This window comes from Camellia sinensis, chromosome 14, assembly GCF_055761805.1.
Source record: "Camellia sinensis isolate YWXY chromosome 14, ASM5576180v1, whole genome shotgun sequence".
NCBI classification, from domain to species: Eukaryota; Viridiplantae; Streptophyta; class Magnoliopsida; order Ericales; family Theaceae; genus Camellia; species Camellia sinensis.
This window is the reverse complement of record NC_138974.1, coordinates 133728696-133872874: the sequence shown is the minus strand read 5'-3', so window position 1 is coordinate 133872874 and position 144179 is coordinate 133728696. Positions and strand designations below refer to the sequence as shown.

Below are 144179 nucleotides of genomic sequence, written 5' to 3'. Positions count from 1 at the left end.
AGGGAAGAAAGAAGTGGGGATTGGAAGACATACACACCACTCACACACGCTTATTACAGATTTGCCCTCACTCGGAGGGACCGAATAAATAATACAAATTAATTAACTACACAGGCTAATTAAATATTACAAATTGTCTAATCAGCTAAGCAAATTAATCTTAAGCTAAGAAAGACAGCAAATCGCCTCGGGAAATGCGCCGACATGCATAGGCTGCCTCTGTTTTCTTTCCTTTACTCCTCTGGAGGCTGCCAAAACCTCAGTACTGCTTCCTTGGACATCGAGGAGTGCCACCGGCTGAATGGAATTGCCACCGGCAGTGGGATGTGGCCACCGGCCATGGATGAAGCTATCGGCAGAGAAGAGGTTGCCGGTCGGCACTTAAAACTGCCGGTCGGCAGAGTGTTCCTGCAGAATCTGCAATTGACAGCAACAGAGGGCAAGGCAAAGCATGGCAGCACAACTCAAGGCATATATGCCCCAATCATGTCTCTTATCATGGTAATGACTCAAAGGGACATATTTCTCGGTTCTTGGACCACCAATCACGCATTTCCATGCATGATGGCCCAAGTGACCAAGTGTGCAACTTTCATGTCAAATGAAATGCAAACCAAACAAACACATCAAGGCCCAATTCCTATCATCAAGTCAAGGAACAAGGCATGCATGCAAGATGCAATGCAACCTAGGCATGCAAACTAAGGATGCAACATGGCATGGCAAGGCACTTATGCAAGCATACAAGCAAACATGAGGCAATGCAAATGGATGAAAAGATGGACTTAAACATGATTTGGGCAGCTCTAAATAGGCCCAAAATAGTGGCCAAAGTGCTATAAAATGAGGGCTAAATGGCATGCAAACATGCATGCACACAAGGACCAACACTTAAGCATAAAAAGGCAACTCTCAAGCACACTTGAAAGAAGGATATCACGGACAATTAGCATGCAACATAAGCATTGAAAATCATGTTAGGATGGTGCCAAACCAAACAACAAATCAAGCCAAACATGCAACAAATAGCCCAAGTGCTCAAAGCAAACCAATGGAGTATTGAACTATACTTAGCAAGACCAAACATGGCATGAACTTATTGACCAAAAACAGAGTTTTAGCACATTAAGACAAGGCCTAAGGATCACTTAGATGGCATCTAAGTGGCTCAAAAACAAAGGCATGCATAATCACCAAAACATGGAGCATACTACACAAGCTTCCAAAGCATTAAAGATGCATCCAAGGTAAACATATAGGCATGCAAATAGGACTGAAATGACATGGTGGATGGTTCCAAAACACCAAATCAATGCAAAAATGTCATGCTATACATTCACATACTTAAGGCCATCAAGCCGGAATGCAAAGGGGCTACACCAAGCATGCCAAATCCAACCCAAACAACCTAGGACAAACCTAGAACATGGCAAAATATGCACAAAATCTTCACAAGACTAAACCTAAAACATGCTCCAACAAGGGCTAACAACCTAAGGCACATTGAGGCAATAACATGGCATTACATGGTAGGTATGCTAAGCATGCATGGTGTACCAAAACCAACAAAAAACAGAGGCATAATATGACATATTAAGCACAAAAAACAACTAAGGCATGGTCAACATGAAGCTTAGCTAGGTGCTCCCCCAAGAGGCCAAAAATGGTCCTTTTCAAGGACAACAAGGAGAGGGGGTGGCCCTCTCCTTTTAGAGACTTCAAGGCACCATCTCCACCACTGAAATCCCTCAAGATTTCAGTGGTGAAGAGGCCCAAACACCAAAGTCTCGAAACTTGTGCAAAATAGCACAAAATGGGGCCTTTCAAGGCCTAAGAGGGGTCAAACACCCTCAAACCACAAAACACCCTTAATAAACAATCAAGAGGGTCTAAAAACAGAACTTTTTTGTATTATACACCAAGCTCAAAAACGAATTTAAGATAGGTAAAAATACAATGCAAGATTGGGGTAAAAAGGGGTAAGATTCTCACCCTTGAAGACCTCTTCAACAATGATGCTCCAATGGCCCTTCTTGGCTTGAATCCAACACCAAACACCAAAATCAGCCCCTTAGAACCTCAGGAGCCAAAGGAAGGTGAAACACTATGTGTTTGTGTGCAATAGTAAGACACAAACACACTTTAACACACACAAGGGGGAAAAAGAGAGAGATAATGTGTATCAAACCCTAACCCTAGAACTCAAACCCTAAAAATGGCTGTCTAAGCTCTCTAAAATATCTCAAGTGTCTAACCCCTGCAACAAGAGAGAGCCCCTCTCTTTATAGAACTTCTTGTCTTGTAAAGCTTACAAGACAAGCTTCATAAGAGGGAGATCCCTCCATACACGTGTATGGAGGGGAGCAAAAAGCAAGACAGTTGTCTTAAAATATCTGTAAAAGCAGATGCACAGTAGTCGGCTGGCCAAAAATGCCATTTTGACAAAAAAGAGTGCCGACCGGCACTAAATAGTGCTGACCGGCAACAAATAGTGCCGGCCGGCAATGTACATTGCCGGTGTCAGCAAAAACCAGCCGGTGGCCTCTAGCCACTGCCGGTGGTGTATGGGGATGCCTCACAAGGCATTCCCTACCCTTCCAAGGCAAAACACAAGTGTTTAGTGTGAAACCAGACACTAAACGGTTGAGTTCGGAGATCCTGAGGCAAGGCGCGCGAGCCGAGACCTCCGGGAACTCCAAACGAACACAAACATGGATAATCACCGAGTGTTCAAACGGTGACGTCCAAGTCTTGAGGACGGTCAAAAATGGGGTGTCTACACTAGTTCTTCTTCAATACTTGCATTAATAAATAGATTTGTGGTATTTTGATTATATAAATGCAAAATCTACATTTTTGAGCATATAGTGTTAAATCATGGAAATTGAAGGTTTAGGGTTTGAAGTATTAGGATTCAATTGTTGGGATAAGATTATGGATTATGAACCTTGGATGTATAATTAGTGGGAAAATTGGAAAAAAAAAGAAGTGGTGTGAGAAGTTTTAATTTTTCTTGGAAGTCTTGATTTTTATTAAAAACCCTAAGTTGATTCATAATGATAGTTAATGATTTTGCCCAAATTGAAAGTAGAATCATGAAATTGATAGGTTGAATTATATATATACAAGTTTAATTGGATTTTGGAAGTGTTTGAAAATTATGTTAAAAATTAGCGATTGAACCTTTATTATGGATATTGTAAATTTACATGCATCATAGATTTCTTAAGATTGAGAAGGATTTGAGATTAAATTCATGGAATTAGGAAGAAATTGGGTTTTGAACATAAAATGAGTTACATGCATGTTCATGATTATGGAAGCTAATTATTTTGGATTTACTTTTGAATATCTTACATGAGTTTGAGTCTCGTTCCTACATACATGAACAAATTCTACAAATTTTGATATTCTAATTGTACATTTGATTTTGAAAAAGAAATTTAGAAAACCATGAGTTCATGGGTTTTGATTTTGAAATTAAATAAGGTTTTGATTTAAATAAATTAATTATTATGTTTCAAGATTTTGAGCAAATAATTTATGAATAAATAAGTGTTTATATTTTCTAAGGCATTTTCATGGTTTTGATCAAGATATGCATGGAATGAAAAAGAATTGAAAATGCGTTTGGAAGCCATTTTTGAGAAGTTCAAAATTCTGAAATTTATATAGACTGCTCGAGCGGACTAATTGCCGCTCGAGCGCAAATTGAAGGCTTCCAGTACTTTTTAGTCTTTTACAGACCGCTCGAGCGACTAAAGGCTCGCTCGAGCAAACAACTATTCTCAGCATATTTTGGAAAGTTGCATTTAGTTCATATTTTTATTCTCATCTCTTCCCAAAGCATTTTAAACATGATTTATGACTCAATAAAGATTAATAAGCTACCAATCAACATAAATTAGTTAATTAAAGAATAAGTCATTAACTTAGTGATACTTGATTAAGAAGCCAAGTGAGGAATTGGTTTATTCAGAAAAGAATGATTTAGTAATAAAAGGGATTTGTGAAATGAGAACCCGATTCATTTGACTAAAGAAAAAAAAGAAGAAGCGTAATGGGCTTTAGAATTATTTAGACAGAAAACAAGAAAGTCAAGTTTGATCAAGAGAGTAATATTGTGCTTTAATGTGTATATGTTATGTGTTTGTGTAGGTCATGCGCTATTGTTTGCTTGATCTATTTGATCTACTTCTGCTACTATCTGTGAGTAATAACTTTGTAAAGCTATGTTCAATTATAAGTATTTCCTGAATGATATAAGACAATCTGTTTCCGAAATATTATTTTCTGTATGAATGAATGGTTGTCCAATGTTTCTGAAATGTATCTGTGGCATTCTTAGCTTCAAATGACATCTGTTATCTGTTCTATTACGTCCCAATTATGGGTCAACTGTACGTTTCATGAGCCAACTGTTATGGATCCTTATGTATACGTCCCTTAATGGGCCAACTGTACGTCTTATGAGCCAACTGTACCGTCTCCGTGCACGTGAGTCAGCTGTATGTCTTTGTGGCCGTCCCTTTATGAGTCAATTGTTTCTGCTAGTGCTAATGAATGTACCACGTATGATTAACAGCAAATTCTGATTATGAATATGATTATGAATCTGTAACTGTTATGAACTATGATTTCTGAACATGATTATGAATCCATTTCTGATAACTATTGAATTCTGTTTTCTGTAACTGTTATGGACAACATTCAATAAACCCTTTACTCTGTTATTATTCACTGGGCTCTAGCTCACTGTATTAATTATGTATGTAGATGATTAGGGGCGTGACCAGGCTTAGAGGCGTCTACCTGGAATCTGTTTTTTTCAGCCAACCTATGTGTCTCCCGTGGAGGTTTCGGACATGTCTAGTAGTTATGGCTAAGTGCATAAGTTGAAGTTTTGTTTTCCTGTTCAGTTAGACAAGTCTTTTTCTATTTTGCAAATAGGGCTAGGTCCCTTTTTGTCTAGCTTATATGTATGTTTATATATGATGATGTGTATATGTATATATGATGACGTAAGGATGATATGTAGATATGTATATAAAAAGTTTAAAATTTTTCCGTCTCATATAAGTCTGCACAGCTCAATGGACGTTGTATATTTGTTATTTGCTTCCGCTAGCGCCTAATATTATGTTAATTTGTCTCAGAGGCCTTCGGTATTTCCAGGATTACTGGCCGATTGCGATGCTAAACCTGTAGGGATGGGTTTGGGTCGTGACAAACATCCTTCTCTTTTAACTTTTCAGCCTCTTTATTGGAGGACTCCGGTTGATCTAAGACCACGGGTTTGAAGCACTGACCACTTCGGGTCATGTGGTTAATATAGTCAATATACCAGGTGTCATCAGCGATATCAGTCTTCCACCCTTCGTCGGTATACGCATGAGTTAAGTCGCTATCTTTCCACCACTCTCCTGCGGCCATGGTCGGGCCATTATCTGGTTCTATCTGAAGCATGTTAACATCATGCCCCCCATTATCATACCCCTCTTTTTCTACCACAGTCTTGGTTTCTGAATCCCAATACTTCTTGAGCTTTCTTGGCATTCTCTTCCTATCACTAGGTTCCCAGTTGGTTTTTCCTGTGCTCTAAATATCATCTGTTGTTGGTTCGACCTTTGCTTTTCCCTGCTCTAAAGCTATTTCCTTTGGATCTATTCTATCTGTTCCCATTGGAACTGCTCCAATACTTGCTCTGTCTTAGTCAAAGGTGCAGCCTCAGCCTTGCTGCTAGCACCAACTCTCTCTTTTTTTCCAGTCTCTTTTATCAATTCTTCAACATCTGACTCTTCCTCACTCAATCATTCGTTGCTTGTTTCCGGCTGGCTTAGATCCCACCACCCAGTTGTACACTACTTGTATCCTCTTCTTCAAAGAAGTAGAGGTTGTCTAGATCCTCTTCCAGCTCGGCCAAGTCTTCTTCCAGTTTGGCCAAGTCATTTAGGCCCTATTTACGCCAATCATTCTGATATTGTCCTAACTGGTCCTCTTCACTAGCGTTAATGCTGATAAAGCCCGACAGTATGACTACTATATTGTCTCTCCATGCTATGCCTAGTTAGCCTTGCAAAGTAACATGTTTTTGTGACTTGTCTTAGCTTAGTTTGAGCATGTTTCTGGCTATACTTTGACATGTTTAAACTCTATTTTTGGCTGGTTTGGCCACTCATTGCTTGCATCTTGCGCTTGTAGTGTGAACTTGCTCACTAGCCTAGTGTACTTGATGGTTTAGCGTATTAATCTAGCATGTGTATGCTCCACTCCAGCATGTTTTTTGGCTCTAATTTAGCATGCTTTAGGACTTTTTTGAGTGGTCTTGGCCTTTTGAGGCTTGCTTTGTATAGCTATAGTGCAAGTGCCTTAACTAGCTTTGAGTTTTAGGGCCTCTAGCATGCTTTGCTTGTGATGTTTGCATGATATGGCATCATTTAGCATGTGATTTTAGAGCATATATCATTGTCACACTCTCACATATTTCACTCTTTCATTGCTTTTGAGAGGTGTGCTTTGTGCCTTGTTTGTGAGCCAATACATGAGCATATCTTTCTTGCCATCTATGCTGCAAGTCTAGTATGTTTTGGCTACTGTTTTGACCTGCCTTAGGTCTGTTTTGAATGGTCAAGGTCATTTGAGCATTGCTTAGTATGGTTGTAGTGTAAAGGATCTTGACTAGCTTTGCGTTTTGAGACCTTTAACATGTTATGCATGTGATATTTGCATGGTATGGCACCATTTAGCATGCAATTTCAGTGCATATAGTGTAGTCACACTCTCATATACTTCACTTCTTCATAGCTTTTGAGGGTTGTGCATTATGTCTTGCTTATAGGCCAACATGTGTGAATGTTCTTCTAGCATTTTGAGCTCCCATTTCAGCATGTTTAGACCATTATTTTGGCATAATTGAGCTCTGTCCAGAGTTGGTTTGGTCATTTGTGTTATGCATTGCATGCCTCTTGTGTATTGCTCTTCACTAGCTTTGGTGCTTTTGGCCTTTTAGCATGCCTTGCTTGCATGATTTAGTGTCTTTTGCATGCCATTTCAGTACTGAAATTTCTGCAATCTTCCTTCATGCTTCACTCTTTCATTTGCTTTAAAAGTGGTCTTAAGCCCCTTTTTGGCTTGAACATGGAATTGAGGCTCTCATGCCTAATGGTTTTAGCCTTCTCTTGAGGGTTTCTACTAACCAAAAGAATGAGGCTTCTTTCATGCTCAAGGTGCTTGTGGCTGAGGCCATTTTTCCCATTAGAGGACTTTCACATCGGACAAACCAATTAAGGAATGGTTTGGTAACTTAAAATGTGTAAACAAGAATTGAGCTAAGTAAAACATGCCAAGATAAACATGTGTTGCACTTGCATTGCATTGTGTTCAATCGGACGTCATATTGAACACAAGGTGAATCGGTCCATTTCATACTCAAAGTGATGAAAATAGGCCAATTCCCTTTGTCTCCATTGCCATTGATCACCCTTGATAAGGTAGTGGTCTTAGTGTCTTGTTTGTTGTGCATTCATTGAATTTGTGCAAGTTGGATCCTTAGCCATTATGCACTGCATGCTTGGTTGATGGTTTTGGATCCAATGGTGCCTCTTATTTGATGTTTTGAGATGATAAAGAGTGGCACATTACACACATGTCCTTGGGAGACCCTCAATTTTCTCTGTTTGGTGCTTTGTTGCAGTTTGGTGTCACAGCACACCAGTGGCCGGTAGTGCTTCACAGATGGCTGGCACTGCTTCATCCTTGGCCGGCAGGTGGCCGGTAGCAACTCCTTATGGCCGGCAGGCCACTGGTGGATTCCTCAGAGTTGGTTTGGTAAGGTGGAGTAGAAAGTTCCTAAAGACACCCTGCAAATAGAGCGTCTCAAGAGCAAATCGGAAGGCGTTTTGAGGCAGCAACCGAGGGCATGCATCCTTCATTGTTCAAGGCAGATGCTGAGGCAGCCTAGTTTACATAGCTTACATGCTTAGTAAGATGCCATGATTAGTTAATTTGTTAATTAATTAAAGTATTGTAATAATTAGTAATTGGTTTGCTAGTTATTCGATTTGGTTGTGTAATAATTAGTCTAATTAGATTAGTTGATTAGCTTAGTTTAGATTAGTTTAGCTTATTCGGACCCTCTGTTGAGAGGGCAAAATGTTGTAATAAGGGTGCGTGTGTGTGTGCATGTCTTCCAACCCCATTTCTTTCTCCCTTTTACTTATCAGCTTTCGATGGTTAGTTTTATGGCATGTTTTGATTAGCATCCTTATGCTTGCATACGTGCATCATTCATTTGTCTTGCATGCACCGGGCTCAACGCATCATACAAACTGCATTGTATTTCAATACACTTACTTGAATACGTGTTTCAAAGCATGTTATCAAGTATTGCATTCATGTGGTATCTTAGATAGCCGAGCCTACTTAGTTGCATTTTTTGCATGTGTTGCATTAGGCATTTTAGCATAGCTAGGATCATGCATAATTTCTAATTAGCTTTTGTTTTGGCTTGGAGTACACTGTAAGTGTTAACGCTTTAGCATATTACATGAGTGTGAGTGATTGCCATGTTTAGCATGCTTGCCATGAGGCTATATGCTTAAATGATTAACTACATGAATGCCTGTGGATGAAGGTTTTATTGCTTGAATTGGAACAATTCATCAAAATGTGCGTTTTAAGCCTACTTTGCGGAGTGGCCAAATCACGTTGTTTTAAAGCCCACTTGAGGGTAGCAAATCCGCGCTTTAGCTTACTTGCGAGTAGCACTTTTAAACCATTTTCACAAACAAACACGAGATATTTTGTTCCAAATCGAGTGATTTAGTCTATACTTCTATGCTGTGTGCATCACATAGTAAATTAGCTAATAAATCAAAATAAGAACACATGTGTTTTCAAAAACAACATATCATGTTAGTAGAGGCCGATCTTTGATCGGGCGAGCGGGGCTGCTCATTTCAGGACCTTCCCCTCTCGTACCCAAGTTCCCGAGCCGAGGCAACTTTGGTGATGACGGACACGTGGCCTTAGGCACGAGTTAGGGTTTCTTAAATTTTCCAAAATAAAATATTTATGTGGCGATTCTGAAATCTGGCAAAACAGTCCATGTTTGGCGCTTTTTGATTAAAATCGATTTTTTAAAACGATTTGCCAGATTTGGACTCTTTAGTGATATGTCAAGTCTTACATTGCACTTTGTGAGATTATATTCAGAACCTTGACAGGAGTCCGAACTGTACTAGCATGAACCCAAATTCGCGCCTTCTCCGAAAGGGGGGCGCGCGGAGAGAGTTCGGGCGTTCCACAACAGATAGAAAATTTGGTTGTTCTGCCTTGCTTCCCCTAGCCTCCGGAATGTGTGCCTAACCTTATTTAGCCTTTTTTGGGAGTGAAATGATGAATAGAAACTCATTAAAGAAGATTGTGAATAATGAAAGAAAATGAGAACAATCAAAGTAAATTACTCATCGATTATGTGTGTGACATGTTTGGTATAGGTCGTGTACCAGACAAAACGCCACAAGATCGATTCCACTATGAGTAATAATACCATATTGATATGTTCGTTAATGCGTACCTCGGACCATGAACGGTGCTTGGCGCCGACATTGAGATTTGTTTGAAATGAGAAACCTCACTAATGTTATATGACATGTGCTATATTGGGCCCGAGGCCGTTTTGTTATATATTGGACCTAAGGCCGTTTTGCTATATATGATTGGGCCCAAGGCCGTTTTGCTAAAAATGATTGGGCTCGAGGTCGTTTTGCTATATATAATTGGGCCCAAGGCCGTTTTGAAGCATGATTGGGCCTAAGGCCATTTGTTTACACGATTTTGAGTTTTGTGAGAATCTGATGATTATTTAATTACACTACATTACTGTATTACTACTCATTGAGCTTCGCTCACCCAGTTTTATGAATGCACATGTAGGTAAGCCGCAGCATGGAGCACAACCCTAGAGTCAACTTCAATAGACATCTTTTTTGAGACCCAACCAAGTCATGTCTCCGTGATGGAGTTTTGTCTTGACTCACCTCACACTTTGACTTTACTATGTTTTGTTAATGTGGTTTGAGTTGTAAGCGTTGTGCACAATTTCTTTTGATACTTATATTCTTTTTGCATGGGCATGTAAATGACGTAGTTGTGTTACATTTTGCTCATATTAGTATAGCTCAATGGACTCATTCTTTTGTGGTATGCTTCCGCCTTTGGCCCCATTACTATAAGTACTCTGTATGTTTGTTTGAGGCCAAAGGTAATCAAGTGATTACCGGCCGGTTATAACCCAAACTTTTAGGGGTAGGGGTGGGTTTGGGTCATGATAGTACAGTTGACATAGATGCCCCAGACGTGCATCGTAGATCAGCGATGATTTCATCATGTGCAACCATTCTTTGGTTCATGGTATCCATGGTTCTCTGGAAAGTTGCCATCGTGGTAGCAAATTCTTATGCATTCTGTGCCATTACTGAGCTAGGTGAGTTAGATACTGGTGAACTGCTTGAGCGAGAATGGATAGGTGTTTGCTGAATGCTTTGTACTAGTGCTGCTGATTGTCTGTTCCGTCTTCGTCGAACAACTGGCAGAAGTGAGACTAACACTGGTTGATCACCGACAAGGTCTTGAGCTTTGCAAAGCCTGCCAAAACCAGTCCACACAACTTGGGGAATATTGAGTCTTTCTGAAGCTATGATAATACACTACCTAGCAAAAGACAAAAAAGAAAAATCATCGATCAAAAATCGGATGGCACTTCGGCCCAATTCACAGTAGATAAAACACAACTGAAGAACCACAATCCCTACTAAACTCTGCTCTCAAACTAATACTGATATGAATCATCCTGTACAGTCTCACTATAAAAGCACATACCAAGCAAAAGAACCAAAACACCCCTATGAAGGGGGGAGGGTTACCCTGTCCTAGATTTTTGACATGATCTAGGCTGCGCTATTTCAAACAAAGAGTCTTACAACATCTTGCAAGCGGGTGGCATTCTATTCTATTTTGGAATAGTCAGTATAGCTCACTAAATGAAGCTAGGCCAAATGGTTGAAAGGGTACCTTGGCAAGATAACCTAATATACCTTCTACACCTAACACCGAGAAGTGAAAGGAGGATCAAGCGGTACAGCTGTAATCCAGATCCAAGGGTTGTGTTTCCAACATGGCAGAGCCCATGACTGGTCAGCCTTTTGCCAAGTTTTGGGACAAGCCTTTGGCAAACCGTCCAAGAATAGCAGATGGAAAACACAGTGACTTAAAGTAACCATGCAAATGCAATGCAAAAAACATATATATGTAAATAAAATATCATATCTTGAGTTTCAAGTCAAGCTCTCTAAATCCCCAGTAGAGTTGCCAAAAACTGTAGCTTGCTTTTCGTGCTCCTTTCAGATACGACTAGCCCTACAATTCGGACTCCCCTAGTTCTGAATCTGATTTCACAAGTGCAATATGAAACAGTGAAAACACAAAAAGAGTCCAAATCTGACAATTCTTTTAGAAAATCAATGTTTGAATTAAATACCAAAAAATGGATTGCTTTTAGGGGTGGGCGTGGGTCGGTTACGGCCACGAAACCTCCTGGCGGATTGGAGAAAATCAATCCGTATTCGTCCGCCAATCCGGTGGATGTGGATTAAGCGGATTGGCGAATAGATGCGAATCGGTTTGGCGGTTCAAAATTTTATAAATTTTCAACATAATTCAATTTGTGCACTTCCTCAAAAAAAAAAAAAGTATTTCAATCAAAGACTTAAAAGAAAATTACAATCACTGTATGCCTTATCCAAAGAAAGAAAGTTTTAAATTTTAGAATATTACAATCACTGCATGCCTCATCCATTTATTACAATCACAGCATACCTCATCCACATAATGTATTATAATTTGTGGTGCTTAAAATATAAAAACAATTCAAACCACCAAAATCATGAACAGAGCAATAGTAGAGATTGTATGCCTCTATATTGTTATATCTATATCTGTTTTTGAAAACAAAAACCAACCAGCATATATCATCTTTTTTATTTATTATTTTTAGATTTAGATTTAAAACCCAAAAAATATAGATAAATAATACATTTATTTTTTCAATTCAAAAAATATATGGAAGTTGAAAACTCTTTTTCAACATAATATATTCAACAAAATATTTAAACTCTTTTTCAATTGAAAACAAAAACTCTTACAAATTACTAGGGGTGCTCGCAGTTCGGCCCAAAAAACCTCAAATCTGTCATCCGTCCAAAACTAGGCTAATTGGAAAAAATCAATCCGCAACCGTCCACTCGTCATCACGCATCCGTCCAAAATGCTGAGGATCGGTTTAGTTCGGTCGATTTGAGCGGATCTGTATATCCGCTACTCACCCATAATTTCTTTGCCAGATTACAGAGTCACCACCTAAATATTTTTGAAAAATTTAGGAAACCCGAGACTCGTGCCAAAGGCCACTTATTTGTCATTACCAAAGTGTCTCAGCTCGTGAACTTAGGTACGAGAGAAGAAAGCCATGAAATAAGCACCCCACTCACCCGATCAAAGACCAACCTCTACTAATCATGATGTGATTTTTATTCACATTATATGCTCTTGTTCTGATTTATTAAGTTAACATTACTATGTATTGCACACAAGTACAGACTAATTTGCAAAAAATTAGAAATTTTGATTTTGCTTTTGTTTGAAAATTGTTTTGAATATGTACCACTTGAAAAAGTGATCTCATATGTACACTCATCAAATACCCCAATTTAAGCAATTAGCCTTCATCCACTGGCATTTAAAATAGGTATATCACTTAAGCACTTAGCCTCATGAAAAATATGCTTGATATGGCAACAATCACACACACAATGCAAGATGTTAAAGCAATAAACGTTCACCTAGTACTCCAAGGCAAGCCAAACAAAGCGAAATAATTAGAAATATGCATGTTCCTAAATGATACAATGTGACTAATGCAACGCACACATTTATGCAATTTTTATAGGCTCGGCTATGAGCATGGTATATGATCCAAATCAAGACATGTGATAAATCACGTTTTCAAGCAATGACATTGAATTTGACATTGGTTAGTATGATGAGCCGAACCCAAATGTACATGAGACAAGTGTATGCAGACATGGGAATGCGAAGTTAGTATGATGCTCTATGCTACCATCATAAGCAGGTAAATAAAAGGGAGAAAGAAATGGGGGTTGGAAGACATACACCATTATTACATATTTGCCTTCACTCAAGAGGATCTGAATCGATGTCTGAATGTTCGAAACAAACTAACTACTACAAATCCGAATAATAAATAAGAAATAAACTAGCTATCTAATTTATTACAATAAGAATAAGAACAGGCAAGAAACTAGCTATCTAATTTAACTAGCTATAACAAACACAAATCAACAAGTATAACAATTACGACAATGCTAATTATATTTAATTACAACTATAATGAGAGCATTAATTTACAACATTGATCCAAACAAGGATGCACAAAGATGGCATGCACGTGACGGTTTCAGAAACAGCTCTGCTTGCCTTCCTTGGAATCTGCCCCGTTTCACCTTTACCCACTGCCCTCTATTTTTGCAAAAACACACTATGTACCAAACATTGAAGGCCGGTTGGCTCCCAATGAGGCCCGACTAGCCCCCAATGAGGCCTGGCCGGGCCCAAATAAGGCCGGTCGTGCCCTAATTTTGTGCAAAACCCTATTTTTGTGCTCTGAGGAGAAAACAGTGCAGACAGAGTTTTTTATGAACTCTGTTTGTCCCTCTTACACTTTTCTGTCATGGAAAGCCTCAAGAAAAGGACGAAGTCGTTTCCAGAACCACCAATGAGCAAGTTGCTTGTTTGCTGATTTCGGCCACGATTTGGACAAAAATTAATGAATGTAATGGATAACACTCACCCTTCTCTCTTATCATGGAGTGAACTCAAAAAGGGAAGTAGAGACGCTTCAAGGGACGTCAAAGCACCATGAATTGATGTTTGACGACTCTTGACACAATACACTTGGCATAACATCCAGCCGAACCCAAACGACCTTATTTATTTTTCTTATGTTGGTTGGTCCAATTTTTCATCAATTTTAATAGTCTTTGTCATTTCTTAATCAATTTGTCCAAATGATGTTTAAGTCCACTAAACGAGAAGAACGTCAAGCGAAAGGTCCTCCTAAACATGAAAGAGGGACCATACCGTTGATGGTGAACCTCCGTAAAGATTAAGCCATTGAGCATAGGTTTCTAGCTCATGCTTTGAATAACCATCAACCGGTTGAAATGGTTCTTAAACAAAAGAAGAAAACAAGAAAAGAGAGAGGTTGCAGAAATGAATGCTAAATTGATTATTAAAATGAGACCTTTGGAATGAAGAAAGCTATCAACTCGAACAACTCGGGATCTAAGGCCTAAACAACCGAAGCTATGCGGACTTACAATACAACAAGAAAATATTCAAAGCATAAACTAATTAAATAAATTACAACAACTCCAAAACAGCCCCCAAACATTAAAAAAAAAAAAAAGAAAACAGTGGCTAAAAGTGTGCTAAAAGTACACAAAAAGATAGACAAAAGTAAGGAGACACAAACTAGTAAACAAAGATAAGGAGAGGTGGCCAACCCCTCCACTTTTTGAGACCTTAAACCATGTTGTCCAGCCCTTTTAAATCTCTGAAAATTAGCTTGAGAACTAAAGAAAATAGTGTAAAAACAAGGGCTTAAGCAATGAAATAAGGTGCAAGAGAAAGTGTTAACCCTCTCTACCCTTTGGTAGCTATCCAAACCCAAGTTTAAACACTTGAAAAGGACTTAAGACAACACAAAACACAAGAAGTAGCTAACAAGAGATAGCAAAAGAAGTAAGAGAGAAGGTGTTAAGCGTATACCTCCCAAAGAAGCAAGCTCTTGTTTGTAACACAAACTTGGTTCAAGTACACTCTCAAGCTTGAATTATGATGCACAAGCCTCAACCAAGGCTCTAAGGTTATGATCTAAGGTGGTATATGGTGTATGGATATTAGTCAAGAGAGATAGGTTTGCTCAAAGGTGACTTGTATAGGAAGAAGGAGCTCTCTCTTGTGTGTATATGTTCTTTTGAAATTGTTCAACCCTCAAAACAGATGTATAACCTCATTTTTATAGAATATGAGCAAAAAAAGTTGAAAATATCTTCAAAAAAAGACAGCTGGCGGGCTCTCACTAAGAACAGAGTTTATCGCTTGCAAGGCACGGCCGGGCCCAAATGGCCACGACCGGTTCTCAATGGGGCACGACTAGGCCCTACTGTGCTGCCCTATTCCCATGTTTCAAACTCAATGTAAGGTGGCACAATGTTCAAAAATGAACCTTTGAGGTAATAAAAAGGCAAGTATGAAGGTTTTAGGATTATTTCGGGGCTCGACCTTGGATTCCTTTGTCGAGAACTCGAATCACACAATGCAGTTTCATCATCGAGTGCGTTGAACTAATCACCTAAGTCTTACAGGTGGTCAAAAATGGGGTGTCTACATAATTCTTGGAAGAATTGGTGCAAAGCGAACATCTACGATCTTATGTTGACTCGTCCACAGATCGAAAGGATAATACTAAGGACAAAGTTGGGGAAACACAACCTACTGCAACTATCAATATGATCTATTCGGTTCCAACAAAAAGGTGCATAAGTCGGGAAACAACACCAACACTTTGAAGAGAAACTATGTCCTTATCAGAGGTGGCTGTAAAAAGGGTTCGTTCATCAACAAAGATTTCTTTCTCTAATGAGGATATGACATGGGTCCATCATCCCCATAATGACGCATTGGTAGTAATACTACAAATTGGGGAATTCGATGTCAAAATGATATTGATCGACCTAGGTAGTTCGATCGAAATCTTGTACTACGAACTTTTCAAAAAACTAGGGTTGTCTCATGAAGCCCTGCTCAATGTGGAATACCCACTCTATGGCTTCAACTCGAGCCCAGTATTCTCTTTAGGATGCATATTCCTGTCAGTCAAGGCCGGAGAAACAGTCCACCAAGTCAAGTTTCAGGTGGTCAACGTGCCATCTCCTTATAATGCCATAATGGGTAGAACTTGGCTCCACCAAATGGAAGCTGTTCCATCTACCTTCCACCAGGTTCTACGCTTTCCAAAAGCTAACATTGTCAAGACCATTCGAGGGGACCAAATAATGGCAAAATGATGTATGGCAGTATTTTCAACTCGGCCACTGGAAGTTCGGACAAATGATTCAAGAGAGGAAGCTGATCTCCAAATTGGAGCTAAAAGTGCCGAAGAACTCAAAAAAATACCAATCGATCCGGAAGATGAAGACAGGTTCTTCCTCATAGGTAAAAATCTCGCCCCAGAAGAGAAAAGCCAACTGGTGGATTTTCTACTCCGATACAGGGATATATTCGCCTAGACACCTTATAAAATGGAGGGCATCGACCCAAGGGTGACAAGCCACAAATTACACGTTAGTCCGAACTCACGACCGATGATACAGAAGAATCAGAGGTCCACACCTCAACACGTCGATACTGTCAAGGAGAAGGTAGCTAAGTTACTTAAGGCAAATGTTATTCGGGAAGTTCAATATCCGGAGTGGTTGTCCAACAATATGGTCGTCAAGAAAAAGAATGGCAAATGGAGGGTGTGCATAGATTTCACCGATCTAAACAAAGCATGCCTCAAGGATAGCTTTTCTCTACCAAAAATTGACCAACTCATGGATGCAACCTCCGGACACGAAAGAATGAGTTTTCTGGATGCGTATCAAGGATATCATCAGATTGCGATACATTCGGATGATTAGGAAAAGACCTCATTCATCACACCTATTGGGTTATTCTGTTACAAAGTGATGCCCTTCGGTCTTAAAAATATTGGAGCAACACACCAACGGTTGGTTAGGAAAATGTTCCGCAGTAAAATCGGATGGAACCTTGAAGTATACATCGACGACATGGTGATTGTAGACCGCCCGAACTTCCTCCGCGCGCCCCCATTTTTGGAGAGGGCGCGGATTTGGGTTCTAGCTACTACAGTTCGGACTCCTATCACAGTTCTGAATCTAATCTCACAAAGTGCAATGTAAGACTTGATAAATCGGCAAATCGTTTTAGAAAATCAATTTTAATCAAAAAGCGCCAAACATGGATTGGTTTGCCATATTTTAGAGTCGCCACCTAAATATTTTATTTTGAAAAATTTAGGAAACCCTGACTCGTGCCTAAGGCCACGTGTCCGTCATCACCAAAGTTGCCTCGACTCGGGAACTTGGGTACGAGAGGGGAAGGTCCTGAAATGAGCACCCAAGCTCGCCCGATCAAAGGATCGGCCTCTACTACTCATGATATGTTGTTTTGAAAACACATGTGTTCTTATTCCAGTTATTTAGCTAACTTACTACGTGATACGCGCAGCATACAAGTATAGACTAAATCACTCAATTTGGAACAACTCAACCTATGTTTGTTTTTCGAAAATGGTTTGAAAGTGCTACTCACAAGTAGGCTAAAGTGCGGATTTGCCACCCTCAAGTGGGCTTGAAAACATGATGATTTGTCCACTCTGCAAAGTGGGCTTAGAACGCACATTTGCTTGAATTGTCCCAATTCAAGCAATAAAGGCTTCATCCACAGGCATTCATGCAGTTAATCATTTAAGCAAGTAGCCTCATGGCAAGCATGCTGTCATGGCAACACTCATACTCATGCAAGTATGCTAAAGCGTAAATACTTACAGTGTACTTCGAGCCAAAATAGAAAAACTAGTTAGAAATCAATGCATGATCCTAACTATGTAAGATGCCTAATGCAACGCATATAAAATGCAATGAGATAGGCTCGGCTACCTAAGATGGCATATGAATGCAACACTTTGATACATGTATTCAAATAGGTATTGAAATACAATGCAGTTTGAATGATGCGCCGAGCCCGGTGCATGCAATACAAATGAATGATGCAAACATGCATAGCATAAGGTATGTTAATCGAAATATGCCCTAAACTAACCATCAAAAGCTGATAAGTAAAAGGGAGAAAGAAGTGGGGGTTGGAAGACATGCACACACACGCGCACCCTTATTACAACATTTGCCCTCTCGACGGAGGGTCTGAATAAATAAGCTAAGCTAGCTAAGCTAAGCTAAGCTAAGCTAAGCTACTCATTACAAATTAACCAATTAACTAATCTAGCTAATTAATTAAAAACCGAATTGAAACTAGTTATACTAAGCTAATTAGAATATTACAAAGATGAATTAAATTAGCCAAGCACATTAACTAATTAATTACAAAATCGGTAAATTAACTAGCTAAGCAAAGCAGTTAAAATGGCCTCAAGGGGAGGGAGACATGCATGCTCAGTTGGCTTCGCCTGGAAATCCATCGCTTTGTCGCCAATTGCCTCTGTTTGCAAGTGCCTTGGTTTCTGAACATTGAACCAAACCTCCAATCCGTTTCTGCTCCAAAATAGGATCATTTCTGCACAAAATTGGACGGGTGGCCGGTCGGCCACAAAAAGTGGCTGCCGGCCACCTTAACTGGCCGGTCGGCCACCTGCTGTTCCAGGCTTCTAGTTTTGCTGTAACAGAGGACAACAGAGGCATAACAATGTATTTTGTAGGGAAATGTGTGTACCGCCACACTCCTTATCATGTCTCAAGCTCAAAAGAGGGTGGCACTCGGCTCTCAAGTCACCAATCAAGAATTTTCAATGCATGATGGCCAAAGAACCAAGCTTGTACAAGCTTAGTGAATGCGCACATAAGACTTAAAGTGCCTCCACCCTATCATGCATGATCAAAGGTGTTGGCGACCAAGAAATGCGACACGTTTCATCACTTCAAGTATAAAACTTCCCACATTTCTTGTGTTTTGATTAACGTCCGATCCGAACACAATGCAATGCAATGCAAACAACATGCTTATCTTTCACATGTTTACTTGGTCCTTTTCTTGTTTACTCATTTTAACTTACCGATTAGTCCATTAACCAGTTAAGTCCAATGTGATTGTCCTCTAATTGGAAAGATGGCCTTAGCCACAAGCACCTTGGGCATGAAAGAAGGTCCATGCTTTTGGTTAGTAAAAACCCTCAAGAGAAGGTTAAAACCATTGGGCATAAGGACCTCCAATTCACACTCAAGCCAACAAGGGGCCTAAGACCACTTTCAAAGCACATGAAAGAGTGAATTAATGGAGTGCAATAGCATATATTTCAGCACTGAAATGGCATGTAAAAGACATTAAATTATGCAAGACATGCATGCAAGACATGTTATAGGCCAAAGGTATTGAAACAAGCGAAGGACACAACACTAGAGGCATGCCATACAAGGCTTAAACAACCAAACCAGCTCTAGACAGAGCTAAAACATGCCAAAACAGTGGCTAAATCATGCTGGAACTTAGTCACAAAAGGCAAGAAAAGCATGCTCATTCATTAGCTCGTAAGTAAGGCATAACGCTCAACTCTCAAAAGCACTTAATGAGTGATATGTGTGAGAGTGTGATAGAGGTATATGCTTTGAAATTACATGCTAAAGGATGCTATATCATGCAAACATCACAAGCAAAGCATGTGTAGACGCCCCCGAACGTCCCGGGAGGGAATCCCATTTTATTCATTTGGGGCTCACTACAGTTCGGACTCAATGTCACGGTTCTTAATCTGATCTCGCAAAGTGCAATGCAAGATTGATAAATCACCAAAGAGTCCAAGTTCGAAAAATCGTTTTGGAAAACAGATTTTTAGAAAGAAGTGCCAAACATGGACTGCTTTGCCAGATACAGAGTCGCCATCTAAATGTTTTATTTTTGGGAAATTTAGGACACCCTGACTCGTTGCCTAAGGCCACATGTCCGTCATCACCAAAGTTGCCTCGGCTCAGGAACTTGGGTACGATTGGGAAAGGTCAGCTATGAGCACTCCCACTCGCCCGATCAAAGATCGGCCACTACTAAACATGATATCTCGTTTTTGAAAACACATGCGTTCTTATTCCGATTAATTAGCTAGAATTACTATGTGATGCGCAGAACACACAAGTATAGACTAGATCGCCTAATTTGGAACAAAGTATCGCATATCCGTTTTGTTTAGAAATAGTTTGAAATTTGCTACTCGCAAGTAGGCTAAAACACGGATTTCAATAAATTATTCCAATTTAAGTAATCCAACCTTCACCCACGGGCATTCAGGCAGTTATATCACATAAGCAAATGGCCTCATGGTAAGCATGCTGTCATGTTAACACTTACACAAATGCAAGATGCTAAAGCATAAACACTTACAATATACTCCGAGCCAAAACAAGAAACTAGTTAGTAATCATGCATGATCCTAGTTCATGTTAAGATGGCTAATGCAACGCATGCAAAATACAACTAAGATAGGCTCGGCTATCCTAAGAATGGCATATGAGGTGCGACAATCCAATACATGTATTCAACTTGGAATTGAAATACAATGCAGTTAGCATGATGTGCCGAGCCCGGTGCATGCAATACAGATGAATGATGCAAACATACTATCATAAGTATGCTAATTGAAACGTGCCCTAGCACTAACCATCATAAGCGGTTAAGCAAAAGGGAGAAAGAAATGGTGGTTGGAAGACATGCATCACACGCACGCACGCTTATTACAAAATTGCCCTCTCTCGAAGGGTCCGAATGAATAATACAAATTAATTAACTAACAAGCTAATTAAATATTACAGACACTTAATTAATTAAACAAATTAATTAAATTACTGAAAGCAGTAAAACAGCCTCGGGAAGAGGGACGAATGCATGCACGCTCGGCTCTGCTCGGAAACCCGTTGCCATGTCACATGTTGCCTCTATTTGCACTGTTCTGCACCTCTAAGAATTGTGAAAATCCTTGATATGCCTCTTAATTACTCCTTGAGAATTGTGGATGTCACCGGCCAAAAGATAGGACCACCGGCCATTAGGAAGTGGTCATCGACCAAAAGTGGGGCCATTGGCTGGACTTTAGTAGCCGGCCGGCACTGAAGATGGCCGACCGGCCATCTCTTCCTGCAAAATCCTGTTTTGTTGCAGCAGAGGGCAAATAGAGCATGGCAATGCATTTTCAAAGCAATGTATGCACAACCACCCTCCCTATCATGTTTAAGACTCAAGGGAGTGTAGTCCTCGACCCTCGGACCATCAATCATGCATTTCAATGCATGATGGCCAAAGAAGCCAAGTGTGCAACTCGATATGGAATGAAATGCACAAACCACATAAAGGGCCTCAACCTCTATCATGATTGATCAAGAGGCAAGGGATGCACACACAATACAATGCAACCTAGGCATGCAAGCAAACTAATGCAACACGAGCATGCAAGCAACAATGCTACACAAGGCAACTAGCATATAACAATATGCAAAGACAAGCATGCAAACAAGCATGTAACTTAACACGTATGCAAGTTGGATGAACATGCAACAACATGTCAATAGGCTAACATTTAATAACATGCAAAGGCAAGTATACTTAGACCAATGTAATACATGCATGATGAACTTAACAAAGCAACACAAGCATGCAATAGGCAATATGCAATAGGCATACAACCTAAACATGTGAACATGTATAGCATGCAACAACATGCAAAATGAAACAAGCATACAACAACATGGTGAGATGGACTTACACTAGCATGGGTAGCTCTCAAGCATGCCAAAATCAGTGGCCAAGATGATGCAAACAAGGCACCGAAACTCATGCAAACATGCACAATGCAATGGCCCCGAGCCTAAAGCACAAGATGCAACTCCCCAAGAGCATGGCAAAGATGAAACATGGCATGCCATTTCAGCTCTGAAATGGCATACTAAATGACTCCAAAAATGACTCCGAAGCATGCAAACACTCATGTAATGCATGTTAAAGACTTAAGCACCGAAGCTAGTGAAATGCAATACACTATAGACATGCAAAGCGATGCTCAAATGATGAAACCAACCCCAAATAGTCTCTATGCAGACCAAAATCAGTGGCAAAATGTGTTGGGATGGTGGCTCGGAATGCATTTACATGAAGCTCATGCAATGGCTCATATATGGGGCATACAAGCACAACTCTCAAACGCATTTAAAGAGTGATAAATGCATGTGCATGACCATGAAACATGGACTGAAATTACACTACAAATGATGCCAAATCATTGAAATAAGCCAAGAAATGCATACTAAATGACTCAATACACAAAGCTTACAAGCAAGATTGAACCAAAGCTATGCAAAACAAGTCATGGGTGACCAAGACAACCAAAATCAGACCTCAAGTATACCAAAACATGGATAAAATCTTCTTGAAGTCAAGCCAAAAGCATGCTAAAAAGACATGCTACAACATGACGCATGTTAGGCTATTTCATGTGATTGCATGGCAAGTGTATGGAGCATGCAAGGGCTAACCAAACCAAACCTAAACAAAGGTATGACATGATAAAATAAGCCTAAGAACATGCTGAAATGGACACAACATAGGCTAAAATGAGATGCTACTTCAAGGAGCATACAAAGCTAATGTGTGTGATTTACACTACAAGTGTATAAACCATGCATGGAATGACCAAGATAAGCAGAAACAGTGGCATATGACAGAAAAATAACCAAAAATACCAGCTAAGACATGGCCAACATGAACTTAACAAAGGTGCTCACATATGAGGCAAATATGACAAGTATTGAAGACAACAAGGAGAGGGGATGGCCCTCTCCTTCTTAGGACCTCAAAAAACCACCCCCACCACTGAAATCCCTTTGGATTTTAGTGGTGAGAAGGCCAATACAAGGTGGTCCCGAAGCTCACAAAAAAGGCACAAAAATGAGGCCAAACAAGGCCTAAGAGGGGGTAAACAACCCCAAACACAAAAGTAATCTAAACAAACTTCAAAAGAACAAAAAAATAGAACTTTTATCAATTATAAGTTAAGCTCAAAACAGCATGCAAGATAGGCTAAAAGTGTGTGCAAAAATAAGGAATAAAGTGGGTAAAGAGATTACCCTTGAAGCTCTACAAGACCAGCAGCTTCTTAGACCAAAAACCAGCTCTTTGAGACCTTTCAAGACCCTCCAAGAATCTTAGGTCAATGGTAGAGGTGTATGGCTATGAGGTTTGGTGCTAAAGGCTAAGAACAAACACTTTCTAAGCCTAAATTATAGAGACAAAGAGAGATATATGCTTCTTGCCTTAAACAAATTTTTTGGAACCTCTCTAAAGGAGAGGGAGGCCCTCTCTTATAGAGAAACAAAAGGGTTCAAGCTTCTTGGAGAAGCTAAAGAGGTTCAAGCTTCTTGGAGAAGCTAAAGAGGTTCAAGCTTCTTGGAGAAACTAAAAAGGTTCAAACGGTTCAAGCTTCCTCAAGAAACTAAAACAAAGGTTCAAAAGGGTCAAACTTCCTCAAGAAGCTTAAAACAAGGGTTCAAAAGGTTCAAGCTTCCTCAAGGAGCTAAAACAAAGGGTGCAAATCCTCCATACACGTGTATAGAGGGCAAGGTCTGTGCCACCTGGCACTAAATATCTACATAAAGCAGATAAACAGGGTTCGGCCAGCAGAAAAGGCCGATCGACCAACATAAAGGGCCGGCCGACTAAATACATTGCCGACCGGCCATAACTTTTGGCCGGTAGAAATAAAACAAGGCCGGTGACCTCAGGCCATGGCCGGTGATGTGTGGGGATAGCCAACAAGCCATTTCTCGCCCTCAGGTGCAAAGACCACAAGTCCTTAGTCCAACCAAGCACAAAACAAATATGTCGAGAGATCTTGAGGCAAAGCGCGCGACTGAGACCTCCGAGAACTCAAGACGAACATGAACATGGATAATCATCGAGTATTCAAACGATGGCGTCCAAGTCTCGAGGACGGTCAAAAATGGGGTGTCTACAGCATGTTAGGGGCCTTCAAACACAAGGCTAGTAAAAGCCATTACACTATGGCCATACAGGGCAAGCCTCAAAGGGCCAAGATCATTCCAAATAGAGTTTAAGCATGCTAAATCAAGGCCAAAATCGTACTGAGCATAGCCAAGACAAGTTAGAATGAAAGGCCAAAACATCAAGTATATAAAGCTAGTGAGCATGATTGCACTATAAGTACAAAAACCAAGCAAGAGATGACCTAACCAACCAAAATTAGAGCTAAAGCATGTCAAAATAATACCAAAAACATGCTCGAACTAAGCCAACACTAGCCACAAAAACATGCTACTTTGCAAGGCTAACTAGGCATAGCATGGAGAGACAAGGAGGGGAGGCCACCCCCTCCTATTTGGGACCTCAAAACAAGTTTTCTACCACTGAATTTCAGTGGTTAAAGGGCCAAAAAAAGGTTGTTTGAAATGCTTTGAGAGATGGCTCAAAAGGCTTTACAAGCCAAGAAGCAATGAGAGGGAAACACCCCCTAGCCAAACAAGGCTTAAACAAAGCTTTGCCATAGTTCAACACCACCCCAAAAAACAGCCCCAAACTAGTTGAAAACTATGTCAAAGCTAGTATGCAAAACAAGCTAAGAGGGATAAGTGATTACCTTTGAAACACAGCAACAAAACAACCACTTTCTTGGCTCAAATGACCTTCTAACAGCCCAAAAATAAGTTCCAAGGGACCTCAGCCCAAATATATACAACTTTGGTTAAGGAAGTGTATGCAAATATGTAGGGAATTCTCACTTTTAAGCCTAAAACAAGAGGAGGGGGAGAGAATTCTAGAGAGAGGGGAGAATTTGCTCACAAATCTTCTAGAGAGAGAGGATTTTAGTGTGAGAAGCTCCCAAACTTGTTAACCCCTTCAAATGATAGATATTGCTTCCATATATATCAAAAAGAAGAGCCTTGGTCGAAAATATCAATTCTGAAATATTTGAAGCAATGTGCAACAGCTGGAGAAGAAATATCTGCTAATTCTGGGTTTCCTGGAAATTTCTGGCCGACCGGCCACTTCAACTGGCTGACCGACCACTGTAACTAGCCGGCAAGGTCATTTTTGGCTGGCATATGGCCGGCATGCTCCATTTGTGGCCGGCACACTCCCATAGAGGCCGACAGCAAAAATCAGTCCTGGTCTCCGACTTGAAGTAAGCATAACTCCTTCATCTGGACTCCTTTTCAGGTCATTCTTGCGCCTAAACTAGAGCTCCAGAAGTAATATTTCCAATGATGGCAGCCTCACACCAAAATTCCAATTGTTCTAAGAGATATCCCTCTTTTAGTGAAGACTGCTCAGTTTCGGTCCAACCAGATTGATGCCCAACTTCAACCAACCATATCTCTCTCATCTGACCTCGGCTTTAGGAGATTCTTCAGTGAAAAATGAAGCCCCGGAAGTCTTCTTTCCAACAATGGTGGCCTCATAGATAAAATCCAAGCATACAAATGGATAGGCCTGATTTAGCGAGGACTGCTCGACTTTCTCTCAATAATTCATGCCCAACTTCTTCCCCAACTTGGTTTCTTCTCTCCTCTCCTCTTTTTTTCAACTCCAAACCCCTAACCAAGATGTTTTGAAAAAAATTTCAAAGATTTCATCTCTCTTTCATTCATTTCCACTTTGTCCTTACTCAGTTTACTGAAAAGCGTAACATTTAACAAAATGTGAGCGTCGAAACTTCGTAGAATCATTTTTCAAAAACTATTTTGAAAGAGAGGGTTTCAAGGTCTAAAATATTTTGATCAAGATTGTTTTAGTCCAAAAGAGGTATGAAGTTGGGATTTGACTCTCCTCTTGCTGAAGAAATGGAACCTTTGCATAGCATCGCCTGCACCATCGAATGATCCAATCAGTAGTGCCCAAGTCTTAAGGACGGTCAAAAATGGGGTGTCTACAGTGATAAAGTCAAAGGAAGCTAGACATCATCCTGATGACCTTCATGAAACCTTTGAGGTACTCCGTAGGTACAAGATGAAGCTCAATACGACAAAATATGCATTTAGGGTTAGATCTTGAAAGTTCCTAGGGTATATTGTCACTAATCGAGGAATAGAAGCCAATCCCAATCAAATCCAGGCATTGATCAACCTAACCCCGCCCTCAACTGTTAAAGGAATCCAAATGCTCACTGGGATGGCAGCAGCACTCAATAGGTTCATTAGCCGATCCTCCGATCGATGCCGATCGTTCTTCCAACTGACCAAGAAAAAGAACCAATTCAAATGGACCCCAGAATACGACCATGCTCTACAAGAACTAAAGGGTTACCTAGCCAAACCACCTCCACTCACCAGCCCCATCAATGGGGAAAGGTTGTACTTGTACCTAGCAGTTTCCGATCATGCTATAAGTTCAGCACTCATAAAAAAATCTTCAAATGGGCAAATACCAGTCTTGTATGTGAGCAAAACATTCCTTAATGCAGAAACTAGGTACCTACCCCTAGAAAAATTACTCCTGGCATTGATCGTTTTATCCCCCAAATTGCGCCATTATTTCTTGGCCCATCCTATCATTGTTTATTTAGTTTTTTTCACATAAACGGGTCTTCCGCCAATCTGACTCTTCAGGTCGTATTTCTAAGTGGGTTGTCGAGCTCAGACAGTATGATATTCAATTCCGACCAAGGACTTCAATCAAAGCACAGGTTTGGGCGGATTTCCTAGCCGAATTTTCACTAAAGACGAACACCGTGGAGGGCAAAACAGGAATCACATCCTCCACCGACACCATATGGGCAATGCGTTGTGATGGGGCTAGCAATGCTAAGGGTACAAGGATTGGATTTGTGCTGATCACACCTCACCAAGAGACAATTGAAATATCCACTTGCCTGGGCTTTTCAGCTACTAATAATGAATGCGAATATGAAGCTTTCATCAATGGCCCCACGACTACAAAAATGTTAGGCACTAAATCCATAAGAGTTCAGTTCGATTCACAACTGGTTGTCAAACAGATGAATAACGAGAACATGGCTAGGGATGAACGAATGATAAAATATTTAGCAATAGAAAAAGCTGCGACCGAGCAATTTCTTTCCTTCAAAATTCACCAGGTCGAGCGAGACCAAAATAGCCATGCCGATACACTGGCCACTTTGGCTGTAGCAATTGCGTAGATAGAATGGCGTACGATCGAGATAGGGGCCATTTCCACATCTAGCATCACCAAAGAAGTTGCGTGCCCCATCCATTCTGACGAAAATTGGATGACCCCTTTCATCTAATATTTGTTTGATTATACCGCGCCCGCTGATAGCAAGGAGGCCCATCGGATCAAACTGCGAGCTACGCATTTTTGGCTGAGAGATTCAAAGCAGTTGTTCAAGAAATCCTATTTGGGACCCTATCTCAAATGCCTATATCCAGACAAAGTTGCAAGTGTATTGGATGAGGTACACGCCGGATCATGCAGGGGGTAGATCATTGGCTCATCGAGCGTTCACACATGGGTTTTGGTGGCCCCAAATGCAACGTGACGCATAGCAGCTCGTACGAAACTGTTCGACATGCCAAAAGTTTTCACCAATCATCAGACAACCCTTTGAAGAGCTTAATCCCGTTTGAAGTCCTTGGCCATTCGCACAGTGGGGATTGGACCTTGTCGGACCATTGCCTTGCGCTCTAGGAAATTTATAGTGGTTAATCGTAGCAACAGATTATTTTACAAAGTGGATTGAGGTCGACCCATTGGCCACTATCTGTGATGTTGATATCCAATGTTTTTTATAGCGAAACCTCATCACTAGGTTTGGGATACCAAGAGCACTTATATCCGATAATGGCACATAGTTTGATTGCCGAATGTACAAAGAACTATGCGCCCGATACGGAATTAAGGCTTTTTTATTCCACTCCAACTTATCCCCAGAGCAACGACAAAGCCGAAGTTTTGAACAAAACCATTCTTAATGGTATCAAAAAGCGATTGGAGGCATCCAAAGGAAGATGGGCCGAAGAGCGCCCAACAATACTCTGGTCATAGCAAACAATGCCCCAACGTGCTATAGACGAGACACATTTCTTCTTGGCCTTCGGGGTGGAAGCCGTCATTCCATTAGAAATCGACTTCTTGACAGGAAAATCTTATTTAGTGGAAAATGGAGCGAATGACGAACTACTCCGAAGTGAACTTGATCTCACCGAAGAAAGACGCGAGAAGGCAATGCTGTGACTGGCAGCATACCAGCAAGATATAGCCTGGGCCTACAATAAGCGAGTAAAGCATCGGCGGTATATAGTGGATGAATTACTTCTAAAAAAAGTCCTCCCAAATGAGCGAAAAGATACTGATGGCAAACTTGGGCCAAATTGGGAAGGACCATACCAGATCACTAATCTGGCTGGGGAAAGGGCATACGAAGTGACCGATCAATGTGGGAATATTCTCCTAAGGCCTTGGAATGAGATGCACCTAAGGAAGTATTATCATTAAAACCTTGTAACTACAATATAATAATGCTCAATTATGAAGCATAATGAATAAACGCAAGGTTGCATCATAAAAAATTGGCCCCATAAAAGCTGAGCTCATTATATTACGTTCTTAATTTCATAAAAATATGGAACAAACAAAATTACGAGATCATGGAACTTATTCCAACAATACTCGATGAATACATATTCTTTTTCCAACCTATCCTCTGTCCTATCCAACTAAGGCTTTTCCAACTATTGGGCTCTTATTTGAAGAATGAGTTATTCAGCTTTCATTTCAAACTTTTTTGTTTCAGAGCCATCTCCACTTCATCCATCGGAACGCCGTCCTAACAAGCCGAGTCCTTATCCTTGAATTCTGCATAATCCTCAAGAAGATTTTCTGCTTCATATTGAGTATGGATATGAGTAGTAAAAATCTAAGCCAAGGCTTGGCAAGTTATCATATTTTTCTTGTGCCAATAAAGTAAAAGTGAGAGCTGGTCTAGGAAGGTATAAAGTTCCACGTGAGCAATTGGACCAAGAATATGGCTTCGCGAAACAATATCACAAGCCTAGTGAAAGATTCTTCAAAGGAGTATCACCATGAAGAACTTCAAAGCATAAATGGGAAAAAGCCGCAAGAATGGACTGGGCCTTATACCTTTGATAATCCGAAGAGGGAATAGGTGCTTGTTAGGTGGAAAAGTGTTGTATTTCAAAAGGCATGAGCTTCAATTCCTCAATCCAGTTCGGATTTGGAGGGAGAATAGGTGCAGTAGGGTCCAAACCAAATGAATGAGGGAAGTGTGGTTCGTTTACAAATTTACAAAAATCCGATGAGGAGAGCTTTGCCTTTTTTTCCAAACGTGATGGACTAAGTCCCACATCCTTAATTGGGTTAGGGACTATCCGCACTATTTTGGTCAGAAGAGTCGAGGTATACCACGCCGAAAGCAAATTGTCTTCCAAACAATGAATCCGGTCAAATGGTACGTAAGGATACACCACTAAGCTGCGACGAGATGGATGAACCAAGATCAGATCATCAAACTCCACAAATCTATGATGAATTCGCTCCTCTAATTGGGGATGGAATGGTTCTGGCCAAGCATCCTAGCAGTGGCAACAGAAGCAAGGACTACTTTATCCCACGTCGACGTCCCTGAAGAAGAAGCACGTCCAAGATCCATACAAGCGAGTTGTTGTTCAAGGTCCATACAAGTAGATTGTGGCTATGCAAAGTTTAAACTTTGGAATGACTTCCATAACTTGTTCCACAAATTGTATAAATGGAGGAAAGCAAAGACGACTAATTAATGTGGGGGAATCTCAAGACTGACTATCCATTCCCCATGTCCCTTCATATGCGTAAAGGAAACGGAGGGTCAAAAAGGCAAGACATTCAACCCTTCGTGTACTTAGGTAGAATAACCAATAGTTTAACAAACGCAAAAGTGAGAACGATATCATACATGCCACTCATGTGTCAACAGTGCTTTACAAGATATACGAATATATAGGTTACAAAAAAAAAAAAGGGAATTAAAAGAACAACAAAAGGGGGAAAACAGGATATAAACAAAATGGCCTCGAGCAACATGTTTACAAATTATCCAACTCGGGAGGGATGGGAATCTCAGGATATGACAAGGGAACTTGGGAAAATAGCTCGGATGACTCCGCAATACCCATGCATTTTATTGTAGATCTCCAACCTTCTCGACAAAAGAAGTTCTCCAGTTTGCTCATCTGGTTAGCATACACAGCATTTGCTTCGTTCCAGGTGGCATCAAGACTCACCTTCAGCTCGATCTCATATTGGCTCTGTATTGTCTCCATTGCGACCTGTAGACACCCTATTTTTGACGGCCCTTACGACTTGGACATCATTGCTTGCACACTCGATGATGAATGTATATGCTTGTCAAGTGCTTGAAGTCCTCAGCGGAATGCCACAACTTTAAGTCTTTCAAACCTTCCACTCCTGTTGCCTTATTTTGGATCAAACCTTGAATTTTCAAGCCTGCAACCCCTGGTGGCCTCCCAACCACTGCTTTGGGCTGCAGGCTATCACTTATGGTTGCTCGCCACTGATGTGGCCTGCTGGCCACCAGTGATAGCTGGTCGGCCAGCAATGTGTTTTGCAGATATTTTGTGACAGTTGTGCCAGCTGTTTGCACAGATGCTTGCATCTGCTCCCACATGTATGGCTGGATGTTTATGAGGGAGATTCATGTTTTCTATATATAGATTACCTCCCTCTTATATTTGGAGGTTAGAAAAATTTTAGAGCAAAATTTTTCCTCTCTCTCTCTCTCTATAATTCTCTTTCTATCTCTTGCGAATTTCTTAACCTTTGCTTACATATCCTTCACCTTTGCATATACACTCTTAAACCATCCTTTGGTTGGCCCCTCTCTCATTAAAGGACAATCACATTGGACTTAATTGGTTAAAGGATTAATCAGTAATGTAAAATGTGTAAACAAAATGAGCAAAGTAAAACATAAACAAGATAAGCATTTGTGTTGCATTGCATGTGTTTGGATCTGACGTTAATCCAAACACGAGAAATGTGAGACGTTTCATACTCAAAGTGATGAAACGTGTCACATTTCTTGGTCGCCATCACCCTTGATCATGCATGATAGGGTGGTGGTACTTAGAGTCTTATTTGTGCATTCATTGACTTGTACAAGCTTGACTCTTTGGCCATCATGCATGAAAATGCTTGATTGATGGCTTGAGAGCCAAGAATTACACTCCTTTGAGCTTGAGAAATTATAAAGAGGGTAATAGTACATATATTCTTTGAGAATACACTACTTTGCCTCTGTTTGCTCTCCATTGCAGCAAAAAGAAGAATTCCAGGGAAAGGGTGGCCGACCGCCGCAAACAGTGGCCGACAGCCACCTGTGGTAGCCGGCCGGCCATCAGTGGAAAAGTTGTTCAAAATGTTCCTATGTTGGGGCAGAAGCAGTCTGTTAATTGGTGCAATGTTCAGAGATCAAAGCAAAGTGCAAACAGAGGCATCCAAAGGCAAGGCGGTGGGATTTCGGAAGGAAGCCAACCGAGCATCCATGCGTCCCTCACCCTTGAGGCCATTTAAATTGTTTCAATCATTCGATTCAAGTTTTGTAATATTCTAATTAGCTTAGCATAGCTAGTTATTCAAATTTAATTGGTTTGTAATTAATTAGCTAGAATAGTTAATTAGTTGTTTTGTAATAATTAGCTTAGCTTAGCTTAAATTAGCTTAACTTAATTATTCGGACCCTCCTCCGCGAGGGCGTAATGTTGTAATAAACGTGCGTGTGTGTGTGCATGTCTTCCAACCCCACTTCTTTTTCCCTTTTATTTAACCGCTTTCGATGGTTAGATTAGGGACACGTTTTGATTAGCATACCTTATACTTTGCATGCGTGCATCATTCATTTGTATTGCATGCACCGGGCTCGGCGCATCATTCAAACTACATTGTATTTCAATACTTATTTGAATACATGTATCAAATCGTCGCATTCATATGCCATCTTAGATAGTCGAGCTTATTAGTTGCATTATTTCATGTGTTGTATTAGGCATTCTTGTATAGTTAGGAATCATGCATATTTCTGACTAGTTTTTGTTTTGGATCGGAGTACACTGTAAGTGTTTCGCTTTAGCATACTTGCATGAGTGTGAGTGTTGCCATGATAGCATGCTTGCCATGAGGCTATTTGCTTGAGTGATTAACTGCATGAATGCCTGTAAGTGAAGGCTTTATTGCTTGAATTGGAACAATTCATTAAATGTGAGTTTTAAACCCACTTTGCGAAATGGCAAATCATGTTTTAAGCCCACTTTGAGGGTGGCAAATCCGCACTTTAGCCCACTTGCGGGTGGCACTTTCAAACTATTTTCAAAAACAAACATGAGTTGTTTTGTTCCAGTTCTCACGACTTAGTCTATACTTGTATATGTGCGTCACATAGTAAAGTTAGCTAATAACCAGATAAGAACACATGAGGTTTATAAAACAACAAATTATGCTTAGTAGAGGCCGATCCTTTGATCGGGCAAGCGGGAGTGCTCATGTCAAGACCTTCCCCTCTCGTACCCAAGTTCCTGAGCCAAGGTGACTTTGGTGATGACGGACACATGGCCTTTGGCACGAGTCAGGGTTTCCTGAATTCCCCAAAACAAAATATTTAGGGGGCGACTCTGTAATCTGGTAAAGCAATCCAATTTTGACATTATTTGATTCCAAATCGATTTTCCAAAATGATTTGTCAGATTGGACTCTTTGGTGTTTATCAGTCTCACATTGCACTTTGTGAGATTAGATTCAGAACCGCGACAGGAGTCCGAATTGTAGGAGACCAATTCGCGCCTCTCTGAAAGGGGGCGCGCGAAGAAAGTTGAGTCTACATATGGCCTCATAAGTGGAAAAACACACCCTACAATTCAAATAAAGCAGAATCAATCAACCACCCAAATATTGGCGTATAAATCAAGCAATAAAAAGGCAGTACAACCACTTACTATCAAAGAAGAATGCAGCGCTTGAGAAAAAACAGCACTGTCTGACTGTTCGGCTAGGCGTGCGGCGTCAATCGATAAAATCAAGCTACGAACAATTACGGAAGCAACTTAAGCGTTGCCTATGGCCGAATCTGCATTTGTTAACTGTCGATCCTTTAAGAAAGGCACTAAAGTGATCAGAGAAACAATAGCCACTAGTTCTGAAGTAGAGGCTGAAGATGATGCCGTGGCAACTGTAGAAGGATCAGTATGGCTTTTCTTCCGAACCTCGGTTGATTGGTCGGACAGTCGTTTGCTCGACTTTTGTGCAGAAGGAATAGGCCCATCAGAAACCACAACAGGATTTGAGGGAGAATCACCTATTATTATAACTGACGAGCGTTGGGGCCAATCAGCAGTTGCAGGGTTGGAAGAGGTCTGCGAAGGCAATGTTGCCACCGCAATTCTTTCACGCTTTCGAGCCACTGCGATCTCTAAGAAATTTTCGGCAACATGGTATCGGATATGGTGGCCTTCGAACTAGATGACTCTTCTTGGGATTCTTCTTCTAAAACAAATTCTTCAACAACCTCTCGTAGATGAGAAAGGATGTAAAAGTCAAAACCACCGTCAGCACCAAGATCTATGCCATCAGTGGCTATTACGGTTCCGTAATAAGGAACGTATGCGAGCAAGACATGAGCCGCCCGACCTTGCCCTTGTTGCTCTAGTGGTCCTCTATACAACCAAGCTCGGCGTAAGAGAAAGAGGCTTACTTGATCTTCCCACTCGTTAGGATGAGTAAAAACTTTGGGAGCTGTGGCAAATAAACGCAATTGTTAGTAAAATTAGATGACAAGACATATACAAAGACAAAGCAAACAAATGTGACTTATAACCTAGACGGCCAATGACCTTAAGAATAGGTCGGATTCGATCAACTCCATGAGGAAATTCCCAGTTCCTCTCTATTATAACAAACACATCATTCACACCCTTACCAGAATCAGGAATAAGCATTTAAACAAGTTAGCTCTTCACCGACCTGGGTTTGAAGTAAAACTTTGTTCTTTCTTTGGAAGTAGAAACAAAATTATAGTAGTACCTAATCTTAGATAGACCTAAATTGATTCCAAGGATATCATTCAGGGCCACTACATCCATCACTATCCCAAAGAAATTAAGGGACAGTTGGGAAAGGGGTACCCCTTAAAAGTGAAGCACCTCTCGAAGGAGGGGATTCATAGGAAATCTAACTCCTCCCTCTACTATATCTATCAAGGGAAGAGGAATTTATTCTTCAGAACCCTCTGACAAACAATTATCAGAGGTAGGAAGCGAACAACGACATCCTAGGGATATTATACGAAGTCCTGAACTAAGCAATGCTCTCTTCGGATTCGAAGAATGACCTCAATCGATTCATTTTAAGCAAACAAAAGCTAACAAAATTGAGAAATCACAAGAGAAAAAAGGGATAAACTTACAAAGAACTTCCGTTGAAGGGTGAGGACACGAATATAAGAGCTAAGGACGTGATGCGATGGGCAATGAAAAAATAGGGGCCAAACCTTCGATTAAAAATGTCAGAGGCGAAACGGCGCGTTGAAGAAGGAAATGACGGGCATCATTATTTAAATAAGGATACTCAACGGACGCATGTCACAGATGGCGCTATTTTCCTAGGGACCTGCGACAGTCGGGTAGGGCACCTTCGGTAATTCTTTAAAACGAAACGCCGAAGAGGGGCCAATCATGAGGATAAAAATTCAAGCCCAAGACCCAAGCAAGTTAAGATGTGGCCCAAAGCACTTTTACCCAGCCAAGGCAAAGTCAAGGCCCAAGTCCTTAGAAAGTACAGTTGTAAATAAAACAAGGTCACGTGATAGGAGATTTAAACACGATTGCTTCCCGAAAAGGGACAATAAACATGAAGGAAAACCCTTGGATCAGATAGAAATCAACGATAGAGATCAAAACCAACAGAAGAAAGGATACAAAATCAAACCAACTCTGGCAACCTGAGCATCCGATAAGATAAATCCAATGATCAAGTATGAGTGCCCAAACCAGAACTAAATCTAGGCCATCTATAATACAGTAACTCCAACAATAGAAGATCAAGATCACTTGTCCACTTGCCCGACCAGTGCTTGCACGCATGAAACACTATTAGATCGGTATAGCCATCCAACGGTCACGATACCAGGTATCCACACTATAAAAGAAAGAAAGAAAATCATTTAAAGGGGGCACAAAAAGAAAAGATATTTTCCTTCGAAAAAACGATATGTTCACACAAGATTCTAATTTGATCATCGGAGGATCCTCCCGACCAACCATGGTCGGGAGAGATCATTGACGTTTTGGTATTTGTCTTTTCTACAGAGTGAAGGAAGGAGCAGCTCATCTCGCTTTCCTTGTGGAGAATAAAATTCACCCTTCCACATATATAGACTAGTGTTGTTAACTAAGCATCATCGCCACAGTAATTGCCATATGTTATCATCAATCGACCTCTCCCATTACTAAAAGTTAAAGAGGGATGTTAGACTAATTTATCCAAAATTAAATATAAACATGTTGTAGTTAGATTATCATATAATGATTTTATATGATATATATATATATATATATTAAATTATAAGATTGTAAAATAAACACTTTTAATTAAATTAAAATATCAACTATATAAAAGAAATTTAACAACGACTAATTAAGAAATAATCACATAACTACATTTAAACTTAAAAAAAAAATAATGAAAACATCCAAAAGGTAGATACATCCCAGTATGTGAAGTGATTAATCATTTATAATATGATGTCAAAATATAAAGAATTTATTGTTCAACAATTGAAAAATTCACTCAAGTAGTAAATCCAAATTTTAGAGGTTCTTCGAGAGTATCATTATTGTGCATGTTTTTCCTCTTGTGAGTAGTGATTATAAAAAATAATGTAGAAAATGAAGTATAATTTCATATATAGAATCACTATAAAATTTAAATAACAAATCCATACTATAGAATAATATAGAATTGATATTGGGTATAGAATAATACACGGAAAAATAAAAAGAAAAAAATGGGGATTTGATGATAGACCCCTCAGTGTCTAACTTATCCTTAAAAAAGATAAGAATTATATGGGTCCTTTCAAAACCCCCATAATATTTTAAAACTTATTTCTTTTACAATAACACTCTCATATATATATATATATATATATATTTATATATATATATATTTATATATATGTATGTGTGTGTGTGTGTGTATTAGATTGCAATCATTCTCTCTCTCATCTCAATCTCTCTTCTCTCTGCCTCGCTCTTATCACTATTGCTCTCCATCGATGCCACTGCCACTCACCATGGAACGTTTTTTCTACCGTCTTCATCACTACTATCACTTGTCGCATCTATAACCTCAGATCTGAGATCATTCACAGTCATCGTCACTGGAAAATGACGTTTTACAATGGTTTGCAAAATCTCAAATCTGAGATCCTTCACTCACTCACTCACTCTCTCTCTCTCTCTCTCTCTCTCTCTCTCTCTCTCTCTGTGGTTTTGATGGTTCATATTGTGTCTCTATGTGTTTGTATGTGTTACTCACCATTTATGCTCGCTCGCTCTCTCTCTCTCTCTCTCTCTCTCTCTCTCTCTCTTTCTCTATGGTTTTGATGGTTCATACTCTGTCTCTATGTGTTTGTATGTGTTACTCACCATTTATGCTCACTCTCACTCTCTTCTTCTTCTTCTTCTTCTCATGATACTCTCTCTCCATCTCTCTATCTTCTTCTCATGATACTCTCTCTCCATCTCTCTATCTTCTTCTCATAATGCTCAGCTCTTCGAACAGTAAAATTTTACTTTGGTTCATGACACTACATTCTCCTATAAAGCCATCACCGTAGCTTATTTCATAGTAAAATTTTACTTTGTAATAAATAAATAAATAAATAAGAGTAAAATTTTACTCTGAATCAGAGAAAAATTTATTACTATTCAAAGTAAAATTTTACTGTCGTTAAGCAAATCAACATGTTGTTAACTAAAATAAAATTTGACTGTTACAAAAAAAAGAGTACATATTAGATCAATAATCAAAGTCAAATTTTACTTTTAGATTTATGAACAAACAAAAAACTATTGATTTTCCATTGCAATATATTGATTTCTTTTCTTCTTTTTTTTTGTCAAATCTAAGTTCTTTTATCTTAGATCTGAAGTTATTGATCTCAAATATAACTTCGTAAGTCTCAAATCCGAGATGGTGATGGTTTGACGGTAAAAATTGTGGTTGTCAGCCGACGATGAGGATGAGCGACGTCAGGAGACGATGAAGATGGTAAAAGCGATAAACAACCATTAAGTTGGTGAAGATAGAGAGAGTGTCATAAAAGAAAGAGAAGAAAGAGATGGTCTAATGGTCAAATAAAATATTGAAAGTACTAATTTTTTTTTTTTTATCCTTTTAACAAGAAAAGGAAGTTAGGAGTGGTTTATGGTCAAATTTTCAAAAAAAAAAAAAGAAAAAAAGAAGGCAATTTAGCATTAAAGAAAATAAATTCTAATACCATTGAAAGAATTAAAAAGAAAAACGTTAGTATTGGGTTTGTGGATTATCTCATTTATCATGACAAATATATTAAAAAAAATATTTATCAAATAGAGTCTATATAAAATAGATAAAGTTAGTATAATTTAAATTAAGTTTAGGTTTGTGTAGAACACTATATGTAATTAAGAAAATACATACTGATATGGCTCTCTTAGAAAAAAAGAAGGCCTTCATAATGTGCTATCAAAGTATTAGAAAAATATTAATTTTAATAATATATATATTATATGATTTCATTTAAGAGTGCCACTGGCCCATTGTTTGTCCACACCTCAAGCCCATTTTTATCATTTAAATTAATTATTTTATATTTATGTTAAAAAATGAAATTATTCAAATATTAATTATCATATGAGTACGTCATAAAATCACTCAAGAAAGTAAATTATTTATTTTTAATATTATACTTATTATTTAATTTTTTACATAATTTTATGATCTGATCACATAGTAACAAATATTAAATCAATTTTATTTTTTTTCCTCGTAACAATGACAATCTCGATAGGTCCAACGTAACAAGACTCTCTTATCCATAAATTAATTAATTTTATATATTTTTTTACTTGCACTAAAATTTTAGTACATATTGAATTTGTGAATAAAAAAAATTTGTAAAATATATTTATTTGTAAACATTGTCTTTCAAAGGGGCTGACACTGGCCAAGATGATTGGGGCCGTTGAATTTGTAATGGTATAGTTTCATGTGATCACAATTACTGAAAGTGCATCCTTGATCATCTAATGAAATCTAAGACAAATTATGACTTTGATTGGGATGTGGATTGATTTTTTAAATTTTTTTACTATTTTAGTCTGTGGTGAAAAAGTTTTAATTGCGATATATTTTTTAGTTTTTTTAATTTTTGTGAAATAAATAAATAAAATGATAATGATTTGGATATGACATTTTGTCTTTTAATTTTTTAGTTTATTTTATCTTTTTGTTACTATTTTAGCCAAAAAGTCCTAAACTCCTTTGTGCCAAACGAGGGCTATATATAAGTCTTAATAATTAGATTTAATTCATATAAAATCCTATTGAAAATAAGTACTTATAAAATCATTGGTAAAAATAATTTTTAATGACGATTTTTTACGCATGTCGTTAAAAATTGATAATTAGTAACTTTTTTTGTTACGATTTTTATAAATTGTCGTTAAAATATAAAAATAGTGATTTTTTTGTGACGAATTTTTTAAACTGTCACTGAAAGTTAAAATTAGTGATTTTTTTGTGATTATTTTTTTTAAACTGTCGCTAAACTTATAATTAGTGACTTTTTTGTGACAATTTTGAAACTATCGCTGAAAATTAACAATTAATGACATTTATTAATTGTATTTGATGAAAAACGTCATTAATTATCATAGGAAGTTCACTTATTAAAACTTACAATGAGTTCACTTAAATTTTAAAAATAAATTATATTTTTATTCAAATTTTCATTTGAATTCTAATTTAGTCTTTTATCTTTTAATTATTTCACTTAATTTTTTTTATCTCGGTTTGGTCATCTTGCTATGGTTGCTCATGATTTGCTAGGCAGGTTTATGCCCCGTTTGGGATAAAAGTTGGAGCTAAAATAGTTATATAGGATAAAATATATTATTTTAATCAAATATGATAAAATGTCACATTAAATTCATAATCATTTTATTTTTTCTCTCACAAAAATTAAAAAAATCAAAAAAATTTATCCAAAACAAAATTTTTTAATCTCAAACTAAAATAATTAAAAAATTAAGAAACTAACACACGTCCCAAACAAAACTAATGTCATACTCGGTAAGTCATGTATTCCAGGAGGGTAATTATGTAACTTCCATTTGAGTAGATTAACTTTTGATTGCGTTGGTCCACAAATTCAGATGGAGGATGTTTGCACCGTCGCTTCGCTTGTACCGTTGATCGTGGCTGGTGCTGGGTCTTCTAGGGTTATTTTGAAAAATGAGTTGAAATTCACTTTTTTTTTTCTCATAAAAAAATAAAAATAAATTAAAATAAATTTATCACCCTTCTAAAAAAAGTAACTTTAAGTTGGGAGTCAAGTGAGCAGAAATATATATATATATATATATATTTACTTTGTTTGATTTCAATTTTTTAGAAATTAAGTTTTTTGTTTTTTTATATTTTTTTAGTGAATATTTTAAAATTTTCAAGTTTTTTTACTTTTCTAAATACATTTTACTTAGATATATCTAAAAAGTAAAATATTTATAAAAAAATATTTAAAAAAATCAATAAATATACAAGAATACAAAAATACACTGAATTTTTAAATTTTTTTTTACAAATATTATACCTTTTAAGTATATTTATATTAGGTGTATCTAAAAATTAAAAAAATATCTTAAAATATAAAAAAATTCAGTGAAAACAAAAAAAATACAGAAAATAAAAAATTTCAATTTTTTGAAAAGTGAATCTAGAAAATTAAAACCAAACAAGGTGATTTAATTTCCAAATTACACTTTTTAACATATGTAACATTCATTTGCAAGTAAAATATATATTTAAAGGAAAATGTTTGGTAGCTCAAAATTTTGTGACTCAAATCTGTCAATACGACGTCGTTTTACACTCAAAATCTCTCAAAACGACGTCGTTTTGACAGATTTAAGCCACTTGAGTCACAAAATTTTGAATTGTCTAGCATTGTTGATATTTAAAATGTCTACCTTAAATATCATTACAACATTTTTTTCAATAATTAATAGTAATTGGATAGTAGTGGGATGCTAGGATATGCAATTTCTCATGGTTGTGAAGAAGGTGAAGCATTCTCGTTTATTGGTTCAAACCCCCCAATCCATCAGATTTTTATATATGCTATCGTGCCACCAATTTGTAGTACGTAGCTTTTGTATTTTAATTTAGCTAACAGATGTGAGAATATGCTATCTAAACACGGATAAGAATTAATAAATAATTCAAGAAAATATTGGTATAATCACCTTAAAAAAGGCAATTTAAGCTAAACAAACACTTCGTCACCATCCATTCAAACCCTTTACCTTCCATCCCAAGCCCATCCCATGCATATTACACAACAAGTTTATCAATGGCTTTCACCCACTTCCCGCTCTCTATCTCTATGTTACTCTTCTCAGTATTGGTGGTTGTGGCTTCTGCTAGTGGTTATGGTTATGCCTCAAAATCGGAGATTGAAAAACCTCAGCTCACTAGTTATAATCCAAACCCTAACTTAGGTTATGCCCCAAAGTCAGAGTTTGAGAAACCTAAGGTCACTGATTATAGTCTGAACTCTAAACTTGAGAAACGTAACTTAGGTTATGCTCCAAAGCTAGAGTTTGAGGAACCTAAAACCACTGGTTATAGACCAAACCTTAAGTCTGAGAAACCTAACTTAGGATACTCTCCAAAATCAGAGTTTGAGAAACTTAAGACCACTAGTTATAGTCAAAACCCAAACCTTGAGAAACCTGACTTAGGGCACACCCAAAAAACCACCTAAGACCACTGCTTATATCTCAAAGCCATATCTGAAAAACCTGAGACAATGTATGATCCAAAACCTAAGACAATTCCTTATGTCCCAAAGCCGAAGGTTGAGAAACCTATGATGGGGTATGCGTATGCCTCCCCGAAGCCAATGCTTGAGAAACCTAAGACTATTCCTTATGTCCCAATACGAGAGCTTGAAGAACCTAAAATAGGGTATGCCCCAAAATCAAAGCTCGAGAAACCTAAGATTATTCCTCTTGTCCCAAAGCCAGAGCTTAAGAAACCCACTACATATACAAGGTATGCTCCATAACCAGAGCTCAAGAAACCTAATGCCCCAAAACCAATGCTTGAGAAACCAAAGACGGGTGGTTATGAGTTTGTCCCAAAGCCACAACTTGATAAACCCAAGACAAATGGTTATGGGTATGCTTCAAAGCGAGAGCTTGAGAAACCTATGACACAAGGAAAGCTGCTACCCTGCATCACTGGCATTCAAGGACTCATTTATTGTAAGTCTGGCCCTAAACTCATTCCACTTGAAGGTAATTTCCACACATGATAACCATTTTTTTCCCTGTCATAAAAGAATTTCAAGGTAGTTATACTATATCAAGATGTAACATCATTGCCTGTTACTAGACACTAATGGTGCATGGCACACCTAGTTTTGCTGCAACCATCACTTATCACATGCAGGTGTCATATGTAGTAGATTTTTGATTAGTTGTTCAAATAGATTAACTAACAGCAATGTTGCTCTGTATAAAATGTTATTACATGGGCATAAATGTATATTTATTTTTATTTTATTTTTTCGGTGGTAGATATGGTGTCAAAGTTGTATTGCCATTTGGATTGCTGGATAAAGATTGTCTTCGTTTTTCCACTATGTTGTAGGAGCTCTGGCATGAATTACATGCCAAGCTGTTAATAAGAACGGGTATGAATCGGCTCCTTTTTCTGTCCTGAGTCACCCAACCAACTCAGAGGGATATTTCTCTACTACAGTGTCTCCTTATGAGCTTGAAGATGCATGGAAACTTACAGAGTGCAAGGTATTACTTGAAAAATCTCCATTGGAGACCTGTAAAGTTCCAGCTGATGTCAACAAAGGAATTAGCGGCGCTCCTCTTTCTTCTTTTCGTCTTCTCAAGGATGAAAACATCAAATTGTACTCTGTTGGGCCTTTCTTTTACACTTCAGAACCTAAACCTGTCTTCTAATGGTTATTAGATTATCGACACTACATTTGATCAAACATCAAACTAAATTGTTTTTGCTGTTTTAAGTTGGGGATGTTGGGTATACCTCCTTAATGGAGTGTGGGATCCAAATTGATTTATTAAAAGAGTTTGATTTAGTTTGGTATTAGTTATAATATATTTTTATATATTATATCTAATTTATAGAGACCCAATCCAATTTGAAAACAACTAAGGTTTTGATAAAAACCTAGATTCACAATATATATATATATATATATGTATATATTATGTTCATCGGATGCATTAAGAGGGCGAATACAGATCTTCGGTAGCACTTTCCTGTCGCCCTCCCTGTCGCCCTTTTCGAAACGGCGTCGTTTTGGTGAAAACGACGTCGTTTTCACCATTTTTTTTTTTAATTTTTCCCCAAAATTTGAAATTCCCGTTTGTTTTCTACTCAGCTCTGTGTTTTGTTTTGTTTAGCCCTAAGACAGAGATGGTAGACGAAGAGAGAGAGAGAGAGCTGAGCTGAGAGATGAGACAGATGGTAGAGGGACGCGACGGGTTGGGCGAGGGCGAACGAAGGATGGTGGAGGGAGGAGACAACCATTGCGAAGGACAAAGGATGACGGAGGTAGGAGACTGCCATGGCAATGGAGGGAGCATGGCGGAGGGAGGAGACTGCCATGGCGAAGGACGAAACATGGCGGAGGCGCGCGACGCGACGGCGAGGCAAGATTGTGGCCCTGAGGAGGTAAAATAAGTGAATATCTGTAGCTGAAGTTTTTAAGATTATTGTAGCTGATATATACATATATATATATATATATATATATATATTTGAATATCTGCCTGAAATTTTTTATAAATGTTTCTAGAAGTCAAAAAAGATTATAGAAAAATATCAATTTTGGGTTTTTCAATTTTTTTTTTTCATTTTTGGGATGGAATTGTTCTAACTGAGTAGTGATGGAATTTTTCATTTTTTTGATTTTTTTCATTTTTGGGATGGAATTATAGTGATGGAATTGTTCTAACTGGGTAGTGATGGAATTTTTCATTTTTTTGATTATTTCATTTTTGGGATGGAATTATAGTGATGGAATTGTTCTAACTGGGTAGTGATGGAATTTTTCATTTTTTTCATTTTTTCATTTTTGGGATGGAATTATAGTGATGGAATTATAGATAAATATCAATTCTGGGTTTTTTCATTTCTAGAAGTCATTTTCATTAAAGATTATAGTGATGGAATTGTTCAAAAAGGTATATTCCACTACCAAAACACACCTTAGGTGCTTGAAATGGCACTTTTTTTTGTTTTTTATTTCGTTTCTGTTTCAAGCATTTGTTTCATTTATTTCATCCACCAAAAACTATCTTGTGCCAGAATTTGCCAGACTTCCTGAGTGTTTAGCCTACTCCTTAAATCTAAGAGTGCTTTAGAAAATAAACATCATGATGGAGTACTAATAAAAATCAGATTCTAAATCACATTTTTATATCATGACGATACTGTTTGTTCAAATTTTTTTTTTTTTCCGATGGATTTAGAAATATGAAAAACATGTAAGGTATTCATTCATTTTGTTGCTGGACATCTTATTCATTTAATTATGTTCCTAAAGTGATATTGACAACTCAATATTGCAGGTGTCAGTTAAAAATCATCATAATGTGTGGTTTAACATTCTAACTTCTTTGGTGATAGGGTTTGAGTTTGACAGTTTGTGTTTGTATTTGTTGTAAATCTAAGGTCGGTGCGCTAGCATTAAATAATATTATGCTTGAAATTATTCATATCATTCATCTTTCCCACTGGTATATTATATGTATAGGAAAATGTTATATAAATTACTCAGTAGTATTTGTAGGCACACTTCTAAAAAATCCTATCCATCAAATTTTGGGAAGTAGCTTATTTTATTATTGTATGGTACTGAATTGTAGGTAATGGAAGAAAATAATGTTGTTGATGACTTGGGTAGTTGTGGTTGGAAGCCAAAATTGGGCATGCCATTTGACTCTGAACAAGCTGCGTATGACTTTTACAATAACTATGGCGGAAAGGTGGGGTTTAGTATTAGAAAGTCGTATGCACACAAGAACAAACAAACCAAGGAAATAACTTCACGGATTTTTGTATGTTATAAAGAGGGAACTCAGGGTATTGACAAGCGAGATCCACTAGTAAAATTTCCGACACAAGAGGTGCGATGTGGTTGTGGTGCCCGATTGAGTATAAAGTTAGATAGAAATTTAGGGAAATATGTTGCAATTGATTTTGTTGAACATCATAATCATGACCTTGTGCGTCAAGAGTGTGTTCATATGTTGCCATCCCAAAGAAAAATATCTACCACCCAAGCAATTGAAGTAGAATTGGCTTCAGAATCTGGAATTCCTCTTAGGTCTGCTTATGAGCTATTGGGTAGGGAATGTGGTGGAAGAGCATCACTTGGCTTCACCAAATTGGACCAAAAAAATTATTTAAGATCGAAAAGACAAAAAGATTTGGAATATGGAGAAGCGGGTAGTGTGTTGCAATACTTTCGTGAGAAAACGGTGGAAAATCCATCCTTTTATTATGCAGTCCAATTAGATTGTGAAGAGCAGATAACTAATATATTTTGGGCCGATGCTCAAATGATAATGGACTGTGCTCAATTTGGTGATGTAGTGACCTTTGACACTACTTACAAAATAAATAACGAGCATAGACCTTTTGGAACCTTTGTTGGATTTAATCATCATCGAGAAACGGTTATATTCGGTGCAGCGTTGATGTATGATGAGACTGCCGAATCATTCACATGGTTGTTTCAGATTTTTTTGGAGGCAATGTCAAACAAAGCTCCAAAAACTATTTTCACAGATCAAGATGTTGCGATGGCTAAGGCCATTCCAATTGTCATGCCTAATACAAACCACCGACTTTGCACATGGCATTTGATGCAAAACGCTGTGAAGCATGTAAGTTGTCTTTTTGGAGATGTGGGGGTGAAGGGTGTGTTTGCAAAATTTATACATGAAATTGATGATGAAGAAGAATTTAGAATACGATGGGACCAAATGCTTGATAGGTATGATGCACACAACAATCATTGGTTAAAACAAACTTTTGGTGTGAAGGACAAATGGGGATGGCCATATGTTATGAATTCTTGGGCAGCTAGAATGAGTACTACTCAACTAAGTGAATCATTCAATGCCTATTTAAAGGATTATCTCAATTGTGATCATAACTTGATGGAATTTTTCATGCACTTTGAGAGGGTGCTCTATGACAAGAGGTATAAAGAATTGGAAGCCGAATATAATTTGTCCCAAAAATTGCCAAGGGTTTCCATTCCAACTTTGATGTTAAAGCAAATGGCAGATATTTACACCAAAACAATTTTTGAGGAATTCCAAAATGAGTACGTACAGTCCATTGAAGCATCCATTGTAGGCACTCTTAATGGTGGTGAGAGTACCATATTCACAATTCGAACAATGGTAGATGGAAACAAAGATAAGAATGTGATAATGCATAGAGATGGTTTTTTGAGTTGTAGTTGCAAGAAGTTTGAAGTGAAGGGCATAGTGTATCGACATTGTTTGAAGGTGCTTAGAGAAATATTGAATGCAAAAGACCTTCCTGCACAATACATCTTGAAACGATGGACTAAGAAAGCAAGGGCTGAAAGTGTGAAAGATAGCCGTGGGTATGATGTCAAGGCTGATGTCAAACTACATCAAAGCGATCGATATAGGTCATTGATGAATATGTTTAGAGCAATAGCAAGTAGAGCCGCGGAAAGTGAAGAAACTTATCATTTGTCACTTGCAAAAGGTGAAGCATTGAGCGTAATGGTTGAAGAGAAATTAAGTGTGCACAATTGTGGTGAAGTGGAGGTCACTGAATTGAGAAATTCCGCAACTAACACATGCCCACCGAGTGAGGAAGTAGATTGTCCAATCCAAGCTAAGGGACTGAAGAAAAGACAAGCAACTAGTAAGGGAAGAAGGAAGATCAAGGGCGGGATGGAAAAATCTATTGCGAAGAAGAAAAGAATGCAATCTAAGCAGATAATTAATTTTGTTATGTGTGATTGTTATGTGTTATCAATTTTGTGATATGTGTGTTTGGAAAATCATGAATTAAATAAATTGGTTGTTTGCAGGGTGATGGTTTTTGTACTCTTGAAGGTCAATCTGAGCCTCCTGTCGCCATGGGTAATATTTGTAGTCATGTAATATTTACTATTCTGTGCAACCTTGTATTAATCTTGCAATATTTATTATTGTGTGCAACTAGTAGCGTGATATTTATTATTTTATGATGGATGTAGGGTGCTTCTTTTCCTGCTTCTCAAGGTCAATCTGAACCGTCTTCCGCCTTGGGTAGCCATTCAATACAGGTAATTGAACATGCATACACCTTAGGGCAATTGAACCTCATACGGCACCAACATATCTTCAATTGCTTCTTCTTGCAATATTGTCATGTGAATTTCTTTTTTGTTTCGTGCATTGGTTCTATAGGGTGTTACAGTTTACACTCCGCAAGGTCAATCTCGACCTCCTTTCGCCACGGGTAATAATTTTGTTCAGGTAATATTTCATATTGTCTGTTTTTTCAAAATGAAAATGCATTATTACTTTTTTTCATTTTCACTTATTCTTTTGTTTATGTTGGTTTACTTTAGGGTGTTTATACTCCACAAGGTCAATCTCGACCTCTTTTTGGCATGAGTAGTAATTATGTTGAGGTATTCTTTTCATATTGTATGTTTTTTAAAATGAAAATGCGTTATTACTTTTTTTGTTTTTCACTTATTCTTTTGTTTATGTTGGTTTACTTTAGGGTGTTTCTACTCCACAAGGTCAATTTCGACCTCTTTTTGGCATGAGTAGTAATTATGTTGAGGTATTCTTTTCATATTGTATGTTTTTTAAAATGAAAATGCGTTATTACTTTTTTTGTTTTTCACTTATTCTTTTGTTTATGTTGGTTTACTTTAGGGTGTTTCTACTCCACAAGGTCAATCTCGACCTCTTTTTGGCATGAGTAGTAATTATGTTGAGGTATTCTTTTCATATTGTATGTTTTTTAAAATAAAAATGCGTTATTACTTTTTTTGTTTTTCACTTATTCTTTTGTTTATGTTGGTTTACTTTAGGGTGTTTCTACTCCACAAGGTCAATCTCGACCTCTTTTTGGCATGAGTAGTAATTATGTTGAGGTATTCTTTTCATATTGTATGTTTTTTAAAATGAAAATGCATTATTACTTTTTTTTAATTTCACTTATTCTTTATGTTGGTTTGCTTTAGGGTCATGGTCGTGCATTTTATAATTCTCAATCCCAATCTAGACCCGAATCCCAATCTCAACCTCCTTTTGCCATGGGTCGTACATATGATGTGAGTTGTAATTGCTTACATACTTTACATTCAAATGGTAGTATAGATTCTATAAATATTTTAATAAATGTATCACTATTGCAGGGAAATAACGCGCCCCAGTCAATGCCGCCTCATTCAATGCCTTTAGTATATCCCACTCAACCATCGTTTCAGGAGTTGCTTCGAGGTACAGGTGCAGTCCAACTGTCGCAAGCCTCATATAGTCCTGCTGACAGTTATGTGAATGGACATCCTTGGAAGGCTTGCACTAAACAATGATGTTATTATATTGGTGTATTTTTTTTATGTTTGGTGGGATTTGGATATTTTTGATGGACATATTTTTTTTTTTTTTTATGTTTGCTGGGATTTGGATATTTTGGATGGACATATTTTTTATGTATTTTTAATGTTTCGTGGGATTTGGATGTTTTTGATGGACATATTTTTTTTATGTAAATTTAATGTTTCGCGAGATTTGGACATTTTTCATGGACATCTTCTTCTGTATATTTAGTGTTTCCGAACAATGTTCTTTTTGTGTATGCATATATAAAGTTGTTATTATGGTTGTCATCTACAATTCTTTGTGGCACAGGTTCAATTCAAGTGGCACAGGTTCAATTCTTTGTTGTTTCTACAACCACGCTTTGCCTTCATTTCCTATATGTTTGCTTGTCTCAGCATGGAGAAATGTTTAGGAGTTGATTTTGTTGACTCAGGGTGAGGTGATACAGGATGTTCGAGTGATCATATAACTTGTTATTTGGAAAGCTTGCTTTGAGATGCCTCTTTCAGGATTACTTTGAAGAAGCTAGGCATTTTACTTTCTTTATCATGCTAAAACCCATGGAAGAATTGCATTACAGTGCCCTGTGTAAAGGACTAATCAACCATCAATGAACATTATATTAATTTTGTGTTCACATAACATCAGATTCACTTTCTTTTCATAACATGAATCTTCATACATCATATACATAACACCCAATTTCATTAATTAACACAATTGACATAGCATAGTAACTTTAACTTCATTAATTAAACAAGTTCTACAAGTACTGGTTTACATTAAGTAGAAATACTGGTTTACATTAAGTAGAAATACAAGTTCACTTGAGCAGCACCACTAGCATGGTAAAACCAACCATCACTATGGTTGTGAGCATCATGAATTTGATCGCTTCAAGTCGTTCTCGTTGGTTTGCATCAAGTCGTTCCAGGATATTCACAAGTTCATTGTTTCTCGAAAAATCATAATCGTATCCGCTCTTTTGGATATTTGATCCACTCCCAGTAGAAGCCACTCCCCACGCAAAGTAGTCACAATCCTTATTTGCGCACTTGAAATACATCTTCCCTGGATTTTTTTCTGATTCTGATATGTACACTCCTGCTTTTTTCCCACATTTGCATCTTTTATTTTCAAAGAATCCAGCATCATTGTTTGAACTGGTTGACATGTCAATCCTAATTACAAGTAAACACAAAAGTCAATTTCAAATACAACACAGATCTAACCAAACTTTCCATGGACATGCATGCATGACATTTTCTTTCTGACTTCAAGTGTAGATAACTAACTTGTGTATTCACAAACAAAAGATTTCCTTGGTTTGGTTATATGCATTCTAACAAAAACCAAAATTGCTTAGCAAGTAAATACTGTTTAATCATGCATGACGATAGTAGTTGAACACAACTAAATACAATTTTAATAAACAACAAAAAAGACCGAATTATAATTTTCGTAATTGATTAACAAAACAAAATAAGAAATAATTATACATGTTTCAACTATCTATTTGTACTATGGAGAATGAACACCCATTTTTTAAGGGTTTCTTTTTCTTATTTTATTTTGTTTGACCATCTTTTAACTATTATATTAACATTGGGTAAAGTTCATAAATTCAGGTTCATGCCTAATGGGCTACTTAAGCAAGTCTAAGCAGTGGTTGGAACTTGAAGCTATGTATAAGGGTTGTTGACATTGGTCTCCTGAGGTCTATTCTTCATTTGAATAGTAGTAGTCTCTTCCCTTTTGCCTCATTATCTGTTTTGTTTATTTTAGTGAAATGACAAATTCATTTTTATAATATCTTTATAAACATATAATATAATAATAATAGTAATATGCTCTCTTCTTGAATGAATTAGTGAGTCTGTCGCCTATCCAAACAAACAAATTTATAATAATAATAATAATAATAATAATAATAATAATAATAATAATAATAATAATAGCAATATTGATCTGTTCTGTTAATGGGCAACAGTGGTGAAGGCATTCCTGATTTGTTGTTATTGCTAACTTTTCATACATAAACTCTATACATACTGTGTCAATCACATTTTAAAAAAAAACAGATATTTCCTAACCAGTGTCCCTTTCCTTCCTTCTTGACCCCACAGTCACATACACAACCCTGCTTTATAAAGCAGTTTCATTCCAAATTTATTTACTAATCCAAACCCTTTAGCATACATCTAGTGGCTCTTCAATGGCTAAGCTTGGTGGGTGCTATATGGCTTCAATCCATTAATGGAACAAACTCTAAATTTCCTGCTTAGGTATAACTATTAGCTACCACACTACACCATTTGCAACAACAAGCAACATATATATATATATATATATATATTGTTTTCTTGTTTTGTGAAACAAAATTGTTATTACTGCTACTGACACTCAATACAATTCCCTGGATGAACCAAAACTCAGCAAAAAAAATGAAGAAGGGAAGATAGTGTTAAGAATAGAATGAAAAAAATGAAGAAGGGAAGATAGTGTTAAGAATAGAATGAAAAAAATGAAGAAGGGAAGAGAGTGTTAAGAAGGGAAAAAAATGAAAAAAATGCCTTGTTAAGAATAGACTTTCATGGGCAAAGGCCAGATGTATATGCCTAAACATACAAAGGTTTGCACTATAATTACCAAAACAAACAGTAATTACACATTTCTATTTTTTAATTTTAAATAAAGTTGCATAAAAAGATAATATTGTAAGAGAAATTTATTGTTAGAAAAATGTTCTACAACAGATTCTCTTCACAAAAATTTACTAACAATTCAAAAAATCTGGAAAAATCTGGAATGAAGCATAAAAAAATCTGGAATAGACTTTGAGAAATTCAAACAACATTTCTCATCACAATGTTATACTAGCACAACAACAAAAAACAATTGAAAGCCTTCAAAAGAATCTATCCAAAACAAGAAAAATCTGGAATGTTTTCCAGTGGACACTGTTGTGCAAACAAACAAAAGAATCTATCCATATATAAAGTTAAATTCAACAAAACAAGTATAACAACTTTATTTCAAACTTCTACCTTCAAAACAATCAAGATGAGAGACAGTGAGGGAATTCCAAACACAAAAACCACAAAATTCCTTTAATAGATTGACTAATGTCTCAGATTACTAATGTCTCTAGGCTCTTCATATATCTTATAAAACGAGTTCAGATCTTCGGTAGCCTAAAGTCAACATACACGAAATGCCCAAATCAAGCAAATCTTGATTTGTTCTTATTCTTTGCATGAATCACAGAAGGGAAGAGAGTCAAACCAAATCCGTGTTCGCCCCAAGCCTCTCTGTCTTCGCTCCTCGCCTCTCTGTCTTCGTCGCCTCGCCTCTCCCGATCGATTCGCCCTCTTCGCCTGTTCAGCTCTGCTTCGTCTCAGAGGGGCTAGGGCACAACCAAACCAAAGGGGCATGTGTTATAAGAGGGAATTTCAAATTTTGGGGAAAAATTAAAAAAAAAATGGTGAAAACGACGTCGTTTTCACCAAAACGACGCCGTTTCGAAAGGGCGACAGGAAGGGTGACAGGAAAGTGCTACCGAAGATCTGTATTCTGCAACAGAATACACTTTAGTTGGTGTGATAATGCTTGAGTTGACCAAGCAATTCGGTGGCCTTTGCTTTGTGTAGCAACAATTGGTTTGATATTAATTCAAGTCAGTGGGTTGTTTCAAGCACTGCTTTGACAACTTTGGCGTGCAGAAGGTGTTAATTTGGGTTATTATTTTGGATCTTCTTCAATTTTGGTTTTGAAAATTTTGGTTCATCTATTTGGTGAGGTCTTTCCTCTTTGTTTATTTGTGATTATTTAGAATTCACCTAAGGGTGATTTGTGAGACCATTAGTGTTTCGTTTGTAATCGTTTGGAACTTATTTGGTTGATAGTGAATCAGATTTCGATCCCGTGGACGTACCTCACATTGAGGGAACCACGTAAAAATTCTTGTATTGCCTTTGATTTAATTTTTCCGCATTAGTTTTTATTCCCATTGATTGATTTACTTGTGGGGAATCACATATTTTTCCTAACAACTGGTATCAGAGCATATGGTTTATTTGAGTTTAATTATTTGTGTAAATCTATGGAGGGGAATGTGGGTCGTATGTCTAGCTTCAATGGAAGCAATTGGGTAACTTGGAAAAATAAAATGGAGGACCTATTATTTTGTAAAGATTTGTATGGACCCATTGAAGGTGATTCTAGCAAACCCAAGGGTATGAAAGATGATGAATGGAATAGGCTTAATCGAAAAGCCGTTGGTGTTATCCGTCAATGGATTGATGACAATATGTTTCATTATGTTGCTACTGAAACTTCAGCACATGATTTATGGAAAAAAATTAGAGAGTCTTTATGAAAGAAAATCAGTCACAAATAAAGCTTTTCTGTTTCGTAAGTTGGTTAATTTAAAATATAAAGAGGGCAGCCCTATTCCGGAACATCTGAATGAAATAAAGAGTATTGTTAACCAACTTGCTTCTATGAAAATTGTTTTTGATGATGAGTTGCAGGCTTTGATGCTACTTAGTTCTTTGCCCGAATGTTGGGAGACTTTGGTTGTGACCGTCAGTAATTCGGCGCCCGATGGAGTTGTCACAATAGGCCAAGTCACTAGTAGCTTGTTGAATGAAGAAACTAGAAACAAATCAGCGGGTTCCTCTCATTCGGAAGCATTCGTTGTGAGAGGCCGAAGCAAAACAAGGGGGAGGAGTAAGACTCCTCATGGTCGTGATCAAAGCCATGACAAATCAAAAAATGGTTCTTTTTCAAAGAAAGACATTGAGTGCTATTATTGCCATGAGAAATGGCACATGAAGCGAGAATGCCGAAAGCTCAAGAACAAGGAGAAAAGGCGTGACAAAAGTGTGGATAAGAAGCAAGAAGACACAACGGCAGTTACTACCAATGGTGATCTCATGGTCGTTTGTGAAGATGATTGTATCAATTTTGTGGGCCAAGAAAGCAATTGAGTGATTGATTCCGGTGCTTCTTTTCATGTGACTTCTCGAGTTGATTTCTTCACTACTTACACCAAAGGAGATTATGGTTCTGTTCGAATGGGTAATGAAGGTTTGTCCAAGATTATTGGCATGGGTGATGTTTGCTTGGAAACAAATTTGGGCTGCAAGTTATTTCTTAAAGATGTGAGGCATGTTCCCGACATTCGCCTCAATTTGATCTCTACTAGGAAGCTAGATGATGAAGGCTTCAACAACAAATTTGGTGATGGAATATGGAAGCTCACAAAGGGTTCTTTGGTGGTGGCTAAGTGCAAGAAGACTCATACACTTTATTCGATGCAAGGAAAAATTTGTAAAGATGTTGTCAATGCACTTGAAGATGATACTTCTACCGAATTGTGGCACAAGCGACTTGGCCATATGAGTGAAAAGGGGCTGCAAGTTTTGTTCAAGAAAGAGCTTCTACCCGGTTTGAAAGGTACACATCTTAAAACTTGTGTTCATTGTTTGGCGGGTAAACAACATAGAGTTTTTTTTCATAAAAATGTTGCTTCTAGAAAAGAAAATGTTTTGGAGTTGATTCATTCGGATATTTGTGGTCCTTTAAAAGTTAGAACACATAGTGGTGCACTTTATTTTGTTACTTTCATTGATGATTATTCAAGGAAAGTTTGGGTTTTTCTACTAAAAACTAAAGATCAAGTTCTAGAAGTATTTAAGCATTTTCAGGCCATGGTTGAAAGAGAAACAAGGCAGAAATTGAAGTACATCCGATCAGACAATGGTGGTGAATACATTGGGCCATTTGATGAGTATTGTCGCAGCCAAGGTATTCGGCATCAAAAGATAGTTAAGAAGACTCCTCAACAAAATGGAGTTGTCGAGAGGATGAACCGCACCATTGTGGAAAGAACAACGTGTTTGCTTTCACAAGCTAAATTGCCAAGATCCTTTTGGGGTGAGGCATTGAAGACAGCGGTTGACGTGATCAATTTGTCACCTTCCTATCCTTTGAATGGTGATGTTCCAGAAAGAGTTTGGACCAGTAAAGATGTGTCTTATGAGCACTTGAGAGTGTTTGGTTGCCGAGCTTTTGTTCATATTCCAAAAGATGAGAGGTCCAAGCTTGATAGCAAGTCAAGACAATGTATTTTTCTTGGCTATGGGCGTGATGAATTTGGGTATAGATTGTGGGATTCGGTCGACAAGAAAGCCATTCGAAGCCGTGATGTTGTGTTTCTTGAAGACCAAACAATTGAAGACTTTGGCAAAGGTGATCAACCGGAGCCAAAAACTAGTGATCTCATTGACATGGATCCATCTCCTTCATCTTCAGTTGATGATGAAAATGGGGGAGATGTGCAGCCACCTATTGAAGAAGTGGAGGATGATGTTAATCCTAATGAAGTCGAGCCCGAAATTGAGGAAGAGCATCCAACTCAAGAGCCACCACCACAACTTGAGTTGAGGAAATCTACAAGGGACCGACAACCTTCAAGAAAGTATCCTCCCAATGAATTTGTGTTGATTTCTGATCAAGGAGAGCCGGAGAGCTATCGAGAAGCAATTGAGCATGCAAAGAAAGGTGATTGGAAAAAGGCCATGGAAGAGGAAATGAACTCCTTACTTGAAAATCACACCTATGATTTAGTAAAGTTGCCTAAAGGGAGAAAAATTCTGAAAAATAAGTGGATCTTCAAATTGAAAAATGATGGCAAGAATCTGAGGTACAAAGCACGTCTTGTTGTGAAAGGCTTTGAGCAAAAGAAAGGTATTGACTTTGACGAGATTTTCTCGCCGGTTGTGAAGATGTCTTCTATTCGGGTTGTACTTGGCATGGCTGCAAGTATGAACCTTGAAGTTGAGCAACTTGATGTGAAGACCGCATTTCTTCATGGTGATCTTGAAGAAGAAATTTACATGAAGCAACCGGAAGGTTTTGTGGAAAAAGGGAAAGAGAAATTTGTTTGCAAATTGAAAAAAAGTTTGTATGGCCTCAAGCAAGCCCCACGGCAATGGTACAAAAAATTTGACTCTTTCATGATGAATAATAGTTTTTCTAAAACTACTTCGGACCATTATGTGTTTGTGAAAAATTTCTCGGATGGCAAATTTATTATTCTTTTGCTTTATGTTGATGACATATTAATTGTGGGTCAAGATTTTACCATGATTAACAGGTTGAAATTGGAGTTGAGCAAGTCTTTTGCTATGAAAGATTTGGGACCGGCAAAGCAAATTCTTGGTATGAAAATTGTTCGTGATCGTAAAAAGGGGCTGATTTGGTTGTCTCAAGAAAGCTATATTGAGAAATTTCTTGAGAGGTTCAATATGGATAAAGCAAAGTCGGTTGGTTGTCCACTTGCGGGTCACTTCAAGCTTAGTTCGAATCAATGTCCTACAAGTGAGAAAGACAAAGAAGAGATGTTGAAAGTTCCTTATGCTTCAGCAGTTGATTCTTTGATGTACGCCATGGTTTGTACAATGCCGGATATTGCTCACGCTGTTGGTGTGGTGAGTCATTTTCTCTCTAATTTGGGTAAAGAACATTGAGCAGCGGTAAAATGGATTCTAAGGTATCTTCGAGGGACTTCGAAGGTGTGTTTGTGTTTTGGGGATGGTAAACCGATGCTTGATGGGTTCACAGATTCTGACATGGCTGGTGATGTTGATTCTAGGAAATCTACTTCAGGGTATTTGATGAATTTTACAGGGGGAGCTGTGGCATGGCAATCTAAATTACAAAAATGTGTTGCTCTCTTAACTACCGAAACTGAATTTATTGCCATTGCGGAAGCTTGTAAAGAAGAGTTATGGTTGAAGAAATTTTTACAAGAGTTGGGTTTGAAGCAAGAAAAGTATGTGCTTTATCGTGATAGTCAAAGTGCTATTCACTTGAGTAAAAATTCTACTTTTCATTCGAGATCAAAACACATTGATGTGAGATACCATTGAATTCGTGATGTGTTAGATTCGAAATTGTTGCAACTCGAAAAGGTTCACACGGATGATAATATTTCGGATATGTTGACAAAGACTTTGTCGAGGGACAAACATTTAAAATGTCGAACTTTGGCGGGTATGATTGATTTCTCCACCTAAGTCGATAGGGGAGAGAATTGTTGGGTATACCTCCTTAATGGAGTGTGGGACCCAAATTGGTATATTAAAAGAGTTTGATTTAGTTTGGTATTAGTTTGGTATTAGTTATAATATATTTTTATATATTATATTTAATTTGTGGAGACCCAATCCAATTTAAAAACAACTAAGGTTTTGATAAAAACCTAGATTCACAATATATATATGTATATATTATGTTCATCGGATGCATTAAGAGGGCTGCACCAGAATACACTTTAGTTGGTGTGATAGTGCTTGAGTTGACCAAGCAATTCGGTGGACTTTGCTTTGTGTAGCAACAATTGGTTTGATATTAATTCAAGTCAGTGGGTTGTTTCAAGCACTGCTTTGACAACTTCGGCATGCAGAAGGTGTTAATTTGGGTTGTTATTTTGGATCTTCTTCAACTTTGGTTTTGAAGATTTTGGTTCATTTATTTGGTGAGGTCTTTTCTCTTTGTTTATTTGTGATTATTTAGAATTCACCTAAGGATGGTTTGTGAAACTATTTGTGTCTCGTTTGTAATCGTTTGGAACTTATTTGGTTGATAGTTAATCGGATTTCAATCCCGTGGACGTACCTCACATTGAGGGAACCACGTAAAAATTATTGTGTTGCCCTTAATTTAATTTTTCGGCATTAATTTTTATTCTCATTGATTGATTTACTTGTGGGGAATCACATATTTTCCCTAACAGGGGAGGCAGGAAGGGAAGGGGTTCCATTTGGGGATTTCTAGTGAGTGATGTTCTACCAATAAGTTTTGAGGTCATGCAGTGTTGCTTTCTTGTAATGGTAAATTATTTGATTATTTATTTATAAAAAAAATTGGAGTTGTTGTGATGACATTATAGAGCATTTGATTTATAGATATTGTTTTGATTTTTGAGATCCTAAGGATTTTGTATTGTTGGGCCCATGACTTGTATGTTGAAGTAATTGTATGATAGAGAGAGTTTTATCTTTCGGGTTTTGTAATCAGACTTCGTCTTCTTCTTTTATCTGAATATTATTATTTTTTAATTTTTTTTTTATAAATCAATCAAAAGAGAAGAAAAAGAAACATGAATCACGAGAAAAAGAAAAACAAGAAACAAAGTAGGAGCATCTAAACAGAAGTAGTATCCTGAAGATTCCAAACTCAGAGCAAGCACACACTTGGCCGGCATTGGATTTTTTATCCCAAAATTCTTCTCCCATCCTTTCAAGGCAATTCATGGCGCACCATTATAGGAATGGCAATGATAGCAATGAGGTGGATATTAATTTTTCATCTTCATTTTTTTATAATAAATTTTTTTCATTCCCCATTCTTCATTCCTCATGGGTATCACCCTCTCATTTTTTAATGGGTATGGACTTTCTCCAATCCACTTTAATTTCTATTTTTATTTTTTATATTTAATGTTAACAACCATTTTTTTTTTTTAAGGTTCACAACAAAAACTAAATATACCTTCAATCTTTTTTCTTTTTTTTTAATATATTTAATGTTAACAAATTTTTTTTAAGGTTCACAACAAAAGTTAAATATACCTTCAATCTTTTTTCTTTCTTTTTTAATATATTTAATGTTAACAACCTTCTTTTTTTTTTTTTATAAAGGTTTTAACTAAATATACCTTCAATCTTTTTTCTTTCTTTTTTAATACATTTAATGTTAACAACTTATTTTTTTATTTATTTTTTATTTTTTTAAGGTTCACAACAAAAGCTAAATATACATTCAATCTTATTTTATTTTATTTGGTTCAACAACAAAATCAAATACACATTAATTAATTAATTAATTAAAAAGTTTGTTTTATAATAATCAAATATATAATTTTGAAACAATCAAATAAGTTTTAGTAATTGAAAAAAAAATGTGGAAGAACGTGGAAGATTAAAAAAAAATTACAATCACCTCTCTCTCTCACTCTCACTCTCTCCCCTACATATTATAAGAACCTGATTACAATGTTATAAGAGTCTGTTTGAAGAAATAAAATGTGAAAGAACCTGTTTGAAGAAAGTGTTATAAGACTCATATTAAATTGCATCAAGGGCATAAATAAGGAATTGTTTGTTGATCTCTTAGCCACGGACATTTTAGACATTAAACCATCTTTCTCTTAGCAAATTTGAACTACTCATTTTAATTTATCCAAAATCTAATTATACCTTTAACAAATCTGAACCACTCATTTTAAGATATCTATGCATTACCACACCCAATCAATCATCCATCTTCTTCCTTTAGTCCCCAACGAATTTTGTTGTTTGTTACTTTTAAAAAATGAAAAATGTTTTTTCAATTAAATTTTTACTAATTTCACAACACCATCACCACTATTCTCACTTTCACTGTCACGCTACCATCACCATAGCCACTATCATCATCACTGCCGTCATCACCCCACAACTATATAGCAATCTCTACTTTCACCTTCGTTCCATCACCACCACCACCACCACCAAATATAAAAAAATATATTTTTAATTTTTTTTATAAAAAATATTTTTCATTAAAAAATATTTTCTATCTAAATAAATGAAGCATAACATTGGGAAACAAGCTGATTTCAGTTAAATCTGTTTATAACTAAGAAAAATTCTTTTAATTTAAAAAAAAAATTATTTAGTAAGACTTTGTATCCCCTTTTTATTTTTCTAGCAAATAAGTCTTTGTACCCATCATTTCTAACCAATCACGACTCATGCTTGTTTTGATTCTCTACAATTTCCTTATTTTCAAATACATTATATATATATATATATATATATATATATGTTGTATAAATTGTGTGATAACATAAAACAAATAGATTTATACTCGTTAATTGAAATTTCAGAACAAGCAAACCATTCTGAAAATTACAATACATAACAAAATAAAATAATATAGAAAAGCAAACCGAAACCTACACTAGACAGTGTCCTTAATTGTTTTAAATAAATTTAAAAAATTCTAGATATGCATAAAATTTGACAAGAATAATGTGACAATGTTAATTAATGTGTATTTGATTTTATTGTTGAGCCAAATAAAATAAAATAAGATTGAATGTATATTTAGCTTTGGTTGTGAATCTTAAAAAAATAAAAAAATTAGTTGTGAACCTTAAAAAAATAAAAATAAAACAAAAAAGATTGAATGTATATTTAGCTTTGGTTGTGAATCTTAAAAATTAAAAAAAAAATGGTTGTGAACCTTAAAAATAAAAATAAAAAAAGATTGGAGGTATATTTAGCTTTGGTTGTGGATCTTAAAAATAAAAATAAAAATAAAAAAATTTGGTTGTGAACCTGAAAAAATAAATAAATAAAAAAAGAAAAAAGATTGAATGTATATTTAGTTTTGGTTGTGAATCTTAAAAAAAAAAAAAAAAAAAAAAAAAAAAAAAAAAAAAAAAAAAAAAACATATGGAGAAATTAGTGGGTACCCATCCCCAACCCATCCCCTGTGGATATTTAAAGAATATCACTTACCCTACCCAATGAATAAGAAAAAGAGGAAAAAATCCATGTATTTTGGTTGAGTCTCTATAAATACCCACATGATAGGTTATTCATTGCCATCCCTACACCATTATGTTTCGAGATTTGCAAGTTGCAGTTTTAGTAAAAGAAAATACTAAAAAAAATTAAAAAGTTATATTTTATTATTTCATACATTAAAGTTGAAAATATTCGAATTTGACTGGTTATCGACTCAATTAAATCTTAATCAAGATCAATTCAAGAGTTAAACTAGTCAAATTTAAACATGTTTTGTTACTAATTGGTAAGTTTACAATTTTTTTTAATGTAGTCTGAACATCCACCAAGGTGTATCTATTTTAATTTTTTTTCAAATATTAAGCCTCCGTTTGGGAAGTGGGTTGGCTTTTTGACTTTTTGACTTTTTTAGCTATTTTAGCCTGGGCTTAAAAGCTTGGTTTGGGAAGGACTTTTTGACTTTTTTGAGTTTTTTTTGTAAGAAAAGAATGTAATGATTATGGATTAGATGTGATATTTTGTTTGTTATGACTAAAATAATTTATTTTATTTTTTGTAACTAAAATAATCAAAAAAAACCTATAAATCCACTTGCCAAACACAGGCTAAGAGTCCAAAATGGGGCTGTTACCATATAAAAGGGTTCCACAGGGGGGACAACTAAAGAGAATCTTTGATTGTGTACATACGCGTGTGTATCACAGCCACACAGCTACACACACCTCTGGCACGAAACGCGAGTTTGTTGGTTGAAGTAAACAAAAACAAACAAAATCAAAAGACTAATAACACGAGATGTCCGCTTCAACCTCCGAGACCGATCCACACTCACTCTGTTTACAAGTCAAACCCCCTCTCTCTCTCTCTCTCTCTCTCTCTCTCTCTCACTCCATTAGCGGAACATAAACAAAAACAAAAAATGCATTGAGAAACGCACCAAATCCAAAACCCTCAAGAGACCCAGAGAAATTGGAGATCAATAATACAGTAGAGAATATGGAGAAACCCAAGAAGCAAGAAAAGCATAAGCCGGCGATCCGAGTAGGCGGTGGTGGTGGTGGTGGTGTTGTTGGAGGAGTTGTTTTGTGGGGTGGAGTAGTGGCGGCTGCAACATTCTTATCGGTTTCAGCAATCAGATTGAGGAAAAGACCCACAAACAAAAGCCACAATCCACCACCACCACCAAAACTAACAAGTTCATCACAGTCTGAAGCTGAACCCATTGCTGATCTACCAGACAAGTTGGAATTGAAGAAGAAGAAGGAGAACAATGATGATGATCAAGGAAAAGGCCTTCATGTTCTTCTTCAAGATTATTCTCCACCTATAGATTACCATCCAAGGTTTGAGCCTAAACATTTAGTCTTTTCATTTGGGAATGTATTGGGAATAAATCAAATTGAAATTGTGTTGTATTGTTCATTTTTTCAATGGCAGTACTGACGGAACAACAGAAACGCCTGTTACCCAGATTGATTCCACATCGTCAGACTTCACAAAAACTTCCATCTTGGTAATTAGTTTCTTAAATTTCTAGACCATTGATACTTTTATTTTTTTTAATCCTAATTCTCTAAATGATCAAGAAGCCTTGAATGTGGTGAAACAAATTTACTAGACCCTAAGGCATCAATCTCCTTCAATGAATTTGAGTACTGATATTGTGGTATTTTGATTCAGGATGACAACTCAGTGCGTGATATCAGTGGCCCAACCAAGAGCCCCACCTATTTGGAAATTCTTTTATCTGATAATTCAAAGCCAAAAAACAGTCTCTTGATCACTGATTATGGTGTCAATGTCAATGTGAAAGAGTACTCATTGCCAGTGTTGGACGGACCTTCACTTCTCAAATCCAGAAACATGAACAAAAATGAGCATATAGGGGACACAGTGGACGTAGAAGAAGACAACCTGCCAATGGAATTGATTGAGAAAGGGGGAGGAGGAGAAGTGGAAGAACATGACGATGTAGAAAATACTATAGAGATTGGTGAAGTAGTAGTTATGGAAGGTGACTCGATAGTCTCTGAAGTTATATGGGAGGACAAGGCAGTTGAGGCACCTCATGTGGGTCAGATTGAGGAAGTGGACAATAGACATACCCAATTGATTGAAACTGTTATTGAGAAAGGTGAAGAAACAATTGAAACAGCTGAGAAGGATCAGTTTGAAGTCGAAGTTGATCAAGAAGCAATCAAAGTTACGAAAGAGGAGGCGGCAAATGAGGCAACTGATGCAGTTCATATTGAAGAAGAGTGCAACCCAAAGATGCAATTGATTGAAGAAGAACAAGAAAATGATGATGGAGGAATTGCTGTAGAAAAAGATGAAGCAATTGAGACAGTGGTTCCGACAAATCAGGTTGCAGTTGATCAAGATGAGCTACAAGTGACAGTACTGAGCGAAGATGAGGATGAGGATGAGGATGAGGATGAGGATGAAGATGATGATGAAATGGATGTTGATGAGGATGAGGACGAGGAAGAAATTGTAGAGAAAGGTGAAGAGAGCTCAGACGGAACAGGAGACTCATCCATGGAATCCAATGCTGAGGCAATATGGCCGGCAGAGTCAATACAGGAATTATCACTTGAATTCAAAGAATTGAAGATCATTAGCAAGACATTAGCTGACAAGATTGACGAAGCAGAAGACCATGGTTGCTACAGCAACAGTATCGCAGATGAGGGTAATATTTATGTCAATGGCCACCATAAGAATGAAGAAACAGGAAAATCAATCGTGACAGCAAGCAAGGGGAGTATAAAGGAACTTCTGGCGCGTATTAAACTATCGACAGGCGCATCAAACACAAGAATTTGGATATCTGTGCTGTTGGTGCTGCTGCTGTTGGTAATGCCACTGCTACTTTCACCTGCCAATATTCTGAAGCTTTGTCTCATAATCTTCTTAGTTGTGATTCTGTCCCAAGTTTGAAAAACTACCATAACTTTAGTTGAAGTGTTCAGAATAAAGAGATGGTAATAATTTCAAATGTTTCTACTTTCCATGCTGGTATCATAAATTGCTTAGTATCGGCTCATATTTCGGTGCTTGCTTAAATTTTGTGGCATGAATATATTCATGTTTATTTATGCATCGCTCTCTCTCCACATATGAGTAAAATCGTATCCTTCCCAGACCACGCAATGTAAGCAGTAGCTAACAATGTGGGTAGGGCATAAAAATTATAAATAAATAAAAAAAAAAAAAGGGTAAAGATAAATCAAGGATTTAATCCTATTGATTTGATACTCGATGCCGACTAAACAATAGGATTATACATCAGGATGGAGGTTGGCACCCTACCACATTAGTAGAGCATAACTCAAATGAAGTAGTTTCATTGACATAAATTGATGGCTTTATAAAGCTGCAATTTACGTTTCAAATCTTCCATTGTATTCAAACAGATTCATTTGCAAAACCAAACACCAAGCTTCCTCCCTTGGTCCTTTATCAGAGGCAGAGACTGCACTTTACAAACTTAATAGTTATTTTAATAGCTACCTAAAACTTGTCATTATTTTATTTTATTTTATTTTTTTGTGGTTTTGCCGTATCATGGGAAGGAAAAGTCTTGCCTACTTGACAAATTTAAGCACAACTACCACCGAACTTTCTCTAGCCCTTTTACTGCCAATGAAGATATTTGTTGCCCTAATATTGGGCATGGTGCACAAGCATGTCATGTGGTTACACCATTGCTTCCTAATTGCTCTATTCAACCCATTACAAAGAAACACCACTTTCACCTTCTCATTTAGAATAAAGAAAAAAGGGTAACTTACAATGGCCACACATGAGGTTTATGCATTGTTTGTCAATAGGTTAAAATAGCTAAAAAGTCACTACAAATTATCATATCACTTTTTTAACTTTTTTGCACATCTTTTCGTAAAAAATAAAAAATCCAACTAATGAAACCAATTCTCAAACAAGCCCTTAAAAGCCAAGAAGTTTGACATAATTACACCTACTTCCCTTTTAGTAATACTAAATTGCGTAGAAGTAATGCAAATAGTACGTAGACATGAATAACTAAGAGTAAAATATACATTCTAGTGTAAAATGAGATAGCATCATTAATCCATCCATGGATGAAAAAAGTGCTGAAGTTATATGAATTAAAAACTTTATGGGTCTAATGTAATTATGACAAACTTGTGGAGCCCAATGTCATTTCTTCAAACTATAAGTGAGGTTAGTGTAATTTATCCAAAGAAAAAGGACAGAAAGAGCGTACATGCAGATAAGTTATGTAAACCTTTCGGATAAAAATGTTTACTCTTATCTTCTTGCAAGTATCTTTACATGTATACTTCACTCTTTACGCATCTCTCTGTATACAATCCCCTCCCTCACTCCAGAGACGTGCTCAAATTGGGCTGTGCTTATTTATTTCATTACTTTCCCAACAAATAGTTGAGAAACTTAATGGAACTAGTAGCTAAAAATCTAATTCAAACCCAGACGTATGTATTTTTCAGACAACAAAACTTCAACCCAAGCCTCCACTAGCAGGGTTATTGACTGACTCAGTTGCCAGAAGCACTAAATGATTAGCATTCTAGAAACTGTTGGTTTTCAATCAAGCTAGGCCAGCTGCATCCCGTGGACCATCCCAAAACACCAAAGATTAGATCCAACCGTGAACAGGCACTAACCTGAAGGATAAAGCAACAACTTTCCAATAAAAAACAAAGCAGATATAAGAAAGGTTTCAGACATACATGATTGTCACACGTACCAAACTGTCTAGACTTCCTTCAACATGAAATAACATGACTGCTATACCTCTTCCTCTATCCATCTCTGCCTGCCAAGAAAATAGGGTTTGTCATGGACACTGCACGAAGAAGCTCCCCAGTAATAAACAAGTACAGCCACATCGTTTTTAATTATTTATTTATCTGTTTCAACTACTTACCGCACAAGCACATATCGTAACACCTACGTCTGCCAATACTGTTGTGATATCAGCCATCATACCTGAAATTCATTTATGCACTTGAATCTGGATTACAATTACTAGATAAAGCTGCTGTGTATCCACACAGCTATCTAGATGTAAAATAGAATAATGTAATACTCTATTAAACGATAGTGCTTAAATAGGCAGTGGATCATAATGGCCATGTAGGGAGAAGTAGTGATAGATATGATAAATCTATATAATAAATGACAATTATGGAAGGATTTGAATGGATTAATGACCATGTAGGGAGATTACATGGTTTGTAAACTTTAAGCTAGAATTGTGGAGTGATACTTTAGAATTTAAAGGGTTTAGGTTAAGTAGAAAGATAGAATATGGAGCATTACAAAACTAGAAATAAAAATGAAGATAGAATTAAAGAAAACTGAATGAAATGGATTACTGCATAAGGAGTGTTGTGTGATAATTTTATAGAAGTGCTATAAAACCTGAAATGATGTTTAGTATCAAATGTTGGACGACTAAGAAAAAATTTGTTATTGAAAGGGACAAAGGAAATACCTCTTTGATCCATACATACTACACAGAACCACTGGATAGAGTGCCCTTCAAGGTTGTGCCAAGATGCAACCTTGCCAGCATGCCAGCTCTGCAGACCAGGCAAAACTTCATTGAATGTGGGAATATTAGTAAGTATCATCTTAGCAACACCATTTCCCTGCGATAACATCTCTCCTTTGGTCTTCAAACCCATATCCTGCATATTCTTGTTATGTTTCCCATTGACCTTGGGGACCTGGATGCTACCATGTTGGAGTTGGAAAATATCGTTGCCATTTATCTTTGAAGATGACATTTCCATAACATTCTTGAGGATCTTCTCCCAGGTGTGTTTGTTTCCTTTAGAATAATCTGAGCACTCTTCTATTTCACTATCGTCTTCATTTACTGTCTCAGTTGTTAATTCAGTCCCCAATAATGCAGCTTGCTCTCTCAAACACTGAACACAACATGAAACTTAGATTAATAGAGCAGAGACAAAGGATATCTAAAGCACCATCCAAAATTCTACACCACAGAAAAACCCACTTTCATAATTTTGTGTTTGGCACTGCGTGTTTTTGCATGTTGCAACCACTGCTTATGTCTCTGGAATGCTGATTTGTTTGAGAGTCCCTGGAAATCAACCAGGTAAAACAGTGGATAAACCAGTAAACAATCGTATAACTGCAAGTTACTCAAGAGAACACAATATATGGATGGTGGACTAATAGCTCAACAGCAACAAACAACCGTGACAGGGCAAATATATCACACTACAAATGTGTCAAGACAAACAAGTCTATTGTTAGAATTTATCTCCACCTACAACCTCCACTATCACACACTCCACCTACCACCTCCACTTCACTCCTACACCTACTACCACATTTTCTTCTATATATAGGAATTGTAAATATAGCAACACATCAATCAGATATCAATCAATAATACATCAGTTTATTTTACATGGTATCAGAGCAAGGTTAAGAACCTGATCATTCTGCTTCACCGGCGGGCGGCAGCCTCGCCTTGGCCGCCCGCCGGACCTCAACCTAGTCTGCTTGTTTGTCTACACATACCTTCACTTCTTCACCACCTCGCCACACCCGATTCCTGGTTCTACCAATGCCGTCGCCGCCGTAACACCGCCGTTAAGCACCTCCACCATGTCAAACCGCCGCAATGTCTCAGTCACCCGACCACTCCGCCTCTAGCTTGTACTGCCCCGAGAACGCCTGCGACCTTGATGCCGGGATATCCGATCCCCAACCTTCCGGCCACTCTCCACCGCCCGATGAAAGTACCAGTCGTGGTGTAGGCCGGACCCGTCTGAAGTCAGTTTCATTGAGCAGAACGGTCCATTCAGACATGGGCCTTTCCCGCTGAAGATGTCCAAGTTCCCTCTCTCTCTGTTCTCCCCTGCCGCAGCGGCCTCAGATCTGAGATCTGTATGCATGTGTATTTTGTTTTAGCTCACGGCTTCGAAGCTGATGATGATGATGATGATAAATGGGGTAGGTTGACGTGCGTGAACAAGGTTTCTGAACAAGGTTTCTGAAGCTATATTAGTTGTTTTGTTTTTACTCTCTCTCTCTCTCTCTTCTTTTTTTTCAACATAATCATCTCACCCTCCTTTCTTTTTATTATTTTATTTCATCTTTCAATTCACGCTTTACACAACACCTCCTGAGCATCTCTCTCTAATTTTTCACACCCATTTTCTTTTTCTTCTTTTATTTCTTTCTTCTTTCTCTTCATCCAACTATCCACCACCTTTTGTCCCCCTCTTTTCCTTTCTTTTATTTTATTTAAACACAATGCCTCTCACATGTTTTCCTCCACCGCCCACATCCCTCACTTTCTTTAATATATTTTATTTTTTTTATTATAATATATTTTTCCTATCCCTACTTTTATTTTATTTTTTCTATCTTTTGTATAATAATGAAACATTGATAAAAAAAAAAAAAAAAAAAAAAAAAAAAAAAAAAACAACATTCGCAACCATCTCGGTTTTCATTCCACAAACTTATCATTTTTGTTATGACGGGATCAACCCCGATCACAATTTTACACAAAAAAAAAAAAAAAAAAAACAAACCAACAAACAAACAAACCACACCCACACCCCCAGTGGGATTTTTTCTTCTCTACTCCGTCGCCGGTCTTTTCTTCTTGCCCCCGTCCTGGCCGGCTCTTGACGGTGCTGCCTCTGTGTTTTCCACGCCGCCGAGCACGTTCACTCCCCCATACTCCTCCACTGCAGCATATGGCGGCCCTCCAAATCGGAACATCACGGTGGCCTTCCGCTTCAGCTCCTTGTTTTCTGCCTTTAGCACACTCATCTCTGCTCGCGTATCCTTATACATGCGTTGGAGCAGAGCCAGCTGGGAGTTTAATTGTTGCACCTCATTTGTCCTACTCTGCAGCCGGTGCGACAAGTTTGTGACCGCCGTCATGGACTCCACACATGCCTTCAAAGTATACTGATTAGCCTCCACATCCGACTGCACTGCCATTCTTTGCTCCACAGACCGCATCGGAAAGTTCAGCGGAGTAAACTCCGGGGCACTCGGTTGAGGTTCCAGTGCCACCGCTCCAGTTCTCTCTCTTGTTGACTCGTTGAGGTCGGGAAAGAGGGTGAGCAGTCCACGGGAAGACGAGGCCATTTTCTGGGCAACAAAGTGTTACAGCCTATCTCTCTCAGCACAAGGAACTCTCTTTCTCAGCAACACGAAGGATTTTTCAGAGGTTTCTCTCAGTTTTTCTCTGCCTCAGCCTCTGCCTTCGTCTTGGTTATATAGCCAAGGCAGCCACGCGCATCGCGCGCCTCTTGACGCCCGACAAACTGGCACGCCTTTTCATGGCACATCTTTTGATAAAGGGGACACGCCTTTTGATGGCACACCTTTTGATGAATTGGGCACGCCTTTTGATGGCACGCCTTTTGACAAAATTGGGCACACCTTTTGAGGGTGCAACTTTTACTACGGTCCGACATGACCCTATAAACTGTCCCGACATTGATTGGGCACACCTTTTGAGGGTGCAACGTTATGACACCACCATACAGTGTCCTCTACCACGTTATGACACCACCTTACAGTGTCCTCTACAACGTTATGACACCACCATACAGTGTCCTCTACCACATTATGACACCACCATACCGTGTCCTCTACACCGTTATGACACCACCATCCAGTGTCCTCTACACCGTTATGGCACACCCATCCAGTGTCCTCTACCACGTTATGGCACCACCTTTCAGTGTCTTCACCAACGGTCTGACACGACCATACAGTGTCTCCTATCTTTTTTTTTATTTTTATGTATTTTCTTGTTTTGTTCCTCTCTCCAAACTCAAGTTGGTTAGTTTCTATCCTCCTTGAGTTTGCGGGGGGCTGTTAGAATTTATCTCCACCTACAACCTCCACTATCACACACTCCACCTACCACCTCCACTTCACTCCTACACCTACTACCACATTTTCTTCTATATATAGGAATTGTAAATATAGCAACACATCAATCAGATATCAATCAATAATACATCAGTTTATTTTACATCTATGTACTTACTAATGCTCATGATAATCAGGATCTCAAATTGCTGTAATCTTAGAAATGTTTAGAATTCCAGTTTAGACCTACCACTCATAAGGGGTGCATGATGTTTGAAAGTTATGAAAGGTTTTCCAGAGTGATCTAAACTTTGTTATTTTGCACAATATACCGAGTAAATCAAGAATTATAGCATTGCATGTGGATTTGAAAACCCCATATTTCATAAAGATTTGGAGAAAAGAACAAGAAAAACAGATTGTGAAGAACCACATCATCATAAAGAAACCAAGTGAATTTTTTTGAATAGGAAGAAGAGAGGAGCCAAAATATCAATTCAACAGAAAGGCAAAAAAGGAAAGACTGATGTAAACTCACCTTATAGGTTATTACCTCCACAACTTCAGCATTTGCAAGTATGTGCGAGGGAGAAACAAGATTGCCATTAACCTGCAAACAGATAAAAATCCTAAAGTGAGATGTGAACTCATCAAAAGCGGCACAACACAGTTAAAAGGTAAGAGGAATACCTTTGCAGCCACCATTTTGTTACCAATTTCAGTGTGTATCATATAAGCATAATCAATGACAGTTGCCCCCTTGGGTAGATTTTTAATCTGTGTGCAATATGAAAGAGATATAACATCAGGCAGCAGCTGCAGCAGCATAATTTTCTTGTATGTGAAGCAATCCATCCTCTTACCTCTCCCTTTGGTGTAAATATGAAGACACGGCTACCTAAAAGATCTCTGGTGATAGTGTCTACAAATTCTCTAGAACTCATGTTTCCAACAAATTCCTCTTGCCATTCGTTAATTGCATTAAGCCAACCAATCTGGAGGGAAGAACGGGCTTCTACCATGAAGTCAGGGTATTTGCAGGAGTTTTATCACAAAATTCATTGAAGGAAGACTATTCACTTTGTGCATGGATAAGGTAAATTACCCTGAGGGCAATGTTAGCATTATTGAGAGAGACTGGTTTCCCTCTTGAACTTCTATCATTAAGCATTGCATGTCCTACTAAACCAGTAACAAAACCTTTGCCACAATAATGTGTGGCAATGCCTCTGTCAGCTATCAGATCCATCTCTTCAGTTCTAATCTGTCAAGTGTCAACCATAAACAAACCCAAAACATAAAATGGAAGTAACCCAAATTAAATATTTCAAAGTACCAAAAATGTAATCACTGAATGCATACAGTGACAAATAATAAAGACTTCACCTAAGGCAGCAGTCAAATGAGAGGAATTGGAAAAGAACAAAGATTCGAAGCCTGACCTGTACTTCCAGCCGAAACATGCTCTCATAAAGAAATGGAATTACGGTTGTATGAAGACTCTGATAACCGTTAGGTTTTGGAGTTGCAATATAATCTTTCATCTATTACAAAAACATGCCTAGAGAATCAATAATCAACTACTAACAAAAACAAAGCTAAGCAGGAATTAAAAAAAATAAAAAATTGGAAGCATTTATCCAAAAAGAAAAAATAGGAAGAGCAAGACACGCACAAATCGAGGAATAGGGGTCCAAATTCCATGCACTAGCCCAAGAACATGGTAACAGACCTGCAAAAGGCACATTTATGAGAGAAAGCTATGTTGTATACCATAATACATGTGTCCTAGGAAGAAAACAACAGCCAATTAGTTGGCTATGTTTAAGGATCTACCTGTTGTGCATTGCACAAAGGCCTAACTCCAATGCAAGGCTTTGGTTTTATAATGATCCGAAGCTGTTAATCCAAATAAATGAAAGTATGTCATGAAGAAAATGAGAAATGCAAAATTTACAACAAATCGTTTCCAAGGATTATGTCATAGAACACCTGCGCAATTTGGTTGACTTCATTTATTAAACCTTCAGATTTAAGTACAGCTTTGTATATACTGCAAATAAACAATTGCACATCATGCGACACATTGTCTACAACAAAGCACCAAAGAATACATTAACAGAATTAATAACATTTGCTACATAAATCTGTAACCAACAATTTAAACATAAAACATCTGGTTATCACATTAATTTTAGTTCTGAGCTATTGATCCAAATGATTAAAAAATAGAAAAAATAATTAAGAGATAGACATGCCATGTGGCAGCGTGTCCATGGCATGTTGGAAACGGTTACAAGGAAACTAATTTCAGGAACACATGGAGACCACACCATTAACAGTAAATAAGTATAACTTTAAAACCGGAAACCAGAACTTGCAAACATGAACCTCTCATGATAAACAGACACATTGCACTTAGTCTAACTGTAACAACCCTGACCTTCGTACTATTTTTCCATAATAATATTTTATTGGGCATAAATCGCATAATTATGTGTTTATTTGATACTTATCTGTTTGTTTGAGAGATATTTGTTTAATTGTCGACTTAGAATTCGAAATTGAGGACCCAAACGACTTTAGAAACCAAAATTGGTTAATTCAATGATTGACCCGTTGAGGTCCCATTAGATTGACCCGTTGAGGCCCTATTGGCTTCAGCACATTGTTTATTGAACTCTATTGGATGTACCACGTAAATTGATTGATTGTTAATTGCTATTGCAAGAAAGCTATGAAGCATGGACGCGTCAGATTTCATGCCGTGGCGGTGTCTGACACGAGGACACGCCGGGTAGCTTGTCCCTTTAATTTAATTATTTTTTTGCAAGGGACACGGCAAGGACACACGTGTCCGCCAAATCTGGACACGTGTGTCCAAATTTGGACACAGAGCAAAAGAGGAGTAAAGGAAAAGAGTAAAGGTCAAGAGACAAACCTGGACTTCGATCCAGTCGACTCGCTTGTCGACCTCCATGACTTTGACCATCGTAAGCCAGTTGACTTCGACCACCGTAAGCCGTCAACCTTGACCTCCATCCAGTCGACTTTGACCGCCGAAAGCCTCTCTCTCTCTCTCTCGCCTTCCCTCTCACTCTCTTCTCTCGCTCACTCTCTCTTGCTCTCGCTGATTAATATGTATAATATATATATATATATATGTATTTATTTAATATAAATAAAAAAAACATATCTTATATCTTATATAATATATAATATATACTTATACATATTAATCAAAAAAAAAAAGTAGATGAAATAAAATAAAAAAATTTAATAGAAACACATTTATTTAAAAATATAATAATTCAATAAAATAACTAACTTGTATTAAAATAAAAATATTTATAAAAAAACATTTTTGCCGTGTCCCCAGCCGTGTCCGTGTCTCCATTTTTTTAAAATTGTCGTGTCTCGTGTCTGTGTCCATGACCGTGCTTCATAGCAAGAAAGGGATTGAAATGATTGAATTCTATTGAATCATTTATTGATATTGTTATATCGTTTTGAAAATGGGATATATGATTGTAATTGTTGGACTTCATTCGTATAAACCTTTATACTGATATTACTCACTGGGCTCCAACTCACCCATCTCCCTTGTATATATATATATGTATGTGAGCAAGCAGAACGTCAAGTGTAAGGCCGCCTCGGTGTCTACCCCTTGAAGCCTTTTTGGAAAGTGCCTCTGTGAAGAGGCAAGCTTGAACTCGAGAAGAGTCAAGCGTTGTCAACCCAACTATTGTTTTATTTTTGTCCTTTTGTTAATTTTGCAACTTGGATGTATGTTGTTGGGTGTGAAGTTTGACTTTGATATATTGTGTATGAAGTTAAAGGTCTTTAATACTTACGATTTCAGCATGTATACACTGCTCAATGATATGTTATTCTTTTATGCTTTTACATTCGCTAAGCCCTATTGTTATATTATGATTGATTTGACTTTGACGCTGAAGGTAATCTAGGATTACTGGCCGGTCACAGCCTGAACCCCTAGGGGCAGGCTAGGGTCGTGACACTAACATTCAGTTTAGACTTTGTTCCAACTCACAATCAACTTCTTCTTCACCATCCATTCATAATATTACTAGATTGATAGAAGATTTAAACACACCTGAAGTATGAGGGAAAACAAAATTCAGCCCTCATCTTCCTGGTGTATGTAATCTTTTTGCCACAAATACTTCATGGTACCTACCACTTTCTCATAACTACTTTATTTTATACAATGGTTGTCTAACCAAGATTTTTGCACCAAGGGGAGAGGGTACAAAGATTCACATGCCTCCTTACGCATAGGTCCTACTATCTATTCAATACTTGTTACTTTTTATTTGTCTCCCCCAACTGCTACGCAAAATGACAAGGGAATTTGAAAACAAGTTTGCAGTCTAAGCAAGTTATCATAAACTATAATAGTTGTAAGCTCTACAGCTTCAGCCCCAAAAAATTAATTAGGAAAAAGAATAATCATGGCATTACCTGTAAGGATCCTTACATCCAGATTGAACTTCAGTTTTTACAGTCATAAGGTCTAAGAACTGATCATCCTCAATCTTCTTCATCAAAATTTTGTGTGCCTAATACAATGAGAAGAGCTTGATAAGTAGACCAGCCTCTAAAAACAATATGGGAGTTGCATAAACCTGAAGACTTTATATTACTGCAACTATTAACTTTAAGACTGCTCATCATATTTTTGACATGTAATGAAATAAAGGACAAAGGTATGATTGTTCATTTCTGGAGCTCTGTCCAAAATTTTCACCCAAACAAAAACCTGTATGAGTTCCTTCTCATGTTCCTTATAGAGATCTGCAACCCTTCTCTTGACTTCAGCATAATCTTGAGCATTTGTGTACATGAAGGATAAGTTTTCAAGTTCAGACTGCAAGAAGGTACAGTATAGTTTAGCAAAATATGCCTACAGGATAGAGACCAGCTAATCATAAGACAGCAGGAGCAGTTTAATATGGCAGTTTCCAATTTTGGAAGGCTTTATATGGCTGATCACTGGCCAACTGGAACATCAGAAGATTCATTTTAATATAATCTGAATTCACAACCATTAATGCATCCTCAAATATAGGTCAATACGTGAGGTTATACATCACAACCCCAACGGAGCAATGTCAGATTTCAATAATATAAATAGAAAAACTCATGAAGCACATACAGAACATAGCAAGTTGGCATTGTTATTTTCAAAAGTAGACAGTAATCAGGGTTTCAACTTCAGCTTAACGCTAGCTTGGTCACAGAGGAAACATAACTAAAGGATGAAATCTTTGACCCAAGAACCAAAGAAAACAAAAAAATACATTATGCATATTTAAATTCCAATGTAAGCCTAAACTTTAGTAATGCGGGAAAAAGGACTTTTTTTATTTAATATTTTCATAAGTCAATGAAATATCAATAAGGAGTGACAAGAGGAACTAATAGAGAAGATTTATACCAAAAAATCTGGATTCAGCATCAATGTATTGTTTTTAGGCAGCAACAAAACACATAATGGTTGCTGGAATTCACATATATATGGGGGTAAAATATCAACTGAAACAGATGGGAATACCTTAATTTGGTACATCCCTAGAAGTTTTGCTAGAGGAGCAAAGACTTGCAGTGTTTCCATTGCAATGCTGGACTGGACACAATAAATAATGTTAAGAATAATAGAAACTAAATGTTAATAACCCCAGTCAATAAGAAATCAAAATTTACCACCTGCTTATGTGGAGGCATGTGTGAAAGAGTGCGCATATTATGCAATCTGTCAGCTAATTTGACAATGATAACACGGACCTGGAAAAAAAAAACAGCTTTAGTTGCCAAGTGGCTTTCAACATTTAACATGATTGTTGCTGAAAAATATAAATGAGAGTGTCACCTCCTCAGTCATGGCTAGAAACATCTGCCGTAGATCATCTGCTTTCACATCTTCTACTGAATGATTTTCATTCTTACACTTGAGTTTTCCCAGTTTGGACACCTAAATTACAGGAGAATTAAACCAACAAATGTCATCTGCAAAGTGAAACCAATCCAACTTGAAATTGGACAACAAAAGAACACATGTTCCAGTAGGAATTATCTAAAAAATAGAGAACAAAAAAAGGGAACCTTAGTCTCTCCTTCTACAATGTGGCGCACCGCAGGACCAAATTCCTTCTCTATTCTTTCAAAAGTAACATCTGTATCCTCAACTGTATCATGTAATAAACCAGCAGCGATTGACTCCCAATCCAACTCCTAGAAAAACAGTTAGTAGTCAATCAAAGTTGCTGTTTAAAAAAAGAAGAAGAAAAAATGTCAAATAGTTGACCAAACTAAATACTTCCTCAAAGAGAGAACTGCTTTAGAAATTTGCACCACTCACCAGCTCTCCTAGAATTTGAGCAACTTCAACGGGATGAATGATAAAGGGCTCTCCACTCCGTCTTTTTTGACCATCATGTGCCTCAAAAGCTAGCTGTAAAATCCACCACCAAAAAAAATAAAAACATGTTAAATCTAAGAAAAAGATGAACAGATGAAAAAGAAGCATAGAATGCATATGGAGAACAGTACAGGGGACTTACGTTTAGAGCATTACAAACCAGTTCCAACTCTTTAGGAGGAAGATATGAAATAGTATGTTTAAGATCCTGAGGCAATCAAAAAGTAAAAGAAATTGACGTAAGTATAACACCTCCACTACTCATATTCAATCTATCTGTATTCCTTCCTGATCTCCAAACTATACAACTATCAAATTCCGATGATTTCCCTGCCTTCAACACAAATCAGAGTTAGTAAAATCTGGGAAGCTCAATAAATGGTTCAGGACAGCTCCTACCAATCTTAATCGTATGATTAAGTTGGTTTCAGAAAAGGCTGGCTTGTCTTCACCCTTATCTTCTGTGTAGACTTGAAGCAATCAGGTAAAATCTAAGCAGCATTGGTTCTTGGGTTTCCCAAACAGTCCCTTATTATCTTTCATTAATTTTTAATTTTATTCATGCTATCATTTCTACCAACAAACGCCCCAATGAAACAGCGTAACTTGTGCTCGATTTATCTTGGAACTTAATTTCGGCATGGGCAAGCCCACTAATAATCATTGAGCAGCATGAAATATCATAATTAGTTTGTGGCTTCTGATCCTACCATCCTAAAAATGCAGATTTTTATATGGATTCCAAACTCTCTCTTGACGCATACTATCATCTTCATTCACAAAAAATACATAGAACCCTGATACAAATTTATATGGATATGTCTCTCAAATGACAGTCTCACCACATATTATAGTATGACAGAATCACATAAGAAAGAATGAAGTTGTAACCCATACAAGAGGACATATGCCTGTTCTGCAAATAGACAAGTCATCACAACAATAGAAATACTACTACAGCAACAGTTATCATACCTCCCACAACCTTTCAGGAGAAACCTCATCATAGGATGCTGAAGAACAACACAATCGCCATTTTCTACAAGTAACATGATTTGATCTTAAGAGTCTTCCTGGAATTACAAACTCAGAAAATTCTGAGTAGTGCCAGCCTCCCATATCAGATGCTTCACATCTCTGGCACCAGTAAAGATTGAATGGTAACACAATCAGTAACAAGGCATAGAAAATTGTTTCTAAACATAAACCAATTAATTAATATTAAAGGAAAATAAAACCCAAATCTATATGGATGGGAATCAGAACAAGAAATAATGTTTTATGAAAAATCTTTCTCTGAAGTTTTTATGCATAATTAATCATTCCTTCATACGGATGACTCACATTACAAATCTTTCTCCGAAGTTTTTCTACTAGCTTTATATTTACCACAAAATTTTCTATTCACATAAATTTCTCTGACACTTCCCACACACTAAGACATTTCTAACTTCACCACAAACTTTCATCAATTTAACCATATTCTTTTTCTTTTTCTTTTTCTTTTTCTTTTTCTTTCTTTCTTCTTTTTTTATTTTTTTATTTCTTCAATTCTTTTGGGAGAAGTATATGTGATAATGATAAGAAGAAAAACGGAAACAAAACTACGATAATGTAATTATTATTGACCAGATGAAAATCAACATATAATAATATAAATCTCACTCCTCTAAATTTATTCAGAGGTTTACTACAGTTGAATTACATCAACACTCAGTCCAATTTCCCCAAACATGGAAGCCAAAAATAAGTAATAGCTTCCGTGGGACACAATTATTCCTACTAAGATCATACATATTTTTATTTAGTTTAAAGATTTCCTCCTAATTTGTCTTTGAAGCATCAACAGACGAAAACTTCAAAATTCAACAACAAAGACAGCTTTAAAGACACTTTGAACAAAATTAACAAGTGAAAGATTTGGAAACTTATTCTTGAACACAACATTAAATGAATTAAAGTGAACTTACACATTTGATACGATTCCTTCTCCGAGTTCGTCTATACGGCGAGGAGGCTGAACAGTGAGGATGAGCAGTACTCGCAAGAAACCCAGTCAAAGCCCTAGGAGCCTTCCACGCACAAGAGAGAACACTACAGTCGTATCTACTTCTACTACCACTAGTGTCCCCTTTCCAAAAATTGCATATGTTTACACATTCCACAGAAACTGCGAAATTTACACAAGCAGCAACATCAAAGACTCAAAAAAATCTTGAACACACAAAAACAATCCAAATACGAAAGCTAGGTCGTACCTGACATTGAAGGAGCAGAAGCCAAAGAACTAAGCATTGAATAAAGAATCAAAGAGACAGAATTGAAAGCTCATTGATTCGAACCAAAAAACACAAATGTAAATACTTGTATATAGGGACAAACTAGGGTTAGGAAACGATAGATTGAAGGAAGAACTGAAGAAAGAATCCAGAGAAAGAAAGAAAAAGTTTGAGAGAGTATAGAGGAGTTGAGGGAAGGCCACAAGAACAGGGTATGATAACAGAAGCCAGTTGTTTGTTGTGTGGTGTGATATTTATAGATGAAAATTTATCTTCGTTTTGTTTACTTTTTAATAGTCCACTCTGTTTTAAATCATGATTTTTAATTTATTTTTCAAAATTCAATTTTATTTTAAATTATAATTTAGATAAAATATATTAATCAAATATATCTTGAAAAATTTACCCATAAATCTTATTTTCTGAAAAGTTGAACCATTTAGTCCTAAAAATTTTCTTATAGTCTCATTTTATTTTGGTAATGTTGTTTATTTAATAATCATCATCAGCACCAACATTAGTCATCACCACGAAGCTTCAAACAAACAGAACAAACCAATTCGAGCCCCCTGTTTTTCATGGCGATGGCAGCATTTCCAGATCCTCCGATCGAACACAAATCGGCCAACTTATCAACAAGCCTTCGACGAAATGGTGAAAGAGAACATCGATGGTCTCGACATGGACACCTCTGAAGCCCTCCAAGACGACATCGAAACCCTAACTCTCCAAGGCGTCAATCTCTCTGGTTCCAAATCTCTCGCTCTCTCTCCAACAATGCCATGATCAACATCAACGCCATGATCAACATCGCAACATCAACAAATGTTGATCAATCGTCTACAACATCAACGCCATGATCAACATCGCAGCAATGATGTTGATCATGGCCCTGATGTTTGATGATGTCTACCACTGATGTTGAAGCCATCAGTGTGTGGGTGTGTGTTGAAGCCATCAGTGTGTGTGTGTGTGTGTTATGCGCTGGGTGTGTCATAGAGAGAGAAGATAGAGCTGGGTTTGGTGTGTGCTCTGTGTGTGTGTGTTGTGTGTATGAGTGTTGCTGCTGGGTGTGTGTGTGCTGTATGTATGAGTGTGGCTGCTGGGTGTGTGTGTGTGCATGGTGTCTTGTGTCTGCGAGAGAGAGAAGATATATGTGTGGCTGGGTCTCCATGTGAGAGAGAGAGAATGCTGAGAGAAGTGTGTGTGTGTGTGTGTGTTGAAGCCATCAGTGTGCGTGTGCGCGTGTATCAGTGTGTGTGTGTGTGTTATGCGCTGGGTGTGTCTTAGAGAGAGAAGACAAAGCTAAGTTTGGTGTGTGCTCTGTGTGTGTGTGTATTTGTGTGTGTGTGTGTGTGTTGTGTGTATGGTGTGTATGGGTGTAGCTGCTGGGTGTGTCTGTTAATGGTGTTTTGTGTGCATGGTGTCTTGTGTCTGCTAGAGAGAGAAGATATGTGTGTGGCTGGGTCTCCATGTGAGAGAGAGAATGCTGAGAGAGATGAGTGGTGTCTAAATGAGGGTAATTACGTCCCTCAGAATTTTTTAGGACTAAACGGTTTACTAGAATAAAAATGGGACCAATTGGTTCATAAGTTTATATTTTGGGATTTATTAGTAAATCTCCCAAAATTTTTATAATATGATTTAAAATTACTTTTAAAACCCTTCTCTTCTCTTTTTTTTTTATATTATTATTATTTAATTAATTATTTTTTTTCCTCTCTTTTTTTTATTATTTTATATATCAATCAATCAAAAAAATAAAAAAACGATAAATCATTTTAAAATTTTTTTCAAAATTTATGGTAATTAAATAAATTTTCTTTTTTAAGATTATAATTTAAAATTTTAATACTCAAAACATAACTTTATATTTAAATTATAATTTTAAAATTAAACCAAACTGACCTAATTTTGAGATGTTTTGAAAAGATAATTAAAAATTGAATTTTAAATTTTTAAATTTTTTTTTACTATTTTATATAAAAAATAATATGACTCAAAATAAATTAAAAATTAATTTTTAATTTTTAATCCCAAAATGGGTCCATAGGCTTATTTTGAGAAGATGGTAAAAAGTGGTTTTTTGGCTTTTAACCAAGTTTTTGACTTTTTTAGACAAATGATTTGAGAAGTTGGTAAAAACTGACTTTTGACTTTTTTGATTAATATTTGTTTATGATTTCAAATCATAATAAAATGACTAAACTATCCCATTTAATTAAAATATTTACAATTTCACCTATGTAACACATTTTGACCCATAAGGGGTAAAATTGTAATTTTACCGTTGGCTAAAAACCAACTTTCTAAATGAAAAAAAGCTAAAAAAATTAACTTTTAACTTTTACTACTAATTTGACTAAAAATTATGTTGTCAAAATAAGCATATGTGTGAGGTGGTTTTGTTTGGTTTCTTCGGGCAGGTCACGTGATTTAAGGTGCAGTAATCGGAGTGAGTGAAGGGAATGGTACGCCATTGTTAACAACAGATGTCGACACGTTGCCACGTTGGCACCAATTTGGACGAATGACAGCATGCTACCGCCACAGTTGGGTTTTTGATTGGGGCAATGCATATTACAATTTTTTATTAAATAAATGAATAAATATTTTATATAAATATAAGCTTTGCAATTTTGTGAATCTCACAATTATATAAGACATTTTATAATTTATTTAATAAAAAATTTAAGACTTATAATATTTTCCTTTGACTGATACTAATACCTTCTAAACCCCTCTAGAAACTATTATACACAAGAATCAAAAGAGGTTAGGACAATATATATATATATATATATATATTTTCTTGGAATAAATTATATTGACATCTCTTAAAATGTTTGTATAATATAAATCTTTTTTTATATTTAAAATATTATATTTATTCTTTGTTAGATTAAAATGACATATTTACTCCTTAACCTTTATACATATAAAATAATATAGATGTTTTATTCATGTCATTTTAAAAGAAATAACAACTATCTTTTTTTATTTAACTCACATAAAAAATTGAGATTTTTTATTTTTTTTTTATTTTTACTGAATTTTTTTAAATATTTTAAACAATTTTTTAGATAAACCTAATCTAAATATAATTAAGATGTATAATATTTTTTGATTTTTTTTTTAAATTCACCAAATATGAAATATATATATATATATATATAAATTCAATATATTATCTTATTTTGTTATATTCAATGATTTTTTTTTTTAAAAAAAAAATTATACAAATTTTGTACTTTTTAAATATATTTAGATTAAATTGATCTAATTTATATATAATAGTGGAAATAAAAATGAAAAATTATATTCATATATAAAAATTTATATAAAAAAATATCATAAAAATGTTGTGATAGTATTATTGTTGTAAATATAAATTATGTTTATGAGTATTTTGTTTTAAAGTGAAAGGTCACCATTAAAATATATCATTGTGTTTGAAATTCTATATAAAATTTATATTTATATATCATCACTTAGTAAGAATATATTCAAGTAGAATTTAATGATGAAAAATAAATATATCGTTCTAATTATCAAAATGAAATCTTTACTTGGGACCCAAACAACAATGGGGAGCCAAACCCTTGTTTTTCTTGCTTCAATTAGAGCACTAATTACGAGAAGTTATTGGTTACTCCTATAGTACGACAAGATATTATAAATAATGGAGAATGTAAGACTTATGATTTTGTATTAAGTGATTAGATAATACGAAAGGACATAATAAATTATAAGAATATGAATAATATATATATTGACGAACCACGGTCAATGTTATAATGAAGAGCACCACCAAAAACAATATTAAGCAGTGGTTTTGAGCATGTGAGCTCATATTATATGCCCTTGTGTTCTAACAAAACATAATGTTGGTACTCAAGTACAAATAGAAACCTCAATACACTGGGCTATTGTGGATTATAAAATGACCCAAGTGCAAATACTTTAGTAAAATTAAAAGCAGGGGACCTATATATTTTGTTGCCATTCCTACATTGCACTGGTCTAGATGGTGTGTTTACTATTAACAAAAAGAAAATGCAATAAAGGACGAAAAGTGGGTGTGAAATGACACTTGCAGTTGACTAATAAAGGTTTAAGTAAGATTCCACCTAAAAAAGGAACATAAACCCATTTGTCATCTTCTTCCAATAAATCTCAACTAGTCAACAGCAGCTACAACAGCAAGAATATACCCCTCCCTCTCTAAAGGAAGCACTAAAGCATATGTGTGATGCACATGGTGTGGAGAGGATGGAATGGCAATTGCAAATTATCTTATGTAGAAAGAGTTGGTCCCCAATGGAGTCGTCACGGAACCAAAGTCTTACTATTCCTCCACCAAAACAAGTGCAAACTCTAATTTATTGAATTGTATTGTTGAGATTTAATGTTGAAAATTTTAAAATGATTTGTTATATCTGAATATTAAATCTTAGTCATACAACATATTATTCTAAAAAAATTATAGGAAAAATCAACCTTGATAGGAAAAAACAAAAATTGACTAGATATGATATGATTCATATGAAGCACTAGCTTTCATTGGATTTTAAGCGAGCAACGCAACCTCAAGTCAATTCATGCCCTGTGCATGCTACAATGTTTACTACCAGGAGGTTTCCATTATAAATTAAGTGGGTGGATCCAATCCAACTCACTAGTTTCTACCCAATACGGAAGTGGTTCCTAAGGCCATCTTCGTTTAGTTGGACTCCCATGATTAATAGTCATAATCTCACCAATTTCTTAGGATATCTCACATTTGAAATACGCCACAATGGTGTTCGAGGGTATTTCAGTCTTATGAAATTGCTTATAACTCTTTTTTTTTTTTTTTGGGAAGAAATCTCTATTAGAATGTTTGGTATAGCTTATGTGATATAAATAATTTTAATAAACTAAAAAAAATTGATTACAAGAAAATAGAAGGAGATATGTTTTTAACTTCTGCTAAAGGAAACTTGTCAATCCAAAAGTCCAATTTTGTAACCAAACACGGGATCTGAGACCAAAAGATATATGGTCCAATCCCATGGCCTTGTCCCCAAACAAACACAACCTAAAGGTACTATGTTCCGGATGGTTCTAATTTGAAGGAGTGCTTTACATTTGCCAAGCCTTTGTATCCATCTCATTTTTAAGCAGAATTTGTAACTTCAAATTGAACAATGACCGTAATGGAGGCAAGCATCTAGTGAATGCACAAATAATTTTTTTTCGTACACATGAGACACACAAAAGCTAATTTGAAATTGTAATACTAATAGAAGTCAATCTAGACTTTATCTTTAGATGTGCAGCACTGTTTGTGTTCAAGCCATGACAATGAGTGATAGCAAAAAAGCAGCAAGATGACATGATGAAGAGGGCATAGTTTTTAGAGAATATTAAGCAAAGCTATTAAATGGTTACACTTTTGTTTAAAAATGTTTGTTCTGGCTAGCCAGTCAAAGAATTACAGAACCCAAATAGCTTCTATTCTTCTATACATTTTTCATAAATTTTACAAACCACTTGCCAACTCCGGTTGACATTAATTTTTGCACATCTTATTTTGGTACCTAGGCCAAGCTGAAAATGGCATCCCTGAGAGCATAAATTGCACAGAAATCGACTAACTGAGGCACCTGCTCAAGTCCATATTTGGGCTAAAATCAGACAATGGGGATAATTCCACAGCACATGAAGTTTCTCCCTGAAGAAGTGAAATTACCTGGAAAATAAGATTTTAATTTAGTAAAATCATGACCTTTATGTCTCCAAAGTTGAAAAGGCCGGACATGGTAATTAATTCAGCAGTATCACCTCGCTTATACTAGGTCTTGAAACCGGATTAGTCTTTATGCACTGAGCAGCAACACACATCACCATATATATTCCATACATGTCCAGGTACTCCATGCCTTCGTCCAGCAACTCATGGTATGCTCCTTTTACCAACAATGGTCGGACCTACAAAAACAAAATATAGTGTTTTTAGGTGTAGAAGTAATAGTAATATGTGTATGTGTGCTTGTAAAAGGGAACTTGAAGAAGAAAAAAAAAACTGCCCACTAACCCAATCAAAAAATTTTTTGTCATCCTTCGGGGCAGATCTTCTACAAAACAACCTTAAGAGCAGAATTCCAAAGTGAAAGATGTCGGATTTTACCAGAGCCAAGGATTCAGGATCTGAAGGATCCTTGTGCCATAACCTTTTTAACATACAAAAAAATGTCCTCTTTGAGTTAAATAAAATTTCAAACACTGCCGATTAAATGGCCGCTGAAAACTTGATAAAATTGACATTTGAGTGACTTGGTAAATCATGTAAATGCAAACCTGTTACTAGAAATTGGTAAGGCTTGTTTTAGCTGCAGCCATGTAGATTTCCCAAATCCAAAGATCTATACAACCAGGGAAGGAAAAAAAAAAGAAAAAAAAGGAAAGGTGGTTGAGAAGAAAGAAAAGAAATCAGAGGCTATGAATTTAGAACCAAAACATTTATCTCACAAGATTTCTCTGATTTTGGGATATTTACCAGTGGCTCTAAGTCAAAATTCAGGAAAATATTGCATGGCCGCAAGTCACCATGAACAATAGGGCCCCGAGGACATCCTTCGTGCATGTATCGAATACCTTGACCAATTCCTATTGCTATCTTTATTTTTTCTTGAAATGTCAATTTGACCTGCTTTCCCTTTGATCCTGCTCCAGCAAAGACACAAATCAATACACATTGCACCTTTCTCTCATGTTGGAAGGCTTTATTTATTAGGATACGATATGATCTAGGTGAAAAAGATGAAAACAACTTACCATGGATAAATCTGTCCAGTATCCATCTTCTGGTAAAAGGATAGACAACTACTGTAGCACTTTCGCTCTTGTGGTAACCAATCAACCCCTGTATATTTTTGTGATGCAGAGTCAAGGCTGCTTTCTTTTCAGCTTCGACATTGTAGTCAAATTGTCTGGTGAATCTTTTAACCAGAACTCTGCAGTGATGATCACTTAAATACCCACAATATGACTTGCAACTGTCATTCTCATCCACGCAAGTCATTCTTGTGAACCCACCTGTTATTTCTTCAACCTCAGCCCAGCTTAGTTGCAATGGCATTCTCACCACGAGATTGACTTTAGAAAATCCACTGGAGGAGATATTAGCATCATCCGAAACAGAGCCTTTCCCGGGCAACTCCACCTTTCTTGGACTAATGCTTTTGTTTGATGACGATTCAACTTCTGTGATCATACTAGCAAGAGAAGGAAAATAGTGTCTATATTCGATTTGAGAAACAGGCAAGGGATAATTTGTGTTTGACTTCTCTTGTAAGACTAATCCCTTGTCTGGCTTTGAAGCTTTTGGATTGGGGTTTAGCTCTTGAACTACTGAAGTTTCAGCTCCATGGAGAGGCAAATTCTTGTGTGTAATAATGTCGTCATCACCACTCACCAAAGCCACATTGCAATGGGTTCCATTCAATGGGAAAGTTTGGTCCCTAGAAAAGAACCTGTAAATAAAGGAAACTATCTTCATATGAATTCAGTCATCTAATGCTATATACTGGATTTAAGTCATCCAATTCCCAAATCGCTGTCCCTCTATCAATACACTCTCATCTATTGGATTAAGTGGGAAACTCAAGCACATGAATCTAAAGCCATAATTCAATGGTTAGAAGTGCATTGGGGTAGGGGACAAAAAAATTGAAAATAAAGAATTACGGGCCAAATTTTTTTTCTATGGTAAGAATGGAGAAAGAGGGGCTAACAATCCTGTGTCTACAAAATTCTTATTCCTCTATTCTCAATGCATTCTAAGTCACAGGATGTGTTGAGACTCTCAAAATACAAAAATTTTATTGGGTAGTCTTGCAGCTGAGAAAGCATTGGAACAGAGAAATAAGACTTTGGGAAACAAATGATCCCGTGCCAAGAGAGAGGACCTGTCCATGACAATCCAAGTGGCATCGATGTTGTTTGCCTCTTCCACTACCAAGGCCTGTGGTTCGAAGCCGGTGGCTATCTTCACCTGAAACTTAACCTGTCAAAAAAAGCAACTGTCTGTGATCTAATCTATTTACATATTTTTATGAGTATATTCTATTTATGACCCCATAACAGAGTTTGGATTAAGTTAGGGCTGCAGATCAATTGAGTTGTTCGTCAGCTCGGTTCAACTCAATTCTTTAAGTAAATTAACAAGTTTGAACTAGATTTTTAGGATCATTCATAAAACTTGACTCGTTGGCTGATTTTTCAAGCACGATAAACAAGCTAGTTGAGCTGAACCCCTACAAAGTTGGGCTAATTGTGGGTAAGTTATATTAATGGGAAAAGGACTTACTCCAATGCTTTTGCATCTATCATAATAAGGTCTAAAGATCTGCCTGTAAAATTCCTTTCTCTGATTGATCTCTTCATGTACAAAATTGATATACGAATCGCTTTCCTCACATATAGATTGATCAGACCATTCATCTCCCATACAACAACAACCACCTGCGGCATTCAACGGCGTCGATGCATCCCCCTCCGAATCCATCATAATCAGAACCAAAACTTCATCGTTCGTCCGTACAACGTCACGCAGAGCGCACCTGAGCGCCGCCACTCCACTCTTCTCCGTGGAAACCCTAGTTCCAACCAACACAACAATCACGCTCTCTCTACCCTCTCTCTCTGTAACATTCATTGACATTGTTGTGAGCTCTAGCTTTCGATGATTGATTTGATTTTTTCTCTGATTTGTGCTTGATTTTAAAGGATATTCGTTGTGTTTGTTGTTTCAACTCCATAGTATATAACGTTGCTTTGGAAAGATCGTCGTAACTCTGTTTTTTACTACTACTAAGAATCTCAAATTTATCGGTTTCGTCTTCGTCAGTGACGATCAGTTCATAGAAGAATCGTAGAGAGCAGTCGAGGACAAGAAGAGCATTTAACAATTGACATTCTTTGTCGCAAAGGTAAAAACAAAAACAAATCGTAACCTAGAACGATGAATATGATGGAGCATGCTTCAGAGGACTCGCCGCTACATCCAAAACTGTCTGGTCAATTAGGAAACATTTTAGATTGATATAACATTGACCCATATTGACTTTAAATTTAAATTTGATGAAATTGGACCCAATTTATTCATTAAATCTATATAAAGTAAAAAAAAAAAAAAAACAATTAAAAAATTAAGTAAATTACACTATTAAGAGAGTGTTTGAAATAATCTATATAAGTGTACTATTTAGATTATATTATCTTTTTATTTTTTTACATATCTTTTCATAAAAAATAAAATACGTAAACTTATTTAAATCATTTTAAATACCTCCATAATACCTATAGGTTGTAGTTTAGGTGAACTATCATTTAATCTGTGTAGTTTTCATTTCTATAATTTAATTTGTATATTTTTAATTTTGTGAGAATATGATTTCACTCTTACATAGCATTAGAGTTTGAAAAGGAAAAAAAAAATACTTTCAAAATTAAAGAATCAAAGTGGAGGTGAATTTTATATATAGTTTTTACACATCCACATTTCTCTTCAACAAGACAAAAATTGATGCATAATATTGATTATTAGATAAATAATTCCATAATTCAATTTTTTATAAACAAATTAAAATGCCACATACTAATTACAATTCTTCCCATTCTAGAAATTGTCTGGATGATGAAAAATCTTGAAAAAATTGTGTTATAAGAAATAGTTATTGTCGATTGGTACATTGTAGCTCCTTTCAAAGACATAAATAAAAGAATAGTACATATTCCATTAAAGGAAAATATCAAACTTACAGAACATTTACCAAAACAAAAAACAAAAAACTATGATAACAATAATTGTCATAATTACGTGCCAATGACATTATCAATAAACGAAAAGGCTTATTCACAAGCCGGAGGGTTTTGTTTACCCTTGAAGACTGGCTTAGCAAAGCTGCATGAAGATGAAAGAGGCAACAACTTCTTTAAACAGTTGGAGCTAAGGGTGATATCAATGTCGGCTAATTCGATGCCTTCACAAGGGACTGAACTACTGCAACTAAGAGTGATTGCAACATTTGAAATTGAGCTACCCCTTATATTCTTGTAGTGAACATCACTAATCTTCACAAGGGATACCTAAATCACATAAGTTAATTAATAACATAGTTAGTAACATTGTCTAATGAAAATTGGCTAAAACACATACATATATTACTATATGTATTTTCTTATTTTTCTTTGTCATGACGTATAGAGCTAAGATATATTTATTACCCCGCCAGTTGAGTGCTTCTTAGACCGGTAATGTTGATCAATAATTATGGGATTTTGAACTTCATTCATAGTTATATCTTCAAAAGTGATGTTGGAAGCTTCGATTTTAGGTGAATTGTGGAAGGTTTTGATCCTCACACCGTTCGTTGTATTTGTTAAGGAAGAGTTAGACACAAAAATTCCGCTAACACTATTTTCCTCTGGCCTTTTTCCAAGGCTACCAATGCTGGAAAAAGACGATAATTCAAGCACTTATTTAGAAAAATATAATTGGTATTTACTAGAAAAGGACTATGAATTCATGAAAGATTATTTTGTTTAGGATTTTACCTGATGCCATGTCCTGGACCACAAGTAATACCAGAGATATTTACATTGGTTGAGCCTTCACCGATAGAAATGCAGTCATCACCGGTTCCAATGACAGAGTTGGATACACGAACTTGATTAGAACGACTAATATGGATGCCATCAGTATTTGGGCTGTTTCCAGGTGCAGTAATATTGAGACGTTCAACTACAAAATTGTTGCAGCTAGTGATTGTCATGTGGAAACCTTTACTATTCACCAAATTGATATCTTGTACAACGCCATTCGTTACCTTTTGAAATTTAATAGACTGCACCAAAATATATGAGGTGAGATGATAATAAAATCATTTTTAGTATCTCAAGTTTTCGCATTCCCCAATAGAAATGAGGATCTTTTTAGTGCATTTTTTTATAGGACTATAGAATTAACCTAAAAGGTCTTTGAACTTACAATTGGTAAAGGGCTATTGCAATTATCAGATGAACGACAATTGCTATACTGCCATGCAGACTGACCTTGCCCATCAAAAATTCCTCCACCTAAGATTGTCAAACCATCAACGTCTTGAAATAAGAGACATTCTTTACCAGTAAATTCAGACATATCAGAGTTTGCTAATATGGTTCCCTGAATTTCAACAGTCACAGGTTTTGATGAGCAAGGCCCTTGGAAAATTGTCTCCCCTACCATAAATCGCCCTGGTGGGATAATAAGCTTTGATGGCCCTGTTGATGATTTGCATGCCGCATTCCATGCCTGTATAAATGCCTGTCATGCAATGAACATTATAATGTGAGTTATAATTTAGACGAATAAATAGAAGGCTAATAACTGCAGCAAAAATAACATATTTTGATTGTGTTCAAACTTACCATAGCACTATTAGACTCGCCATCTGGCTTAGCACCAAATTTTGTAACATCTACAGTCGCATCGGTGTCAGTAGGACGGGCACCTTCAGCGCCGCATGAAACCAAAGCCAAAGCCACAACCAAAGCCAAAGCCACAGCCGTAGCCGAGAAAGAATGGGCCATTGTGGAGATGGAAACCTGAAATGTAATTTTTTAATAAAAAATTGAAACTTAAAAGACTTGTGAATTGAGCTGTTTTATTCATCCCTTTTATAGGTTGGTAAAATCAAACTTGTCATCTATTTATGGTTATGTCAGCTGTAAAATAAAAATTCAAACTTGATTGCTTTTATTTTCTTTGATATGCTTATGTCAGTCTCTATCTATAATAGATCCAGAAAAAAGAAAATTAAAAAAGAGAATGAAATAGTATGCATATCTGACCGTGTTTGTCTATATTTGATAAATATTTTCTAGATTGAAAAGTTAAAAATAGCCTTTCTTGAATTTCATTTGAGATATTTTTGACTCAAAGTATAAATAGAAACTTCTTCAAATACATTGACAAAGAATTATAAAATAAATATAAACAACTCCATAAATGTTGAAGTCATCTTAACTTGTATTGTATCGCTCACTTAATAGATAAAACATTTTTTTTTCTTTTTCATATTGGCTTTAGGAAAAAGCTAGAATTTACAAAATTGAGAGAACTAGTCCAAAAAATTAGGGCAAATTACACAAATAGTCCCCATAGTTTGGGGTTTGTGTCACTTTGGTCCCTAACTTTTCAATTGTGACACATTTGACCCTGAATTTTGAATCTTGTTTCAAATAAGGATAATTGAAGATATCATTAGATTTTTCAAGGGTAAAATCGTCAATTTGATAAAATATAAATTAATTTGACAAAAATAAATATCAAACAAATATTTTTGAATTTTTAAAAATTATTTCTACCCACTAAAAATAAAATTATGTAAAATTGATAAATCTTTTAGACATTTATTTATTTTTTTTACCAAATTAATTTTTATTATGTGTTTGGATGATGATCATGTAAAATTAGTTTTAAAAAATTAATCATGTAATTTTTATTAGTTTTATCATTGGTGGATAAAAATAATTTTTAAAAAATTAAAAATATTTTTTTGACATTTATTTTTGTCAAATTAGTTTATATTTTATCAAATTGACGATTTTATTCTTGAAAAATCTAATGATATTTTCAATTGTCCTTATTTGAAATGAAGATTCAAAATTCAGGGTCAAATGTGTCACAATTGAAAAGTCAGTGACCAAAGTGATACCAGTCCCAAACTATAGGGACTATTAGTGTAATTAATCCAAAAAATTAATAAAAAATAAATATATGATGTAGATATACCAATTTAGTGTAATATGGATTACACTCAAAATAAATCTAGAAAGAGCTCTTCTTATGATTATTTTTTCGGACTATGTAACAATACAGTTCTCTTTGATATGATCAAAACATGTTTTTTCTAAGATATGTAACCGAGAGATAGAAAGAGAAAGAGACAGGAAAACCTGTCCATAAAAATCTCTTATCACTTTGTTTGCTTCTTCCACTCATAAGGCCTGTGGATGGAAGCCTACGACTCTCTTCACCTGTAATTTCACCTATCGAAAAAAGCAACTATCCGTGATCAAAGCTATTTATAAAATTTTACACTGTTTATTATGGCCTTGTAACAGGTCTCTTATATATAAAGTTGATAATAGATTTTATATTTATGTTACCAAAAAACGTTAATATCTTAGCGAATTATATATTGGTATGTCCGTTCTGAAACATGATATACTTTCGTTTCAAAATGATAAATTTAATGATCCAAAATGATCCTTAAAAGTTTTTCTAATATATTTCCTTAAATGTTACTTTAAGAGGAAAAAAATCAAATATAATAAATTAAAATCTAAGATAACCTAAGTTTTGCTAAAACAAAAACGAAAAAACGAAAAATATATATGTCTCCGTTTGGGAAGTTGAGGTTTGGGATTTTTTTGGCTAAAATAGTCACAAAAAAACAAAATAGGTTTTTTAGTCGAATAAGACAAAATATAACATCCAACCTCTAATTATTACATTCTTTCCCTTATAAAAAGTAAAAAAAAACTAAAAAGTCATTCCCAAATAGGTTTTTTAGCCCCAGCCAAGCTAAAATAACCAAAAAACCAACACACTTCCCAAACAAACACACACACACACACACATATATATATATATATATATATATATATATATTATTGGATGTCCAATAATTAAAAGAATATTACTTTAAAAGTATCTTAAATTTTTAAGTGTAATATATATATATAAATCTATCATCATCGTATTACATTTTAGAACATATGACATACCACGTTTCCATTTCTATTCCACGTACCGAAACGATTCACGCCTCAGATAAGATAGTTTTATATTAATGGAACTATACTCACTACTTTTGCATCTATCATAATAAGGTCCTAAAGATCATCTGTCAGTAAATTAATTCCCTTCCCTGATTAATTGATGAAGAAAGTTGAAATACAAATCTCCTTCACCAAGTTAATATATTGATCATACACATTAACAAACAGCTGCTGCACTAGAGCATCTCTAATAGGTATGTATTATCTATTGTTAACTTATACAGGTATTAGAATCCTTGCCTAGGAAGCACGCATGCAGGTGCGCGTTAAAGTATGTTATGTTGATATGGCAAAACTTAAAGAAATAGGATATGATATGGTACATTCATAAAAAATATATATTTTATAATTTGTACTAGTATTTGACATATAATAATGTAAAAAATAATTAAAATATTTTTGTAACTATAAAAACAAATTCCTAAGTATTTTATTTATTTTTTATAATTATAAAAATCTATATAATAAAGTAGAAGAGTTTTTGAATTTTCAGCATATTTTTATCCTACTAAGACATTTGAACGGCTCAGACCTGTTAAAACTATAAAACAATGGTTGGGATGTTTTTTTCAAAAAATATCTTACATGTACAATTTTTTACTTTCCCGCTTCTCTCTCTTACTTTTTCATTTTCTCACCAATCCTTCCATGATCCTACCTTTCTCTCTCTTTTCTTTTTATTTTTTTAAGTTAATTACCTAAAAGTTCTATTTACAAATGTTATAGTAGCTTAGATCCTATTTAAGATTTTTTGAATCAATAAATCTTATTTAGTAAAATTGAGAATATTATCAGTTTTTATCAATTTTTAAAACAAGGAAAATTATTAATTTTACATAGTAATATTTCAGATAATTGTTTCATTGACTGATAAAAAAAACCAGAGCATGAGATTAAACGTTTTTTCCCTTTTACTTAATATTTTAAGCAATTTTTTTACTTTTTAGACACACCTAACATAAATACACCTAAAAAGTAAAAAAAATCTTTTAAAAATTCACTAAACATCAAAAGTATAAAAAAATACAAGAATTCAGTACATTTTTTGTATTTTTATGTATTTATCAATTTTTTAAAATATTTTTTCATAAATTTTTTACTTTTTAGATACATCTAACTAAAATGCATCTAAAAAAATAAAAAAAATGTTAAAATTTAAAAAATATTCACTAAAAACAAAAAAAAATGCGAAAACTAAAAAAATCAATTTTAAAAAAATTTAATACAGAAAATTGAAACAAAACACACTGAATATAATTATATCAAATTTATAAAGTTATCATTTAAAAAAAAAATTGAAGTGGTAAGTGTAATTTAACGCCTCTCCCCTCTCCCCTTTATATTTTTTATTTTTACAACCAACCTAAATGGTCATGGTCTATATACTAATCTAAATGGGTCCAAAATCTTCTAAAATGAATTTTTTTTTTTTTTGGAGTATTCGAATCTCTAAAGTGATGTTTTTCAAAGTGATTTTTTTTTTTAAATTTATTCTAGAGTGATTTTAAAATAATTTTTTTATATGACTGTAGTTCTCTTTTTAATTATTGTGATTATAGTTTTTATAAAATTAAAGTTTTAACTATCCAAAAAAATCATTACTGATCTAAATGATGGGACAAGAAAATTAATGCATATACGTGTAGTACGGACCATGCATTATGCATAATAACAGCGACATCACCACCACCATTCACCACAACTCTTTCAAGCAGATGAAGCCAAGGCACACCTAACAGCCATCTTGCCGACAGCTTCCTTTGTACGTTGCTTCCATTCCCTCTTTCCTTTGAATCAATCCAATGTTGTGTATCGTAAAAACAACAAATTCAATCCAATCCATTACTACATTCTGATCAACCCTTCTTTTCCTGTGTTAGATAAATTGATAGAGAAAGAGAGAGAATGAATTATGTATTGATGATTGATTGATATATTTGTTGTATATTACAATTCCTATATATAGAGAAGAAGATGGTAGTAGGTGTAGGTGGTAGTGGAGGTGGTAGGTGGAGTGAGTGGTAGTGAAGGTGGTAGGTGGGTGGTAGTTTACATTTTACAATTTACATTTTACATTAACAGCCCCCCTCAAACTCAAGGAGGATAGGTACTAGCCAACTTGAGTTTGGAGAGAGTAACAAAACAGAAAAATAGACTGACAATTAAAAATGGGATAGGAGACACTGTATGGTCGTGTCGGACCGTTGTAACAGACAGTTTACGGGGTCATGTCGGACCGTTGTAGCAGACAGTTTACGGGGTCATGTCGGACCGTTGTAACAGACACTGTGTGGTCGTGTCAGACCGATGTAGAAGACAGTTTATGGGGTCATGTCGGACCGTTGTAGCAGACAGTTTACGGGGTCATGTCGGACCGTTGTAGAAGACAGTTTACGGGGTCATGTCGGACCGATGTAGCAGCTGACCGGAATCAATGTCGGGACAGTTTATGGAGTCATGTCGGACCGTTGTAGAAGACAGTTTACGGGGTCATGTCGGACCGTTGTAACAGACACTGTGTGGTCGTGTCAGACCGATGTAGAAGACAGTTTATGGGGTCATGTCGGACCGTTGTAGAAGACAGTTTATGAGGTCATGTCGGACCGGTGTAGCAGGACAGTTTACGGGGTCATGTCGGACCGGTGTAGAAGACAGTTTACGGGGTCATGTCGGACCGTTGTAGAAGACAGTTTACGGGGTCATGTCGGACCGTTGTAGAAGACAGTTTATGGGGTCATGTCGGACCGTTGTGGCAGACAGTTTACGGGGTCATGTCGGACCGTTGTAGCAGACACTGTGTGGTCGTGTCAGACCGATGTAGAAGACAGTTTATGGGGTCATGTCGGACCGATGTAGCAGGACAGTTTACGGGGTCATGTCGGACCGGTGTAGAAGACAGTTTACGGGGTCATGTCGGACCGTTGTAGCAGACAGTTTACGGGGTCATGTCGGACCGGTGTAGAAGACAGTTTACGGGGTCATGTCGGACCGTTGTAGCAGACACTGTGTGGTCGTGTCAGACCGATGTAGAAGACAGTTTATGGGGTCATGTCGGACCGATGTAGCAGGACAGTTTACGGGGTCATGTCGGACCGGTGTAGAAGACAGTTTACGGGGTCATGTCGGACCGTTGTAGCAGACAGTTTACGGGGTCATGTCGGACCGGTGTAGAAGACAGTTTACGGGGTCATGTCGGACCGTTGTAGCAGACAGTTTACGGGGTCATGTCGGACCGTTGTAGCAGACACTGTGTGGTCGTGTCAGACCGTTGTAGAAGACAGTTTATGAGGTCATGTCGGACCGTTGTAGCAGCTTGTGGTGGTGCACCAAGGGGGCGACTTAGGGAGTGCGCCATGGGGTGACTTGAACATGATACTGTGTATAACCCCCCCTCAAACTCAAATAGGTGTGAAGATAGAAACCTATTTGAGGTTGAAACAAAGGGATTGATAAAGCTGACCGGTGTAGAAGACACTGTATGAGTGTGTATATAGGCTGCCCAAAAAATATACATGGATGTAGATATCGAGCCCTCAAAAGTCGTGCCCTCAAAAGGTGTGCCCGCACCCTCAAAAGGCGTGCCATCAAAAGGCGTGCCCGAATGCATCAAAAGGCGTGCCATGAAAAGGCGTGCCAGTTTGTCGGCGAGAAGAGGCGCGCGATGCGCGTGGCTGCCTCGGCTATTTAACCAAGACAGAGCTGAGGCAGAGGCGAAGACAAACAATTGGCGAAAATCCTCTGAAAAACTCTTCGTGTTGCTGAGAAGGTTTTGCTGAGAAGTTACTCTGTAACACTCTCTATAACACTCTGTTGCCCAGAAAAAATGGCTTCGTCTTCCCGCGGGCTGCTCACTCTCTTTCCCGATCTCAACGAGTCCACAGGAGAGAGAACTGGTGCGGTGTCCCGTGAACCTCAACCAAACACCGCTGGGTTTGCTCCGCTGAACTTTCCGATGCAGTCGGTGGAGCAAAAAATGGCAGTGCAAACGGATGTGGAGGCGAATCAGTATACTTTGAAGGCATGTGTGGAAAGCATGACGGCGGTCACAAATCTGTCGCACCGGCTACAGAGTAGGACAAATGAGGTGCAGCAGTTAAACTCCCAACTGGCTCTGCTCCAACGCATGTATAAGGATGCGCGAGCAGAGATGAGCGTGCTAAGGGCAGAAAACAAGGAGCTGAAGCGGAAGGCCACCGTGATGTTCCGATTTGGAGGGCCGCCATATGCTGCAGTGGAGGAGCAAGGAATAGTGGTCATGCCCAGTGGAGTGGGAAACACGGAGGCAACACCGGCAAGGGCCGTGCAGGACGGAGGCAAGAAGAAAAGACCGGCGGCAGAGTAGAGAAGAAAAAAGCCCACTGTGGGAATGGTTGTTCGGTTGTGGTTTTTGTGTGTTTGGGTTTTTTTTTTTTTTTTTTTTTTTTGGTGTAGAATGGTGAGCGGGGTGAATCCCTGATATGAATAAAACAAGTGTGGTGTGCAGCAAACTTGAATGGGACTGGAATGAATGTAGTTTTGTTTTGTTATGTTTTTTTTTTTTTTTTTTTTTTGTTTTTTTTTTTTTTGGTGAAAAGAATAATAATAATAATAAAAAAATAAATAAATAAAAAAAATATTTCTTTTGCAGGGCACTAACCCATCTTTTTGAAAAGAAAACGAATCACAGAATTTGCACACCCATCATCTTCCTGTTCCATTAGTGGTAGGACCGTTCAACCAAATTGAAATCTCACATTTTTTTTTTTTTTTTTAATATATATATATATATATATATATATATATATATATATTTATTAAAATAATGAATCATCAATCAATAATACCGAGTAAAAGTGAAAGAAAAGTGGAAAATAGGAGGGGAGAGGGGACAAACCCATGTGAGGGAGGGGCCACGTCTTAAGGAAAGTGAGGGATGGGGCGGTGGAGATAAAAAAAAATTTTAATTGGATAGTGGGGAGCCGAGTGGAGTGTGGTCAGTATTGGAAAGAGGGTGTTTTCCGTGAATAGCTGAACTTTCTTTTCTCTGTGATTGATGTCCCTATTTGAAGCAAGTTGCAACCTACCTTGCCATCAATCCAAGTAGAGGGCATAACAGCGCAAGAACACTGCTTTCTTGTTGGTCTGGTCCCGAAGCACATGAGCAGCCCTCCGGTACTCGCGGCAGTCCAAATAGGACTTGGCCAGAAGGTAAAAGTCACGGTCTACGGCATCGTTATCGTCCTCCAGCACCGGAGTGAACACATACGATACTCCGGCGATCGGCGTCGAAGTGGGTGACGGAGAGGTGGTAGTGTCCAGAGACGAAGGTGCCAACTTTGAATCTAACCCGTCCTTGAATTTTGATGGTAAGAATGACTGTTCCATCGGCCTGGTCCTGGCTGAGTCCAACGCCGTGGTATGGAGCCACGGGGACGTTGACGCCTGACACTATGGGTGACCAAACGTTGATTTCGTTGTGGCCCTGATACGTGGATGGTATGGCGGTGTAGTAGGTGATCTGCTGGTTCTGGTAGATGGCGAAGATGTCGAGCTTATCGTAGTAGACACCGATCTTGTCGTTTGGGTTACGGGATGCGATGGTGACTAGAATGGTGGAGGTGAGGAAGTTTGGTGCCGTGACGTTGAAGGCGTAGACGGTGGCGTCTTCGAGGACGAAGCGGGGTTTCTTGGGCTGGAGGATGGCCCATATTAGGAGGACGATTATTAGGATGATGAAGATCAAGATGAGGAGTCCACCGAAAAACCGCCGGAGCCTCTTCCTCCGCTTGTCCTTGTGGTGGCTGCACTCCTTCTCCGACATATGTTCCCTCCTCTCTTGGTCCTCGTGCTTTTCTTTGGTATTGGTTGGGAGAGAGTGGATGTTCTGTGTGTGGAGCTGAAACCGGCGGAGCGGACACCACAGGAGGTGTGGCCGGAGATTGACCTCCAACGCCGGCGACGACAATGCAGATAAAGCTACAACATAGACGGACCTGCGATCCATATCTATGGCATCACTGGTGTGAAGGTGTTGATTATTCCCTCAGAGAGACAAGAGTTCAGTTCAGTTATGGAATTTGTGGCAGCGGAGTGAAGGTAAGTGTAGAGGTCCGGCGGGCGGCCAAGGCGAGGCTGCCGCCCGCCGGTGAAGCGGAATTACTAAGTTGTTAACCTAGCTCTGATACCATGTTAGATAAATTGATAGAGAAAGAGAGAGAATGAATTATGTATTGATGATTGATTGATATATTTGTTGTATATTACAATTCCTATATATAGAGAAGAAGATGGTAGTAGGTGTAGGTGGTAGTGGAGGTGGTAGGTGGAGTGAGTGGTAGTGAAGGTGGTAGGTGGGTGGTAGTTTACATTTTACAATTTACATTTTACATTAACATCCTGCATTTCTCATCCGTGCTGTCATGACAGTTCATTATATATATAGCAATAACATCTATCATTTTCGCAAATTGAAATAAGTATTTTATAAGTGTGATATTGCAGTGATCACTGGTAATTATAACCGAATACTGTGTGATATTATTTGTTCTTAATGGCATTAGGAAAAAAAAAAAAAATTATAGATAAAATAATATTGACCCTTATTGTTAGCTCGTTAGAAGATGAGAAATAATTCATTTAATATGTGTTATGATTTTTCTTTGAATGAAACATCCCATAATAAGTAATAGCCATTTGATTTTATACAAAAATATCCAATGATCAAATTATCTCGGATTGTGTTTGGATCATAATTTTTTTTTTCTTTTGTTTTTTTAAAAAAATTGTGGAAGAAAAGAAAAATGATAGAAAAAAGTGAAAAATCACCTTTTCCCTTCTAGGTTTTTATTTTTAGAGTTTTTATTTTCTGTGATCAAATCTTTTAAAGTAATGAATGTAGTCACTACCGAAATTGAAAAATCTCTAATCAAACCGATAAGACCAAATCATTTAAAAATAATGAATATAATTACCACCGAAATTGAACCAGTATTATAATGTGTACATTCATATATCATATTTTATTTATTTATCATTCCATTAATTAAATAGATTTCATGGCTTACCTCTTCTATCAATACAATTATTCAACAATAACATATCACATAATACAACAATATAATCATAACATTATTGAAACTCAACCAATTATATTCAACACCAACCAACAATAGATTAGAATGCTTAAATCACCATTGTCAAATTATTACAAAAACAAAAACAAAAAACAGCAATGATTCATCCCATTAAAAATATCACCACTAATAGCACTAATGCATTAAAAAAGTTAAAAAAAAAAAAAATACAATTCCAAGACCAAAACATCACATCATTAATGACGAGACCCACTGCCACCTAATTAGTGGAAGCCCTAATTAGTATTGCTGCAACAAAAAAAAACATAGTAAAGAGAATCCAAATTCACCTATCATCAACAGTTAACACACACTATCTATTTCAAGAGTGTAATTTGGGCGGGTTCAATCTGAGCAACTTGAACTCAGTTCGAATTTTTTTAAGACTTAGATAAAATATTTTCAAATTCGGTACGGGTTTGAGTAAAAATTCAAAAGCCCGAATTAAATTTAGACGGGCTTGGACAAAGGCATCAAACAACCCGAGCAACTCGAAACTCAAATTATACATATATAGATATATTAAAATATTAAATATATATATATATATAAATATAAATCATTAGCCATTACATCATATTAAAGTAATTTAGATTATTAAATCCAATTAAATATATATTATATATACAAATAATATAAAATCTTATTTTTTTATTTTATTTTCACTCATAAATTGTGAAGACTACTATAACGCCATCTCTCTTACATTATATAAATTATTTGTTTTGATGGTATTAATAATTTTCTACATATAAAAAAAATATAAATATAGTCAAATTTTAATAATTGAATAATGTGACTGCAAAAATATATATATAAATACAATTTGAGCAAGTCGGACAATTTAAATTTAACTCAGGTCGAACTTAAACAAACAATATCAAATTATAATTCGAACTTGAATCTCAACACAACTTAAATTGAGCTTGGACAGCCTCCACCCGAACTCGCCCAAGTTCCAGCCTAATCTATCTATATATATTCCCTATCCACTCGCTCTAACTCGTCAAATTTAAACACAGACTCTCTTCTTCCTCTCTCTCTCTCTCTCTCTCTCTATCTATATCTGTCTCAACCCCTTTCAACCATGTATCATCATCATCTCAAAAAAAGAACTAAAATCTTTCTTGCTTTATTACCCATTTCTGCACTAGCCTTACTCACACTCACCACACTGATTACTGTCACAAAAAACCCAAAAAACAGAGAAGAATCCCATCACATTCACATCCACAAAAACATTCAAATCGCTCACTCAGCATGCGATGGAACACTCTACCGAGACCTCTGCGTCTCCACCCTCTCCACATTCCCAGATCTCGCCTCAAAATCACTCCCTCAAATCATCGCCGCGGCAGTGAATCACACAATGTCGGAGGTCCGAGTTTCCGAATCCAACTGCACTCGTCTCCGCTATAAGCTCCCGAAGCTAACCCAACTCGACAAACGAGCCCTCGATGATTGTCTCGAGCTCTTAGACGATTCAATTTCAGAACTCAAATCCACAATCTCCGATCTCTCCTCATCCAATAAATCAGTAAAACACTTCCACGATTTACAAACCTTGCTGAGCGGTGCAATGACGAATCAATTCACTTGTCTAGACGGGTTCGCGTACAGTAAATCAAACACTCGTCCATTCATCGAGGCCCGATTGGAGAACATCTCTCATCACGTTAGTAACGCTCTCGCGATGGTCGGGAAGATTAAAACGGCGTCGTCGAGAGCGGAGGTATTCCCGGAGTATGGGACCGTGAAGGGTGGGTTTCCGACGTGGTTGTCGAAGAAAGATAGGAGGTTGTTGCAGACGGCGGTGAATGAGACAAAGTACGATGTGGTGGTGGCGAAGGATGGGAGTGGGAATTTTACGACGATTGGAGAGGCGGTGGCGGTGGCGCCGAACTCGAGTGCGACGAGGTTTGTGATATACATAAAGGCTGGAGCGTATTTTGAGTATGTGGAGGTGCCGAAGAAGACGACGATGCTCATGTTTTTAGGAGATGGGATTGGGAAGACATGGGTGAAGGGCAATCGGAGTGTCGGTGATGGCTGGACCACTTTCCGCTCTTCCACCGTCGGTAAGTATATCCGTTCAGTTTTTCTCAAATTCCCATATCAAATTTAGAAAATTGGAGAGCCATCAGTCCTGTTCCGATAATCAGAATCACTTGTTTTATATAAGTCTTTTATATATATATATATATATATATTTTAATAATCAAATGTTAGAATGTTAGACTAACTTATGGCTTCGTTTAGAAAGTCAAAAGTTAGGTTTTATTTTTTTTTTATTTTAATTATAAAAAATAAAATAATTTTTTTGATTCAATAAGATAAAATATCACATCTAATTCATAATCATCATTTTTTTTTTATAAAAAGTCAAAGAGACAAAAAAATCAAAAATTGTTTCCAAATTAAATTTTTTAACCCCAAACTAAAAAAAATAAAAAGTTAAAAAATCAAAAATAAAACCCACTTCGTGTATCCCTTGACAATTTCGAGAGCCTGAAGTAGAGTAATGATTCATCCCTTTTTCCCCACCCCCTTTGACCCCCTCTCTCTCTCATTGGTTATCTTTTCTTTTTCTTTTTCTTTTTTTTCCTACTCCTCCAATCACCCCTGCCACGTGGCAAAGGGGTGAGGGGTGACCCCCAAAAGGGGGTCCCAAGCATTATTCATATATATATATATATATATATCAACAATGATTCATCCCCTTTTCCTCCCACCCCTTTGACCCCTCTCTCTCTCATTGGTTACATTTTGTTTTTCTTTTTCTTTTTTTTTCTGCTCCTCCAATCACCACCCGCCACGTGGCAAAGGGGTGAGGGGTGACTCTCAAAAGGGGGGTCCCAAGCATTATTCTATATATATTTTATAAAAACAAATTAGATGGATATGATAATCTTAACTTTTTTTTTTTTGTATTTTATAATATGTATCTTAAAAAATATATATATTTATCATTTATTTTTTTAAAGACAAACACAATAAAATAAAATAGTTACAATTTTTGAATCAATTTTTTTTTTTTTTTTGGGTAAAATGAACAATTTGTGAATCGATAGAAAACTAATCCTACACTAATTAAATTTCTTACTTCATTTTTTTATTCACAAAGTAATAAAATGTTCATTAATAAATACAAGTATTTACGGGTAAAAAAATATAAAAAATGTGATTGCATGGAATATTTTATTTTAAAAAAAATTCAGACATTCAGAAAAAAAAATTAAGAAATTATCCATATATATAGATTTGATAATTAATAATAATAGTAATAATTAAATAATAAAGTTCCTTCATCCTATATAATGTAGTATTATGAAAACACAACATCAAATAATAACCTTACTCTAATTTTTCTTCAATTTTTAGTATTGCTTTCAAGAATTTTCCTATCTATAAAAATAAATAAAAAAATAAAGAAAATCAATCAAGATGATAACACGGTTAAAAGTTACTTTTTTTATTTTTTAACTTTTTAAAGTCATATTATCTGTTTAATTTTTTACAAATTTTTTTTAAAAAAATTAAAAATATTGGCAAATGTCACTCACAAAATTATTGAAAAAAAGTACAGAACTGTAGTGGTATATTTTGATATAATTTGTCTCTATCTTGAAGGGGTTGGGGACCAATGGACCAAGCACTAACCTACGCCAGCTTAAATTATGCTTAAGAAAAGAATAGACGCCCCCTTTTGTCTCCCAAATCGCAACTCCAGTCAAAATTCCGAATCTTTGTTTAAATAAAAAAAATAAAGAATTAGGAAAAGGTCTTAATAATCATTATAATATCTCTTTCAAATTCTATTCAACACCCTATCTCACTCACTTTTTACCTTTCATGCTCAAGTGATAATAATTTAAATTATAATTTTGTCTTATTGCGATCTCTCTCCTCTTCTTATTGGTTAGTATGAGAAAATAAATCGTAATGTAAAAATAAATTTATGTGAATTAAATGAATTAATGACATAAATTATTTAATATTTATTAAAAAATAAAAGGTCTAAAATTATATTATATAATTATAAAAAATTTCTTCCATTAGTGATGAGATTAGTGGACCCAACTCCACGTCCAAACAAATTTGGTAAACCCCCCCAATTTTGGCAATATTATTGCAGCATGTATTTTCATTTAGATATTATTTTGTTCTTCACCCTTACCTACTTATTTATTTAGATTTTAATTTGAATAACTATATAAAAGATACAAATAATTCAAAGCGGCTCCGTTTGGGAAGCTAAATGCCAGGTTTTTTTGGTTATTTTAGTCTCAAAAAATAAAATAGATTTTTTAATCGAATAAGACAAAATATCACATTCAACCCATAATTAATCATTACATTTTTTCTCTCACAAAAAAATCAAAAAAATTAAAAGTCCTTCTCAAACAAAACTTTTTAACTCCACGTTAAAATAGTCAAAAAAAAATTAAAAAACTAACACACTTTCAAAACAAACTCAACCTAAGTTCAAATGACAAATAGGTCCACACTCATCAATTAATTTTATTTTCTCTATAATTTAGGTTACTTTGCATGAATAGATTCTAAATCAATCGGATTGAACTTAATTAGTTATGATTTTTTAGACAAATGGGGTGTTTGTTTCAGTTTTTCAGAGCCAATTTATGGCTTTTAGCTTTGAAAAAGTTATTTTAGACTGTTTGGTTAAACTTATTTCAAACAGCTTCTGATTCTAACAACTTATTTTAACTCAAAAAAGCTGATTCTGAGGAGCTGCTCACCCCTTACTTCTGATTATCAGCTTCTGCTGTGAACATGTTAATTTATGGTTATATTCGTAAATTTTTTTATTTTTTATTTTTTTAAAAATAACAAAAAAGACTCAAATGGATTATAAATTATTATTATTATTTTTTATGAAAAATATAAACAAACAAAAAATAAAAATTAATTGAAAAAGTTATTTCACAGCTTATTTAAACAAACACTACACAACAACTTAAATCTATAATCTAACAACTATACCAAACAGATTAACAACTTCTGATTAAAGTCATAATTTATAATATGTTAAGTTATAATTTATAAACTGTTTTAACAGCTACACCAAACGGGTCCAAAATCAAACACAAGTCAAATTAGGTGACTCACAATTGTAATCATATTTGTTTGACACCTAAAGTTAATTATTGGAGCTAAAAAGTTGTGATTTGAAATTCCACTTTATTTGAAATAATTGATTACGATGCTTATTTTTTAGATTAAAAAACACCTAGTGGTGGTGAGGTTATTGGACCCGGCTTCTTACTGAATCATGAGTCATCACCATGTTATGTCTGATAAAGATGATTTTGTCGAAAATAAATTTGTCTTTTTTTCAGTTCTGACCCCCTGTGGACCCACCATCTTAATGAGTCAGGACACAATGCCACGTTTTAATAAAGCTTGATAAGTGCCATTGAATAAGGATGATTTTGTCAAATTTGGTTTCATTTTTTTAAATTCTTATTTTTCATTTTCTGTATTTTTTATTTTCACTAATTTTTTTTAATTTTTAAACAAATTTAACATAAATATACTTAAAAAATATAATATTTGTAAAAAAAAATTAAAAAAAATTCATTAAATACCAAAAATATAAATAAAAAATATAAAATTCAATATATTTTTGTGCATTTATTAATTTTTTTAATTTTTTTACAAATATTTTACTATTTAAATGCATCTAAGTACAGTGCATTTAAAAAATTTAAAAAATTACTTAAAATTTTAAAAATATTCACTAAAAATTTAAAAAAAAAACACGAATAATAAAAATGTCCAATTTTAAGAAAATTGAACTTAGAAAACTAAAACTAAATGCACACACTATTTTTCCCTATTTTCAAATTTTAATTTGTGTATTTCACTTGGATCATGTTTTGTTTTTGACACCTATTTTACTTCTTCTATGTTTTCATTCAAATGCCCATATAAAATATACAAATAATTTAGAATCCAATTTCAATTGGTAGATAGGTCGGTTTTACTTTTGTACAATCTAAGCTGCTTGTGAAAATATATTCTATACGAGTCTGATAGGACCTAATTAATGTTAGGGAAAATCGATGTGATTCCCCACAAGTAAATCAATCAATGGGAATAAACACTAATGCGGAAAAATTAAATCAAAGGCAACACAAGAATTTTTACGTGGTTCCCTCAATGTGAGGTACGTCCACGGGATCGAAATCCGATTCCACTATCAACCAAATAATTCCAAACGATTACAAACGAGACACTAATGGTCTCACAAAACACCCTTAGGTGAATTCCAAATAATCACAAATAAACAAAGAGGAAAGACCTCACCAAATAGAAGAACCAAAATCTTCTGAACCAAAGTTGAAGAAGACCCAAAATAACGAACCCAAATCAGAACTGAAAGCCGAAGATGCACCAAAGCACTTCCACCGAATTGATTGAATTCACATGAACTGTATTAGCCGCAGCACTTTGCAAGAGTGCTTTCACCCAAAAAAAACAGCCGTCCTTTTTTTGTCTTTGGGAAAAACAATATAAAATAATATATTGTGAATCTAGGATTTTTGTAATCAAACCCTAATTAAATTCAAATTGAATTGGGTCTCCTCAAATATAATATATAAAAATATATTATACTAAACCAAGTTAAATTGAAACTCTTTAACAAACCAATTGGGTCCCACACTCCAATAAGGAGGTATACCCAACAATTCTCCCCCTACCGACTTAGGTGGAGATATCAACCATACCCGCCAAAGTTCGACACTTCAAATGTTTGTCCCTCGACAAAGTCTTAGTCAACATATCCGAAATATTATCATCTGTGTGAACCTTTTCGAGTTGTAACAATTTCGAATCTAACACATCACGAATCCAATGGTATCTAACATCAATGTGTTTCGATCTCGAATGAAAAGTAGAATTTTTACTCAAGTGAATAGCACTTTGACTATCACAATAAAGCACATACTTTTCTTGCTTTAAACCCAACTCTTGCAAAAATTTCTTCAACCATAACTCTTCTTTGCAAGCTTCTGTAATAGCAATAAATTCAGCTTCGGTAGTTGAGAGAGCAACACATTTTTGTAATTTAGACTGCCATGCCACAGCTCCCCCTGCAAAAGTCATCAAATACCCCGAAGTAGATTTCCGAGAATCAACATCACCGGCCATGTCAGAATCTGTGAACCCATCAAGCATCGGCTTACCATCCCCAAAACACAAACACACCTTCGAAGTCCCTCGAAGATACCTTAGAATCCATTTTACCGCTGCCCAATGTTCTTTACCCGGATTAGAGAGAAAACGACTCACCACACCAACGGCGTGAGCAATATCCGGCCTTGTACAAACCATGGCATACATCAAAGAACCAACTGCTGAAGCATAAGGAACTTTCAACATCTCTTCTTTGTCTTTCTCACTTGTAGGACATTGATTCGAACTAAGTTTGAAGTGACCCGCAAGTGGACAACCAACCGGCTTTGCTTTATCCATGTTGAACCTCTCAAGAATTTTCTCAATGTAGCTTTCTTGAGATAACCAAATCAGCCCCTCTTTGCGATCACGAACAATTTTCATACCAAGAATTTGCTTTGCCGGTCCCAAATCTTTCATAGCAAAAGACTTGCTCAACTCCAATTTCAACCTGTTTATCATGGTAGAATCTTGACCCACAATTAACATGTCATCAACATAAAGCAAAAGAATAATAAATTTACCATCTGGAAAATTTTTCACAAACACACAATGGTCCGAAGTGGTTTTAGTAAAACCATTATTCATCATGAAAGAGTCAAATTTTTTGTACCATTGCCGCGGGGCTTGCTTGAGACCATACAAACTTTTCTTCAATTTGCAAACAAATTTCTCTTTCCCTTTTTCCACAAAGCCTTCCGGTTGCTCCATGTAAATTTCTTCTTCAAGATCACCATGCAGAAATGCGGTCTTCACATCAAGTTGCTCAACTTCAAGGTTCATACTTGCAGCCATGCCAAGTACAACCCGAATAGAAGACATCTTCACAACCGGTGAGAAAATTTTATCAAAATCAATACCTTTCTTTTGCCCAAAGCCTTTCACAACAAGACGTGCCTTGTACCTCAGATTCTTGCCATCATTCTTCAATTTGAAAACCCACTTATTTTTCAGAATTTTCCTCCCCTTAGGCAACTTCACTAAATCATAAGTGTGATTTTCAACTAAGGAATTCATCTCCTCTTCCATGGCCTTTTTCCAATCACCTTTCTTTGCATGCTCAATTGCTTCTTGGTAGCTCTCAGGCTCCCCTTGATCAGAAATCAACACAAATTCATTGGGAGGATACTTTCTTGAAGGTTGTCGGTCCCTTGTAGATTTCCTCAACTCAAGTTGTGGTGACGGTACTTGAGTTGGATGTTCTTCCTCAATTTCTGGCTCAAGTTCATTAGGATTAGCATCATCCTCTAACTCTTCAATAGGTGGCTGCACATCTCCCCCGTTTTCATCATCAACTGAAGATGAAGGAGATAAATCCATGTCAATGAGATCACTAGCTTTTGGCTCCGGTTGATCACCTTTGCCAAAGTCTTCAATTGTTTGGTCTTCAAGAAACACAACATCACGGCTTCGAATAACTTTCTTATCGACCGGATCCCACAATCTATACCCGAATTCATCACGCCCATAGCCAAGAAAAATACATTGTCTTGACTTGCTATCAAGCTTGGACCTCTCATCTTTTGGAATGTGAACAAAAGCTCGGCAACCAAACACTCTCAAGTGCGCATAAGATACATCTTTACCAGTCCAAACTCTTTCTGGAACATCACCATTCAAAGGATAGGAAGGAGACAAATTGATCACGTCAACCGCTGTCTTCAATGCCTCACCCCAAAAGGATCTTGGCAATTTAGCTTGTGAAAGCAAACACCTTGTTCTTTCCACAATGGTGCGGTTCATCCTCTCAGCAACTCCATTTTGTTGAGGAGTCTTCTTAACTGTCTTTTGGTGCCGAATACCTTGGCTGCGACAATACTCATCAAATGGCCCAATGTATTCACCACCATTGTCTGATCGGATGCACTTCAATTTTTGCCCTGTTTCTCTTTCAACCATGGCCTGAAAATGCTTAAATACTTCTAAAACTTGATCTTTAGTTTTTAGTAGAAAAGCCCAAACTTTCCTTGAATAATTATCAATGAAAGTAACAAAATAAAGTGCACCACTGTGTGTTCTAACTTTTAAAGGACCACAAACATCTGAGTGAATCAACTCCAAAACATTTTCTTTTCTAGAAGCAACATTTTTATGAAAAGAAACTCTATGTTGTTTACCCGCCAAACAATGAACACAAGTTTTAAGATGTGTACCTTTCAAACCGGGTAGAAGCTCTTTCTTGAACAATACTTGCAGCCCCTTTTCACTCATATGGCCAAGCCGCTTGTGCCATAATTCAGTAGAAGTATCTTCTTCAAGTGCATTGACAACACCTTTACAAATTTTCCTTGCATCGAATAAAGTGTATGAGTCTTCTTACACTTAGCCACCACCAAGGAACCTTTTGTGAGCTTCCATATTCCATCACCAAATTTGTTGTTGTAGCCTTCATCATCTAGCTTCCCGGTAGAGATCAAATTGAGGCGAATGTCGGGAACATGCCTCACATCTTTAAGCAACAACTTGCAGCCCAGATTTGTTTCCAAGCAAACATCACCCATGCCGATAATATTGGACAAACCTTCATTACCCATTCGAACAGAACCATAATCTCCTTCGGTATAGGTAGTGAAGAAATCAACTCGAGAAGTCACATGAAAAGAAGCACCGGAATCAATCACCCAATTGCTCTCTTGGCCCACAAAATTGATACAATCATCTTCACAAACGACCATGAGATCAGCATTGGTAGTAACTGCCGTTGTGTCTTCTTGCTTCTTGTCCACACTTTTGTCACGCCTTTTCTCCTTATTCTTGAGCTTTCGGCATTCTCGCTTCATGTGCCCTTTCTCATGGCAATAATAACACTCAACGTCTTTCTTTGAAAAAGAACCATCTTTTGATTTGTCACGGCTTTGATCACGACCATGAGGAGTCTTACTCCTCCCTCTTGTTTTGCTTCGGCCTCTCACAACGAATGCTTCCGAATGAGAGGAACCCGCTGATTTTCTTCTAGTTTCTTCATTCAACAGGCTACTAGTGACTTGGCCCATTGTGACAACTCCATCGGGCGCTGAATTACTGACGGTCACAACCAAAGTCTCCCAACTTTCGGGCAAAGAACTAAGTAGCATCAAAGCCTGCAACTCATCATCAAAAACAATTTTCATAGAAGCAAGTTGGTTAACAATACTCTTTATTTCATTCAGATGTTCCGGAATAGGGCTGCCCTCTTTATATTTTAAATTAACCAACTTACGAAACAAAAAAGCTTTATTTGTGGCTGATTTCCTATCATAAAGGCCCTCTAATTTTTTCCATAAATCATGTGCTGAAGTTTCAGTAGCAACATGATGAAACACACTGTCATCAATCCATTGACGGATAACACCAACGGCTTTTCGATTAAGCCTATTCCATTCATCATCTTTCATACCCTCGGGTTTGCCAGAATCACCCTCAATGGGTCCATATAAATCTTTACAAAATAATAGGTCCTCCATTTTAGTTTTCCAAGTTACCCAATTACTTCCATTGAAGCTAGACATGCGACCCACATTCCCCTCCATTGATTTACACAAATAAATAAATCCAAATAAATCGTAAGCTCTGATACCAGTTGTTAGGGAAAATCGATGTGATTCCCCACAAGTAAATCAATCAATGGGAATAAACACTAATGCGGAAAAATTAAATCAAAGGCAACACAAGAATTTTTACGTGGTTCCCTCAATGTGAGGTACGTCCACGGGATCGAAATCCGATTCCACTATCAACCAAATAATTCCAAACGATTACAAACGAGACACTAATGGTCTCACAAAACACCCTTAGGTGAATTCCAAATAATCACAAATAAACAAAGAGGAAAGACCTCACCAAATAGAAGAACCAAAATCTTCTGAACCAAAGTTGAAGAAGACCCAAAATAACGAACCCAAATCAGAACTGAAAGCCGAAGATGCACCAAAGCACTTCCACCGAATTGATTGAATTCACATGAACTGTATTAGCCGCAGCACTTTGCAAGAGTGCTTTCACCCAAAAAAAACAGCCGTCCTTTTTTTGTCTTTGGGAAAAACAATATAAAATAATATATTGTGAATCTAGGATTTTTGTAATCAAACCCTAATTAAATTCAAATTGAATTGGGTCTCCTCAAATATAATATATAAAAATATATTATACTAAACCAAGTTAAATTGAAACTCTTTAACAAACCAATTGGGTCCCACACTCCAATAAGGAGGTATACCCAACAATTAATTATGATATTTTCGACAAAATCAAATGCAATGAGACAACTTGAGTGCCTCACAATTACTTTTATTTGGATCTGATTAACACCACTTTTAAAATCATTTATTAAGCTAAAAAAAAATCCCATAAAAAAGCTAAAAAATAAAATGACTTTTTAAATTATTTGGATATATTTTTAAAAAATATATATTTTTATTAAAATAGAATAATTATAAAAATGCCAATACCACAACATTTTGATAAAAAAAATTACATAAAATTTTTATAAAACTATTGTGTTTGGTTTTAGTTTTTTGAAAATTGAAATTTTTATTTTTCTTATTTTTTTTTGTTTTTAGTGAATATTTTTAAAATTTTAATTTTTTTTAATTTTTTTAGATGCACTTTTTGTGAAAAAATATTTTTAAAAATTAATAAATATACAAAATATGAAAAATATACTGAATTTTCATATTTTTCTTATATTTTTGGTATTTAGTAAATTTTTTAAAGATTTTTTCACAAATATTATACTTTTTAAGTGTATTTATGTTAAATTTGTCTAAAGATTTAAAAAAAATTACTTAAAATATTAAAAAAATGGGTAAATTACAAATACACCTCATGAAGTTTGCTTAAAATATGAATTGCCCCTGTGGTTTGGAAAATTACAAATACATCCCTGTCAGAATTTTTTTATTTAATAGAATTAATTGAAAAAATGAAATTTCTAACTGTTCACCTATACAATAATAAAATTATTTGAATTATTAATTGAAATAAAATTTTAACATTATTAAAAATTATTAATTAACTTGATGATTTATTAATAAAATGATCTATTTATTATAAAATTAGAAACCTTAGGAGGTATAATATAATTTCTAGAATCATAAGAGGTAATTTATAATTTAAGTAAATCTCATGGAATATGTTTGTTATTTATCCTAAAAAAATTCATTGAAAATTAAAAAAAATACAAAAAAATATAAAAAATAAAATTTTCTAAAAAAGTATTTTCTAAAATCCAAAACCTAAAATGTATTAATTAACTAAAATTATTTTTGTAAGTCAGTAGTGTCATATGTTAAATTATTTTTATAGGTAGGTAGGTAGTTAGTTAGTGTCTTCTCTTATTTTAAATTATTTCTTTAATTTTGGTTTTAAAATTAATACCACCCTAAAAGCATCTCCAACGGTGAATTAAATATTTCATTAAATTTGATTAAAAATTTAAAAAATTTCTTTATTTGATATCCAACATTCCAACGGTATTTCAACAAAATGCCGGTCTACCGGAGGACGACCTTCCGAACGTCTAGCCGATCGACCGACAAGACAATCTAAAAAAAAAATGCTGTTTTTTGAAATTGTGATTGAACCTAAACAAACCCCTACCCCCAACTCTTTCTCTCTCTCTCTCTCTCTCTCTCTCTCTCTCTCTCTCTCTCTCTCTCTCTCTCTCTCTCTCTCTCTCTCTCTCTCTCTCTCTCTCTCTCCATATTCTTTTCTTGAGTGGCAGGGAGATTAGGTTCTGGATTTGCTTTGTAATATTTGTATTAATGGGTAAAATGGGTCTTGGTTGAGCAAGTTATAAACATCAACACTTGGAAGAAGAATCACAAGAAAGCCACTTTGGTGATTGATTGTAGAGAGCTTTTGAGGGGTGTAGCAATGGTGATGGAAGGTCTCCAAGAAGACATGGATCATGGATCAGTGCTTTTTGCCTCCAAGAAAAGCTTGGAAAACTAGTCTCCTCCTCTTTCCCCATAGCCGTCTTCCTTTGTTCTTCCTTATCTTCATCTCCTTCCTTCAGATTTGGTATGTGAGAATCATTGAAGTAATCGGATGACCGGGGGGACAATTGGTCGGACATCCGGCCGATCGTCCGATATGTCCAACGGTCCTACACAATAAATTGGTGAAAGGTATCCAGATCTTCAATTTGGTGAAAGATTTGCTATTTTCTCAATTTAATATCGTTTTGGTGAAACTATTAGAGCATAAAAAGTTTCTATTTTTCACCAAATTTGAATTTAGTGATACATCTGATGAACCATTGGAAATGGTCTAATCAAATCTTATATACTTGTGTATATATATTTGTGTGCAATACGTGTTTAATTTAGATAAATAAAAATAAATAATATTATAATATGTAAATAACTTAAACGATAAGTTTATTATATTTCATAAAAAGTTAAAAAGTACACTTATTTAATAAAATTTAAGATGACTTCTTCAAATCTTGTGCTATGATATAGTGGCCTCGTTTGGGAAGTGGCTATTTTAGTAGGTTATTTTAGTTTTTGACTATTTTAGTAGGCTAAAATTTTTATGTTTAGGAAGATGATTGGATTTTTTTGTGGTTGGATATGATGTTTGTGAGAGAAAAAGTGAAATGATTATGGGTTTGATGTGATATTTTGTCATATTAGCTATTTTAGCCTATTTTATCTTTTTTGTAATTTTTAGCCTAAATTAGGCTATTTTTTTTCTTCCCAAACACCCCAGTATATTTTCTTTTATTTTAGCGTATAAAAATTTATCATGTGACATGTACACAAGATTTGGACAGCAACTTCAATGTTCACATATATAATATAAATAGATATACAAAAATACTTAGGCCTTGTTTGATTTGTGTTTTGAAAAAAAATTTGAAAAAAATTATCTACAAATAAATTTTCAAAAGTAATCAAACCAAACAAATTTTTTCAAAACTTGTTTAGTTTTTAAATTTTTCAAACAAATCTCTCTCTTATACACATTAAATCAATCACTTTTTCTAAAACTCTCTCTCAAAATAATTTTTCAAAACATCTTTTGAAAAAAAATCAAACCAAACAAATTTTCGTATTTTTTATTTCAAAACATGTTTCTCAAATACAAACCAAACAAGGCCTAAATATTTTAAAAATTTTAAAAATTTTACAAAATCTTTTACCAATTATGTGTTTGGTTTGCATTTGGGAGATGAGTTTTAGAAAAAAATTTCTAAAAAATTGTTTGGTTGGAGTTTTTCTCAAAAAATTTTCAAAATCATTTTCTCTCTCTTACACATCAATCAATCACTTTTTCTTTCTCCTTTCTCCTTATCAATCGCTTTTTCTCACACACATCTACTCAAATTCTTCCAAAATATCAAATCATCCCAAACTCTCAAAAAAAATAACTCTCCCAAAATATACAACCAAACAAAAAAAAAAAAAAAAAAATTTAAACTCACTCTCCAAAAAAATTTTCAAAAATAACTCTGCCAAAAACAAATCAAACAAGCCCCTCATATTTTAATATGATTTTTAGAATCTCCAGCATCAGTCAGTGATATATTGAACTAGTTAATAACATACATTTGTGCTTTTCATGTGGTTCTTCAACGCCCAATGTAAGCTTAAATTCTGCTTTGATATCTTCCATAAAATGGCAGCTGTAGTAGGAGACGGTTTCATAGCCAAAGGCATATCATTCGAAAACTACGCCGGCCCAAGCAAACACCAAGCAGTGGCTCTACGTAGCGGAGCAGACCTCTCCGCCTTCTACCTCTGCAGCTTCGTCGGCTACCAAGACACCCTCTACGTCCACTCCCTCCGCCAATTCTACCGCGAATGCGACATCTACGGAACCATCGACTTCATATTTGGCAACGCAGCTGTAGTTTTCCAAAACTGCAACTTATACGCGCGCAAACCAATGGACAACCAAAGAAACATCTTCACCGCTCAGGGAAGAGAGGACCCGAACCAAAACACCGGCATTTCAATCCTAAACTCTAAAGTTGCCGCTGCATCGGACTTAATTCCTGTCCAGTCCTCCTTCCGAACCTACCTTGGCAGGCCATGGAAAGAGTATTCGAGGACGGTGTATCTTCTTTCGAATATCGGCGATTTGGTAGACCCTGCTGGCTGGTTGGAATGGAATGGTACTTTTGCGTTGTCGACCCTTTATTATGGGGAGTATAAGAACAGGGGTCCGGGTTCGAACACAAGTGCCAGAGTGACCTGGCCTGGTTACAGAGTCATTACGAATGTCACCGAAGCGACTCAGTTTACCGTTGGGAATTTTATTCAAGGGGGTGAGTGGTTACCTTCTAATAATATTTCATACTATCTCGGTTTGACTGGTTGAGTAGAACCCAAAATGTTGGTTGTGTTTGTATTTTGAATAAATTATGTTAGTAGTTTTTATATTTTGATTTTTGTGTTATTTTGATTCTAACGATTTTAATTTAGAGAGATTTATTAGAAATTTTTTTTTAAGGGTTTGTATTTTAATTAGTTCATAAGATATTCTTGTATTCCAATAAGTTCTATTATTTGAACATTTGATCTATTAAATCCTAATTCTTATATTTAAAGTATTTTATGGATATTTTCACTCTTACAAATATTTTGAACGGTCAGTAATTTGGTGATGTGAACAATCATATTTTACAATGTAAATATTCACATTGGCGTGTAAATGTTCACATTGACAGTGTGAACATTCATATTGACGGTGCGACTATTCACATCACGGAACATTCACACGGTAAATGTGAATATTATTGGAGATATTTTGATAAATATGTCACTCATAGAACTTATTAGAATATAAAAAAATAATGTAAACTAAATGGAACATAAGTAGGTGAAAAATGATTTATGAAAAAGCATCCCTTCAATTTACTCAATTTTAATCTTAAATTTATGATTTTTTTCTCAATTTGATCCAATTGTTATAATTGTTAGTGTTTTTTAATTGAAAATACGCACATGAGTAGTATATATTATATTTTTTTAAACAAAATTATAAACTTGTTCAACTCAATAAGTTAATCTCAACCAACGTAGTAATCATTTTCTTTCAAAAACTTTAATCAGCATTATCAATTAGACTAAATTGATACAAAATTTAAAATTAATGATTAAAATTAAACTAATTAAAATTACAGAGACTAAATTTACACAAAAGGCAAAATGCAGGTACTATTAATATAATTTGTCCTTGTATTTTTGATGAGTGATTTCAGTGTATCTTCTTTTCCTCATTGTATGTTCTTCTACCTATAGCCCTCCTGGCCTCTGAGATTTCTTTTTTCCTTTTTTTCGTCGTGGTAAACAAGGTTTTGTGTGGTTTGTCAATGGAGGCTTGTGACCTTTGGGATTGTGTTTTGAGCCTTGTTGTTATACCACCTTCTTTTTTTTTTTTTTCTTTTTTTTTTCTTGTAATAATAATATTCACTTATCAAAAAATATATTTCACTACTTGTTTAGAATAATGTATTACAACATTGTCAGTCATTTTAGACCCATCTTAACAATTCGAATGGTTTATTTTGCATGACTTAAGCATTTTATTTATAACGAAAATTATGTTGATCAAATTTCAATAGATACTTGATCGAATCACATTTGTCTGAAAAAAATTTGACGGATTATATGATTTTAAAGATATTTGGTTCATTGTTCTTTTAGACAAATGTGGTCTGATCAAGTGATTATTAATATTCAATCAATCTGATTTTTTATATAAAGAATGTGCTCGAGTGGCTCCATAAGTTGAACAGTTTGGGTCGTTAAAATGGGCCTGAAGTTAGCTCACAATGGGCTGGAATGAACCTTTTCAATCCGATCATGGACTGTGGAAGAGTTGCTCTCATAAATACAAGAAAAATGCTTGGGAGCACTAATTAGTGCTCCCACTAATTAGGTGGCAGTGGGTCCCGCCATTAATGATGTGATGTTTTGGTCTTGAAGTTGTATTTTTTTATTATTTTTTTATTTTTTTAATGTATTAATGCTATTAGTGGTGATATTTTTAGTGGGATGAATCATTGTTGTAAATACAACTCATTGTTATGAGTGTTTTCTTTGAAAGTAAAAGGATTTGTAATAATTGTTTCTCAATTTAAAATAATGATAAATTTTCATGACAATTTCACAACTCTTCATGTAATAGAGATTTTCTATGACAATCATGTAATAGAAAAGATCTCAGTCATTTTTTCAAATATATGAACAAATAATTTGTTGGTTTGTTAAGCTTAGAATTTAGGCTAATGATTGATATGAGTAGAAATAAGAAATAAAATAAATAAATTCTGAATGAATTATAAATTAGACCCAAACATGGTTAACGTTTTATTCTGCTTCTGCTACCTTCCGGCAAGAATTTGAATCAGATTTTATTTTCATTTGTATTTGTTTCCTGTTTGTTTGTTTGTTTGTTTGTTTTTTTGGTCTTCCTTTCATAAAACTGAACCCAATTTTGTATTTCACGTATAAAAAATGCTTTAGAGCTCTATTATAAGAGCTCTAATAGCTCTAATTTGAAGGTGGGTCCCACCCTGATGTAATGTTTATGCTTTGTTTTTTGTTTTTTTTTTTTACTTTGACACATCATTAGAGTTCAAATTAAAGCTCTATATTTAGAGCTTGGAAGGATTAAAGCATAGGATTGGGATTATTAATCCGTGGGCCCAATCATCCTATGTTTGTTTTGACATTTTAGTTTAGGATTATTAATCCAATGGATAATTAATCCAACAAATTTGTAGGATTATTAGTAATGGGGTAGGGGTGGGATAACTAATACCACACTAATTTAATAGGATTATTAATACCTCACTATTAGTGTTGTGAATCAAACATGGCCTTTATGCTTTATTCTTTATGCTTTCGGTGAGCATCCAATGCACCATAATTCTCTCTATAAAGAGAGTGCCTTCTCTTTGTAATACACACATAGTTTTGATGGACAAACAACAATTCATTGTCTCTCTCTCTCTTTCTCTCTCTCTCTCTCTCTATCCTCTCTCACTTTCTCAAACTATTATTTCATCCTCCATTGCCATTCCTACAAAGGAGCCATTTAGTATCTTAACAATGACATATTTCTTCATATTTTGAAATGACATTTCTTTTTCTGTAATAAGTCCTCTTTTCTATAATTTTTCTTCTTATAGCTAGAGATTGAAACCCGGAGAATGAATTGAGGCTTCCTCAAGCAGAGAGATGGGAAGTATCTAAGTGTGGTTGCCCCTCTCCGTATATGCTGGAAAAAAAAGTCCATAATTTCATCTCCATCTCCAAAATTCAACCACCCTTTGTGTGTGTGTGTGTGTTTCTATGTACTTTTTGCATAATATATAATTTTTTTAAACTTCTAACCATAACAAAATCCTTTTTTATATTATGCATATTACGAATTGTAACATTTTAACTTATGTGTCATCATTTAAAAATATTAAACAAACACAATCTTCAAAATGTATATTAAAACAGAGATGCATATTACAAAATTGATCGAGGTTATTTAGTTTGCTTGCGTGTTAGCAATGTTGCTAGTCCCCATATTATTTTTTAAATTTATTATTATGTTTTTAATAAGTCATACTAGTTTATTGAGAAGAGCTTTTAAGTTTAAAAAGTTAATTAAAGTAAAATAAATTTAAATAATTAATAAAATTTTATATTAAAACATTATACGTTTGACTTGATTATTTAATGAATGTTTGTTTTGTTTTTTGTTTCTTTGTTTTTTTTTGTGCGTGCACAATCCTAGCATAGGAATGGCAACAGGGTAAGGCAGGGCGGGGGATTACACTCTCCATTCCCGATCTTCGAAGCTAAAAAAATCTACATCCCTGCCTCCGATCCCCGGTGAGAAACCCATCACCCCCCACCCCCGCCCCTAACGGGAATCGTGTTTCCCTGACCCCAAAAAATTCCTGACCCTTTTTTTTTTTTTTGAATTTTGTATATCCCATTTTATTTATTTATTTATTTTTGAGGCAAATAAAAATAATATATGTAAAAGCATAATGCAGCAATGTCCAAATATAAACATCCAAATAACAACATAACAAACAAGATACAAAACAACATCCACACAACAACTAAAAAAAAAATCCAAACAATACCTGTTTTTTGCTTTAAAAAAAAAAGGGTCACTTGTGAATTTTACAAAGTACCATGCACAACTAACATTATTAGCTAAGTTAACTTCTAAAATCAATAGTTATCTCTCAAAGTATTTCATGGGTCCATCCTCTCAAAATAATCCATGCAACATAATATATCAAATGTCCAACCAAAAAAAAAAATAGTACCATTAGTCTATTACAACATAGAAGAATAGTTGTTCAAATATAACATACAAAATCAATATCACAACAATAACTTGCTTGTTTTCTTTTTTTAGAAAACACTTTTCAGAAAATTCTACTTTCTTATTTTTCATATTTTTTTGTTTTTACTAAATTTTTTTTAATATTTTAAGCAATTTTTTTACTTTTTAGACACACCTAACATAAATACACCTAAAAAGTAAAAAAAAATATAAAAAAAAAATCTTTTAAAAATTCACTAAATACCAAAAATACAAAAAAAATACAAGAATTCAGTACATTTTTTGTATTTTTATGTATTTATTAATTTTTTAAAATATTTTTTCACAATTTTTTTTACTTTTTAGATATATCTAGCTAAGGTGCATCTAAAAAAGTAAAAAAAAAAAGTTTAAAATTTAAAAAATATTCACTAAAAACAAAAGAATACGAAAACCAAAAAAACTCAGTTTTCAAAAAACTTAATCCAGAAAACTCTCAAACCAAACACAATTGTTTCCCCAAAAATCTGATATAACCACAACTGTCATCGTTTCCTTCAACTTGAATTCCTGTTAAATAACAAAAGGAAAGGAAAAAAAAAATAAAAATAAATAAATCAATGCTAATAATAAGACGTAAAAAAAATGTTAACAATTAAAACAAAAAAAAGTATGGCAACTAACACAAAAGTGCCACACAACTCATCCAAGTCGATCTCATCAACATCATATATAGTCGCATAACCTACCGATTCCAATGTTGCATTTCTTAAAAGCTAAAGAATATAAATTAAGTATTAAAATTATTTCATGATAATATAAAATTGAAATAATAATATGTAAATACCTTTTATCTCTGCAGCCCACAACTAACTTTGAGCACACATTAATGCTTGTAATGTGTTTGGATGAAGTCTACTACGATGTGGACTCACCAGCCTTCCACTAGTGCTAAATGCTGAGTCAGAAACAACGGTGGATACAGGAATAACTAAAATATCCCTAACGATTGCCTGTAAGGTCGGATACTTTGGTCCATTATCTTTCCACCAATTCAAAACATCAAAATCTGAAGTTCTTGGCAAAATATCATCTTCTAGATAATGGTCCAACTCTGATCTTATATTCTTCATTTTTTTACTTCTCTTTCTACTAATAAACAAATCATACTTTGAAAGAGTCTCTGAAACAATTTCTGGATGGATAGACAATTCACTAGCAACATCGGTCTCCATATCAACTCGGCTCTGATACTCTTGCAACAAATCATAACAAATCTGGCGAACCCTATCAATTTCCTCTTCAGCTTTGTCTCTATAAAGTTTTTCAAAATAAAACTCCAATATACTCATCTTGTACCTAGGATCAAGTACAACAGTAATTTCAATAACACCATGTATCACTAACCAATATTTATCAAAATTTTCTACCATTTTTTATGCCATTGTTCCAACCACTTCAATTTCACAAGAGAGCCATTGAGACAGTGTCATCCTAATCTCACATAAAGTTGGTAAACAAACATTGGCTATGAGATACTTAGTATCAAAAAATAACTATGTGATAGAAAAAAATATCTTAAATCTCCCACTGATCTCTCTAGCAAACTCTCATCCTTTCTCACTTGGCACGGTCTTATATTGGAGCTCTCTATTTTTCAACCGAGAAAAGACATCCTTATATAATGAGGTAGTTTAAAGCATCAAGTATGTTGAATTCCATCTAGTTGGACAATCAAATCCTAATTTCTTAGTATGTGGATTGCACAATTGATTGACTGTTTTTTCAAATTTTTCTTGTCTTTTAGGTGTTGCTGTCCAATAAGTGACACTCTTCCTAATTTTCTCTATACCCAGTTGTATGACATCTAGTCCATCTTTGACAATCAAATTCAAAATATGCGCACAACAACAAAGTACCACCCAACAAAAGCGATGTATTACTCAACTTATCCATTAATATGGTAATCTTGGCATCATTTGTGGAGCAATTATCAACAGTAACAAAAGAAATTGTCTGTCAATATTCCAGTCCATCATACACTCAAGCAAAGTATCACAAAGAATTTCTTTTGTGTGTGGACATGGAACATAAATAAACCTAAAATACAATATTCATGAACAATTATTAATAACATGCAAATTGAACTGAATAAGATAGAACTTCAAAATGATTTGCAAATTTACAAATATATACCTCAAAATGTGACTTTGCAATGTTCATGAATCATTAATAAAGTGTATTATGACAGTCATGAATCCTTTCTTTTGTATTAGTAGTCCATATATCAGTAGTGATTGTCACCCTACTTTTATTATTCTCCACCAAACTCAATGTCTTCATCCTCTCAGCATCATAAATATTTAAAATATCACTCTTTATCATATTTCAATAAGGTACTTTAAACAATGGTTGGAGTGCTGCTGAATATCGTTTAAAACCAAGATGATCTACGATAGAGAGGGGATATTCATGCAATATTATGGCATGTGACAACTCTTTCCTAGCAAAATCTTGATCAAAAATATAAGAATTCATTTTTGAACTCTCTCTATTATAGTTGTTAGTCAAAACTTTTTGCCTCATGTCCATCACTTTTTTCCTAGTACAACTCTTATAGTGATCATGCAAATGCCTAGTTCCATTTTTCGAATCACTTTCAAGATACTTATTACAACAATTACATATTGCCTTCCACACCCCATTGACTTGTTGTTTCTTAAAGTGTTCCCACACAATACTAGGTTTTCTTTTAGTTCCTCCACAAGTATTAGACTTCTTCTAAATCAATAACATTTTTATTAGAGAGGGAAGATGGTGAGTTGGTAGGTGAATTGGTAGCTGACGATGATTGTTGTGAGGCCTCACTCTCAATTTGTACTTGAGAGTTAACTGATACTTGAAAGTTAAAATATGACATTTTTAACCTTTATAAAAATAACATGAATAAATAAACAGAGGCAACAATATTGCTCAAACATACACAACACAAATTGCACAAATTAAGGGAATGGGGCATAAATGCTTTTGTTGGCTATTGTTTAGTTTCCTTTTCCATTATGTTCCAAGTTCATCTATTTTCCAACACCATATAGATTCTTTCTTTTCAAGCAATAATCAAATTAAGATATGTAAATTTAAAATAAAGAAAATACTGAAGGAGATACTGCCATATCAAATTAAAGAAAGTGATATGTTGATTATATTATAACCAAAATGATAGATGTGTGTATGGTGTATGCACAAAACAAACTAATCCACATGAAATGCCTAGATTTATTAATGTCCCTTAACTTGCATTACAACTCACATGATCAACCTCCCTCACCTTGTGCTTGCTTTCACACATGAGGTAATTACTGGTGATAATTGAAAGAGTATCACTTAAAAGGCAACCAGGCTGCAATTTGCATAAAATAAAAAAAAAATTGCATCTATATATACAGACACGCATACAGAAACAGGTCAAGTTGCTTTTTTTTATCTAGGGTTAGAACCGAGGGCATCAAGCGCCCCAACCAATCAATGGAACTCAGCTCCCAGACACACACATTCATATTATATATATAGTACCAGATCCCACTAAAATGGCAACAAATTAGGTAGTGAATTGAGACAGATTGGAAGGAAAATTGAGTACCAAATTTGAAGGAAAATTGAACTGGGATTTTATCTAAAACAAACTCCGAATCTAAAGACGACCGTCCAACCGATTGCAATCTCCATTGTTATCTTCAATGTCCAACCCAACCCCCCCCCCCCCCAAAATAAAAAAAAGAGAGGATTTTGAACTGAAATTTACCAAAAAACATTGAATCAACCAAGGAGGCTTCATTAAAGGGACATTTACAAAGATAAATCGAGGTATAAAGCGAGATCTTTGAATAAAAAGCCCAGATTAAAATACAAACCCTAACTTTCGATGAGGGAGAATGGAGAGAGGCGATCCAAGAGAGAGGGAGAGCCGGTGGGGGAGAAGGGGGACCCCGGTGGTGAGGGAGGAGCAAGCGACGCCAACGATAAGGGAGGAACAGAGCAGAGAAAATGCAATCATGCGATATGTGAACCTAACCTAACCCTAAATGAGTCAAAAAAATAAAGAAACACATATATAGAGAAGAGTATAATAATAATTTCAATTCGGGAAAAACGGGGCCAAGGACGGGGACGGGTCGAGTCCGGAGTTGGGAAACGTAATACCGTCCTCAGCCCAAAAATTGTCGAGGATTCATTTTCGAATACCATCACCGGCCTATCAAAGATATTTTTCAAAAAAAAAACCATTCTAATCTAGATCGGCGGACGGGTCTCCATTGGGTCGAGTTCAAATTGCCATCCCTACTAGCATGCACAGGCCTATTAGTATTGATGAGTAAAGAATAAGTCTGGAGACCAAACTTAAAACCCTTAGATTTTTTTGGGATAAAAAATTATGTGATAGAGATTAAATTTGCATAGTATAAAATCTATATATAAAATAAATCTAAACTACACTATAATAATTCTGAGTAATTTCCAAATAGTTAAATTTAAATTCATAGCATTGCTGAATGAGTAAAATAATCAGCCGCAAAATATAAAATATATATTTTTTTTCTTGAAAAATATATTTTTTTATTTTATTTTATTTGAGATAATATTAGAACTAATTTTACTTATCAAATAATATTAACTTTACTATATTACTAAAGTTGACTTTATTTATTACACAATTTAATCAAGAATTAAAATCTACTTTCCATTAAAATTGATCCTACCCACTACACCATATTTTCAAATTATGAAATCTACTTAACACTGAAATCGATCTCACTCGCCACGTAATCCTAGGGGAAATTATTCCTCCAGAAGCCAGAGAGAAATTATTTAAATAAAAGCGCTATTCACAGCAAGTTAATATATATTCCAAACATCCATTGGTATGGTTCTTGACATATTGTCCAGATTAAAATTATAAAATCCCAAAAACATATCCATGCAAACAACAGCTATATAATATTTTTATACCACAATTCATTACACACGAACCAAACTTTATTTAAATTTTGACTGATTATATGTTGAAAGTCAGGTGGTTGGTTTCTGGACTACGTGTGTTCCTTAGTCATCAATTGCCAGAGGGACACTTTTTACCTGAAACATAGAACAGAACATAACAGTGAAATTTCACAAAGTGCCGTCAATTTTATGTTGTATCAAATCCCCGTTAAAACATTAACAATATCATTTTTACATATCCAGATGTATAGAATATGATCTGCGGTTAGTCATCTGATGTAAGAGAGGGGAGGGTTTGGGAGCTCACCAAATCACGGAACTTGAGAATGTAGAACATCTCTATATATCGCCTAGTTTCACGCCTCTCCAGTTTTGAAACATACTTCCAGAAACCATAAACTCCAGCCAATGTCATTAACCTTTCCGAGTAAATCATCCATGTATACCTACATCATTATTAAAACTCCCTCAATAAGATTCATTATCAGTTTATTTTTTTTGTTTTTTTTAGGTGCAACTTAGTAATTGAGCCTTATTCAGTAATGAACTAACCTCTCGTAAATTCTTTGAAGGCCAGCTTGAGAGATTTTTTCCCAGTAGCTGGGATCCTCTTTGCAACGTTCAAAAGAATCTACTAAAAGTGCAGCAACCTTATCAGGGTGATAAGGATCAATATGGAACCCCGATACACCATCTTCAATAATCTCCGCAGGACCACCATGACATGTGGCAAATGTTGGTAGACCACAGGTCATCGCCTCAACAACGGTAAGCCCAAAGGCTTCATAAAATGCAGGCTGATATTACAAAAATGAAGAGTCAGCCAAATGGATGAGTCCTAAATTTGATAAAGAAATAGATGTGAGTTTATACCTGCACGAAAGCACCTCTCTTGTCGGCTATGTAGCGATAGAGTTCACCATTGCGTGCTCGATTTGTTTGGGCTGATATCCATCGGAACTGGCCATCCAAGTGGTGAGTCTTCATAAGTTCGTGCATCTTCTCAATTTCCGCAATTTCTTCTCTGTCATTGGATTTCTTCACATCATTGTAACCCGCTACCACAACCAGGTTTACCAGTTCCCTCAGTTTGGAATTTTTAGCATAGCACTCTACCAGCCCTGTGATGTTTTTCACCCGGTCAAGCCTTGCCATTGAGAAAATTATTGGTTTTGACGGATCACTCAATGTTCCACTGCATCAAGCAAGATAGAAATAAAAGTTAATGACATTTTACATCCTCTTAGAAGTTAATGATTCAATTACAAAAAGTAGAATCAAGAAGTAACTCACATGTGCTCGTCATTCTGCGTGGGATCATATAACAATTTTTCAATTGAACCATGCAGGGATGTGAGTCTTTTCTCCTTTTCAGAGTATGGAAAGTAAATGCACATATCTGCTCCAGGAGAGACAATATTGAACTTAGGATCAAAAACATCAATGCCATGGACAACTCGGTACAGGGATGGAAGGGTGAAAGCTGTATGGCTCTCGTACTGCCCAACGGTATTCTTTCTAGAAAGAAAAAATAATATAAGATAGTTAAGCTGCTGAGCATTAACTTCAGTTCATCACTATTGCTACCATTTAGAAGGCAAAAAAAAAAAGAAGAAGGGTTAAATCATATATTCAGAGAAGTAGTTTGACAAATGCAACTCCCAATGATGGTTGTGGCAATGCATATGAACTTGCTATGGTAATTAGAAGACAGGCCAATCAAAGACACAAAAGGCTCAACATTTTGGAGAATTACATAAAACAATGAAACAAATAATCTTGTTCCTGAAAAACAAGGGAGCAATGTAAGAATAATCAGGACGCTACGATGCAAACTCACTTTCTGCTATGGATTCAAAGGTAAATGAAAGGCTACATGCAACTTACATCACTAGAAAACATCAAATCCAATCAACAATCATTTGACTTTTATTTTCTGAAGAACCATTTAAACTGCCTATAGAGGTTCTGTAGAGGAATGCATTGCAATCCTCAATCTACAAAATGAGGTCATTTTTAGTAATGTAACATCCATATTTTATCCTCTGTTGTACAGTGAAATTAGCATTTACAAGCAAACAAAATTGATGGTTCTCAATCACTTAGCAAGGCCTTAAAAACAACAACAAAACTATGTTTTATATTGAAGGATTTGTTACCGTAAAAATATACACCTCAGCTTGAGGATTTGTTACCATAGGGAAGCTCCTTACACAGGCTCAGGCTCAGGCTCATTAGAATCACAATTTCTCAACAAAACTACGTTTTTTTTTTCTACTAAGATGGGCAAGGTCACACCCGCCTCCTCCTGTATCCATGATTCTAGATCCTACCAGAGAAAGAGACATAGGGCAATGGTGACTCTTCGGATTGATAAATAAATCCTGAAGGTGTCATTGGTCTGCTCGAAATTATGTTTCTTTTGCTTCAACATATATTAAAGGTACTACGACCCTCTTCACTTCTCTTCTGAATTTTTGTAGACTTGCATATCCTTTCAAGATCTAATTAAAATAAAATGGATTGCTAAATAAAAATCAAGCACGATTAGACTCCATGGCAACTCCAAACAAGGAGTATTATGCAACTAATCCCACCTGTTATTTCAAATATTCCTATGCATCTAGTGGTTGCACAGTGACTGAAGAGACCCCGATTTAAATCAGAGACTTCATGATAGATAGACAACAATCATGAAAATCTTAACAAGGCAAAAGAGACTTACGTTCCTGCAATCTCTTGGTATGTACTGGTTATGATAAAATCTGAATTGTTCATGGCAATTAGATCAGCAGTAAATTGACACGAGAAGTGGTATTTATCCTCAAAATTTTTCCAATATATGTCAGAATCTGGATATTTTGTTTTCTCCAAGGCATGCGCAATGGTGCACTGCAAAAACATTTTTTAAAAATCCACAGCAAATAATTGATGAACTTTGTATTCACAAAACAAGGAAAATTTAATATTACTGCTGACCTGTGTTACTCCCATCTTTTGAGCCAACAAAGATGCAACAAGATTCCCATCACTGTAGTTGCCAATAATCAGATCTGGAACACCCTGCAACTCAGCAGCAATTTCACTAGCAGCATCCTGAAAACAAAACACAGAACAGAATGAATGTTACTTCCAAAAGTATATAATAGGGTATGATGGTGGCGAAGGTAGCAATACAGCAACACAGGAATAGCAGTGGTGATGGTAGAATAATACATCAAGCAACAAATATCTCTGATAGTGTCAGGCCTTGATTCTCTCTCTCACACACAGAGACCACCCAGAAGAAATATTTTATTCACTCAGAAATCAAATTCAGTTAGGCCTCACTAGAATCAAAGTCCCGTATGCTTAAATCAAGATGTATTATGGACTGGTGTGTCATGTTATGTTACAATAATCAAAACCAACACACAAGTAGACAACAATGATCATACCATCAGGTTTCAACACACAAAAAAATTCTCATTTGGGAAAAATTGTGATTAAATAATCGTGTAGGCAAAATTAAGTAATCATTTTTCAACTTTCTAATCTGTTACATGACAGCCGTATAGATGTTAGGTAGTCCATCAATGGCAATTTCCCTCAAAGAACCAATAAAAGATGTCATGTACCACAATTTTCAATATGTACATAAAAACTTTAATTGCTAATTCAATTTTACCTCTGTAAATTTCTCTAGATAAGGCCATACATCAAACCTTGAGATCCATTTACGAAGAATTCCCTTCTCTGTTTTAAAAGGAACTCGCAGAATATGTGAGTACTCAGTTCCGCTGATTCTTTCAAGCCGCTGGTTGCATGAAGTACCTTTTGCATCAGGGATTAATCGTGTCACCTTAAACAAGTGAACATTGTATCACATCTCCAATGAGAAATATGACGTATATTTATAGACCAAGTGGGCAAATTAAATGTAGGCAAAACCTAATTGTATTTATTGAAGAGATTGACTTAGACTTACAACAAGAATTCTAGGAGTTACATCCAGTCCCTGCTGCTTTATTCTCATAAGCATTTCATGCTCAAGGGCACGCACTTGATCCAGTATGTACACAACCTGCACGACAATCAAAATAAAAAATTAAATTTGTTTATCATTTTCATAATTTATGATTAACAAAAAATTCTTGATTGCATAAGTGGCAATTATCATTATTTACTAACCATGAACAAGAAAATTAGTCAAAACAGCATGGCAAATGAAGACATGAAAGCATGAAGTCCATTTTTCAAATATTGCAGGATTTATGCAGGTAAAAGAAAAATATATATAATATACCATACCTGGCCACCAGTGTCAGGCAAACCTAAAACATTTGCTTGGCCAAAGTACCCATGTACAGACAAAATGACAACATTAAACACCATTGGTATTCTACCAAGAAACGTCTCCAAGGAAGAGGGATCTGGAGCTTGGAGGATGTCCAAGAGAAGATGCATCATCTCCAAAACCCGTTTCGCAGTATCACCCCAACCTCTCTCAAAGCCCAATGCTTGCAAGCTGCATGCCAGTGATAATTTAAAATGTCAAGCAATTAAAAACTCCTAATATGAATCTAAGAACTTGGAATGGATGCGCGTACAAATAGAATCTTACTTATGTTCGAACCCAGAATAAGGTGTATCTGGAGGTAGCTTAGAAATATAATCCTCTGCTTTAGCCAATGCAGACTGAAGTCTGGGTATGCTATACATTCGATCATTCAACATCATTGCCTACACATTAGGAGATTAAAACATCAAACTTTGTGGAATCATCTCACCTAAAGTAAAGATAATACTTCAAAATTAACAGCAGGGATAGGTTTGTCAAACAGATGCCCTATTAGCTGAAAATCTTGCACAATTTAAAGAAATAAATATGTTGTTGATGATAATCAATTGCGGGATTTTGAAATTCAAAGGAAACACATCTTATATTTCAACACATTAACATTACTTCCAATAGAAATTTGCTAACGAGAAGACCGCATTTAGACCAACTTACATGCCCTTTATGATTGTGTGCTCGGAGGAAATCAAGTAATGGCTCCAAAGAATCTCTATTGCGGAACATGATTGAGGAGAGGTGTCGGTTAAGAAATTGAACACCATTGCCAATGGATGAAGACCGGGTTGGGCGGGGAAATGTCGCATTGAAGGGCTCAAAATCAAGCTCAAGCACATAATTGTCATTGGCCCTGGCCCATTTTAAAATCCCCACACAAAAAACAAATAACATACAATCAAAAAATAAATTAATAATCAAGGAGTACTCAGCTGCCAGAAGCAAACATGTAAATAATTACGATTAAATTTTCTACAAATATAACTCAGAAAAAGAATAGAAGCCACTCACAGCCCATCTACAAGATCTTCTTTGAAATGAAGATATTCTGAAACACTTAACTGCTCCACACTTAGTTCATAAACATTAAAGCGTACATATTCCCAAACACCTGGCCTGGGACGAACTGCGATAGCCACAAAGGGAGGTAGAACTATGGCTTCCTACAACCAAAAATAAAGCAAGAATCTAAGGAAAAAAAACTAAAAAAACAAAAGGGAAAAAACTGAAGAAAAAGAAGCAGAAGTACATAGCATGCAGTATTCCCAACACCCACTTGTTATCACCATTTTACATCACCGGGTGGCAAGATATTATTTACTTTTAATGATTATTTCAAAAAAATAAAAAAATTAATCATGGATATCTCCGGAGTGATACAAAACAGTGGCCAAAAAAAAAAACACATTTCTCTATCACATAGTCATGACAAATTCATATAGAACAAGCTTAGAAGTCATCCCATATAAACCTAAAACCATTGATTTAACCCAAAACATGATATTGTGAACTTGAAACTTAAATTCCCAATGATGAAACTATTTCAGATCAAAGGAAAGAAGCCTAATGCTTTATTTGGATGAGAAAAAGGTAAAGAAAAGAAAAGAAAATAGAACTTATGTAAATTTCATTCCTAGTCAACTTTGAGTAATTCCAAAAATAAAATAACAGAAAACAAAAAATAATCGTAATACAACAAAATACTCCAACATAATTGCAGTTTACATTTCCTTATTAAAAAGTTAGTTTGAATTACGTAGTGAGAAAAGAAAATAAATAATTGTAGTGAGCCGCATCTAAGTGACAAAAGAAAATATATATTTAATACTAAACTGTAAAAAATAAAAAATATTTGATAGAGAGATATGAAATGAATTTAATTTTAATAAAAAAAATATTGATATTATAAAAACTACACATTTAATCAATTTATTTGTCATTAAACAAAACTTACAAAATAAGTCTTTTCTTGCACGTTCCGTTTTTTTTTACTGTATTGAAGTAAAATGTTAAAACTATTTTACTTATTTTCATTTTGTTCGGTTGGACAAAAGGAAAAAAATATTTTACATCAATTTTTTCAAAAAATAACTGATCTTTAAAAATTCCCTAATGCCGCATTTGGTTAGGGATTTAAACAAAACAAAAAAAAAAAAAAAAAAAGAGAGTGAGAGAGAAAATATAAACTGCATAAGTCAATTTTCATATCCTTACCTTTTTTTAATATATTTAACATTTTCAAATAAATATCTTATCTCACTAAAAAAAAACTCTTTATTGAATCAAATTTCTCTTTTAAGCACAGAAAAATAAAAAATATATATCTGTGTAAAATCAATTTAAAAAAAGAAAAACATTTTTTTGTATAAATTATGTCGAAACAAACGAGCCTCAATTTCTCAGTATTTTCCAGTTTTATAACTTACAAATCAGAAATACTTATCATTCTGATAATTTCTTATCAAAATCACATGATCCAAGCAGAGTGCGAGTGAAACCCAAAGCCAAATTAGACATACTAATATTTGATTGCGATGATCTCTGTGATCCAATTTTGTAAAACTTTACAGAGAAAGTTTGGAAAGAAGGGACGAAGATTCACCTGAGCGGACTTGAGGACTTCGCTGAACGGGCCATCGATGAGCGCTTTGTCATCGCCGATGATGTTTTCAAGCTCGTCGATCAGATGATGAGGTTGCAATATTCCCTTTCCCTGAGCCACATACCTTATACACACAACATCCCGAGAGAGTCGGTCCGATTGGTTACCAGGAAAATTAAAAATCAAAAAAGAAAATAAATCTTACGATCTTATAGAAAAAAGAAAAGAAAACCTGGAGAGAAGAGAGACGAGTTCGTTGCGGTGAGCAGAGAGGGTGTCTTCGACCCTCTCTCTCAAGCTGGGCATTCGCGCTAATTTTGGAGTCGTCATTGATTTTGATTTTGATTTTTGGCGAGTCTGAGAGTTGTGCGAATGAAATCGAAGTGATGATGTGAGAGAAAGAGAAAGAGAGAGTGGAAAATTTATAGAGTGAGGAGAGAGCGAGAAAGAGAGAGAGAGAGAGAGAGGACGGTGGGTTTACACGGTTTACGGCATCTTTATCTTCATCTTCTTCATCAGAGATAATGGTTGCTTAAGAAATTGTTATTTTAGTAATTATTTTATTTTTATATACTTAAATTTTTGTATTTAAATTAATGATGAGATTTTTTTATAGTTCTATTTGTGTCTTAAAAAAATAAAATAATTATAAAATTAATATGATATTTTATTTTATTAATTATTTTAATTTATTTTATATTTTTATGAATTTTAAGTCTCGTTTGGGAACAAACTAATTTAATCACGTTTTAATTATTTAGTTAAAATATGAATAAAAAAATTAATACGTTTAAGATGACTTTTTAACTTTTTACGAAAAGATGTGTAAAACGTAAAAAGAAAAAAAAAATTTAACTTCTTAATATGAATTATTAATTTTTTAATATTTTTACTAAAAAAATCAATTGCTAAACAAAACCTTAATATAAAAAAAAATAGCCCAAACCAAGTTGCCAAAACACCGCAATAGAGACGCTGAGAAAGTGGGAGGTCCTGTCTAGGATGACAGATGGCTCGCTGTTTTGCCCATTGTATAGTCGGGTCTAATCTTCATTTTCGTTTTTTTAACAAAAATATTCATCCACCGAATTAAACTTTGCATCGGTTGGAACAGATTTTTTTTAATAATTTTTAAATTTTTTAATTAAAATATAATATAAAAAAATTAATATATTTAAAATAATTTTTTAATTTTTTACGAAAATTATTCAAAAAGTAGAAAGAAAAAAAAATCTTTGACTTTTTAGTAGTCTCGTTTGAGAACAGGTTAATTTAGTAATTTTTTGACTCTTTAACTAAAATATAAGAAAAAAAACTAATATGTTGCTTTTTAACTTTTTACGAAAAAATATGTAAAAAGTAGAGAGAAAAAAGAATTTTTGACTTTTTAATATAAATTGTTGACTTTTTAATTTTTTAATAATTTTTTGACTTTTTGACTAGATCAACCTCTTGCCAAATAAGACCAAGTTACTGATTTTTTAATTTTTTTAATGATTTTTTAATTTTTTAATTAAAAAATTCACTTGTCCAATGAGGCATGGAATCGAATAAATTTGTTTATGTTAGTTTACTGTTCACGTAACTCTTATCAATTATGATCGTTATTCTTATCCATGTCACTATCACTTTTATTGTTATATATACAAATTTAAATATATTAAAATTTGATTGTAAATAATAACTGATGTATTATTATTGATGTGTGTATATTGTGTATATTACAAGGATTTATATAGGAGAGGATTTGGGAGTAGGTGAAGGTGGTAGTGGAGGTGGTAGGTGGAGTGGGTGGTAGTGGAGGTGGTAGGTGGAGTGGGTGGTAGTATTTACTTTTACAATTTACATTAACAGCCCCCCTCAAACTCAAGGGGGATAGGTACTAGCCAACTTGAGTTTGGAGAGAGTAACAAAACAGAAAAATAAGCTGACAAATAAAATTAAAAATGGGATAGGAGACATTGTATGGTTGTGTCAGACCGTTGTAGAAGACACGGTATGGTCGTGTCGGACCGTTGTAGCAGACAGTTTACGGGGACATGTCGGACCGTTGTAGCAGGACAGTTTACGAGGTCATGTCGGACCGATGTAGCAGGACAGTTTACGAGGTCATGTCGGACCGATGTAGCAGACAGTTTACGGGGTCATGTCGGACCGTTGTAGCAGGACAGTTTACGAGGTCATGTCGGACCGATGTAGTAGGACAGTTTACGAGGTCATGTCGGACCGATGTAGCAGGACATTGTGTGGTCGTGTCAGACCGATGTAGAAGACAGTTTATGGGGTCATGTCGGACCGTTGTAGCAGCTGACCGGAATCAATGTCGGGACAGTTTATGGGGCATGTCGGACCGTTGTAGAAGCTGACCGGAATTAATGTCGGGACAGTTTATGGGGTCATGTCGGACCGTTGTAGAAGACAGTTTACGGGGTCATGTCGGACCGTTGTAGCAGACATTGTGTGGTCGTGTCAGACCGTTGTAAAAGACAGTTTATGGGGTCATGTTGGACCGATGTAGAAGCTTGTGGTGGTGCACCAAGGGGACGACTTAGGGAGTGCGTCATGGGGTGGCTTGGGTGGTTCGCTGGGTGTGTAACCGTGCTCACCATGATATATGTATAACCCCCCCTCGAGCTCAAATAGGTGTGAAGATAGAAACCTATTTGAGGTTGAAACAAAGGGATTGATAAAGCTGGCCGGTGTAGAAGACACTGCATAAGTGTGTATATAGGCGGCCCAAAAGATATACATGGATGTAGATATCGAGCCCTCAAAAGTCGTGCCCTCAAAAGGTGTGCCCGCATCCTCAAAAGGCGTGCCATCAAAAGGCGTGCCCAAATGCATCAAAAGGCTTGCCATGAAAAGGCGTGCCAGGTTGTCGGCGAGCGCCGAGCGGCGCAGGATGCGCGTGTCTGCCTTGGCTATATAACCAAGACGAAGGCTGAGGCTGAGGCAGAGACTGAGACAAAAAAAAAACTGAGAGAAACATCTGAAAAACTCTTCGTGTTCTGAGAGATTCGTGTTCTGAGAGAGAAACTCTGTAATATTCTGTTGCCCAGAAAATGGCCTCTTCGTCCCGCCCTCTGCTTACTCTCTTTCCCGACCTCAACGAGTCCACAAGAGAGATAACTGGTGCGGTGTCCCGTGAACCTCAACCAAACACCACTGGGTTTGCTCCGTTGAACTTTCCGATGCAGTCGGTGGAGCAAAAAATGGCAGTGCAAACGGATGTGGAGGCTAATCAGTATACTTTGAAGTCATGTGTGGAGAGCATGACGGCGATCACAAACTTGTCGCACCGGCTGCAGAGTAGGACAAATGAGGTGCAGCAGTTAAACGCTCAACTGGCTCTGCTCCAGCGCATGTATAAGGATGCGCGAGCAGAGATAAGTGTACTGAAAGCAGAAAACAAGGAGCTGAAGCGGAAGGCCACCGTGATGTTTCGATTTGGAGGTCCGCCATATGCTGCAGTGGAGGAGCAGGTGGGAGTGAATGTGCTCGGTGGAGTGGGAAACACGGAGGTAGCACCGTCAAGGGCCGCCCAGGACGGAGGCAAAAAGAAAAGACCGGCAGCAGAGTAGAGAAGAAGGGAGGTCGATGTATGGCCGCTGCAGAAAAGAAAACAAAACGTTTGTTGTTGTTTGTTTGTTTGTTTTTTTTTTTTTTTTTTTTTTTGTGTGTGTAGAAATGTGATGGGGGTTAATTCCCTGTCATGAATAAAACGATGTGTGGTGTGTTTTGGTTTATTATGTGTGTTTTTTTTTTTTTTTTTAATAGATATGTGATAAAATAAATGAAATTATAAAAGCAATGGGGAACAGGTGGGCAGAAGAAAAGTTTAAAAGAAATGATGGGAAATATTAAAAGAAATGTGGAAGAAATGATGAGTGTAATGTGATGATGATAAAAGAAAATAAAAATCAGGAAGAGACATGCTACGTGAGTTGAAGAATAAAAAAGAAAAAAGGAAAAGGTTGAAAGATTAAAAAAAAACCAGAGGTGCATGTGTGAGTGTGTGGGTCTCTTGTTTATATTAAAAAAAAAAAACCAGAGGTGCATGGGTGAGTGTGTGGGTCTCTTGTTTATTTATTTATTCTTCCAAAACTGAAGAGAGAGGGATGTATGCCGTGTGTGTGAATGGTGTAGCAGTGTAGTGTGGGTCTCTTGAGTGGAATGTTAGAGAGAGAAGAGTGAGTGCCCCCATGTGGTTCAGCCGAGAGAGAGAGGAGGTGCTGCATGTGTATTTCTGTACATTTTCAACACTCAAAAACAAAACCAGCCGAGAGAGAGAGAGCTCAAGAGGTCCTTCGACAGAGCCATCCGTAGACGGACGATGCAGATCGGGAGCGGGAAGGGGAGGCGGAAGAAGGCGGGGATTGCGACGGAGGGACGGTGGCGACGGCAGCTTCTTCCGGCGGAGGATGTGCAGAACTCCACGTTGTTGGCGACGGAATGGGAGAATGTAGAGGGGCAATCGAAGAGCCTTGGGGGCTATAGTAGGAGAAGTGTACAGAGGTGACAAGCTGTGGAATGCTTTGATAGGTGACAAGCTGTGGGCGAGGGCGCAGGAGGCCACGGCTGTGGCGCTGTAGGAGCGGCTTCAGCAAGCCATAATGAGCGGCGGCGGCGGAGAGGTGGAGACGAGTGGACCGAGTGGTGGAGACGAGTGGACCGAGTGGCAAGTTTGTCGACGGCGAGTGGTTGTGTTGCCGGGTCGTCACCTTTGTGGTTATGTTGCAAGTTTGTCAGAGGATGCATGTCTACAACTTGAACTTCTGGGTTTTACCCCCGATCGATTCTCTCTCTACTCTTTATCTCTCTATATATGTAATCCAGAGCTTTTCCGCTATATTTGGATTGCAGGGTCGATATGGGTTTTGAAGACTGATGTGGAAGATGATGATGGAGAAGAGGAATTTGCTTGCTGCTATGGCTTCTATGGGTGTGATAGAGATGACAGCGGAATAGGTTGAGGTCCGGCGAGCAGTCAAGGCGAGGTTGCCGCCCGCCGGTGAAGCAAGAAATACTAAGGTCTTAACCTTGCTCTGATACCATGTAAATAATAACTGATGTATTATTATTGATGTGTGTATATTGTGTATATTACAAGGATTTATATAGGAGAGGATTTGGGAGTAGGTGAAGGTGGTAGTGGAGGTGGTAGGTGGAGTGGGTGGTAGTATTTACTTTTACAATTTACATTAACATTGATAAATATAAGATAATGTTAATTTTGTTATCACGAGACCAAAAAAACAACCTTGCTCCTAAGCTTGAGTATTTTTTTAGTTTATAGAAACGGAATGTTAAACGATCATAAACTTTAAACAAAAATATTATTATTTTAAATGATTACTAGTGAGTTACATTATCATTTATCTATTTTACACAATTAACAATTAATATTTATTGACGATTATTGACAGCTGTTGAATCATGTTTGTTTATAAGGTTAGAGAGTAGAGATTAAATTGGAAATTACACTAAACCTCCATATTACTATTTGTTATATGTTACTTCCTATTTTATTTTGGGAGTTTAATTCTAGGCCTGATAATCCCAACTATTCATTTAGCGCTTCTCTATCAAAATAATTAAATTTTAACTAAAAATCTATTTTTCTATTTTACCTACCTATCTTTTTAAATATAATCTCTAACAAACTCTCTGTTATTTATTTCATTTATTGAGTCATCTCTCCCTAACTATAGGTAGCTAATGGTTTTGTTATTCAACTAAAGTAGTTAGTCAATAATTGAGTTTGATGGAGTGTGTTTCTATGATTTATGTGCTATAAAATAGTCAGGAAAAAACTCTAATGAGCTTGACAATGATGATCTTAACCGAATGAACAATAAAGATGAGTTGTGAAAAAAATCAATTTTATTAAATATTACTAGACACAAAAAATTTATATTTTATTTTTCAAATTGAATGGTACTTATGAATTTTAAATTTAAATCATTAATTTTATAAAATAAAATATAATTTATTTGTCTATTTATCTATATTTGACAGAGTTGATTTTTTGCATAAACGATTTTCACCGTGAGGCTTGCAAGATAAACCAGTTAGATCATTGTTGTGGCCCTAAAATAGAGTCCACAAAATAAAATATAAAAAAATATGAAGAGTAGTAATATGGAGATGATTTATTCCAAATTAAATCAGTAATTTGTGAGTTTTACAATATTCGTGTTTGTTTAAAAAAATATGTCATGAAATTGTTTGACTAATAGTAGAAAGATCTATCTCAACAAAATTTAAGAAGAATTTTTAAAATTATAATAAAATGACAAATATAGATCATTAATTTTAAATTTTGACAATACATTGCATTTTATGAAATTGAAATAACATGGAAATCTTCATTCTATTTGTAAAATGAAGATAATAAGAATTTCCCTAGTTGAGGTCTCTATTAACTTAAAGAATAATTCTATACATATTAACAATCTTACTAAAAATACAAATGATCAAATGTGATTGTTTATCAAAAAAATAAGTATCTAAACCTCCAATGATAGATACGAGTTGGGCTGCAAAATGGACAGAGCCGTTCGTGAATAGGCTCGAGTTCGGTTTTGGTAAAAGCTCGTTCGAATTCGGTTTGTTAATTTTTTTTTGCGTTCGAGCTTGAGCTCGAGCTCGTTAAATTTTTAATAAACAAACCTAAACATTTTAAAACTCGGCTCGTTGACTGGCTCGTTTAATATTTATTATTTATATATTAAATAATATAAAAATATGTATAAAAAATAAGAGAAATATGCTATTTATATATTTAAAAAATATGAATGTAAATAATAGTTAATTATAGATAGTACATTTATATAATAGTAGTAGTAGATATTATTATTTTAGTAAAATATGGATTTTTTTTTAGTATGTTTATATATATTGCATATATAATTGTATAATCAAAGTTTGAATTTTAACTTTAATCTCACATCACTACTAAAAAAAAAACTTTTTGCGACCGCTATAAACCGTCGCAAATAATAAAAAACAGTCGCAAAAAACTTTTTGCGACGGCCTATGCGACGGCAAATGGGGGTCGCGAATATGGGGGTGGCAAATACTTTTTGCGACGGCAAAACAACAGTCGCAAATTATTTGCGACCACCTAAATTACTTATGACGACCGCTATTTTGCCGTCGCAAAAAACAAAGAAAAATACTAACATGATTTTTGGCAACCATCTTGTTACCATCGCAAAAAAGAAAAAAAGAAAAAAAAAAGTGTACCGTTAAGCACTCTAGAAATAACAATGACAAGAATTCAGACAGTATAGCATTATAGTTTAATTGAACATTCCATTTGAGTCTCAAAATTTGAGCCATATGTGAAAGTTATTACAACTAAAAACTGGAGAAAAGTTCTTCTATGAAAAAAATACAATCCAGAACTGGCTAATCTTCTCATCAATTTTCTTGCTCGGGTGTTTCTCCACTCTATCAATGAACTGGCCAATCTTCTCATCAATTTTCTTTTCAAGTTCCACATCACCACATTGCACCTATGCAACAAAAATTTCAGGCATTAATGATAAAAAGACTACCTTGCAATGCAAGAGAGCATTGCACAACATTAGATAGCAGAGAACTATATTTAACACACTCACTAAGCCCCAAACCTAACCAGCAGAATTATCAACTTTTTTTTTCTTTCTTTTTTTTGGGTACAACGGAAAGTGAATTATCAGCATATTCATATAATGTTTTTGAGTCCCTGGAAGCCATTCTCATTCCGCTATTTTGTAGAAATTGGAAGCAGTGACCACAAAATAATCAGACAGTAGGACAATTGCGGCATCACCCCTAAAATCTACGTCAAAACACATTTAATAAGTAAAATTTGCATTAAGATGCATCAATTTGATGGTGTCAACAAGACAATTAAGTAAATAAAAAGAGAGACACTTGACAAGATCAAAACAAATTGGTGCCCGAGTAAGGTGGACTAATTTTCTTGCAGACAATCAAACATACAGCTTCCAATCTCAAAAAGAGCTGACTAAACTTTTTTCCTTCAAAAAATATAAAATCTCTTGCTCTCTTTCTTGCATATATTACGACATATATGCACACACAGAAAAGGCATGCAATGTAATACCTTGAAGCATTCTAATGGAATCTTACCGCCATTAACACTGAAAAAATCATCGTCACAATCTGACTCTAACCAGGGTTGGGAATCAAAAAAGGCCTCTTCTTTACTACCTGCAACTAAAAAAAAAGAACATCGAATTTAGGCATCAGATAAAGAAGAAAAAAATAGCTTAAGAAGACAGACAAAAGCGGAACTGAACATGAATGGAATTTTGTCCAACTCATGCATTAACAAAAGCCCAGTACCAGTGATCATTTGACAACAATTATCTTGTGTTCTATTTAATTTCACTTAAACAATTTTCTGATGAGTTTACAGATAAAAAAATGTAAATCACAGCCACTAGATTTTCTTAATTTTCTTCAAAGAACAAGAAAAATGTAATGCATGATACATTTTTTTTTTTCTTCCAGGACTTTCTTTGAAAAATGTACTCATGTGGAATATTTAGTCCTTTCATTCAACAACAATACTCTAATTTTGCATGATTAAATTTTCATTTCTGTTTAACCACAAAAAAGAAAGGACTAAATATTCCAACATCCTCCGAGGCTTAGATAACCTCCTAAAATGTGACCTATAAATAGTTCTCGTAACTAATTTACAGAAGGAACCACCAAAACTCACATTCACTGCAATCTTTTACACACCCTAATCATAATGAGGACCACAACGAAAAAAGCAAACAGTGGAGGACGTGTATTTTGCAGTCAATCAATATTCAGCTCAGGGATGAGAGTTGTGTATGGCCTAGGACATTTCTGTGCTGATGACCAATGCATTAAATGAAAGTCCCCAAAACAAAGAGACCCTACACTAGCATTTTTTCCATGAACAAGCACACAACTGCAAAGAACACCAGGCATTAGTTAACACATGATTATTTGTTCAGAGGTTACATTGTTCAGATTCTCCTACAATATCATGACAATGATTGGTGATGGTCTACATGTACTTGGGGCAAAGGTTAGTAAATACTACAAACTTCAATTGGCTAAGGTTGGTGAATAAAGGTTGTACTCAGTCAAAATTTCCTGCTCAGTAATCAATAATCAAACTAGAAATTCCATCGACCACCAGTTCTATAATACCATTCATCCAAATAATCTACTAAAACATTTCCAAACAAAAATTATATTTATTCCACTATTAATTGTTTAATTGCATTATTCCAGCTGGATCAGTTGCCCAACAAGCTAGTTCCAAAACGCCAAAATCCAATGGTTAGCAGAACAGCAATAACATACTAGAGCAATCATTCAAGCCAACCATCGTTCCAATGGTTAGCAGAACAGTAATAGCGTACTAGAACAATCATTCAAGCCCGCTATCGTTCTAGAAATATCAAAATGATATTCTTGACACTTTCTTTAAAACAAACAGGCATATAACGAAAAGCAATCAGAATTCATTCAAGCCAATATGAGCAGTTATTAGAAAGTTTTATACTGCCAAGCGGGGAATTGGGCATACATGGTGGCATTTCTATTATATTTTATAAGCCAAAAAAGATAATGCAGTTCCACCAGGATTCTACAGACATAGCATAAGATACCATACAACAATGACGAGAGGACTCCAAAATATTGTGGGACCGGTGATGGGTGTGTGTGTGTGTGTAGGAGGAATGGGGTAGAGAGGATTAGGACCTGTACTTCCTACCTGCCATCTAAGAGTTTTTAAACTTTGGACAGTTGATGGGTCGTGTGCAACATAATTTGTCTTGGGCCATATGAATTTATTGTGCACATTTTATACACACAGCAAACATCTGGAGTTCTAGTAAATACTTTATGATTCTTAACTCATTTCCAGATTACTTTCCATCTTTTTAAAATTTGAACACCCATTTTCTCTGATTTTAGTTCTTTTTCTTTATCCAGAAGATCAAGGCACTGGACATTATTCAGATGCAATTCCAACAACAAAGTTTTGTAATATATTGTGGAGAGAGTCAAAATTCCATATAAGAAACTCTAATTCCTCAAATAAAATGTCAAGAAATACAAGAAAGTAATGAATGCACATGGTGCGGATTCAGGGAAGCCAATTTTTAACCCACAAGACAAATGCAAACATTTGGAATATTCCTAGAGCTATGCTTTCACTTAATAGACTTCATTCACACAAGATATATGAAAACAAGTGTTAGTGATTCAGGCCCAGTTTGGTCGTAGCATCTTTACATGATCTTTCTTTCGATCTAATAATTCCTGATTTTGGGTTTTTTGGTCTTCTTGACCATCATCTTTTGCTAGCTGTTGTATATCAGTTTTTTCAGTTTTTTTGCTGGCTGTTGTAGTAATGAATGCACTATATCAGTTTTTTTCCCTTCTCACTACTAAAAATTCTTGGATATGAGTGCATTTTCACAATAAGAATTCATTACAGTGGTCTGTAGTACATATACTAGCACTTAGAAACAACAATCATGACAAGTGAATAGACAAAAATCATTTTGATTGTACAATTTACAAGGTGATTGAATAAAACACACCTTTTAATTAGTTAAAAATGTGTGATGGAGATCCGTCCAACTTGTATTTTTTCAAGACATAATTCTGCTATCAAATTGCGAGAATAATTATTAAATTTTACTTAGTCACACATTATATGATTAACAAGTATGCACAAATTAAAAAATATATATATTTAAAACTAAAAAAATAAAAATATAAAGATCGTTCTATAGAAATAGAATCATATGTACCACAACAATCATGGAGGTTCAATGTCTCCTCCTCACCAAGTGATTTTCAAATAATAAAAATAGGAAAATGGCACATATCCAGATGCGATGAAGAAACAAGGAATGCACAACGCACAATATCATGATTGTAAAGCTAAAATTAAAATTAGAAACAAAATCATAAAATATGTGAATCACAACAGCGATCATCATGTAAGTAACAGTTACCATACCTGCTGCTTCTCCTTTCTCCTCTGGATCAAATCCTAACCTAAGATCATGGACACAGAGAAGAGAGATGGAGGTTAGAGAGAGAAAGAAAGAGAAGGAGAGAAATGAGGAACACGAAGGAGTGAGACATATGGTTGTATGTATATATAGATAGAGAGAAAAAGAGACAGAGAGTTGGATTCATACATAGAAAGTAGCTTACCGATTATAAATCTCGATTATGAATCGATCGAAATCTTCATCAACAGCCGATCGAAATCTTCATCAACAGCCGATCGACATCTTCAAATCTTCATCAACAAATCGATCAAAATCTTCAAATCTTGAGAGTGAGATTCAAGCGAGATTCAAATTTAGTCGAGCGAGAGAGATTTAGACAGTGAGATTCAAGCGAGAGAGAGTCGAGCGAGAGAGAGATTTTGAGAGAGAGAGAGAGATTAGGCAACCACAGGAAATGAGGCACACCACCGTTGGAGACAAATTTGGGAAATAAGAGTGAAAGGGAGATATAGGTCTGCTTTAGATGATTTTTTTTTATTTTTTTATTTTTTTAAATTTTAAGAACACTATTGTTTTAACTGATTTTGTGATTTTTTTAATGTAAAAGTGACTTTTTGCGACGGTTAAATAATCAGTCGCAAAAATATAGACGCAAAAAGTCATATTTCTAGTAGTGCATGCAAGTATGAATTTATAAATTTTTTGGCTTGTTAAGGTTTGTGAACAGGCTTGAGCTCGAGTCGAGTCTAAACCAACTCGGCTCGAGCTCGGTTCGTTAAATTTTTATTCAGCTCGAGCTCGTTAAAATTTTAATAAATAAGTCCAACCATACTAAAACTCGGCTTGACTCGACTCGTTTACAACCTTAGATACGAGTATTTTTAATAAGATTGTTACTAAGATTTTAAATAGATGTAACATTACTTTAACTTAAAATAATTAACAACCATTGAATCATTATTTAGTTCTTCAAAACAAACAATTATTAAACATAGTGAGATAAAATTAACTTTTGTGAAATTTATATCTAAACAACTATGAAAAGATGTTAATTTATTAATGATCCTACGACCATTTTGTAAGAATCAAATAATGTTAAAAACATTTATACTTTCTATAAACATTTGCAGTTTATGAATAATTCTAAAAGATAAACGCAAAAAGTGAATCTATTTTGAATATTCCTTATTCTCCATTTTGTTCAAAGTTATACATCGTTAAACTTTAGAAAATGATTTAAAAATTTACTTTTTAATTTAAACTATTTTTTTTAGACGTATAATTGATATTATTGGTTGATAATTAAAAAAATATATTATATTAAATATCTTAATTGATTGTTATATCATTAAATTTAAAAGATAAATATAATTTTTAGACTTGAATAAATAATAGATCGTTTTGAAAAATCAGTTAAAAATTACCTTTTTTTGACTTTTTAAAAAATATATAAAAAAATTAAACTGATAATATAATTCAAGAGAGGTTAAAAGCTCGTCTAAACAGTACATAAGGTGATCCAAAGGCTGTACCTCTCGAAAAATTATTGTTTGCTTCTGGAGCAAGATGAGATAGTGCTTCAACTTGATTGTGATTGGTTGAATCAGCGGAGTTTATCACATTTTTATCTCTTTTAAGAAACAATAAAACATTTATCTCTTAATAAATGATGTGAAATAATACCCAGGCCAACAATTACTTCCCGCATCTCTCTTTGTCTGGGGAAGGCATTGGCAGCAGAGCCAATATTAAAGCGATCTCCTACCCCACATATAAAGAGCTTTAGTGCCTCCAATGGATAAAGACGAGAGATGTAGACCCAAACCTTTCCCTTATCTGGTTTGAATTTCAAAAATTGTTTTTTGATTTTTTTTTTTATTTTGGTAGAAATAATTATTAAAAAAATATTTTTAAAAATATTTTTATTCTCTAAAAAGAAAAAATTAGATGAAATTGGTGAATGTTTTTTTATTTTTAAATATTTATCATTAATTTTTATTTTATCTTTTAGAGAAAAAAAAATTCAAAACAATAGAAGTAAAATGTTTGGGAGTATTAATTTGACACTCTCAATTCACTCCTAATTATATGAAATGAACAATATGAAGGGGTGAATCCACGCTATCTCTATCTCTCCCTCTCTAAGTGCCGATGTGATTACGTTTATACATACATATATATATATATATATATATATATATAAGTATAGCTCAAAGCATGAACCATAATTTAATTGCACAGAATTAAATCACATAAAAAAATTGATTTTCTCCAATTGGACATCCAAGGTGGAGATGGAGAGGTGATATTGAGCTTACGGCCCACCTTGAGATTTTATGTATTGTATTCTTTCCTTTCGTTAAGTTTTTTTTTTTTTTTCCTACTAGGTTTTTCTTAGTAAAGTTTGAATGAGATATATAAGAATACTGTACTCTTTTTTCTTACCAAATGTTTTTTCCCACTAGATTTTCCTTGGTAAAATTATAAAGCATATTCTTAGTATATGGTTATCTAAGGAGGAGTGTTGTGAAATATTTAGATAACCATCAAAATAGATGCAATTGAAATTATAATGAGTTTTGAGCCAAATTAGAAATATGGGAAAAGTTGTACCTTATGGGAAGTGTGGTATGCCATGTGGTAAATTACATGATGTGATGAATGGTGGTGTATAATGAAGGTTTTATCACTTATAAATAGGTGAGTTTGCATAGTAATAAAGATATAGAAAAAAACTCTTTATTTCCTCTTATGACTCTTTCTTTTTTATTTTTTGTAATTTTATAACATCAATCATAATTTAATTGAACAGAATTAAATCATATAAACAAATTGATTTTCTCCGATTGGACATCTAAGGTGGAGATGGAGAGGTGCTTGAGATTTTGCCATTGTTTTTCTAGTAGCTATTTTGTTTTGTTTTGTTTTGTTTTATTTTTTGTTTTTAATTTTTTCCTTTTGTCAATTTTATAGAGTTTTACACTAAAAAAAGTTTTTTTTTTTTATTTGTACTTTTTTTTTCGTGATTTTTTTTTTTTAATTCTAGATCATACAAACTTGAAAACCTAGAACATTTTACACAAAATTTTAAAAAATTAACTGAAAATAAAAAAATTAAAGAAAAAATGTAACCTTTTAAGCTTCTTCTGACATGTACTAAAAAAATATATTTTTTTTATATACATATACTTATTTAGATTACATCTATCAACATCTCCTCTTTATTTTTTTACCCACTTTCTCTACTTTTCTATACATTTTTTTATAAAAATTAAAAAATACACTTATTTAAAACATTCCAAATCACCCATAAATATAGTGATTTGAATATCCTTAAGAGATGATACAAATTAAAAAGCTCAAACATCTATGCAGCAATGAGAAGCATAATTGAAACAAAGATATTTACAAAAAAAAAAAAAAAAAAACAGAATATAGAAAGAGGCATGACAATAGATAACATGTCTAATTTGATTGGCAATTGATAAAGATGGAGGACAAAACAACAGTAAGCGAGGATCACCACTCTATCTTCTTTACTGAGTCAAACAGTAGTGTTCCTGTCAGTTTTGAGCAAGGATCCTCTAGATTGAAATTTTTTTAAAATTTTCTAGAGTGTTACATTGTGTGGTTGAGATTTATTGACAAGTTACATCAATTTTTTTGATGTAACTTGTCA

General features: G+C 35.5%; 9 protein-coding genes and 1 pseudogene across 11 annotated transcripts; 4 read left to right on the top strand and 6 right to left on the bottom strand.

The window, feature by feature from the left end:
- The first annotated feature begins 15719 nt into the window (after nucleotides 1-15719).
- LOC114271888 (uncharacterized) lies at nucleotides 15720-16208 on the top strand. Its single transcript, XM_028213555.1, has one exon. The coding sequence runs from the start codon at nucleotides 15720-15722 to the stop codon at nucleotides 16206-16208; it is 489 nt and encodes a 162-aa protein (XP_028069356.1).
- Nucleotides 16209-16211: 3 nt separating this feature from the next.
- LOC145807313 (uncharacterized) lies at nucleotides 16212-27088 on the top strand. The gene is made up of 2 exons (XM_082905290.1): nucleotides 16212-16356; nucleotides 26538-27088. Exons 1-2 carry the CDS (start codon nucleotides 16212-16214, stop codon nucleotides 27086-27088), a joined length of 696 nt encoding a protein of 231 aa, XP_082761416.1.
- A 33055-nt stretch (nucleotides 27089-60143) lies between these two features.
- On the top strand, nucleotides 60144-62510 carry LOC114271845 (uncharacterized). The gene is made up of 3 exons (XM_028213479.2): nucleotides 60144-60807; nucleotides 60902-60977; nucleotides 61145-62510. The coding sequence occupies exons 1-3, from the start codon at nucleotides 60461-60463 to the stop codon at nucleotides 62402-62404; spliced, it is 1683 nt and encodes a 560-aa protein (XP_028069280.1). The 5' UTR covers nucleotides 60144-60460; the 3' UTR covers nucleotides 62405-62510.
- Nucleotides 62511-63724: 1214 nt separating this feature from the next.
- LOC114271844 (putative GTP diphosphokinase RSH1, chloroplastic) lies at nucleotides 63725-77308 on the bottom strand. The gene is made up of 24 exons (XM_028213478.2): nucleotides 77057-77308; nucleotides 76769-76968; nucleotides 75774-75935; nucleotides 74941-75006; nucleotides 74739-74831; nucleotides 74483-74611; nucleotides 74250-74351; nucleotides 74087-74164; nucleotides 73935-74006; nucleotides 73140-73247; nucleotides 72842-72939; nucleotides 70346-70406; nucleotides 70190-70252; nucleotides 70029-70085; nucleotides 69796-69897; nucleotides 69459-69617; nucleotides 69217-69348; nucleotides 69044-69130; nucleotides 68892-68963; nucleotides 65496-65582; nucleotides 64968-65406; nucleotides 64398-64459; nucleotides 64218-64286; nucleotides 63725-64134 (listed from the first exon to the last, which is right to left on the bottom strand). The coding sequence occupies exons 1-24, from the start codon at nucleotides 77091-77093 to the stop codon at nucleotides 64030-64032; spliced, it is 2640 nt and encodes an 879-aa protein (XP_028069279.2). The 5' UTR covers nucleotides 77094-77308; the 3' UTR covers nucleotides 63725-64029.
- Nucleotides 77309-82474: 5166 nt separating this feature from the next.
- Nucleotides 82475-85876, bottom strand: LOC114271917 (salt tolerance receptor-like cytoplasmic kinase 1). The gene is made up of 8 exons (XM_028213582.2): nucleotides 85431-85876; nucleotides 85030-85127; nucleotides 83897-84594; nucleotides 83619-83785; nucleotides 83420-83484; nucleotides 83157-83292; nucleotides 82904-83050; nucleotides 82475-82811 (listed from the first exon to the last, which is right to left on the bottom strand). The coding sequence occupies exons 1-8, from the start codon at nucleotides 85782-85784 to the stop codon at nucleotides 82713-82715; spliced, it is 1764 nt and encodes a 587-aa protein (XP_028069383.2). The 5' UTR covers nucleotides 85785-85876; the 3' UTR covers nucleotides 82475-82712.
- A 1098-nt stretch (nucleotides 85877-86974) lies between these two features.
- Nucleotides 86975-88696, bottom strand: LOC114258660 (exopolygalacturonase-like). The gene is made up of 5 exons (XM_082905288.1): nucleotides 88535-88696; nucleotides 88113-88430; nucleotides 87680-87969; nucleotides 87350-87575; nucleotides 86975-87211 (listed from the first exon to the last, which is right to left on the bottom strand). The coding sequence occupies exons 1-5, from the start codon at nucleotides 88694-88696 to the stop codon at nucleotides 86975-86977; spliced, it is 1233 nt and encodes a 410-aa protein (XP_082761414.1).
- A 7090-nt stretch (nucleotides 88697-95786) lies between these two features.
- LOC145807792 (NDR1/HIN1-like protein 1 pseudogene) lies at nucleotides 95787-97320 on the bottom strand (annotated as a pseudogene). Its single transcript, XR_014351177.1, has one exon. The product of XR_014351177.1 is annotated as an NDR1/HIN1-like protein 1 pseudogene (transcript).
- Nucleotides 97321-98838: 1518 nt separating this feature from the next.
- Nucleotides 98839-113775, top strand: LOC114271892 (pectinesterase). Its single transcript, XM_082906160.1, has 2 exons — nucleotides 98839-100142; nucleotides 112874-113775. Exons 1-2 carry the CDS (start codon nucleotides 99152-99154, stop codon nucleotides 113569-113571), a joined length of 1689 nt encoding a protein of 562 aa, XP_082762286.1. The 5' UTR covers nucleotides 98839-99151; the 3' UTR covers nucleotides 113572-113775.
- Nucleotides 113776-118091: 4316 nt separating this feature from the next.
- LOC145807312 (zinc finger BED domain-containing protein DAYSLEEPER-like) lies at nucleotides 118092-118967 on the bottom strand. Its single transcript, XM_082905287.1, has 3 exons — nucleotides 118470-118967; nucleotides 118219-118310; nucleotides 118092-118104 (listed from the first exon to the last, which is right to left on the bottom strand). The coding sequence occupies exons 1-3, from the start codon at nucleotides 118965-118967 to the stop codon at nucleotides 118092-118094; spliced, it is 603 nt and encodes a 200-aa protein (XP_082761413.1).
- Nucleotides 118968-122399: 3432 nt separating this feature from the next.
- On the bottom strand, nucleotides 122400-130062 carry LOC114271846 (sucrose synthase 2). 2 transcript variants are annotated; one of them, XM_028213482.2, is made up of 15 exons: nucleotides 129700-130062; nucleotides 129468-129591; nucleotides 127877-128028; nucleotides 127526-127718; nucleotides 127136-127254; nucleotides 126823-127039; nucleotides 126500-126595; nucleotides 126200-126373; nucleotides 125512-125628; nucleotides 125258-125424; nucleotides 123826-124050; nucleotides 123406-123727; nucleotides 123085-123329; nucleotides 122840-122978; nucleotides 122400-122667 (listed from the first exon to the last, which is right to left on the bottom strand). In XM_028213482.2, exons 1-15 carry the CDS (start codon nucleotides 129795-129797, stop codon nucleotides 122635-122637), a joined length of 2421 nt encoding a protein of 806 aa, XP_028069283.2. In that variant the 5' UTR covers nucleotides 129798-130062; the 3' UTR covers nucleotides 122400-122634. The 2 variants fall into 2 exon arrangements, with proteins under 2 accessions (XP_028069283.2, XP_028069281.2); XM_028213480.2 differs by lacking the exon at nucleotides 122400-122667 and having other exon boundaries at nucleotides 122699-122978; nucleotides 129700-130029.
- Between the last annotated feature and the right edge of the window lie 14117 nt (nucleotides 130063-144179).

Bases quoted from the DNA above. Each gene is read 5' to 3' on its own strand.
- LOC114271888 (XM_028213555.1), top strand. From the start codon at position 15,720: ATGTCCTTATCAGAGGTGGCTGTAAAAAGGGTTCGTTCATCAACAAAG.
- LOC145807313 (XM_082905290.1), top strand. From the start codon at position 16,212: ATGGCAGTATTTTCAACTCGGCCACTGGAAGTTCGGACAAATGATTCA. The intron at 16,357-26,537 runs GTAAAAATCTCG...CTGACTCTTCAG, and splicing joins AGACAGGTTCTTCCTCATAG to GTCGTATTTCTAAGTGGGTT.
- LOC114271845 (XM_028213479.2), top strand. From the start codon at position 60,461: ATGGAGAAACCCAAGAAGCAAGAAAAGCATAAGCCGGCGATCCGAGTA. The intron at 60,808-60,901 runs GTTTGAGCCTAA...TTTCAATGGCAG, and splicing joins CCTATAGATTACCATCCAAG to TACTGACGGAACAACAGAAA. The intron at 60,978-61,144 runs GTAATTAGTTTC...ATTTTGATTCAG, and splicing joins TCACAAAAACTTCCATCTTG to GATGACAACTCAGTGCGTGA.
- LOC114271844 (XM_028213478.2), bottom strand. From the start codon at position 77,093: ATGCTTAGTTCTTTGGCTTCTGCTCCTTCAATGTCAG. The intron at 69,618-69,795 runs GTCAGGCTTCGA...GACACTTGACAG, and splicing joins TGTTTCGGCTGGAAGTACAG to ATTAGAACTGAAGAGATGGA. The intron at 68,964-69,043 runs GTATTCCTCTTA...ATCTGTTTGCAG, and splicing joins ACAAAATGGTGGCTGCAAAG to GTTAATGGCAATCTTGTTTC.
- LOC114271917 (XM_028213582.2), bottom strand. From the start codon at position 85,784: ATGTCAATGAATGTTACAGAGAGAGAGGGTAGAGAGAGCGTGATTGTT. The intron at 83,485-83,618 runs GTAAATATCCCA...CTGGTTGTATAG, and splicing joins ATTTTGACTTAGAGCCACTG to ATCTTTGGATTTGGGAAATC. The intron at 82,812-82,903 runs GTGATACTGCTG...CTTATTTTCCAG, and splicing joins CAAGACCTAGTATAAGCGAG to GTAATTTCACTTCTTCAGGG.
- LOC114258660 (XM_082905288.1), bottom strand. From the start codon at position 88,696: ATGGCCCATTCTTTCTCGGCTACGGCTGTGGCTTTGGCTTTGGTTGTG. The intron at 88,431-88,534 runs GTAAGTTTGAAC...ATTGCATGACAG, and splicing joins GCGAGTCTAATAGTGCTATG to GCATTTATACAGGCATGGAA. The intron at 87,970-88,112 runs GTAAGTTCAAAG...ATTTTGGTGCAG, and splicing joins GCAATAGCCCTTTACCAATT to TCTATTAAATTTCAAAAGGT.
- LOC114271892 (XM_082906160.1), top strand. From the start codon at position 99,152: ATGTATCATCATCATCTCAAAAAAAGAACTAAAATCTTTCTTGCTTTA. The intron at 100,143-112,873 runs GTAAGTATATCC...ATAAAATGGCAG, and splicing joins TTTCCGCTCTTCCACCGTCG to CTGTAGTAGGAGACGGTTTC.
- LOC145807312 (XM_082905287.1), bottom strand. From the start codon at position 118,967: ATGGTAGAAAATTTTGATAAATATTGGTTAGTGATACATGGTGTTATT. The intron at 118,311-118,469 runs GTGAGTCCACAT...TATATTCTTTAG, and splicing joins TTAGCACTAGTGGAAGGCTG to CTTTTAAGAAATGCAACATT.
- LOC114271846 (XM_028213480.2), bottom strand. From the start codon at position 129,797: ATGACGACTCCAAAATTAGCGCGAATGCCCAGCTTGAGAGAGAGGGTC. The intron at 127,040-127,135 runs GTAAGATTCTAT...ACTGGCATGCAG, and splicing joins TATTCTGGGTTCGAACATAA to CTTGCAAGCATTGGGCTTTG. The intron at 122,979-123,084 runs GTTAGTTCATTA...ATAATGATGTAG, and splicing joins CTTCAAAGAATTTACGAGAG to GTATACATGGATGATTTACT.